Here is a 144,179-nt window from a genome sequence, read left to right as displayed (position 1 = left end):
TGCAAGAAAATTCTATATTCTTTGGAAGCGATGAATGATTCAGCAAGGCACTATCAGAGTTGATAACAGTTTTGCTGAGCTGTCCTACCCCCCATTGTCATGTTATCAAAATATGCTGCAATAAAGGACCCTTTGCACTCCCCAGCTTTATAGTACATGCCCACTAATATTCTCTATAACGCATAGTCCATTCGTTATCTAATACGCCTGTTGCTCAGATTCTCTGCTTACCTTGCTATATAGTTCACCGTTTGCCACCTAAGAAATTTCCATATGCAGAACTATTTTAATTGGACAGACCCTTTGTATGTCTCTGGCTCACTTTCTTTTGTAATGCAGCAGATTTTTTTTCTAATCCTACCCCATGTGAAAGCAAATCTCAGCTGTAGGCAGAGTGGGAAATGAATGCAACGTCTAAAGGGACATGGCATGGACGCTAAATTGCATTCTTAGATCTTTGACATATTATGTGACTGTGAACTTGTAGACAAGTTGGTGGGCAGTAGGTCCCGGCAATGTCTGAAAAGCTTATGTGTATGTAAGGGTGTATAGTGACCACTTAAAATCTTTTTTTTTTTTAAATTTACTCTTGCATCCCTGGGGTAAGAAAGTGCTATTGTCTCCGTTTTATAGATAAAGTACTTAAGGAGAGTATTCCCAAAGGTCAGCTCTGCCCGCAGGGACTGATGTTCCTAGGCTTTTTCTGCAGATAATGGCAAGTGCTCTGAAATATGTTTTGCTCGAGCTCTTCTCCCTCCGTTTCCTAATGCTGGCTTTTGTGGGCCACTCCTCCACCTGCTGCCCAAGGGCTTGCCAGAGCCGCGTGTGGAATCCATGGCAATGTGAGGAACTGCAGTGAGGCCCCTGCGCAGCCCCCGAACTAAAATATTTACATAAATACTTTCAAAATGTTGGGGGTAAAAATTTCTTAGCCACCCCAGCTGTAGCAGAGTTTGGCCATAACAGGTAGCTCATCTCCAGGTTCACAAGAGGCACAGAAATTTGCATCCAAAATGTAATTTGTTTAGACGATGTTAAGCTCCTGAAAACACAGAATTAGAATTAAATGCCTTCTCAAGCATAACCATGGCACTGCAGTCATGACGCTAGAATATGCTGGAGCACAAGCACTTTAGACAAACATAACAGGCTGAACAAGCGAGAAACACTCCACATGCATAAAGGAAGCAATTTGTAAGCGTTTGCATTCTCCAGCAAGGCACAGAAAGCAGGCATCAGTCAAAAATCATCAGCAATAACCATTTCACTGAATTTAAATATAGTAGTGTGTCCCTGACTACCATTATTTTAGTTGTCACTTTGTCATTGCTGGTAGTATTTTTTAGCTCTTCTTTTCCATATTTCACTTTCTAAAATAAAGGCGTTGAAAATATAAGCCTTACTTTTGGCCGAATTCTGTTTGGAGAAAAGTTGATTTTAGCAACAAGGAAGTTTGATAACTCTAACAGCAGTGGTGAGAAAACACAAAAGCTTATGTTGGCCTCTTCTGCTCTGTGCCTTGTCTTTACTTTGCGTGGTCTATGGGGCCATGAGGAGTCAAACTCACCGATTCGGTCTGAGCTGCATTTGAAGGATGACTCCAGTTTGAAGAGCTGTGGCCAAGGTGAACTACATGGAGAGGTAAAGAGATCCAGGGAGGTGCAGGTTTGGGTCTGAGGCTGTGGTCAAAGCTCAATGCAGGGTCTAGATGCCCCTTTGGAACTGTACTTTCAACTGAACTCTTGGCCAAGAGTTGGATCCTGACTAGCTGTAGAGGATCTGGGGACACGGAGGAAAAGTATGGTCATTACTTGGGTTTCAAATTGTTAGTTCTGTGTTCTGGCTTTGCTTCACAAGAAAGGGAATCACAGTCTGTGCAACTTCCCCCAGCCCGGTTACAGAATAAGGATTGAAAGAAACTGCAATAAGCTGTGTGTACGGTGGTATCATTCGAGGAGTTCCGAAAATCTCAATACTTAGCTTTTATGTTTCATTTAACTGCAAATTTACATTGGCAATTCTCTGTGTTTGGCGTGGAGCTGTACTGTACAACTCGAGGATTCGTACTGATGGTGATTTGGAGGCATATTGCAATCAGGGTTTGTAATATGCAGCAGAGATGTCCAAAGATACATTTTAACCTAAAACATTTATGCTGCATCACTTTGAAGAGATTTACTTGCTTTATTTTATTCTCTCCAGTTGATTTTCCCAGCCATCAGTGAATAATTCTTGTTTTGTCTTGAGTGCCATGTTTGTTAAATTTCTTCTGTGTGATCATTTTTACGTGCTTCTGGATATCGGTGTCTGTAATCACGGGTCTGTTCACTCTACTTCATCCCATGCTTCTCTCAGAAAAGGTTACTGGAAAGATCTTAAAGTTTAAAACCCTACAGCTAAAAACCCCTCTGCTTCTCTTGTACGCTAATCTCAACCCCTTTTGTTTCTGGTGTACACGCGTATAGCTGAGGTAAGTAAATAGTGAGTCCCTAAACAGATGGCCATTAAGTCCATCACTCAAATGCCAACCGATCCGGGAGCTATCAACCTTTCTGCGAGGATGAAGGGAAAATCAAGTAGGTAAATGCAGTGTTCATCCAGTGTCCTCTCGGTGAACTTTCCTCCGAGGCTTTGTACACTTTCTCTGCAACTTAAGACAATCTCTGATGAAATACGGTTATCACGCTTGATAATCGCATCCTTGTAAGCTTTATTTATTGTTAAATGAAAAGTTTCACAAGATGATTACTCTTGGTATGCAGAGGAAGGGAACAAATTCTCTGTTTGGATGGTATGTGATGATCTTGACTGAGTTTTGGGTATGCTGGACTTTCTGCTTGATTTGTATCAAGGAAAGCCACAAATCTGAAGAGTTTGTTTGTAGCTGGAGACAAGCCCAGCTAATTACTAACCAGTCCTTTGTAACACTGGTTTTGGAAGCATGATCCAAGAGTTGGACACCACTTACTCTTGATTTGTGTTATCTGAGCACTTCAAAATGCTGTATTTTAAATGAGAATGGGTGAAAAGTGGTTAAACACACATTCCTTCATTCACATTCTGCAGAACAGCTTTCACACTCTGTTCCTTCTCTCAAAACATCGTTGGTCTTTGTTTTAGAGATGAAAAGAGCACAGGTAGCAAGGGAAGATGCTGCCTGTCCCTACTTTTTACATTTTGAACACCCCTCCACAGAGCTGACACGAGCTCTAGGCTAACAAAGTTCATTGTGTCCGCACACGCCATTTTTCTTTCCACTTGTGCTGTCTATCCCTAACAACTCTGCTCTGTCTGTTGTTTTAAAGATTTAATACTGTGTCACAGTAATACTGAGTAGTATTATGGAGTATTTCAGAGATCGGCGTACAATGGCATCCGGGTCTCTTTTTATGAGAATAACCCTTAAGGTTTCATCAGCATTCAGGCTGTACTTTCCAGAATGTGTTGTATTTCTTGAATGAACTTGGTCTGCTGTTCTCCTAAATTGCTTTGCTTGCTTCAATATCTAAAGACTTCTCACTCCCTGTCTCTGAGGCACTTCACCTCCGTGATTAGTCTCCTGGAAACTTTGGAAGAATTTTGTCACCCATTGAAAAACTCGAGCTAACGTGGATATTCTCTACCATCATCTGTTTTGCTGATGCACTGGAAAAGTTCTCATTTAAAGAGAAGTATTTGACGTAAACAAGACAATTTGGCCAGCAGCTTTCAAGGATAAAGCAACAACACTATTTTTAATTTTCAGGTTATATTACCAGCTTTTTATCTGCAATTCCCTTGGTTCTTGCCGATCTCTTAGGAAAATGTTATTTGGCCATGAAGTTATGCAGCACTTTAAGTTGGCTGGTTTGATCTGACCTCTACCTCTGACTGTGATATTCTACTTCTGTTACATTTAAAGAAAAGCTATTTCTTCAGTGTCTTCTGTAATAAAAATCTGTACAGATAAATACTTCAGCTTTTCAAGAGAGTCTTTATTCTACAAAATTACTTTCTTTATACCCTCGTGGCTAAGCCTATCCCCCAGCTCTCTTGCAACTTGCCTGCTTCTGAGATAATTAAAGTTTTTACATCTTTAACTCTCTGATCTTTGCATTCTCTCTTAGCTCATCTGTTACATCCCACGGTGTAACTACCAGAGCTTATTACTTACACAGGTTTGAAAGAAAACCATATCTGTGCCACATCACTTGTGCTTTTGGCATGATAACCTCTAAACTCTGTGGTTCCATTCTCTATTTTAAAGCAGAAAGAAAGAAGGAAATTTTTCATACTCCTGCTACTTTCTGTATTTCTTAATGATTTGTCTTTTTTTTAATAAAATGTATGTTTGGGTTTTTTTTTTAGGTGGTACAGGTTTTACTGAGGTCTACTGTGTAAACACGGAACACTTGGAGGTTTCAGAAACAAAACTGGCAAGGTAACTGCTGAACTACTAAAACATTCTGTTAGACTCAATAAAGACATCGTAGCTTCTTCCCACAAATAAGTCACTTGCTTTTTTATCTCCTGCTCAATAGGCATTTTTAAGATGTGAAAATCCATTACAAACTTAATATAGTATTGGAAAAAATGGTTATATATTAAATAGCTAAAACTGGTATATTAACTCTTTTATTAGTCTTCAATGAAAATATTGCCCATGCCTGGCACATCTCTGTGGCTCCCAATGTAAAATGTATTTCTGAAAAGGAAAACCTCTGCAAATAGCAGTAACCTTGGCTTTCTTGCATTAATTATTTTTCAAGCTAACCCATGTAAATCACGTGAAAAGTTAACATTTACTGGGTAATACAAAACCACCATCAACACTTCTCACATTATTGTGATAGTCATGCTTATGCCACAGTAATGCATTTCCCGTTACAGCTCCTCCTTAATTCATAAACCATAATAACCTCTAAAAAACATATGGGGATTGCTTGTTGTTGTTTTGGTTGATATACTAAAGATAAGTACAGCATTTTTTTCTTAAAACCGTAACAGTTCATCTGCATCGTTTGACTTCATTTGCCCTCTGTGCTTGGAAAATGCATGTATATATAAAGCACTTTAAATGTAGTCAATATATAGTACATTGACAATAGCAGTTATGTATCTACTTAATTCTGTCCCCAAAGTGCCGCCGTGTGTCTGTACGTGTATTACTTTGGCCAGTTTTGCTGATTCCTCTTTCCACAGTGCACTGCGGAGTTTTGCAGAGATATCAGTGAGAGATAATTAAATTGAGAATTTAATTGCAACAATCTTCAGAGCGCTTCTGATGCCTATGGGAGGATATTCTAAAGGTTAAAGATGGTCTCAACCTCACAGAACATCTGCCAGAGCTCCCAGTAAAGCCAACTGGGAGAGGCTCCTCCAGAGAAAGCTCTGGAGCAGGAACCTCAGCTGCCCTGATTTACTTGATTTACCCACCCCTCTGTGTTGGCCATGGAGCAGCCAAAGGATATTAACTTGATTAATAGTTGTTGTGAACCTGTACTTACAGCTACATTAGAGTTCTCCACAGTGTGCTACAAGAGGCTTTCTGAAACGCTTGGCTCTTTAATCACTTACCTGAAACTTTAGGTGACGCAGCCATCCAGCCTTTGCTGAGAGTGCAATGCATTGTCTGTAGCACGGCGAATAGCAGCCCTGCGGCCAAGAACTTGTTTCTATTTTGTCCATGTTGTTGTGTTCCGTCTTGGCAAGAAAATGTCTTATTTTCTCCTCATTTTCCCAGAATGCTTACAAACAGGTCCCTACAGCCAGCTGGTAGGACTGGGGTCACTTAAGAACAAACCAGTAAGTGACTTAAAAGCCTGCAGCATTGATTTCAGGATGACGCCTGTGTGCTTTTCAATAGTGTGATGCAGAAATTCCTCAGTTGGCACCAATAGCTCCAAATAACTCTTTACCACAAGCTAAAATGGACATATTTGTCAGGCCTTGTGCAGGGAGACGGGCCGTGGAGAGACACTCTGCTGTGTGCTACAGACACACCACAAAACCAGTAAGTGCTTTCAGTGATTTTACAAGAAAAACAGAGGTCACATGGGCTGTCTATTAATACGGAACCTTGGGTTGGAAGTGATGTTCTGATCCTCCTCTTTTCTTTCTTTGAATACTGAAATAAGGATATGGCCTGTGCAGACTGAATTATTCTTTATAATAGAGGCCTTACAAAGCTATTACTCAGGCAGGATAAGCGATACCATTATGAATCCACAGGTATCGTGTTAATGACTGGTTTCTTCAGCTTTGTTCAGAACACTATCATTTAACTGTGCTGCTGTGGTTAAAGCAGGAAATGAGGGAGAAATTGAGCCGTTTGATAGACATGCACTGTAGTTAGTTTGCATCATTTTATTTAATAATGTTACATTTTTTTATAAAAACTTCTCTAAAATGTGAAAAAGAATGCACCAGTCACTATTACTGCTTCAGCATTTTAAGAGACACTTTAAATTCTCCTCTATCTCCTTATTCCTGGAGTAAGGACCAGAGACACTAGATTAAAATGGTTTCCTTGGACAACACAGTATGTTGAAGTATCTGTTTTCTTCTCTTCAAAGTCCTACTCAGGTGATATTCACTCAGTGGAAAGTACCTACTTACGTCTTCACCTTCCAGTAAATTGTATATATTTCTACCAGCCGTCTACTGGTTTGTCCTTTATTGTTAGGCTTTTAGGACATCAGTCTGCTTTGTTTGCCATCTCCTTTCTTTATACAGAGGTGAGCAGGTTTGCCATCCTCTTATTTAGGTGACTGGAAATAAGAATTAAAACCATGTCATAATAGATCTACTTGTGCACTGTTGCGTTAGCTCAAACTGGTTTTGGAGCCACCAAACACAATGAACTCCCGATGGCAGTTTCATTGGTATCAGAGCAATAGCTTATGTATATTTTTCTAGAACGACATGAAGTATCAAGCAGCTTTTACAGAACGTGTGAATTTAGCAATATAAATAATCTAGAGCAACGGTACCGCACTGTCACTCCTGTGCAAGAAGGGAGTATAATGCTACCTTAGTCTGCACTTGTAACTCCTGAAAAAATCAATTATGTTAACTCCATACCTGTGACAGCTCAAATCCCTCAAGACTTGAAAGGTTTTCTTGGAAAGTGGAAGACTCAGTGCTAGAGTCTCACGAATTCAGTCCTGTTCAGCTCTTAACCTGGTTCTTGTGATACGCCTAGAACCTGCAGGAAGAAAGAAGGAACAGCATCAGAAACTTCCTGAGCGCAGAGGTTAAGCATCCAACGCAGTCAGTGCGTGAAAAGCTTAGTCTGGTAACTCTGCCACCTGAACACCTCCTCTCAAGGAGAACATGAGTTTAAGCAGAGCCCAAATTAGCATTTATTTGTGTTGAAATCATGCAGTCATAGAATAAAAAAGGATAGCACAAATAAAAGATGCTGTTGTCAAACGATGCAGACATAAGGGAGAACACACCTGGAAGACAAAGTGAGAAACATGGATGTTTTGTACGACTAAACTGTTCTATTTTAATGAATTATCTACTTCAGTGCGTCAGCTAAAACAAAATCTTTAAAAGTCGGTCAGTGAAATTCAAAGAGGACTGGAATAATTTTCTTTCAAATCAATACATTTTCCAAGTTATTTTTCAGAGATATGAAATCGGGAAATCAGAGATACCATAAATCATATTAATATTTTCCCTTTACAAAATGAAAAAAAAAAAAAGTGTTGAGAGAGAGAAAATGTCAATAGCCTTCAAAGACTGGAAAAAGAGAAGTTTACAAGGACATGGTGTGAAATGCTAATCTCAAAAATCAAATAAGGAACGGTATTTGTGGATGAAGTCTTCATAAATTTCTGTCACAACGTGCAGTGCTCCTGTAACTGGCGGAACAGCTGGGGAGAGAAGAAGGAATTTGACAATAGGACGCACACAATGCAAAAGGCTTGCAAAAATTATGGGAAATGAAATATTAGATTATCTTGTACGCATTCAGAGACATTTGAGAGCATTTCCTCTACTAGGATTTTCATTTTGGTAAGCACAGAGTAATGAGATCAGATTGGGTTATTTTGCTTCTACATGTATAAATATCTATTGCTGTCTCCCCAAAAAAAGCCAAATTGACAAAAAGCATTAAAAATGAAAGAATGATGTTACAGCTTTGCGGTAGGAAATCATATTTTGGGTTCAGGTGCCAACAGCATTCTTTCGAATCCGAACTCATCAACAAAACAAAGACGGGCAGGATTAATTGGCTGTAGTGGAAGTCTGGTGACTGCAGGAAGGAAAATATTGATGGGGCTGATACCAGAGAAGAGAAAAAAACACCTTGAGATTCTGCAGTGTCAGTGAAAAATAAAAAGATTCATCTTAAACAGGAGAAACAACTGGAACAAAAACCCAAGAAGGGCTCAGTTTTCTTAGAGTAAGATTCCAGCAGCAGAAAGGCCAACTGGAGGATGCGAGTGAGCAGGTGAGAGGCAGATTTACAAAGCCCTCTTTTGCCACAAAACCCATCAAACCCACAAAGTTTGGCCTGACTCCATACCAGTACATCCTTCTTCTATCCCAGCGCGTTCTCTGGAATCACAGGAGCTTTGCTGGTGTTCAGACGCGCCAGCTGAATATACCCTCCAGGCTTCTGTACCACTTTAACTACCTAAATTGTGAAGCGGGAGTAGTTAGAGAAACCCCAGGTACACATCTCTGCGAGTGTTAAATCTGTGCTTTCAAATCCTCTGAACTATTCCCAATAAGGAGAAGTTTGTAAACAATTTATATGCTGCTTTATGCTCCCATAAAACAGAACAATTTCCAATGATGTCAATATGTTGAAACTCTTCTCTGACTAATTAATTGATGAATAGGAAGGAAAAAGTCTGAAACTAACCAATTCTGAGTTGTAAATAACGCACCCTGTTTTATACAAACTCAATTAGAAAGGTTTTCCCTTTTCAGCAGCAGAGCACTCATAATTCTGTGAGAAAGTCTGAAATAAATAAGCTTAGAATTGGGCAGCTGTTCGCAAATTAGCACTGTCACAGAACTCGCCTTTTTTTAATCCTTTTATTATGCAGACTGAAGATTCATTTTAACCCACAGCAGACCACTAGACTGGAGATTTAACTCATTCTGAGCCACGTGCTGCTTCGGTAGGAGTGAACCCACACATAAACACACTGGTTTTTTTCAGAGTACGCAGAGAAGCAGGAAAAAGCCATAATACTACTTCTGGTGGAGTTGAAAACCTGAACTGAGGTAGGAAAAAGTTAATGGTGGATAGAAACCAAGTGCATTCTGTCATGCGTGGAATTTCATCGGCGCTGAAGGAGGCAATTAAGGCAGTTCCCGGTTTGAACAGTCCCTGGGGGCTGCCACACCACAGCAGATGCTCTCCCGAGGTGTGGGTGGTGTCTTCCCACCACGAGAAGGATTTCAATGAACCGCATGGTTTCGCACGGATTCATATAACACCTTGCAAAAGCTAAACCGAATTAATGCCTTTTTTAACAAAGGAAATTCTGCAAGCAATAGAAATGACATTTGGGTAATGCCTCAGGAAAGCATTTGGGAAGAGTACTTAAAAAGGGAAAGCTACTTTCTCCTTCTATAGTGCCTTTTATTTCTTTACAGGTAATATTTCTGTTATTGTTGTAGGTACCAGGGCCAAACCCCTCTGCATTTGAATGGCGTAAATGCAAACGTGTTGTGAGACACCGAGTTTACACCACAATGGGTAATGACTGTTCATTTATTTGTAAGTAAGAACATTTGCGGTTTATTTTTGAGCCAAAAAGATTGTTGGCCGCTATTATACACATGAAAATGTGATATCTCATTTAAAATGTGGCAGCAGTTACTGACAGAAGCAAAACTAACCCCCAGAAAACACTGTATATAGAATATCTGTTTTCCAAATATGAATGAGGTCACCCTTGGATGTGATCTATGTGTTATTAAAATGAAAGATTTCCCTAGGCAGAAAGCCATTAAGCCTGAATTAATGCCATAAATATCTAACAGCTACTTCAGGTGAATAATTCCGATTAAAACATTGCTGTAGTTTTCTCAAATCGCACTGCATGAATATTAGCCTGGAAATTAAGAATACAAAGTTTAGCACACACCAACATGCATGTATAGGATATGGTGGAGAATTTGCTGCAGGTTTCACTATTTGGTGGTGTGCCTTTGGCAGGGAGAGGAGGTGCCCCCGGTGCCTCTGGCGTGGTCCCGGTTGGGTGGCGGCAGAGCCCGCACGGGATGCGAGGATTGGGATTGAATTTCCTCCTCTGCCATAGAGAACCTCAACCCGCAGCTCCCAACTCTCCCGGGAGAGCTCGGGAGGCTGCTGGCTAATGAGGCAGGAAGGAAACATCTCGTGGTCCACCCTATTAAAGCTGTATCGCTTTGTACAGAATCATTAAGTATTAATTGGGCCAGAAAGAAGGCAGGGTGATGCTGTGGATAGCTGGGTTCTACGCCTGCCTCCAATCAATGTTTAATTTTCTCCTGTTAAATAGCCTTTAGAGCGGGGACTTGGACCCAAGCCCGCTCACTTGGAGTGGGATGAAATTACCATCCATTGTTGGCACGTCCAGGGACACAGGGGGATGCACAGCGACACAGAGACTGTCACCCTTACACCAACCAAATTGGTAACGCAGCACGGCACCCTCTGCGTGAAGCAGCAGCACGTAAAAAACAGGTTTTCTAGACCTTCGTGTCCCTCTGCCTGCAGCAGATATAGCTCATTTGCCACCTCCTGAGGCTGGGAATATACCCCTTCTGACAACGCGGAGCTGTATAAATAAGGATATTTAAAAAAGCTGAGCTCTGAAGTGCCCTGCAGACCTGGCTCGCCGGCAGGCTGTCTGCGTGCAGCTCACACCTGGGAGACCAAACATAGCAGTCAAGGCCTCCTCGAGCAGAGGCGGTAACTATTTACAGGTCTTCCACCCCCTTGATGAATGATTTATGCATTGTCCCGCTGGGCTGAAAGGAGGCAGCAGCCAACCGTGCCCTAGGGGTTTTGTGTGAAGTCCGACTGACAAGAGATGCTCAGAAAAAAAATCTACTAGAGCAGACAAAATGATACCTCCCCGGCAGCACCAGCCCAAACTCCACCCAAGTACAATGTGGTATTTATTGATACCTTTTTTTTCCTAAGCAGCAAGTTAATTTAGAGTATCACTGGGTTCACAGCAAAGGAAGGGTGATCTTGATTTTAAAATGAATGCTCAGTTTACTTCCACGTTACAGATACGCAGTTATGTTTGTGAAACAAAAATAAGAAAAATAATACAGATTAACTCCATTCAGCCACTGCCATCCCAAAGGAAGATAAACTTTCTCCTTCACTGCCGAGGGAGTAACTCAGATGTGCCTGGCTTTGCCAACCTCCCTTTTCCCTCTGTGAATTATTTCTCCTGTGGCTCACGTGCTGTTTCAAGCGTGACCTGCTCGCAGCTAGATCAAACTCCGGTTACCGTTTCATGTTTCCTATTCAATCCTGCCATTTCTGATGGTTTTACTCTGTTTCCAGGAACTCTAATTGAGTTTGCAAAACATTATTTTTCCTCTGAGTTGAGACCAAAAAGACAGTAATCTCTGTGATCAATGCCTCTGAGGTTTCCAGGAGAACATGTGCTGAAATCCCAAAGGCAGTTTTATGGTGTGAATTTAAGACACTTTTTATTTTTAATAAGAAAGCTATAGGACTTCCAATATTCATAAAGCATTGTTGCTGAAGTACAATTTGCCCTTCATGCAGATGGAGATTGGAAGCACAGATTAAGGAGGAAAAAAAAAACCAAACAATTGATAGGATAATGCTAGTAACAGAAGTTTTAATTTTAAAAAAGGAGATCATTTGAAGGGGAAAGATAAATCGTATGACAAAGCAAATTGAGTTTTACTAAAATGATGTCTTCATTTATCATGTAAGCTTTCCTATGAACAAGCATGAGAAATGCTTGAGTAGACGTGATCAAAATGATTCCTGAGGTTTGGCAAGGGGGCAGATCGTTATCTGACACCTAGGACATGACTGAGAATCAAAAGCAAAAGTTGTAAATATGGGAATTTGATGCATTTCTAGACCCAGAACCAGATCCTGTCCTGCAGAAGGGAAAAACTGTCAGACTAGCTCAGCTCCATCATCTAAGGGGCTAGGACTGCAACGTGGTCCCCCAAGGGATGCAGTTATGTGTACTAATTTTTGAGGATCTTTACTGTGAATTTAGGACTTGCAGGAAGGCTTCTTCAGGCTCCATCGGTATTAGTGCATTAAACTCACCTGGGATCATTCTCCAGCACTGGGATCAACTGGCACGGGATGCCCTCTTCCTCCACGGGTGACCACGTAATCCGATTTTAGCATCTGTGTGCAGATACAGAAACATCCTTTAGAATTTGATTTACCAACTACCTGGGACAAAGGAGGCTGCTCAGTTAAGCACTCGGTTAAGGACTCTTGTTGTCTTAATGTAATCACCGTGATGTTGATACAGAAGTGAAAATATTCTGTATCGCGTAATCAGTTCACTCAATCTTCTAGGCACTGATATTTATTCTAAAGTAAATCAAAAGAGCGACTTAACCCATCTTCTCTTTACTCTGAGAAGGCAGACATATCACCTGCAGGGGTGGGGGGAAAAAGGGTACCTTAACCCTCCCCTTCCATCCCAAATGAGTTTTCTTAGCTTAATTGACTTCATGTGTTTTTATGCCCTTCCTGTTTTTAACAACCAGCCAAAAGGAAACCATTTCTGGCCTAAAATTAATGGTAAGTCACAGGTAATGAAAAATCTGTACTTCAGACACTCCCACAATGAATGAAATGGCTTCACCGAGAAGGGTATAGAAGTAATAAACTTGTAATAAATGTCAGAAAGATGTGAGCCCTTTATTGGAAAAAACTTCATGTACTGCTTTTAACAACTGAAGCTGTCAGTTATATAAATGATAATGTGCATTGAGGGAAAGTAAGCTATAAATCCTTTATTTCTGAAATGAAATTTTATCAAACATGAAGAAATAGGTTGATGACAAAATTAATTCTCTGGTCATGCCAAATGTGCATCTGGATATCAGTGGTTTGAATTCAGAGCAAAAAGGATTTTCTCAGATATATTTTTTTGCATAATGAGTGCTTTGCATCCCAAAGTGCCTGTGTCCTTCTGATCCTCCTCACCCAAAAACTGAAAACAACTCTGGAATACTATTTTTACCATCAGTAACTGGTACTGAGCAGAGCTTTGAGTGCCAATTCCAGTATGCACGTGGTCTAACAGCAGGGTGGTACAACCAGAGGAACCAGGAGAAGAAAATGTTCTTTACAACCCCAGCACAGGGTGGTTCACTGAGTAAATACAGACCCCGGGGTGTTCAACACCGGCTTCTCACTGGACCTGAAATGGAGCTCACCGAGACTTGAGATTCCTTCTGGGTCTGTAGCTGCAGAAAGAGACCCAAATTCAGCGCAAAGGTTTAGACTCAGCTCTGTGTATGTTTTCCAGCTTGACTGAGCTTACTCATCTTCTTAAATTTGAAGCAGATTGATACATCTAAATAAGAAGCCAAACCTGGAGCAGTATTTATGCTAATGCCCTTACTTCACTCCCATTACCAGAGAAATATATTCTGTTCTTTAATTAAGAAAACAGAAGCAGAGGTAAATGACTCTACAAAGACAGGACTAGGAAGAAGCAGCCCGAGGTTTACCCTTTATAAATAAGCAAGGCAAGACACAGGCAGTTACTAAGATGTGCAAGAGAAAAGGAAATTAAATCACAAAGCCCAGATGATATTTGTCTAAGGGTCCTGAAGAAACTACAGTCTGAAGTAACTGAACTACTGCCAAATGTATGTAATTTATCATTACACACACCTACTACATCAGATGAGTGGACTAAGTGTCATACCCTGCTTTAAAAAAGCTCCAAGATTTGTGCTCAAGACATAAAGGGAGTACAGGGCATAAAGTATTTAAATGCAAGGGTATTTCAACCTTCTCATGTAGGGCAGGAAAATTTATCTCAAAGGTTATCCAATTTCTTTTCAAATGGTAAAACCGGGCTGTGTAGTGGCAGAGGAAGTCTCTGTCAGAGGAGGCCCGGGATTAACTGATGCATTAGCTGTGATTGCTTTAATGTTATAAATGATACTTCACGGGGCTGATGAATAGTTACATTCGGTTTACTTGCCGTTCCACATTTGAAAAGGTAATACAGCAAAAGCAATAAAATTGAGTAAGTAGAACAGTATGGGCTGCTATTACCTAAAAAATAATACATGAATTACACTGAAAGGCAGTATACATGCAATAACTGTCAGTCTGTTATCTATCAGCCCATTTTATTTCTATTAGGTGGTGGAAAGGAGTTCTATATTTTGTGTAATTATTGATGTAAAACTCAGATGAAAACGAATTGGCTTCTTCCTTCAGCTTTGTTTTCCTTTCTGCATAAGATCATACACAAGTCAAAGGATCTGTTCTAGGAAATAAATATATTTAAATTTTTTTCTCCAGCCTCACCTGCCAGAAAAAAAAAGGTTACCTTCTGTCATGACAGATTGGTTAGAAGGTCGTGGTGGATATTCCAGTAGAGCTAGGAATAGATTTTTTGGCACAACACTAGATACATTTAAGATAATGCAACACAATATTTAAAAGCGCTTGCCAAGAAAAAGCATTGGTTTTATTTAGGCGCTATTTAATTGCAGCCTGTAAAAGCTGAGCAGACGTGAACTTACGCAGGTCACACAATCGACCTAGTGATAACCAGTCTGACTGCGATACCGCTTACCTGTCTGGAAAGCAAATATTCCTATTTTCTCTGGGAGCAAAAAAGAAATGTTCTAGTAGGAAAAAACCCCACAAACCTACAAAAACGCATGGGGAAGGATGAGGACGAGTGGAGGCGTGGAGTGGCTTTCATTGAAGGGCACACTGAAGTGACCCGGACTTTCTTTCTGCCTGTCAGGCTGAGGGAGAAGAGAGACTGAAGCCCGTGAAATCACAGATGTCATAAAACTGTGTATTAACAATGATTGCCCATCATTTAGCAGAATACCCGAATGGAGGACCACCCAGGTAGAACATCAAGCAGCAAGTATACAGCTAATGTGGTGAAGTCGAGGTACTTTTATACAAAATGTATAATTAATCTTAGAACTCTATGGCTCAAGCTGCTGTTGAAACCAAAAGTCAAAACAGATTAAAATAGACGTTAAGAGAAATTCATAGAAGATCTATACATAGCTGTTGAATGGGGTGGTATGAATGCAGCCCCCACACTGGAAACTCCACGCTGCTAATTGCTGTAAACAGACGGCTGAGGGAAGAATTATTTTATATTTTCACTATTTTATATTTTCTGATACTGTTGTCCAAGCATCCAGTGCAGATCACTGCCTTTGATTCAATCAAGGACGCCCATTCTTCTCTTACGTGCCCTTTACCATCATACGTTAGGTATTATGGAATTTTTTTCCTGAAAAATGGAATTCTGTTTGTCATGGTTACTGGCAAGTGGCCCACCCACAGTAAGTTATGGACCAGATGCTTCAGTGCAAACACCACACTGTTACACAAGCCATACATTTAAAATTTTTATACCTATCCCTGCATGTTCTATTCACTCTTGTATGCTTTATTCTGCGTTCTTACATTGTCACAATGCATTATTCTAAAAAGGACACTAATACTCTATAATGCCATATAATGTAAGTTTGGAGAAAGAAGTCTTTCCTTATTTGGCCACAATATATTAAAGGATAAGAAAAACAGGAAATAAGAAGTCCTGGTACACACAAAGGAAATAACCGCTATTACAGAGGCATCTCGTTCTGAAGAACTAGGGAAAAATGAAGTATAACATTTTTTTGACACAGAAATCTTTTCTACACTAGTTTAAAGATCTGTGCAGTTGCACTGTCAGGAGCTTGTTGAAAGCAAGTATCTTAGTAACATTTGGAGGTTTGTTATTTCCACAAATGAAGACAGCAGTTGCCTATTATACGGACTACAAGGAAAACTGTACCGAGAAGTGCATGTTTCTGCGCTGACAGTGCACGGTTACCGGTTGGGTGGTGAAAAGAGTCCTTCCACGAGAGAAAACTGCTCTGAAGTCATTTTACACTGCTCTTTCAAACAGGTAGAATCTAACACGGCGTTAGGACTGAACAAATAATGTAGTCAGTGAATTTTGCTGTTTCTTCTGTATTAGTTTAATTGCTTTAAGGGTGCCGAACTCTGAATTCTTATTTCCTTCTACCATGACAGCTCACGTTTTCCTACTTGGAGCAAATATCCCACTATTTAGTATTAAAAATGAACAGAGAAAGAACACTTTGCACTTATACCGGCGACTTCCACTTCTGCTTCTTAACATTCTTTACAGGAAGCAATTAATGGTTACAAGGCCCGTGCGAGGTTAGAGATAAGAAAGCTGCAATGCAGAGAAATTGCCTCGCTCGTCCTCAGAGAAGCAGAGAACTGTGGATTTCCAGCACCAGCCTGAGTTCTCTGCTTTGCTTATACTCAGTCTACCTTAGGAACCATTTAATACTTTAAAGGCTACATATCATGTACGTTGACCAGACTTTGTAGCCCAAAGAGACGTTAAAAATTTTTGAGCAATCTTTCAGTATGTTTTGAGGAGAAAAACAAAGGCCATCAAATCATTTGTGTATATGTTATTTCAGAACATACTGAAAAATGCTTTTATTAATTATTTTTTAAGGGGAACAAGAAATACAAAGTGCTAAGATGCTTCTCATCTTTATACCAAAGCAGCTAGTTTATGCAGTCGGTTTTCAGTGCCAAAAAAAAGGTACGATTCAACTGACAACAAAATGTTCTAAGTCAGGACTTTTTCGCTTTGCTTCAATGCCACCAAGTCTGGTCACACACACAGATGGGAAGACGGGAAAGGAGCGACTGACATCAACTCACTACATCAAAATACAAAACTTCCCGGACCTTTTATCCGCTACCCATTGAGAAAAAAGTTAAGGTCTATGCAGTCCTCGCCTGGCTGGGCATGTAAACAGGGTGGACAGCTTGTTTGTTTTCCTTTTCTAATGAGTGAGGTTTCCCTCACAAAAATAATAAAATTTCAGCCAAAAACATACTGCCACTTTTGATACAAGGCCCTTAAGGTCTGCGTGTGGAGATTTGAAAAAGCCACCTTAACTGTATGTGCATGAGAGCACTCCTCTGCTCGGACACGAAGGCTCTTTGGGAGAGGTGGCAGGAGCTTCCTCTGAATTTTACCTGAAGAATGGTGAAATACATCTGCTTTGGGGCACGTGTTTCAACAACTTTCTTGTTTTATTTATTGTATTTATTGCTGTATTTATTTATTTTTAAATGGAGAAATACAACCTTTTAAGACGCAACTGTAACTTACTAGAGGTTCTCCTGCAGGATCTGGTAACCTGGGCTGGGACCAGAGGGTGAGAATGGCTCGACACGTCCGTGTGCTTCCCCCTGGTACTGGGGAAAACGTTAACAGGAGACATTTGATAACCTGTCCAAAGGGTGACTGGGCCACCTCGGCCACCCTCATGGCTGCTGACCCATAACCAACCCACTGGGTGTGAATCAGCCCGGCTTCAGTCCTTGTGCGCCCAGCATCACCCGGTGACTGACCTGGAGCACAAACGCTTTTCATAACTCTAATATAATTGAGGGATGGTGTGTACTCTTGTGGTTTTCACCCCGTTTTCTCTACGCTTCCACCCACTGGTGACTAACAAGATAACGGGCAACTGGCTGGCGAGGAGGACAGGCCTGGAGAGTGGCTGCTTGGGTACGGCAGGTGCCCAGAGCCCAGGGAGGCCACCCATTTTCTCCAGGATTCCGCCCCAAATTAGGGGTGTCCTGGTGCGAAGGGGCACCTGCATCATCTCACGGTGGGGACCCGGTGGCACCTGCCTGCTCCCCTCAGCACCCCTGTCCGCCCTCCACCCTCTCCCCTCAGCGCCCCTGCCCTCCTTCCACCACCTCCCCTCAATAAACCTGCCCTCCCTCCACCATCTCCCCTCAACACCCTTTCCGCCCTCAACACCCTTTCCGCCCTCCATCTCCCCTCAGCGCCCCTGCCCTCCCTCCACCATCTCCCCTCAATAAACCTGCCCGCCTTCCACCATCTCCCCTGCCCGCCTCCTCTGCTCCCCTCAGCGCCCCTTTCCGCCCTCCACCATCTCCCCTCAATAAACCTGCCCACCTTCCCTCATCTCCCTTGCCCGCCTGCCTCCCACCCTCTACCCTTGCCGCCGCCCCCCCGGCAGCCGCAGTTCGTGGGGCGAGGAGCCGCCTCCCCGCACCTGCCCGCCCCTCCTTCCCTCCCCGCCCGCCCGGTTGAAGGAGGATCCGCGCCTCCACGGCGGGGACACCCACCTCGCCGCCTCCCCGCTCCGCCGGGCCGAGCCCCCCAAGTATCGCGGGAGCCGGGGAGGCTGCCCGCGTCGCCGCAGCCATTGGGCGGCGCGGCGGAGGAGAGGCGGCCGGCCAGGCAGCGACACGGCGCGGAGCCGAGCCGAGCCCAGCGCAGCCCCGGCCGCGCCCGGGGGCCGCTGTCCTGCCGCGCCCGGGCGGCCATGAGGAGGAGGAAGGCGGCGGCGCCGCGCTCTGCCCCGGGCGGGCGGCGGCGCTGCTGAGCGCGGGGCCGGGGGACGCCGCTGAGGGGCTGGCAGGTAACCGGGGGGGGTGCCCGGGCAGGGGCGGAATGGGGTCCCGGCGTCGCCCACCCCGGTGCCGGGAGCGGGGGTCGTCCCTTCACCTCATCCCCAGCTTGGCTGTCAACTTTCAGTGGCCGGGGAGCCGGCGGGGGTTGCCCCGGGGCCGGCGGGGGTTGCCCCGGGGCCAGCGAAGGTTGCCCCGGGGGGCCGGAGGGGGCTGGCCGGGGCCGGGGGTTGCCCCGGGGCCAGCGAAGGTTGCCCCGGGGGGCCGGAGGGGGATGGCCGGGGCCGGGGGCTGCCCCGGGGGGGCTGGTGAGGGTTGCCCCGGGGGGCCGGAGGTGGCTGGCCGGGGCTGGTGAGGGTTGCCCCGGGGGCCCGGAGGGGGCTGGCCGGGGGTTGCCGGCGGTACCGGATTAACGGTGCGCTGGGCAAACCGCTTCCCGGATGAAGCCGTCCTTATCCCGATGCCGTTCCCTTTCCCGCTGATGGTTTTTGGGCGGCGGGAAGGTTTTTGAGCAGGGATGAGCCTGACCTGGAGCACCGGCTGTTGGCAGCGATGTGTGAGGAGCTGTGATTGAATCCCTGCAGCTTTACCCCTAAGGGTCTGCTATGGTCTCCGCTTTTTGGTGTCGCGAGAAAGGATGTAAATTTCCCTGGGAACCCCCGGCCGGTGTGTGTTTCCAGCAGAGCCGGGGCACCCTTCTGGGCTGTCAGTTTCAGCCGTGGGTTTCCCGGCTCCCTGGAAGTCCCTCGGCCGGATTTATTCCCGTTTTTCCCCACACCGTGTCTCTGCGCCCAGCACTGAGCTCCCTGAGGATTTATCCGCTTGTATTCGTTTCGTGGGAATGCCAACAGTCGAAACCCAGGAGGGTTTGGCACAGCTGCTTGGAAGCTGGGTTTTTTTTTTTCTTCAAAACACTGTGAAGTTAGGATGCTGTTTTCCTAACAATTAGATGAAAACTTCAGAGCTAACAGAAAATAGTTTGTTTTACAGTTGTCGATAAGAAATTTTATCAATCTGAAATACTAAAGAAAAAAATAGCTGCTGGAGCTGCCGTTGTTTTTTGGTTGTTGCAAAAGGCGAATGGGCTGAATGTTTGTCTGGGTGCTCCTGGGTGTCTGGAAATAGTAAGAGGAAAGATTAATGAGAGATTAAGACCTGCTTAGAATTATGTGAAGGAAAGCAGGAGGCAAAGATTATTTTAACTGGTTGATGGCTACTGGACTTTGAGGAAAGAGATGCGGCCTTAAGAGCTTGTATTGTTTTTCAAGTAGTCTTGTTTTAAATTTTCCTCCGTTGTGCCCTTGGTTGATAGCACATCTGATTACAGCAATCTTGTGTTCTGTGTTAATGGGTAAAACCACACGAAGGTGCTAAAGCTAATGAGGACAGTTAAAAAAATTGGTATAACTTGAAAAGTGGTAGTTTATCTTTTGATGATTCCTTACCTAGGCCTCTCACTACAGATCCTTTAGGATTTTCTTACTGTTTACAAAAAGTGGTTTTGGATGGCATTAAACTGAGAGTGTGTAACATGGCATAAATTTGGATTCCCTTGGGGTTAGTTTTTTGAGGTTTAGAAGCGATTTCTTTCCTGAAGCAGCAGTCTAAGGAGCAAAGCGTGTGCTGCGTCTTCCTATCGTTGTGCTGGTACACAAGCGAGGAGCGTGTGTGAGTTCCCTAAGACGAGTGTGCGCTGTCAGGAGACGCTGATGCTGGGAGAACAGGGTGGAAAGCCAGACTCGCAGTCTCCTCTCTGACTGCGGATGAGCTTTAAGAAAATAGGAGCGTAAACAACTGTTCCTTTCAGGCACCCAGGAGGACTGAAGGGGAGGAGGTAAGCCTGCATGGCTCTGGAATTATATCTCTTAACTCCTGCCTACCCCGGAGAAAGCTATGATTCTTCCTGAACATGCATGAAGAAGAGAGGCAACGTATCTGTTCCCACCATCCCTACCCCCAACAACGCCATTCCTAGGGGAGAGTAAGTTGTAAGAACATTCCTTCTCAGCCGGAGCAGAAGCTTATGCCCAGTTTATATTTGGGAGCGTGCGCAGTCAGGTTGCGTTACCTTCATCAGAATGTTAAGTGCAGTTGTTTTGTGTTGAGGCAAAATACAGCAGAGAACTACCCACCCCCACTGTCAGATGACGGAGAAGTTAGGGCCAAAGAAGGAAAAAGAAAAGCAGAATCGCTTGGAAATAAGAAACTAGGAAACCTTGTAATGTTTTTCTATGTAAGACATAATTCTAGTGGGTTTTGTATGTTAGCAGGTGAATTCAAGAGAATTCTTTTCCTGAAAACGTGGGAGAATTGAGTTCCATTTGGCTGTCCATCGCTTTTATGAGCGTAGAAAAGTTGGTTTGTTTTTTTTATTAAGTGCCATGTAGTGAGAGCTGTGTACTTTTAGCAAACCTGCTTTCTTCAAAAACTTTGAGATGAGTTAAAAAAGGATTGGAGAGCGCGTATTCTACTACTTTTGTGATGATGAGTTTTAAGTTAAAGTAGGTAGGATACGACAACTTTATTAGTCATCAGAAATGGCCTTTCTCGTATTCACAAACTTTGCTGTTTTGAAGGCTGTTGTTCTGTTGGATTGGAAGAAGTGAGGGAGCTCTCGTTTCCCAGCGTGACAAATAGTTCCTTTGGCCTTGGCGTGTAGAAAAAAAGCATCAATGGGTCCTTCTCTTCGCAGAATAGGTGAAATCACAGAATGATATGGGGTTGGAAGGGACCTCTGGAGATCTAGTCCAACAGGCGTTCCTTGTCGTGTCTGTCCTCCCAGCTCACGTGAGCAGGAATACTTTACTTGGCTGATCTTTGGGTTCAAGTCTTTAGTTAATTTTTGCTCTTGGTGTAATGTTGATAACGAGCGCGTGGGCATGGCTGGGGTGGCTGGTCCTACGTCTCCATGGGATGTGTGGCATCGGTGCTGGCAAGGCACACGATTGTCAAAGGTTCCTGGGGAAGTCCTCTGGTACGTGGCTACAGCTGCTTGGGCTGTGGTCTTCCTCGGACACTTGTCCCATAGCTCTTCCCCTGGTCCTTACTTCATCCCAGTCCTTGCCTGACTTGCTCCAGCACTTGGCTCTCGTTTGGAGAGGCAGAAAGCTGGTCCTGGGTGGTATCTGTCAAGTTGTCAATACTGCTCAAGTACTTGTTACTTTTTAATTTCACTGGTGTGTGGGAGAGCACCCACCAGCTGAAAACAGAATAAATATAGTCGGGTTAGGCTGCTAATTAGCTGTCGTGCAGCAGCTTTCAAGACCTGCCTCTCACGGGGTGGGGTGGTCGGTGTAGGTTAGAGAGAGGGGAGGCGCCAGGTCTGGGAGGTTGGGGACCAAAGTCCTCTGATTTGTTCGTCCCTGTTATTAGATGGGCTGTGCTTTGGGGGAAGAACGTGGAAAAAGGAGTGAGAGGAGGACTTTGCATTTCTTCTGCAATACGCTATAGCACCTGGGGTTGTCTTCTGATATTTGGGTGTTGAGTTTATGTCCATATTCTTTTAGGGTATTTCTTTTTAATTTTTTAATTGCCTTTATGTTTTTGCTGCTTTGTGCCAACACGTTGGTAGAAACAGCCTGGTTTAGTACAAAGTTAGTATCTGAAGGCATGGACTTTAAAAGGAGGGAGTAAACCCCGATAAATTCTTCACAAATTTGACATCATTTGCAGGCTAAGTGGCTTCCAGTGAGGTGGCTCCGAACACAAAAAGCTTTTCTTGCCCTGGCTATTGGGGATGTGGTGCTTTGAGGTATCGATTCTGGGAGAAACTGGCGCTAGTCATTGCCTGCCTCTGGTCTGAACAAAGCAGCGCAAAATAAAGGGTAGGCTTTTATTACAAAGAAGTTTGGTTAGATGAATTAATAAGTCTTTTCCACTTTAATTTCTGAGTCACGGAAATGCATTTTAAAATGAAGAATAGGTCTATTTTTAAATGTCAAGCAGCCTATTTCAGGGAAGAAGAGAGGGGAGAAACTAATTCTTAAAACACAAAACCCTGGATAGCTCTAACTAGAGATAACTGAGGGTTTTTTTTTTTTCCTTTTCTTTTTTTACTTTTTTTTTTTTTTTCCTCTTACTAAATGTGAGCAAGCTTCCTGTATTGATCTCGGAGATTGGCAGTTCTGGCTTTATAAGGTCTTCGGATACCTCTACATGAATTAATAAACTGCTTATGGTATTAAATGATGATTTCACGGGTGTTGGAGAGTATAGTGTATGTATAAAGGTTTGGTTAGATCAATCTAGTAATGAGATTTTTGTCGGCAAAATATTTTAAATGTATTTATTTTAAAATTAAGGTATGCCTTAGGAAGATAGGGTTGCAAACTTTAATGGTTTTTAAAGCAAGCTTGCCTCTTCAGTTTTTTAATGCTAATTGCTCTTGTAGCAGCTCTGATAAATTCAATTTATAATGCAATGTAGCACATTTTCCCCAAAGCTCGAGCAGTGGACTTTAGCTCGTTAGATCATATTCCATGATACCATGGCTGCAGTTATGTTGTAATAAAAGAGTTTTGTCAGTTCCCGCTGGCTAATTGCCATTCGGTGCAGTGCTGCCTGCCTCCGACTCGGGCTCTGCAGCACAGATTGACAAAAATAATAATGCCAAATCTTTCCGGGGCTGGCGCTTCAATAGTGGTGTCTGTTTTTTCACTCCTGCAGTTTCAGTGGATCACAGGAAAGGTAGGAGAAGCAGTCGCATTCATTCTTTGATTTATTGGAGGCTGGAAATTTTAGATTTGAGATGAGCTGAACTCTGCTCTGCCTTCCTTAGGTGTGAAAAAGGCATTGGTGATCACTCTTATTTTTGCTGGGGAATTTCTTCCAGCAAACTTCTTTCTGGTTACTCTTCAGCTGAGCTACTCGTTTGTTGCAGGAGCCTGATCCAAACGGCCCTGACAGAGCAGATGTGTGCTAGAGATTAGTTCTGCAAGGTTGAAACACTACTTTACCAGAGGGCTTTATGGGTGCTTTTACTACCCAGTTGCATTAATTCTTTAAAAATTAAGTATTCTGCTGCTATCACGGGCTCTGCGTTCATTAATATGTACATCACCTGAGTGTCAAACGTTACATTATAGCAAGGGTTTGTCAACAGCAGTGATTTAATATGTCTGAATTAACCGGTTCAGAAAATGATCTGATATTCTCACGCGCAGTTCTCTTGTGGCGAGTATCACTACAGCGTCGATGGCCAGCCGAAAGTCTCCGTTTCTTTGCCTTTACCCTAAAGCCTTTCAAGTGTATCTGAGAGGGGCGTTTGAAAGGCTGTGAATTGAGATGCTGGCTAACATATAGAGATGTCAACACCTCAGTCAGCCCTGAAATTCATCCGGTTTAAGTCGCACGCCTTAAAAGAATGGTCTACATGACAAATAACAGATTCAGCAGAGAATGCAGCGGTGCCTCGGTTAAATAATGAAAAGGCAGGAAATTACCACCGGAGTCGTAACAGCAATGTAACTCCATCCACGTACTCATCTTCCTAAGGCAGAGGGCTGTGTACAGAAATGGATATCTACCCCAAAAGGTCAACCAAGGCAGTTGTCTGCCCCCTTACCCCCTCAATAGCATATTTTTTTCCCCTCAATACTGTTAGTTTAAAGGAAGAGATGATGAGGAGGAGGAGTTCTGGTTGTAGTTCGATGCTGTGCAGAGGTGTTGGGGAAATAGTCTCGGTGGAAATGCCCAGCTGTACACAGTGATAGTCAGGCAAACCTGTACTGTAAAACACCCGCACAAATAACAGATTATCAGGAACAGGCGTTTTTGATTCCGCTGTGGAGCATTGCGCCCGTGACGTGTGCTGCTTAACTGCAGTAATAACCGTGGTGTGATTTGGAAACACGGCTCTCTCCCTTCTCCTCTGGGAAAGCAAGCGCAGGTATCGCTGGGGCGTTTGGCTGTGTGCTCTGTTCATCTACCGTTATCCTCATCCTGGCTAAAGCTCTTCTAGTGTACAGAAAAACCTGTTTAAGTGTGTGCTGAGCAGGAGGCAGAAACAAGCCTCCTTTTCCTCCTCCGAGACAGGGTCCGGGGTGCCGGGGGGATTCCTGGCTGTTCCGTTATCCCCTGTGCATCCCCTCCACTGCTGCCGGTCCCATGTAGCTGTCGGGCACCTCCAGGAGCCAGGAACCACCTGGCAGCAGAAAAAAGGCAAAGGCATCTCTTCCCCTCCCCAAAAGCAAGCCCCAAAGCTCCGGGCAGCTTGGGGGGGTGCTTTTGGCAGAGCCTGGTACCCAGGGGAGCAGCCCCCCCCCGTTGCTAAGCAACTGCTGCCTGATGCTGCACTGCAGCTTGCTGTAGCTGCATGCAGATGTGGTCACATCTGGGGAAGGAAGGAGGTGTAGCGTTTCTCCTCCTGTCCTGTGCCTCTTCCTATAGTACAGGGGAGATTAAGCTGCGTTTTTGTCAGGCCCTGGCTCCCGTTGGTCCTTCATGAAGCTTTCACAGCTAACACTAACAGCAATATTGGCTGGAAAAATAGTGCTTATCTCTATTTTTGATTTCATTCCGTAAGAAATTGACTGTTTTGTTTTGAAACAATACTTTCATAATAATATTTTGCAGTTTGTATCCTTTCTTAGCCCAGCATCTAGATGTCATTAGTCACTTTTGGTGTCCCTGGGGGCACAGATGGGTAACACAAGGTGCTTTGCATGGGTTGCAGTCTCACAGGTTTGAGACACCAGATTGATGTTGGAGTAGTTTGACATTAATTTGATAGATGCAATCACAGCTCTAGGATGTAGATGGACTCTGGGACTCTGAATTGGTAAAAGTGCTGAGTGATAAACTAGGCAATTTTCTGATTTTCTTTGGAGGAACTTTTGTAAACAGTTTATTTCTGTCTTGCTCAAGGATTAGGACACTTAATTCACACTGAGCCTTAAGAGTGGCAACAGATTAAGGGGCCGTTCAAGGATGTGCTGATACTGATTTAACGAAACTGGCCGTTTGAAAGTGTGTGGAGATAAAATTCTATTCAGTTTCTTCTGAATATAGTTGGGTTTTTCGCGTGTAGCGGTTGAAGTGCTGCTGTGTTGGACTTCTTCGTACCCCCACTCTCGTGTTGCTGCAATTTATGTCTCTTAAGTCCCCAACAGCCTGTTTGCAGTTATAATGCTTTTAGATGGGTAAGTTGCAAGATGTCAAGATTATGCTTGTCACTTAACAGACCACTCTGTCACTTGGGCGGGTGGCTTTGGGGGGTCCGGGCAAGTGAGACCGAGGGGCTGGACCCTTTTCAGCCTTGATAGAAAAGTATTGGCTCAAAAATTGGGGCTTTTGTTGAATCAGTTCACTAACGTGGGCTCTGTGTCAAGGGTATGACTCCAGGAACATCACCAGGGGAGAAAAACCTGTGTATGCTTTTCAAATTCTTGCCCCCAGTCTGTGCTCCCGTTGTTTCTACTGAGGGGATGATATTTATTTTTTTTTTTTTATCTTGCAAAGATATTGTGAAAGTGAATCAAAAGCTTTTGAAGCAACCAGATGGAGTGGTGATGAATGCCAGGGCTGTGAGCCCCTGAGAAAATTAAATATTGTTCATTCTGTGCATGGCTTGGCTGGTGGGAAGTAAATAGGGCTCGGGGCCGTGCGGTGAGTTACAAGAAAAAATGCTGAACAATTGCTTCGTTTTACCAAATCCGCTCTGCTTTGTGCACCCGGTGACAGGGGGCTCTGCAGACGGTGGGGTTTTTTTTATTAGTACGTGAGAAAGGCGAATCAAGGTTTTGCAGCTACCTTTTAGTTCTGCCAGGTTTCCCAGCTTGGATTTGCAACCTCCACAACATCCTCTTACCACAGCGTTTTATTGTGGCAGTTTTAGGAAAGGCTGGCAATGCAGATGATTTCTAAATTTGCATACTGTTTTCTATTATAAACCCTGTTTTTATTGCTTTATAACACTGCCAAACTGCAGGTTTTTGGGGGCAGGAATTTCCCTCGCTTTGTTGCCACTAGATACTGTTTTAAAATTAGCTTTATTCTTAGAAGTGGTAGCTCAAAACCCCAGCATATTTACCTTCCTCCTCTTCCCAAAAAGCTTGTTACTCTCTATTTTAGTGAAAACCCCTGTTCTTTGAGAAGCTTTGTCTATTCTGAGGTCCGGAAGAGGGGCATTAGGTTATAAGAATGGCTGGAGATGGTGCAAAAGTGACATTCAGGGAAGGGGAAGGAAGGGAGAGGGGAGATACTTCCATCTTGAAACAGAAATAGGTTAAAAAAAAACCTACCAAAGCTCCAACTGATAAACTTGCATTGTATTAAAAAAAAAAATCTTTCCGTCTGAAACTGCATTTTTTCAAATTCAACTCAAGCGCTTGATTGAAGAAAAATAGATCAATTAGCCTACCTTGGTGATGCATGTGCATCCATTTGGAATTGGATATGCATGGATTTTTGCTAATTACTTTTTTTCAAATGAACCTTAATTGAAATATAAACTAATTTGAGGATTGTGGCGAGGTTGGGTGGAGCCTGAGAGCTCTCGGGCACGTGTGGGAGCAGTTTAGACTCAGCAGTGCCTGATGGTACCTGGTTCTGGTTCCTACCTGGCTTCATGTGTGCCTGGAGAAAGGGCTGAGGTGGTCAGCGCTGTCTGCTGCAGGGAGGGTGGCTTTCACCAGAAGACCATGCAGAAGACAAGTGGTCCCTCTTCAATCACTTCATCTTAATTCCTCATCCCATGTGAACCAACATGGTGTTCCCAGCAGGTCCCACCGAGGACCGAGCCACCTCGTGGGTGGGACTGAGCTTCCGCCGTATGTCTTTGAACCCCAAATCTTTGAACCTCCCACCCCAAAAAGTGGAGCTCTTGCAGCATGAATTTCAAACTTGTGTTCCAAGAAAAAAAAATAAAAATTGAATCCTCCTTAGCTGCTTGATACTTACGGACAGGTCAGATTTCCTGCAGGCATTTCTCTGTGTTCGTTTGCAGAGTAACTGGGTGGGACCATACGGGCTGTGAAGTTACTGTATCTGCTGGTGGTTTTTCACTGGAAGTACATTATTTAATTTCTTCCTTTAAAAAAAAAAAAAACAAAAAGGAAATTTATAGGATAGGAAGAGTGGAATGCTTGTTTCTTTGCCAATAGTAATTCTCACATGTGTACCAAAGCAACCCAGGACTAGATTAAAGGTTAGAGGTTGGGGTCAAGAGCATTTGGAGTCCTCAGCACAGGAAGGACATGGACCTGTTAGAGTGGGGCCAGAGGAGGCCACGGAGATGCTGGGAGGGCTGGAGCCCCTCTGCTGTGAGGACAGGCTGAGAGAGTTGGGGGGGTTCAGCCTGGAGAAGAGAAGGCTCCGGGGAGACCTTAGAGCCCCTTCCAGTCCCTCAAGGGGCTCCAGGAAAGCTGGGGAGGGACTCTGGATGAGGGAGGGGAGCCCTAGGAGGAGGGGGAAGGGTTTGACCCTGAAAGAGGGGAGATTGAGCTGAGATGTGGGGAAGAACTTCTTTGCTGTGAGGGTGGTGAGACCCTGGCCAGGGTTTTACAACAGGCTGTTGCACCGCTTCTACTAAAAGAGCGGAACGTCGGGCAGCTGGGTCACCCATCGGTTCCTGGACAGAATCTTTGTTTAAAAACTGCACACCATTGGGAACAGAAATTTTTTCCAGTTGCCTTTCTATGACTGCTGCATTTCCAATGTTTACTCACTTATATTAAAACAAGAACTGATGAAGAAAAAAATTTCTTATGTATTATTAAGAGCCTGGGGAGGAAGTGCCTTTGTATCTGCTGCTGAGCAAATAACGATTCTACTCAACACTACAAAAGCCAATTCCAGCCACCAGTTTCTCCATCGCAGGTGACAGAGACTCCGTGGGGAGGGTTAACAGCTCTTTTCTCATCTCTTTCTTCTAATAAAGATCTCTGTTAGTTTGTTTTTTCTTTGTAATTTTCTTCCTATAATTAAACTGTTCCTGTTGACTAGCATGAAAATGAATTGTGCTAACCTGAAACAAGTATCCGCCAGCCCTTGAAATTTTAAATCAACTGGCTGTGAATCCCTTCAGCAAGAAGAAAGAGCTATTGGTTGAGTTTATATTTAAGACAGATGGAAAACTTTATTAACGATTACATAGTAAAATAGCGCTTTGAGAATAATTGGAGAAAACCGTATTTAAATCAACCCATCTCTTCCATCTCATTGCTTCAAATGGACTGTAACTAAAATTTCTTATATTTGGGAACTATTGAAAGTGGAAATCCATTGTACTAGAAAGCAGTGGGGCAGGGTGTGTGGCAAGAGTGCGAGGAGGAGTAGAGAACGCCGGGCCAGGAGTGAGTTAAACGGAAAGGTACCAGCTGGTGTGCTGCTGGATTGAAAAGCTGAGGGTTTTTCAGAATTAAGCTAGAAAAAGTATATAAAACCACATTTAATTAAGATAGGTAGGTTGAAATGTGGACAAAACTTATGAGAGCTTTTTAAAAATTATAATAAATTTTTTTATGTACTAGAAAAGACAGTTGAGTGATAAGGACTTCCTTCTGTTCTCTTTTCTAGGCACTTGGAAAGTTTTCCAGCGGTTCAGTGCTTTGGGAGCATGGCCGAAGCAGAAGTCCCTGCCTTGACATGGAACGCGGCTTGTAATGGTAAGGGTAAGTTCAAATAACAGTCATCGAACCTACAGATCTGCTTTCAGAGTAGATAGATAGTGGCCCTCATGCTTCGCTTTTGTTGGCCAAACGTACTGTTTTAGGCAAGAGCCTACGTATGCAGGTGGGTGACTGAAGCATTCTTTCACAAGGCGTTTTTGGTGGTATGAGGTGGTGGTCAACATTTGTCTGCAAGATAAAAATTAATTGCTTTTAGTGTTCAGAGGCTGTATTTAAATTAGCACTATAAACACATTATTAGAGGAAAATGCAAATTTCAGTTTTGTTCTTTTTGTTAATGTATCTGTCTAATGTTCAATAAAATGATGAATATCAGTTAGAGCTGTCTGTTAGCACTGCTTTGTTTTCTTTTGTGTAATATTTGTGAAAATTTGTTACACTGCATTAAAGGGATATATATATACGATGCATGTTTCTAAATGAAGGCAGGTTATGTAGACTGTGCAAATGGTTGGAATTCATAGAAGGCTGGAAGAAAACAGAAAGTACCTGTGTATATGGAAAGGAACAGATGCTTTAAACATCTCCATGCTGCACTTCTCTATAAATTTTTCACTTCAGTCTGTGTGTACTTGTTAGCTAACTCGCACATTTTTTAATTTGCTTGCAGTGGGATGCCCGTCTCTGCTTCCGCGTTAGATTTTGACGGTGGGGGTTTGATACCTCTCTGCAGCCACTGCCTCTCCTCGGCCTTTGAGCTAGAACCCGAGTAAAATGAGGAGATTTGTTTACTGCAAGGTGGTTCTGGCCACTTCGCTCATGTGGGTGCTTGTGGACGTCTTCTTACTCCTGTACTTCAGTGAATGCAATAAATGCGATGACAAGAAAGAGAGGTCTCTGCTGCCTGCTCTGAGGGGTAAGTGCCAAGTCTAAGCCATCTTTGAAGCTCAGAGATATTTTTTTTCAAAGTGTTTGTCCTCAGATATGTTTCTCTCTACTTTCTAAATTATTTTTCCAATTCAAACAGACAAAATACCAGGATATGAATTACTTCTGTTTCTGCAGTGCTTTAGTGGTTTCTGAATTAGTTTTAGTTATCTTAGTGTTTGACCTTTGCCATAACAAAGCCTGAGTCTTGGATGTTTTCTTCAGCAAAACTAATATAAAATGCCTCCCAATATGTGGAAAACCAAAGTAAACACATTAAGAGGCTCTTTTATGGAAAGTCATTTGACCCGCGAGAGAATTGTTGCTCTAATTTCATTTCTTTTTTCATTTGTGATAGATACTTACTTGTGAGCTTGCTTTTAAACTCTTAACTCCAGCTGAAACAATCGTTTTAAAAGATAGGTTCTTTCTACCGCACGGAAACATGAGGATCGAGTCTCAAATGCAGATGGGGCAGAGATTCTCGTCTCTCTCCAGATATTTTATCAATGTCGTTTCCCAAATAGGAGTCCCTGAAAACTGAACCTTGACAGAAGGTACAAGTTTTTGAGTTTGTAATTGGTAATTTCCGGAGCGGTCATTGCCAGGAGAGACGGTCTGCTCTGCATCCGAAAGACACGAGCAGTGATTTAGTAGTGGCAACGAGCTTGAATGTAACCTGTCGAAACTGTAACGTTGACTCCTGAATGCAGTTCAGACTTTAAATCCCTGGGAAATTAATATCTATGGGAAATTAAGGAGTTAGGATTCAGCATGTGGAAGAGGGAAGATGCTTTGAATCTCGAATTGGACTGAAACAAGGTTAATTAAAAGGCAGTTGCACTAGTTATACATGTTGACTGTTGACAGTACACAAAAACTGTGTCTGAGGCTGTTCCTCTTACCATAAATGTATGTTAAACCTCTGATCCTCAGTTTTGTCCGCAGGATAAGTCATTCTAATACTTTTAAAAGCCTTTTGGGGTTATGGTTCCATCAAGTTGATAACTTTGCAATAATTCAAAATGAAAATACCATTCAGTGATGGGTTTGTCACATGGCAGTCCTTACTCAGAAGGTATTTGGAAGACTTCGCTTCGACCTTCCAATCATATAAATAGCTACATGATATTGAAAATATTAAAAAATTGAGTTATTTTTCCAATTAAAAAAGATATTACTTGTTGTGATAGGTGGGTTATTTCTTTTTTTCCTCTATAATTGTGTTACTGTATTTTTAAACAAATATTAAGCAAGAATCTGGCTTATCATGAATAAACCAACCCTTTTTTTTTAATACTGTCAGCTGCAGAAAAGTGATCATAGATTGTTTTTGAAGCCTGTGTTGGAATTTTCTCAAAATTGATTACATTGATTACAGAAGTCAATAGCGTAGAATTTAAAAACATGTCCTTCACTGATACCTCTTCTCTGCTTGGTGACAGATGGACTTCAATTACAACTATTCCAGTAAACAAGAGTCACTGAATGTTCTCATTGGAAAGATTTTGGTTTTAGGAAAATGTTGTTTAGTAGATGAGGGCTGTTAATTCACTCAGCAAAGACTTGCATAAATAATTGCAGCAAACCCGCTTTTCCTCACTGGCAGTTAGAACTGAAAGTTGGGTAACTTGGTATGAAGTTTGTGGTGTTTGTGTTATATCCACAGACTTGAAATTCTCTAGAGACTGTTCTAAATGAGCATCTGTGCTCTGGAATGAAACTTACATTCCAGTCCACTAAATTCAAAATTAATTTGTCTGAATTCTGTTTTTTGTTTTTTCCTAAATATTTCTTGTTCTAATAGATAGTTATATGTGTTGCCATGACAGTGTGCGGTGCACCTTTGAAAATAGAAAAAAAAAAAAAAAATCCAGAGTAATTCTTTGCTTTGTTATAGAGATTTAGCAAAATGTCTTCATGTATTTCTGCTGAAATTATGTGTATTCCGGTGGAGTATTAGAAATGTTTTTAAACTTCTGTAGCTCCCAATCCAGCAGACTGCTAACACCTCATTGCAGTAAGTGCCGTGAGCTATTGCGATGGAAATGAGCTTTTTTGCTGTAAAGTGCTTTCGTGGGTACCGTCACCTTTCTCTTATTAATAGTGTGTTTGTCAGTCTCTGAATACCGCTAATTGAGAAGGCAGATCATCTGTAGACACAAAAAGCAACATAATTACAGTATTTCCACAAGGATATTTAAAAAAAAAAAAAAAAGACACAACAAGAATCAATATTCTAATAGATATTTAAATGGGAAATGGTAATCCGGTATTTGAAGTTACTTAATCCATCACCCTCCTCATTAATTAGAGAGGAAAGATACTGCTTATGTAGAACGGTGTGTTTAGAGGTGAAATTGGTAAACTTTCTATGTCTTTTTCAGTTGTAATTATAGCACTCTAAATAATGCATAAAGACAAGTGTGCTGTAGGTGTTGAGCTGTAAGCGGTGACAGTGCATAGACTGAGCAGAGCTGTCAGAAGTCCCCTCTGATGTCCCGCTGTACATCTCTAAGTCTACAAGTGACAAGTGAAAAAAGCCGAGTGGTGTAAAAGTGAGCTGTCGCTGCCCTGGGTTAGTGGTGTTGCTTAACAACTTGCGAGTGTTGTCCTAATCAACGCCGAGCTGGCTTTCAGTCAGGGCATCCTTACTCGCGTCTGTTTGGGTGCCGCTGTTGAAGAAAACAGCACTTATTTCTTAAACTTAGTTCCTACTTTGGAAGCAAATGAACATTGGGCAGCCTTTCCGCAGTCTCTGTTTATCAGTGGCGCATGCAGAAACTTGTGAAAATATCGTAGAATTATAGAATCGCAGAATTGCCTGGGTTGGAAAGGACCTTTCAGATCATGGAGTCCAACCATCGACCCAACACTGACAAAAACCACCACTAACCCATGTCCCTCAGCATCCCTTTTTCCCAGCTTATGGGTTTAAGGCATTGAGAGCCAGGGTGCCTCAGTGCGCAGTTTTGCTGAGACGGGGTTTTGAAGGGACAAAATGAGTTGAAAAGCCCAAAAAAAGAAAAGCCAGATATCCATAGTGTTTACCCCGTGGGGTGTGTGGATGAGGACCCCAGGAGCACGGCACTGAGTAAACCGATGGGGGCACAGCGCAGCCGTCGCTTGGGTTCTGGAGTCTGTGAGTATTCATGACAAATTTTATTGCCTCTTGAAGGACCCTTATTGCAACCAGAGCCTTTTGTGGATTCGGCATCACACAGGAGAAAATCGTGCTCGGTTTGTCAGATATTCCGACTCCTCACGGGCTCTTCTGCTCCGTGGTGGAGCAGGATGTATTTCTTGTGTGGCTTCCAGCTAAGAACTGCACAACTCTCTCACATTCCGTGCTGGTGTTAATGGCAGTTCTATTTCACATCCTTCTCCAGGACAGCTCTGTTTTGCTCAGAAAAGCTGGTTCTCGAGCTCTGTGTGTGTGTGTGGGACTGTATCGAGTCCCGTTCAGAGTCCCTGGCAGTGAACGGGCGACGTGACAGATGAGCGGAAAGGTTGCTGCCCAGGGAAGGGATTGCAAAGGCAGTCTCATGCTGTGAACTTATCGCCTTCAATCTAACAATCAATCTAATATTCCTGGGAGATGGCTCTTCTGAAACGTTCAATACTCACAACTTGCAGGACAGGATTCTTCCAGGTCTGCTTGAAGAAACAGCCTCATTTTTAATAAAAGTGTAAGTTTTTTTTTTTTATGCACAAGAAGCTAGAAGTCAGTTTACTCCGCACAATGAGCTTATGATGAATATGATGTTTAGACCATACTGGAACGCTATTAAATTCCAAGCTGCGAGATTAAAAGGGATCTTGTGAGAAGGTATGGTGTGTAAAAGCTGAAGCCATGGTCCTTTTATTTAAAAAATGGCTTGAGCTTTCTCTTTACTGCTTCTGTTGTCTTCCAGCGATTTCATGACTGTAAATGTATTCTTACTAACTCCGAAGATCTGTTCTCCAAACACACAAATGACGTGCTTTTGAACAAATATTCAGTGGATAATCCTAAAAAGCTGAGAGAAGGGTTTTACCTCTTGAAACAACTTCACAAATGGTGTTAAGCTGTAGATATTTGCCTACACGGATCATAGTAAAATAGATGCTGAGAGATGACCAGAAGTTCCCAGCCTGGCTGAGACAAGGGGACAGAGACCAGATGGTGGGTGCCAGCAAAGTGCTCCTAGTAATAGAATCATAGAACCATAGAACGGTTTGGGTTGGAAGGGATCTTAAAGACCATCCATCCAGTGCCACCCCCTGCCCTGGGCGAGGACACCTCCCACCAGACCAGGTACCTCCAAGCCCTGTCCAACCTGGCCTTGAACCCCTCCAGGGATGGGGCAGCCACAGCTTCTCGGGGCAACCTGGGCCAGGCTCTCACCACCCTCACAGCAAAGAAGTTCTTCCCCACATCTCATCTCAATCTCCCCTCTTTCAGGGTCAAACCCTTCCCCCTCCTCCTAGGGCTCCCCTCCCTGATCCAGAGTCCCTCCCCAGCTTTCCTGGAGCCCCTTGAGGGACTGGAAGGGGCTCTAAGGTCTCCCCGGAGCCTTCTCTTCTCCAGGCTGAACCCCCCCAACTCTCTCAGCCTGTCCTCGCAGCATCTTCATGGCCCTCTACTGGACCTGTTCCAACAGGTCCATGTCCTAGTCAAAGGGGCAGCGTATCTCCTTGGGCTGCTGTTGATGGGAGCAGGAACATAACTCTGAATAAAAGGAAAGATCTCATCTCTCTTGATCTGTTTGGCTCTACGCATGGCCTTGAGTAATTCCCGGTACTCTTGGGGAATCGTATCGTCGCCCGAAGCTCTGTCGTGCCAGGAGGGTGTTTGGATTCTCGTGCCTGGGGCAGCAGTTGGGAGAGGGAGGATCTCAGTTCATCTCTGGGCATCTTTTTGGGAAAAACACGTCCTGGAGTTAAAAAGTGCTTTTTTGTGCCCTTGTTTTAGTGTTTGTCCTTCATTCATGGGTAAGGAATTTGAAATGGAACAGGGCTTTACTGCAGAAAAACCTCTAATCTTTAATTTCAAAATCAAATAATTTCGGTTAAATTTAGTATTCACTGTTTGGAAAAGCTGTCTTTGAAGACAGTTGTTGTTGGCAGTTTTCTGTCCAGATTAAGAGTAAAATATGTAGTGAGCCTGGGGGAAGGAAAATATTGCTCTCTAAATAATAAAATGGGGAGCATCTGCCGTGATTGAAACAGTAATTTTAAAGAAAGTGTGATTAATTAAAATGAGCGTATATGAGTAATGGGATGAAATTGTAATATTTGAGTTCTTTTCTTGCAACATGAATAATGCTTTTACTGCAGGTTTGTAATGTCAGTGTGTGCTTCAGATTTTCATGAAGTGGTGACAAGTCTTTAATATTATTTTGGTGTCTAATGCTTTCATGCAGATTTTTGTTTCTGTGGTGTTAACTATGTTCTTAAGTGCTAAAAAAAGGATTTGTCATAAAATCAATAGAAATTATTAAAATTCTCTTATGAAGAAAACTCCGCGTAAGAGAGAGGTTCCTTTGTTCAAATCTTGTATTTATGTATTTTTTTAAAAGAGAAAAGGTCTGTGTTATGATCATATAAAGCAAGTGAATGAAACATTTGGATGCTGTAATAAAAGTTTGGGGTTATGGCCAAGTTTAGAAAATAAGGCATTCGTTTTGGTAGTTTCCATAGTAACGTGTTTATCTGTCAGATTACTGTAGGCATTGGCCTCTCGGCAATAACAACGGCAGCAAATATTTTTAATAGCACACCATAAAGATTTAATAGACAGATGGATGAGTATGTACATTGCCCCGAAATCTTGTCACAAATTTGTTGACAAATAAAATTAAAAGGGCTGATTTCGATATTGTGACAACACATTAAGTTTATTTATAGATCCTCATCACACAGTTCAAGGAAAAAGCGTTTCTGAAGCTTGAGGGAAAAGAAGGCATCTTCTTCTGATTGCAAACTTCAAAAAAAAAAAAAAAAAAAAAAAGGAAGCTGTCTTTCTGAGAGATGTGGTGCTCCTGGGTTTAGACATACAAGCTCCAGCCAGAAAATGTCATGTTTTCTAGCACGCTGCAGACCCCCATCCGAGGGTGAATTGACAGATATTTCTTACTGTAGCGATGTCAGTCCAGAACTTCCCGTGAATTTTAGCGTTAGGTATTTTAAATACTGGACGTTAGAAGAGTGAAACAGCTTCTGCCAAGCTGTTCTGGCAGAACGAAGGATTCGTTTGTTGTGGAATGGGTCTCAGTAAATAAGTATTTTTGAAACTATGATTTATGTCTCCTGGAAAACAGTATTTCTGTTACGCTGTTCTTTGTGTGCCGAATGTTACCGACACAGTCTGTCTCTGTGGCTGAGGGTGTTGCGTGAAGGAGGTGAAAATGTTGACAGATAATAAATAACCTTTTTCCCTGCTTTGAAGAAGAAGGGGGGGGGGGGGGGGAAACCAAACCCAGCAAGTCTCTCCCAGTAATTTCTGATCTCCTGAAAAAACAAATGACCAGCCCTGTGGTCTGGAATTCCTTATTTTCCCACGGTTCCACCAGCAGCTCTGCAGATCCCATGTCTATGGCATGACGTAGGTAATTCCCAGCCTGACTCTGTGCTGCATGGAGCGTTATGGCTGGAATATTGGAGGCTGGTTATGCTTTTTGGAAAAGCCAAAAAGAGGAACGTATATTTCTCAGCACCATACCCGGGAAACAGCTCCTGCTTCTGGCACTGGAAAATACATGGACTCGTCCTCAAGGGATCCAGTTTAAAAAGCAAAACCACAGAACCCAGAAAACAAATGCTGCCACCATCACCCCCACAACCAAAATGTGGCATTATTTGATTAAATCGTTGAACGTGATGATATGTTGATGATTATGTACAGTACTTTGCCGCAGAAGTAGAGTAGGAAGGGAGCGATGTTCTCCCGAGTCTGTGCGCTCCCATGAAAGTCTGATTGCACAAAGTATAATTCTCACATTTTTGTGTTACTTTCCTAATAATTTTTGTACAGATGGGAATTATCTCAAGGTTTATTGTTGAAAGTATTTAACCTAAGAAAATTTAATGAAAAAACTCCGAATAATGATGTAAGAGTGAACTTGTACAGTGTGTGTATATATATATATGTACCATACACACAGCATCACACGTGTGTGTGATGTGTGTACTTAGACTGTACCCATCCTTAAGTTATAAGTTGCTTAAGCCAAAAGTCTTGTGAAGGTCCTGCCCTCTCACTCATCCTTCCTTCTATCCCGCCCAAGGAGAGGTTCTGTACGACCAGAAAAGTGTAGGATTTTCTTTTTCACCATTGCTTTTATGCGTCTTAGGAATTTAATGTAGAAACTTTACTAAAAATTTGGCAAAGGGGAAAAAAATTGTCATTGCTTATGTATGTGGTGTTTTGAGATATTGCTAGCAGTAGTCTGTGGTTAAAATGAAGTGAAATCCATGATACCTTCCAAATAATAGAAAACTCTGTCAATGGAAGGTTGGTAGGAATGAAAAATATTACCTTTATTATGCTTCACTGACATTCATTGTACCTTCCTCATCCTCAGTATTTATCTGTCTAAACAGGTGTTGTCTTAGAAAACCAATGGGAAAATCTTGGAGATGCTGTTGAGGAAAACTCTTTGACTTATTTACACGTGTGAGGCATGCCATGCTTGTTCTAATAAGTAGATTCAATTTAAAAATTGCCAGATGAAAATGTATTTCAGCACTTTTGTATAGCGCACAGTCCTGCTGTGGTATCTTCACTGTGTCCAGTCTTCGGACCGGAACTGTGATTTGAGTTTCAGTGCACAAATATCTGGGGGAATTGGTTAGTGGATATGGAAAACTGCACTCTTAGAGCGTTGACAGTAAACCTGGAAATACTGAGAGATGTCAGAAGTACTTTCCATCGGTGGCAGCTGACAGGAAAATGACATGGCAGTGACATAATTGAGATTATGTTCTGCTTTGCTGCCAAAAGTTGGGCAACTCTTGTGTGGTGGGACTGCATTTTAAACCTTCTAGAAACTTGCGGCTGTCAGGCCCTGCATTACTTATTGTAATGGGATTTTTTAATATTTTTTTTCTGATACTTTAGGGGTTTTATAATGATTCTTTCTAGTTTTTTTTAGTTGATTTTTCAGAAGTAAAAATTCATTGGTGGGAAAAGCTTGCATGGGTCTATCCTGTGTGCTAAAGGTATGAATAAAATACTGTTGATTTCATATAACATTTCAGATTTTAAGTGAGAAGAGTATAAACTGTTGCGGTTTTTTTTGGCTTGGTTATTTTTGCTTTTTCTCTTGGAATATTCCACACTGGTTTGAAGTGTACAAACTATGTCACATAGACAACACTGTCCCTGGTGTCCAAGTACTTTCCGGCTGTTCTCATATAGCCTATTTAGAGTTTTCCGGGTGGGGGGTGCCCTGGCTGTAGGAGGACTGCCCTTGCCCAGCTGAACTTTGTTAGCAGGTGTAGTTTATCAGCTTAGGCGCTTTGTTACTCCTTTAATTTAATTTCAAACATGAAAAGTTATGCTTTTCATGGTTTTGTTTCATTGCTTCATCTTGGCACCAGGCACATTTGTCAAGGCAGAGCTCATGGGTGGAGTGTGGGCACAGACAGGTCTTGCTGGTTGGGGCTGCATATATTTAATAAATTTATGTATTTTTCCAGGAACAACTTGAATTTTTATGTCTAATAGAATCGTAGAACTGTCTAGGTTGGAAGGGACCTTTAAGATCATCTAGTCCAACCATCAACCTCTCTCTGATAAAAACCATCACTAAACCATGTCTCTAAGCTCTATGTCAACCCGGCATTTAAATACCTCCAGGGATGGTCCCTCAACCACTTCCCTGGGCAGCCCATTCCAAGGCTTAATAACCCTCTCAGTGTAAAAATTGTTCCTAATATCCAATCTGAACCTCCCCTGGGGCAACTTGAGGCCATTTCGTCTTCTCCTATCACCTGGAGAAAAATAGTTTTTGTGTAAATTGTGTCAATTTGCTTTCCCTCGTAGATTGATAAATATTAGCGGTTTTAACGCTGTAGGTACAATATAAAATCTTAAGTACAAAACCCAGGAGCCTGTAAAAAGTTGAAAACACTTAAAGGGAAATGATGTTACTGCTAGTTGGATATGCGAGATAGGCAGGAAAATGTGTCATCATCTGATTTTGCGTTATAACTAATAACAATCAATACCTCAGGAGAAAATAATTTTATGAAAACTTGAGAAGGATTCATGAAAACTTCATATACTTCTATCATCAAAAACTTTTATAGCGGATATTGTCTAAAAATTGTGACTTCTTTCTTGGTATCGATGCCACGCTTCCAGATCTTGGGTGAAGACTCAGTGATCGGAGGAAATAGTGTCAGTGTACACAACTCTGGTTGCGAAAATCGAGCCTTAAAAATGCAAAGCTCCAGCTGCCATCAGCCCTTCTTAATGCAATTCTAAATAATCTTTAAATTGTTTTATAAATTAAACAGTCTATTTGGATCTCTTTCTGCCTGTTTGAAACTCCAGCACAGCAGAGCAGGTTTTACACCTTGAATTCTTGAGTTCTGTGTAGGTTTTAAGAAATAAAATAAAACACTGGAGAAATTGGAGTTACTGAGAAGGCAGAGAATAAGGGACCCATGGAGTGAGGTGGTTGCATGCTGGGAATTTTCTGTTTTGCAAAAGAAGAGAAGTGGGGTTTATGCTTGCTTTAAGCCCCCATTTTTATGACTGCTATTTTTTTTTTTCTGCTGAAGCAGGATGATAGGGAATTTTGGGGAAACTTTTGAAATAAATAGTAATTGGTTTCATCACTTAGAAATACTTTTAAATGGTGTTTGTCAGTGTGGAATTTGAATACTAATAAGAAATCACAGTATCTATTGTAAAGCCGTGATTGTTTATGTATCTGAATGCTGTCCTTTGAGACTTCTTTTGGTAGATGTCACGCCGAGTATTCGTGTATGCTCTAATGAAAGTTTTTAACTACAGACATTCTCCAGGGCCTTGATTGCCAAATATGACAAGCTAAAGCGAGCATTCGTTTGCATAATAAAGACAGAAGAATCAGAGTGGAGTTCATTCCAATGTCAACCTTCTTGTCCTTGGGATTCTACTCTGTATTAAAACAAAACCCAAACTGGGTTCTTGCCATTGAGTTGCCGTGTAGAAAAATGGCTTCAGGAGAGCGAGATTAATAATGTCATCTGGTATTTTGGGCCCTTTCTGATGTGCCAACTACCAGTGGCAGAAAGGTGTCATTTACCCTCAGTATTTGGTGAAAAAGGATGTAACCTTTAACGAAAGAGGAAGCAGGAGGCATTTCAGTTGTGTGGCACTGGATAATAGAGCATTAGAGAGAATTCTCTGCGTCAGTGGTAGGGGCTCAGTGAGTGAAGGCTCAACACGGATTCGTTTTACACCTGCTCAGGGGAGCTGTCGTAATTAGCGCTTGCAGATTGGTCTCTTTTTTCTAGCAGTCTTCCTTGACTTATCTGAAACTTTTTTTCACTATAACTATTGGCTGGGTTTAATTAAAGCATGATATAATCCTATAATTTTTCAATGTGGAAATTAATCTTTTTCTATTGTATTTTATGACTTTATTCTTAGGCTTTGATTAAAGTTGGAAATAAATTGGAAACATTTAACTCCTAAATTGCACAGTTTTCTGCCCATATAATTCTGGGTGTATCTGCCCAACATTTTACAGAATCACAGAATGATATGTGGTTGGAAGGGACCTCTGGAGATCATCCAGTCGAACGCCCTGCCAGAGTCTGCCTAGAACAGGTTGCACAGGAACGTGTCCAGGTGGATTTTGAATGTCTCCAGAGACGGAGACTCCACCACCTCTCTGGGCAGCTTCTTCCAGGGCTCTGCCACCCTCACAGCAAAGAAGTTCCTCCTCAGGTTTAGATGGAACTTCTTATGGTCAAGTTTGTGCCCATTTCCTCTTGTCTTGTCCCTGGGCACCACTGAAAAAAGCCTGGCCCCATCCTCCTGACACCCACCCTTGAAGTATTTATAGGCGTTGATCAGATCCCCCCTCAGTCTTCTCTTCTCCAGACTAAACAGACCCAACTCCCTCAGCCTTTCCTCATCAGAGAGATGCTCCAGGCCCCTCCTCATCTTTGTAACCCTCTGCTGTACCCTCTCCAGCAGTCGCCTGTCCTTCTTGAACTGGGGAGCCCAGAACTGGACCCAGGACTCCAGATGTGGCCTCCCCAGGGCAGAGTAGAGGGGGAGGATGACCTCCCTCCACCTGCTGGTCACACTCTTCCTGATGCACCCCAAGATGCCATTGGCCTTCCTGAGCTTGGGGACAGGTCTTGGCTCCACTGAGGTTGATAGAAGTGGATAGGGACTGTGACAAGCTACATCTAAATAAAAACTCCAAAACCAGAAAAAAACCCCACCAGCCACCCCAAAAAACCAACCAAAACCCAAACCAAACCCATGTAGACCTCCATAATACAGGTCCTGCATGATTATCCTGGTGAATCCGGCTGGAAGAGCCACAGGCTCTGGCACTGAGATAACCCCACTCTCCACGACGTGGTGAATTACAAGAGCAATGCTCTTCGTGGGATGTCGGTATCTGAAAAACCACATAAAACTTCAATCAGAACAGACTTTCCCCATTAAGTAATAAGAGCCCTTTGTAATAAAAACTCGTCAGTCTCTCATGGTTTACGAATAATTTAACCGTGTTAAATTCTCTTGTTTCAGACTTTATATAGCACCAATCTCCCTTATTTGCTTCTCCAGTGGAAATAAGAAGTTTAAATGCAGTGTATTGGGACTTAGCGCTAGAGGGTTCGGCCATTGGTTCCACTTTCATAGTCTTAAAATTTAACTGTATTAAATTATCCCTATTTTAAACTTCATAAAATGTCAATTTGCCTCATTTTGCTACTCGGTGGAAGTCGTAATTGTGAGTCGAATGTGCTGTGACTGCGGGACGGGCAGATTCGGTGGCTGGTAGGAGTGCGCTGGCAGCTCCTGAATTGCTTTTTATTGAGGCTTGAGGCAAAAAAGCGGGTGGTTTGGTGGAGCTCGTGGCTGGCTTTGTCATCGGCATCACGGTGGAGTGGGGTGGTTTGTCCCCGTGGGATGGCTCAGAGACACGTCCTACTCTCTGGATGGATATGAGCCTTGGGGGGGTTGTCCCCTTGGGGGAGGAAGGGAAAAGGAGCTGCACTGAGAAAAAACGGGGAAGGAAGAGGCTTTTTTGGCTTTTTTTTTTTTTTTTTGAGTATTCAAAGATCTGTTTCTGTTTTGAAGGTTAAAGATCTGTATCACTGGTAAATGTTTCACTCAAGCATTTAATTTAATTTCCTCAAGGATACTGTCTCCGATAGTATTCATTATTTAGGTATCTCTATAGTCCTGAGCGTTGGGTACTTTAATCCTTATTATATGACATGACAAGGCAATGAAATTGAAATATGTGCTGTGTAAAAAGCATTTATGTTTGTATATTATATTTGCTATACTTCGAGGATCCCTTAGTTCTTTTGTTTGAAGAATGGGTGATTTGGTTGCTCTGTGAGGGCTGCTTAGCTGCAACAGCTCATTTTCCTTACACGCCCCACCGAGGCACCGGAGAAGAGTGCTGGAGGTGGTTGTGCATCCAAAAAGGTAGCATAGGAACAGCTTTTGTCCATTTTTAAAATTTTATTTCTTATTTTTTTAATTATTATTTTGTATTTTATTTTATTCTGCTTTCATTTGGGTAGTTGGAGTATTTTTATTTTTTTTTACTGTATGTTGCCAATTACTAGGAAGCCTAAGTCTACCTGTAGATAAATTTTTTCTTATTAAAAATGCACATAGTTTTTCCTATATGTTACTTGCTCCTTTTTTGCAGTTTTGAAGATGCTGATGCTAAAGGAAAACATTATGCTATTTCCACAGTGGGGATTTCTTAAACTGTCTTTTAACTGCTGGTTGTGCTGTCTTTAATTAAATGGTTAAGCCTGAAATAATTTTCTTCTGGGAATGTTTGTGCCGTTCTGTAGGTACGGAAGTTGCTCTGACATTCTGAGCTTGTACTTAAAGAGAGGAAAAAAAACCCAAACACCAGAGTTGTGAAGCACGATTGGACAAGGCAGGTGCTACAATAATAAATGCAATTTATCTTGTTGCTGCGTTAAATTTTATGGCGTGATGACACAGTAAGTCCCAGAGAAAAGAACTGTTTCCCTGCAAATAGATCATGCATCTTAAATTTAACTTCTAAACTAACCTGGCCTTGGTTTGTTAGTGCTAGTCCATGGTGCCAGGAGTGAAAAAAAAAAAAAAATCATTAAAATGTACTAAAATTACTCATTCAGGAAATGTGTTGAATGTACATTCTTTCAGTTAGTTCTGCAGAAAACTGATCTTGTCATAGAATGGTTTGGGTTGGAAGGGACCTTTAAAGGTCATCTAGTCCAACCCCCTGCTCTGGGCAGGGGCACCTCCCACAAGATCACAGAATCGAATCAGTTTAGATTCTTATAGAATCTTATAAAACCTCACATATCAGTTACCAAAACTGATCAGCTACCAAAACCAGCAACGTGTTACCCTCCTTTTAAAAAAGGTTTTATTAGCATTTAAACTGAGTCTTTCGTGCTGCGAAAAGAAGATGCATCCAGTGACATCCTGGGGCGCATCAAGAAGAGCGTGGCCAGCAGGTCGTGGGGGGTCATCCTCCCCCTCTGCTCTGCCCTGGGGAGGGCACATTTGGAGCACTGGGTCCATTTCTGGGCTCCCCAGTTCAAGAAGGACAGGGAACTGCTGGAGAGAGTCCAGTAGAACATGATGAAGGACCGGAGCATCTCTCTGCTGAGGAAAGGCTGAGGGACCTGGGGCTGTTCAGCTGGAGAAGAGCAGACTGAGGGGGGATCTCATTGATGCTGAGCAAGAGCTAAAGGGCAGGGGGGCAAGAGGATGGGGCCAGACTCTTTTCAGTGGTGCCCGGGGACAGGTCAAGGGGCAATGGGCACAAACTAGAACACGGGAAATTCCATCTCAACATGAGGAGGAACTTCTTTGCTGTGAGGGTGTCAGAGCCCTGGAAGAGGCTGCCCAGAGAGGTGGTGGAGTCTCGTTCTCTGGAGACATTCAAACCTCCCTGGACACGTTCCTGTGGGACCTGCTCTGGGTGACCATTCTCTGGCAGGGGGTTGGAGGAGATGATCTCCAGAGGTCCCTTTCAACCCCTGCCAGTCTGGGATTCTGCGATTCTGTGATCGCTCGCTTGTTCCTGAATAAGCCATACGCCTTTGCCACCTGCAGCGCTCTTGCAGCTGTCTGAAGACTCTGTGTCTTGTTGTCTTTAGTGTAGACAACCTTGTTTCTCTGATCTTGCGTGATTGTTCTGTACCTCCAGCAGTTCTCCTTGCTCTTCTCCTGCACATTCCCACGTGCCGGGTGTTTGCAGTGTGGTTCCTAACGCTGAGGGCAGATTCCATCCCACGCTGCGCGGGTTCTGCCCCGGCCCCGCTCTCGCCTTTCCCTCGGCGGCATCAGGACTTCTCTTCCCTTTGTAATTCTCTGCAGCTCCCGGCTCCTTTTGACATCAGAGGAAAAACGGTAAAGGGAGAGTAAAACCATGATAAAAGAGTCAGTTTAAAGGTCAACGAAATGCGAAAATGGTACGATGAGAAAATAACAAGCTTCAAAGACGTTAGGACTTCTCTTCCTGAAGACTTTCAGGTGCTTTTTGTAAACAATGGAGAGATGGCCATTTCTAAAATATAATTAAATAAAAGCCAGCAATTTTAGGAGTAGGAGTTAATAGTCTATTTCTTTTTCTAATATTGTAGGGTATAATTAAAACCTGCTGCCAAAATGAAAGTGTAATTGCTAATGTGAATTATTATACCGAGGAGACCTACAACAAGGGAAAGTATCAGGCATTTGGTGGCAGTTTGGAGCTCCCAGCTCTGTATTTTCAGCTTCCTGTGGCTTTTGTAGTGAGAACTGTTATACCATAAATATGCAAAAAGCAGGAAAAAAGCCTTCCCATATTATCACACAGGGTACAGTTAAAACAACTTCTTGAGACAGCAGAAGTAGATAAATGCTACCATCAGTTTCATTGGTAAGTCTTAATTTTAGCTCACAAATACCTGCAGGCACACTTCTTATTAAAAATACCTTTTGCTTTGTTCTTTCCATAGTCAAGGAGGACACTGATAGTTGGGCTGGATTATGTCAAATCCTGGTGTTCAGTATCGGTTGGAAATGGTTCTTCGCACAGATGCATCGCACCACAGGGCCCTCTGTCACGGGGGAGCAAAAGAGACTCCTGGAGGAGGAGACTCCATCTAATAAGCTTCCAGAAGTGTAGAACTTGGGGGTGACAGAAGTCTCCAGCAGTGGCAGAATCTCTTCACGGGGTGACTCAAGTTGCTTGTAGGCAAGTTACAAAGGTCATTTGCAGATTCGTCAGGGGATGCGTTAATTGGGAGGTTCTGCGCTCCCAATTAACGTTTTAGAGTATATGCTTAGTCCGTAGAGTGCGTGGTCTTCCTGATACTGGAGTGATGTAGATAAGTGAAGAAAATAATATAAATAACAAATTGAGTCCAGCTGTAGAGCAGCAGAACTGGTTGTAGGATCTGGCAGCAGGACCAACTCCCTTGAGAGCTCGGGGGCAGGATTTCAACCAGATCACCCCCGTCACCTCTTGGGTTTTGTCTTCGTGAGTTAAAACTTGGCTTGTACCCGTTGGGCTGGAGATTGGAGACAAACACAGTTCACCAGTGGGCGTGAGAATCTGTGCTGTGGTGGAAAACTTCTAATTTCTTTGCAAAATTCGGCTTCTGTGCCATCGGGCTGCCATTCCAGGCAAAAATACAAAGGTGAAATGGGGGATAAAGTGTTCGCTCTCTCGAAAAAGCCATGTTGTAAACATAAAACTTGTGTTTTTTCCTGCAAAGGAAGAGGCTGGTAATGAGATTTTACCTCAGTACTTGTGGGAATTCCCCGACGATAATCTCGTAATTAATTCCACGTTGTAGAGGGCTGCTCTCAACCGCTCATCTCCTTTTAATTGTTGCGGGGGCCATCTGCGATGGGCGCAGGTGGAGGAGAGCAGGAGCTGATCTGCTGCGTGCCAAGGTGGCTCCGGTGAGCAGGAAGGGACAGATGGATGGGGACACTCTGGTCTAGGGAGATGCTCTCATGATCTACTTGTAATCTAGTTCTTCAGCACACGGACCTTCTGTTGATCAATTAGGGGCGCCTTGTATTTGCTAAATGGTTGTGGGATTAATTATTGTAAGCTAACGTAGTCACCAGTCAATGTGGGGAGATGGTTGGGGGGGGAAAAAGACAATCTGTTAGGAAAAATTCTCTTTCTGGCACAAAATGAGGCATTTGAGTATGACTTGGTGTTTGTGTCCCAGTATAAAAACAAGCTGCTGGATGCATAGGCCATGATGCATTTCAGAAGAGAGGAGGAAAGGACTGCGAGTTAATGAGTCCCTCTAAGCCTTGGCTGTTCTGGAGTCGGTCCTTGTGTCCCTCTGTCCATCCTGTCCTCTAATGAAGCGTGTCAGAAGATGGAGAGGCCAGGGCCCTGCTGGCCACGCTGCTGCGGATGCAGCCCGGGATGTGGGGGGCTTTGCCAGCTCATGTTGAGCTTCTCATCCACCAGCACCCCTAAATCCTTCTTCTCAGGGCTGCTCTCCATCCCTCCATCCCCAGCCTGTGCTGATACTGGGGGTGGCCCCTTCCCAGGTGCAGGACCCTGCACTTGGCCTGGTTGAACCTCATGACGTTCTCATGGGCCCACTTCTTGAGCTTGTCCAGGTCCCTCTGGATGGCATCCTGTCCTTCAGGTATGTCACCACTCCACACAGCTTGGTGTTGTCCACAAACTTGATGAGGGTGCCCTCAATCCCACCGTCCATGTCATTGATGGAGATATTGGACAGTGCTGGTCCCAGTATAGACCCCTGAGGGACGAGTCCTGTTCTCTGGTTCTAGAAGCACCACCTGCAGCATCGCTTGGGCACTGCAGAGAGACTGAATTCACACGTCCCTCGCTTGTGCCAGCTCTTAAATGCCAGCAATAATATTTTACAGACATAGAAGAGTACTTTGAGGCTTATTAATGCTTGGAAATGTTACTGGCTCTTGTGAGGAGAAAAGTATTAACCTTCTGATTTAACAAATAGTATCTAAATTAATTTTAATTTAGTTTTCAGCCTTTGTGTGTTACTTTTCCTTATTGCTATTCTGAAACCTTTTGAAATGAGTCTACATAGCTCCTTCGTGCTGCAGGAGGGATTCAAGGTGCTTGTTTTCATTGTGTCTGTGTGAAAGTCCCCTGGAAATCGCAGCCTTAGTCAGTATTTCGTTCCTTATGTTCAAATGGGTTCTTTTCAGGGACCAGAGTAATTACTCTTTGTTGTGTGTTAGTCAGTTGTCACCGCAGTTTGCGGAGCTGGTGGGTTTAAATTTGTTTGAAGCGTTTTAATCTTTAGACCCTCTCGTACAGGCTGCCATAATGATGGTGCTAACACATCCATTAATTGAGCTAATGCTTTTCAAAATTGTCAATTTTCTCATCTGTTGCCGCCATACAGAGCTGCCGACACACACACAAGATGTCACACCCCCACAAAACCTCTTTGGAAGAATAAACATATTTATGTATCCTCTAACTGCAGTCTGTCTGTTTTCCCGCAGGCTCTGTGCTGCGCTGAAAATAGATTTTTACCGAGTTTTTAGAAGTACGTGTTTAAAACATAATTGAACTGAGTTTGCATGGAAATTTCTTTTCTTTGCTTGCCCACACGCGTGCACGCTCCTGCTCCTTCCTTGACTGCGAAACCCTCTCTGCTTTCGGGTTCATTTTGTCTGAGATCTGATCCTCTTTGACTACTGGGTTTCTATTTTTGCATTTTACAGACTCATTTTTGTTGACGGCACATTTCCCGTCCCTCTTCTGTCTTGCTAGATTAATTTTTGCCACTGTAATGTCCTTTGGTTATTCTTTTTATATATATATATATATATATAAAATTGCTTTTTTCTACGGTAGGCTAGTATTCTGTGGAACTGTTAATACTTTGCCATCCTACTGCTTCTCGTTAGAAGTCTATTACTTTTTTTATTTTTCCTCTGATTTGTTGATGTCTTTGGAAATTCGTGTGTGCCCTTTCATTGCAAGTTTTGCTGCTTCAAGTGCGCGTCCATGGGGCTGACAAGTGAAAAATCTGACAAAAGAAGCAAAGTGATTGTTCTGCAGCGCTGGCCATCTCCTGTCAGTGATGGGGGTCCCATGGTGCACACCCCGGTGACTCCCCTGCATCTGTCCATCACTCAGTGATGTCCTGCTCTGTGCCTCAGCTACCACCACCCTTCCTAGGAGGTGACCCAGCAGCCTGTGTGTGGAAATGGGGAGATAACGCCGTGGTGTGATCCCTGTGTGCTGGTAACCCTGGTGGTCGATGGCTTTTTACAGGCTGAGAGTTGGGAGGATTCAGCCTGGAGAAGAGAAGGCTCCGGGGAGACCTTAGACACCCTTCCAGTCCCTCAAGGGGCTCCAGGAAAGCTGGGGAGGGACTCTTGATGAGGGAGGGGAGCCCTAGGAGGAGGGTGAAGGGTTTGACCCTGAAAGAGGGGAGATTGAGCTGAGATGTGGGGAAGAAGTTCTTTGCTGTGAGGGTGGTGAGAGCCTGGCCCAGGTTGCCCGGAGAAGCTGTGGCTGCCCCATCCCTGGAGGGGTTCAAGGCCAGGTTGGAGGGGGCTTGGAGCAACCTGGTCTTGTGGGAGGTGTCCCTGCCCAGGGCAGGGGGTGGCACTGGGTGGGCTTTAAGGTCCCTTCCAACCCAAACCATTCTGTGATTATATTACAGTCTTTAAATTTTTTTTCCATATTTCTGAATAATAAGCCATGCTAAAATTGTAACATGTGGCTGTGAATCTTTTTTCATTTCTCCTTGCGTTTAGTTAGGAATGAGATCATTTGTTTTGAGGTTGTTTTCAGTATCCGGCTCTCCTGTATTTTCCTTGCTACTTATCAAATCCTGGTGCATGATCACATTACCTCTTGCTAGGAAGCGACTAATTAGACTAATGTATAATTTTGCACAAAGCATTTGCTGGCTGCAGGGGAGAACTGCATGTCCTTGGAGGCCATAGATGTTGTGGATTTCCATACTTTCCTCTTGGCTTATGGCTCTTGTTGGAATTCAGCCTCACTTCGATGGGGAAAAGCAGCAGAGCTCCGGAGGGTGGAAGCGGTGGATCCCCAGCCCACTGAGCAGCACAGAATCATAGACTTATCTAGGTTGGAAAGGACCTTTAAGATCGTTGAGTCCAACCATTAACCCAGTGCTGCTAAAGCCACCACTGAACCACGTCCCTTTAATCTAAAAATCAGATGTATCACTCACTAGAGCGGTGTGATTCACTGTCCGTGGGAACTGGCGGTCTTCCCTGTTTCTTTTTCGTAAATCAGGAGTTGCAGTAATTTGTGACACGATAGTACCGGGCTCGTAACAGCCTCCGCGAGTTAGTAAGTTTAAATGAGTCATAAAAAGATATTTATTACCAAGCAGACACCATGATTTAGGTCAACAGACCTAGACAGGGTAGTGTTTTTCTTGACAACGTAAAACTTTTCAGTAGCTTTTTTTATAAGGGAAATTGAACTCTGATTCTTCGGGGTGAAGAAAAACTTATTTTTTTCATTTAATTTTCATTACACTTGATAAAGCCCAATATTGGTTAAAAAGGCATATCAGTTTTTACAGTCATGTCAAATTTAGCTGATTTCTTTGCAATAATGAAATCATAGAATGGTTAGAGTTGGAAGGGACCTTAAAGATCATTGAGTTCCAACAGCCCTGGGCAGGGACACTTCCCACCAGACCAGGTTGCTCCAAGCCCCCTCCAACCTGGCCTTGAACCCCTCCAGGGATGGGGCAGCCACAACTACATATTCCATTAAAACTGTTTTTCCCATAGAAAACCATTCCATAAGTAGAACATAGCAATCAGTAGTATGAAAATATGTTTCAAGATTCGCAAGGCAGCGGCTCTTCAAAAATAAGTTCCTTCCTTTTTTCTTTCACTGGAATAACATTTTTTGGGGCTAGACCAAAGTACGTGGCCTCTGTGTGCTGCTGAAATGTGACATAATGACCCATCAAGCCTCGTCTCAAACGTGGTATGTAGGTAAAGCCCTTACAGCAGTATGATTATGTTAAAAAGGATGTCCATCATGCCTGTGGTGGGCAGTGGGAGCATGTGAAGGACCCCCTGAGCGAGGCGGGCTCTTGCTGAGCAGCAGGGACTCTTGAAATGTGGCCCAAAACATGTCTCAGGCCAGTCCTTGGTCTGTTTGCTTTCCATTGGCTTTTCCAGCTTAGCACTTAACATCAGTTGGGTATTTCCATTACAGTTACATTAATATTGATGTATTAATACATCTTTCCTGGCTTGTTCCTCATCTATAATTATTTTCCAAGTGGCAACTCGTATCTCATTGTATGAGCAAGCTCAGGATCCATCAAGGTGATGGATGAGCATGTGCTTCATGTGAATCCCACCCTTTCCTTGGGAGGCCAGGGCTGGCTCTGGGGAGAAGAGAGCTTTGCTCCTCCATGGAGTTGCCACCCTGTGCCTGGGACAATGGTGACAACCCCACCAGGACAAGCTTTGGCTTTATGTTTGTGTATGGAACTGCAAAGGAGAAAAAATTGCCTGGAAGTGAAGCCCTGCCTGCCTCTGACACCAGGAAGGTGGGTGACTGGGTGCTGGTGGTGCCATCTGTGCTGCCCCGTGTCCCCTGAGCGCTGATGGCAGCATCCCTGGGGGGAAAAAAAGGATGACTGCCAAGGGAGGTGAGGTTGTTCAGCCTGGAGAAAAGGAGGCTGGGGGGAGACCTTCTCGCTCCCTACAACTCCCTGAAAGGAGTTTATAGAGAGGTGGGGGTTGGGCTCTTCTCCCAAGGAACAGGCAATGGGACAAGAGGAAATGGCTTCAAGTTGCCCCAGGGGAGGTTCAGATTGGATATTAGGAACAATTTTTACACTGAGAGGGTTATTAAGCCTTGGAATGGGCTGCCCAGGGAAATAGTTGAGGCACCATCCCTGGAGGTATTTAAAAGCTGGGTTGACATAGAGCTTAGAGACATGGTTTAGTGATGGGTTTTATCAGAGAGAGGTTGATGGTTGGACTAGATGATCTTAAAGGTCCCTTCCAACCCAGACAATTCTATGATTCTATGAAACACAATTACAACAGAACCAGTTAGACAACCTAATTGGAAGTAATGTATTTAAAGTTTCGTCTTTCAGGGGCTGATAATAGAAGTATTGAGATTTTACAGATGCTGAGGTTTCACGCCGCCTCTCCTCAGCCCACTGAAAGACTTTTTCCAAGATTCAGTGAATACTTAATATCAGCGCTTTCACATTGCTTCATTCATTGCTTTGTCTGGAAGTCCATTATACTGCGAAATTAAAGGAGCGATACCTGGAGATGCTGTATTATTATTTTTTTTTTTTAAAAGATATGAGCCTTTCATTCTCACGTTGATAAAGATATTGCTTATTAACTGATTAGATACCCAACAGTAAGATTGGAAGGGGGTGGGCTAGAGTAGGTAATTGTTTTTATCCTCTTGAAAACAGTTTGGCTGTTCAGCCCAGCATCTGTGGTTTCTTAACTTTGTGTTCCAGCTGATTTGCTAAAAAGAGCAGTCGCGGTTCTGAACTGCACTGAACTGGTATGACATTTCATTAGGCTTTGAATTTTTATCAAAATCTAGCAGTAGCTGTGACTGCGGTGTAATAAACAAGGCTGGTAATTGTGGAGAGCTTTTAACTTCAGATTTTACCTTTTAGCTGTGTCTAGGTTTCATAGAAATTCACGCAGAACGTTCACGAGAGTTGTTGTAATTTTCCTGATGAGAAGATGCCTCCTTTCAGATCTTCTCTTAAAAATGGCAGCCAGTACCCGTGGGTAGCCTTCACATCCATCCTAAATGGCATTTTTCTTTAAAAATGTGATGCTCAGTTTATTCTCTCGCTCCAGAGCTCCTTGTACCTCGTTGGGCTTTCTGCCCTGAGGCTGTCGGTGGCAGAGCCGGTGTAGGCTGGGGGGTGGCTCTGTACATGGGTAGCAAAAATGCTAAAAAATGTATATTTATCTCAGAAGTTACAATGAGTTCTGATGCTTTTAGTACTAGAAGGCAACACTCATTTTTTCCGGAATCATGGAACTCTTATGTTGGGAGATACTGTGAGGTAAATGATCTATTTAATGATGTTTATGACAACTTTACAGGACTTATTGCCACCGTATAATTAAAACGAGAATTCTTTATGCTCTGGATTAAGGTAAGCCCGTGTACAGTTGTGAGCGGCAGAGATACATCACCTAAATGGCAAAGGGCTGTGAATTGATCCTTCAGTTTATTGGATTCTGGATGGAGTTTACGGCAACAAGTTATTTGGGATAAAATACCAGGATTATATTGAGATTTTTATATCTGCTGTGGAGATGCAACCGAGAGAGAATTATTTTTCAGAATTCAGGTTTAAAAAAACCAAACAAATCTCCTGTGTTGTGGGCTAATAAAGGTGCTGGGACTCAGGTGGTGATACAGAGGGAAATATAAGGGTAATAAAGGTTGCTCCAAGCCCCGTCCAGCCTGGCCTTGAACCCCTCCAGGGATGGGGCAGCCACAGCTTCTCTGGGCAACCTGGGCCAGGCTCTCACCACCCTCACAGCAAAGAAGTTCTTCCCCACATCTCATCTCAATCTCCCCTCTTTCAGGGTCAAACCCTTCCCCCTCCTCCTAGGGCTCCCCTCCCTCATCCAGAGTCCCTCCCCAGCTTTCCTGGAGCCCCCTGAGGGACTGGAAGGGGCTCTAAGGTCTCCCCGGAGCCTTCTCTTCTCCAGGCTGAACCACCCCAACTCATATTATTACTTACTATTAATTATTCAATACTGTACAACAACTTTTTGTTAAAAAAAAAAAAAAAACCTAAAACTAATGCTCTGTCACGGTCACAATGAGTTACTGATGGCAGTTGAAAACCAGCAGTTCTGAGTGAAACTATGCCAAAAGTGTTTTTAGTAATACCAAATGATGGATACTTAGGAAATAAGATTGTGTACTGTGTATAGATAAATGTGAGGTGGTAAAAAAACCTCTTGTTTTTTAAACAGTTGGCTCTGCGGGACAGTGCCGGGGAGGCGACAGACCCCATCCATGGGGAAACACAGCCGGAGTGAGGGCTGTCCCCAGGCTTTTTCTAAGAAGTGCTGGTGGCCGGGGCCAGCAGGCTGCGGGAGGAGAAAGCTCCTAGAATTTGCAGAACGATATTAAACTGCACATAACCAGCCATGACACCTCCTCGCTGGAAGGAGGAGATGCCCGTGGCCACGTTTCATCCCCTGATGGGCTCCTGGGGCAGCGGAGCGAGGACGAGCTCAGGGTCCATCAAATTTCAGAGCATCTTCCTACGCGTGTGGCTCTCCGTTCAGCCAGTCAAGGAGAGTGAGCGGCATCAGAGAGCGGAGGTTTTTATAAGATTCCTTTGAGAATGAGACAAGAATGACTGATTTTATGCCTCATATTAATATTGTAGTAAAATATAAATCAGTGGTAATTAGGAACTGCATAATGCATCGCCTGGATCTGGAGGAACCTGGTGCCTGAACTGATGGAGGCGAGAGCTGGGAGCGGGAGAGGCAGCAGCTGGCTCTGCCCCGGCTCCAGCTCCCTGCTTTGGGACTCCCTGCTTATATATTCTCGATCAAATGTTTATTTATGTAATACATTTTTCAAATTCTCATCTTACATAGAGACAAATTATCATTTACTAAGATATATTTGCCATTCCCACTTTATCCTCTACATATTCTGCGTACGGGGATGTCCAAGGAGACTTTTTTCAGGCAGATGGGAAATGCATATTGGCTTATGCCCCTTAAGCTACAGTCTTCCCTGTCCCTATGCTACATTCAGTTTTATCCTCATCTAGATGTTTTTATCTTTCCAAACAGCAATAATGTGATTATTTCCTCAGTTTCTTACAAAGTTGGGATTTTTTCCCTTTCAAATTGGCTTATGATCCTGGCAGCTGCAGAACGAGTGAGATTCGGGCTGAAGTCAGAAACTTTTTTTGAAAAAAAGTGTTTTCTGTTCTGTTGTTCGAGAAGGTCCCCCAGCTCTTTTGGGGATGGTTCCTCCTTGCAGAGGTGGTTCATAACCCCGTGGTCGGGGTCTAACGCATCCCTACGGAGGAGGATTTCAGATTTCAGGGGGCGGCTCACAGCCTGTGCAGCCAACTGGTAGTTTTGAGGCTCTCCAGTCTCATCGTTGCTGTTGGGGGGGAAAAAGAGGTTTTTATCTGTAGTGAAGAAGTATGAAGTGGTATTTCCAACTTCCTCTTTTAGAAATTTCTAACCGATTAATAATATATGAAGAAGATTGGAATAACTTACTGCCTGGGCAGTTTCTGAAGCTTTTTGATGCCACAGGTATTTCTCAGTTTTGGCAATGCCTAGTGATGATGTTTGGACCCGGTGCCCACAGATCCCCTTCATCTTTCAAGGCGTTTGCAGCACTTTTGGTGGTTAAACTGAAATGCTGTGATTTCTGCTCGTCAGCATCACTTCTGCTTGTGTGTAAAAGTGCCACTGGGACATGGCTTCTCCTCACCGTATCAGGGTGGGATGAGCTGATGGATGGGAACACTGGAGAGACCAAGAGGGTTTTGGGGTGTTCCCATCCCAGTTCAGCCCGGGAAGGTGGGGTGCAGGGGGTGGCCAGCTGTGGTGAGGGAAGGACCCCTCTGTCCCCCATGGAAGAGCTGCCCCGGCTCTGTCTGCGGAACAGCATCGTTATCTTTGCAGTGGTATTTGTTGCTGAAAACCCAAGTGTAAGGAAGGAAGATGAACATTTGAAGTGAAAAACCAACCAAAAAAAAAAAAACCCCATGGGTGATGAGTCCTTCTATCTTTTTGCCGTGCTTATTTGTGCAGCAGTCCCTGTGCAGTGCCTTTAGAGAATTAAATAAATTGAATGCTTTCAAATCTATTGGGCTTTGCTTTTCTTCCCACTCCTTTCTCTATCTTGAGTTTTGTGCTTTCTGTTCTCCACTCCGCCAAAGACCTCAGCGCTTCCAATAAGCCCGAGTGAGGGGGTTGTTTTCATTTCCAAAGGAGGCCTCTCTCCGCTGACAGATGATGAAAAATGTCTGCAGGCAGAATGCTGGAAAAATAGGGGTTTTATTCTCTGTGGGCATGCTTCGTGTCGGCTCCGTTATCCCCGCATGCACCAAGACGGTCATTGAAGAGATGAGCTGTTAATTCCTGTGCTCGGAGGTAAAGTTATTTCTGATAGATGTATTTATTTATTTTTTTCTTTAAAAAAGCACACTTCAGAAATATTTGAAGTCTGCTTCAGGAAGTTAACAAGCCAAACTGCTGAATCACCGCTCCGTCTCGGTTGCAGCTGTTAAATAGAGGTAACTGAAGCACCGTGAGGCACGTACAGATGCTTCCTTAGAAGAGCGTTAAGTGTGTACAGCTCCTTCTGAGCTCACACCAGTGTGACGCGGTGTCGCAGTCTGCAGAGGATTGTAGATTACTTTGGTTTCAAGATCTTGAAAGATAATCACAGAAGCAGAGTTCTGCTGCGAATTAAAGCAGTCTCCTTTGCTTTGCTGGAAGCGTAATGAATTTATGCCCTTGAAGAACAAAAGCTTTGTTGGTTTTGTTTTTTTTTTTTTTTCTTTTTCATACTTGATTCAACCCAAGCTCGATTTCATTGAGTGAAAGCGGTGTCTCAGAAAAGGCAGAAATGGATGATTTCAGGTGCTGTCTGGCCTCTGTGGGGAGAGACTAAATTAACTAATTCTACCACTTGGAAAAGCAGCGAGCAAAGAAGGATAAACGGAGGATTTGTAAAGGCATAAATAGGCAGAGAAGGTTGATTAGGGATTCATTATCTCCCGAGGTAAAAACCAATGAAAATGTGAGGTAGCAAATCTAAAACAAATAAAAGGGAAGCTTTTTTTTTAAGTCATGTAGTTCATTGTGGAAAAGATAAATAGATGTAAAAAGGGAGCATGCAAGTTGAAGGCCATCTATTGAGCACAACGATCTGGGTACAGCCCCCACCACAGAACAGGGAGATCTCTGCAAGAATTGTTTTAAAACCCATGTCTCATCTTTTCCCTGTGTTCTACCAGTTGCTCTGAGGCAGCATTTACCAACCCAGACAGACCCGTGTCCTCATCTGGGAAAGGATTTGTCATTTTGGGATTTACTGGAACCCTCTCCTGGGTGGGCACAAAACAAAGGGGTTTGGGTTTGGTTTACTGAAAAATAATATTAAAAACTGGAAGAGGCCTGAAGACACTTGATGTAATAATTTCCGCTATCGATAATGCTTATTCTCGTGGTTGTAGTCTAAATTACTTGATGAAGTTTTTCTTAGTTTTCCCACTGGATTGTCAGCGCAGATTTTGGGTTTTGGTCAGGAGAAATCTGACCTCCTCTGGCTTGTTTATTTATTCTCTGGCTTTAGTTGAGATTTCTCTTTGCTCAGTTCCCCAGAAATACTTCTAACTTTGTCCGCCTGCACTCAATCCTTTAAATGTTCTCAAAGAGCATCCATTCTCCAGTTTTTATATGTTTAGCTCATGAAAATTCTATTTCCTTGGGTGTGTGAAGGTACAAGTATAATTCACTAACTTATTTTGTTGCTTGGATTTCATCAAGGTTTCCTTGTAAGGCTGTAGAAACTTTCTCTTCAGAGGTTTCAAAGCAAATATTTAAAAAAACAACAACCCCCCCCCCCCAAAACCCTGCACCCACACATGCTGTGGATGTTTTAAGTCCAGTTAATTGTGTCCTGTGCTGTGGGGAAAGCTTTAGGTGACCTTCTGAGATCCGCCTCCATCCCTGTTCTTCTCACATTTTCTTTCTTTCATCTTACATTTAGAGGATGACAAGTAGACTGCAATTTCAAGTTCATTAATCAATGTGATTTACCGAGGAGAAGAGGAATCTAGGTCTCTATTTTGTTAAGATTTTCACAGTGTGAATTCTTAATATCAGAAGATTGAGCTAATACAGTCTTTGTGGAAGGAAGAAATGAGGTGTGTATTTGTCATGTGCACCTGGCAGCAGTGATGGGATTGATGTGATGTGCAGCCATCCTTCCCTTTATTTTATTTACCATTTTAGATGTGTATATCTATATATGTGTGTGTGAAAGTATTTTTCTCCTGCCGTTTTACTGGATCGTTGTGTGTATCTCAAGTTTGTCCATCACCTGATGGACAGTCATCTTTCAGATCCAAGGTGTGCATTGCCCAGAACTCATCCATACTGAAAGCAGAAAGGCTTTCTGGTGTTAACACCCAAATTATTGGAGCTATAAGCAGCTTATTTAAAAAAATATATGAAATTACTGACATAGTGTCCGTCTACAAGGTAACAGTGACAGAGGACCTAAGATTCCCGAAGCACAAGCCATTTTCTACTTTTATAAGGGTCCACCAAGGCAACACCACCTAAATAGCATCAGATCTGAGTGGCTCCTCCAGGTATGGGTTCTGCTCATTCCCCCTCAGCTGAGGCATCTCTGGGTGAGGGCAGAGCCATGAAAAACATAACCTTTGTGGTTTGAAAATATTTCAGTTTCTTCAGCGTTCCCTGGAAGGGGAGTATTCCCTGAAGTATTTCAGATATCTAAAAAATAATTGCTTTGACTTAGCATCATCTCGTGTAACTAGTATGCGGGAAGGATACTTAATGAGCTTTGATGGTTTCTGAGGATTAAGACATTATTTATAAATTCACTAAAATATATTTAGGGCTGTATCAGAGACCTTACGAAGCTTTCATGTTTATAGAGCTGGTAAAAAGCTGTTCACAAGACTCATTTCACTCTGTGAAGGGCATTATGGTCAAGGTAAGTTAGAAGTCTTGAGTATGACTCAAAACACGGTACTCTAGTTAAGGTCTTATAAAAGTGAATTAATCTGGTATACAAAAATAATCTTCCCAGTTACTTCAGCCTGTAAGAGTGAATCTTATTTTACGTTATACAGACTGTTAGTGCCAAAACATATCAGGGAACTTAACTGGCAGGAGGGGCTCCCCGAGGCCCTTTGCCAGTGGGATAACTGGGTGTTTGGTTTGCCGGTCCTCCCATGCTGCCAGAGGGAAACTGAGACATGCTGATGGATGAAAGCCTTGAATTAGTGCTTGTTGGGTAAGATTTCATACAAAGCAAGTCAAATGCAAACGATTTCAGGCTGTTTTTTTTTTCTGGACGTACGGTTTAAAAACTCAGCCTGTCCCAGTGTTTAGAAACAACCTCAAGTACAGCAGGAGGCAGAATTGTCCCTGCAGCTCAGGAGGGCATTGCACAGTAAATAAAACCTCAATCAAATTAGCAAGGAGGGGTGAGAGAGACTGAGACAAGCCCATGGAGACCCACCAGCAAGGGCAGGTGACAGAATTAGGCAGAAATAGCACCAGACAGTGAAGCGTGACATTGAAGTATCATACAAGTGTTACCAGCAAGAGAAAAGCTGGGTGAGAAGCGAGGTGGGTTTTTCAACACAAAGGAAGAGCAAATAACAGATGAGTCAAAGTTTTTTTGTTTTCTTGTTTTTAGTATTCACTAAAACTTTCAACTTCCCAGCAGCAGAAGCATTCCCAAAGTGTCTATGGATCAGACGTGCTAATGAGCTTATTGAATGACAGCCAGGTAATTTTTATATAGAAAAATTAAATATATCTCTCTGATTCTTCCACACTGGCTTCAAGGATCATGGCTATCCCTCTGGTCCCCAGTAAAACTGTAAATTAATTAAACTACGAGCCTGAAGGTGAGCTGAAGTACTTTGAAAGGTGACAGCACTGTCTTCTCCCTGTGGGTTTGGGCTGGGAAGGGCTGCTCATGATGGAGACATGCAGCTCTCTGTGGGGTGAATCCGCTCTTTCCATATGGGAAAAAACCTGGAGGCAACAAGGGTTGGGAAACCTTAGACCTCTCCTGGTTGGAGGATTTGTGTAATTTTTTTGAATATTTGGGCAGCCCCTGTTAGTGCAGCGTCACCTTTCCATTGCCACCCCAGGGGATGGGGCGTTCACTGCTGGGTCATTTAAAGTCAACGATCTTCAGAAACTGATTGAAAAGAAGTATAAAAGCCATGGTGGGTTTGACAGTAAATTCTCAGTGATATTTTTGAAGATGTGCTCTGTCAGGAAATGGCTTGTTATGCTCATTTTAGCTTATAAACACCAGTAGAGGTGAAGCAATTCCTCATCAGCAGTGAGCATGCACTGATTGGTGCCTCTTTACCATTCACACATTCTGAATACTTAAGAAATAGATTTTATTTCATTTAATCCTCTAGGTGAAGGGATTCTGCGCTATGTTTATGTTCTCTGATTGAAGAGTTCAACTGTATGTATGTGTTTTACATAAAGATTTGGGTAGGGAAACTTGAATACAAACTTGGTATTTCATAAAATATTCTGAACAGTTTGATTTGAAGTGTGCTGCGCTAACAAAGTGCGCTGTAATTCCTAGAAAGAAGGTAAAGCAGGACATCAAAAATGGGGTGAAATGACAACATCAGTATTTGGAATAACAATAAAATAATTTTGTTTTCTTTGGATAAATAACAGATCATTCAATAGAAGTATTTGTAGTGGCTTTGTGCTTTTAGAAAGTCAATTTTGGTGAGATACCTGCTGTTAGAAAACTTTTGAGACCATCTTTAGTTTTCAGTGCTAGCAAAAATCCAATTTGCTATGAAAAATGTGGTCAAATTTGCAAACGATCTTAATTTGCTAAATATCCCTGCTATCTCTGGTGTTGTGAGGTTGACTTGGTTCTTATTTTAATATTTTATGTACTGCTTGGAAAATGGACAGTGTGATTTTTTCCCTGACTTGACTATGGTTGGATTGTTGCGTGCTTCGCGTCTGCTGGGTTTGAGGCAGTGGGGAACTGTTTCTTCCAGAGTCTCAGGGCTCAAAACTTGTTTATTCAAATACGGGAGAGGAAATGCAAGAAGGGCTGGTCCCGGGGATATAGATTCCAGTTACACATCTGAAAACGTTAGTGTCTCTCTGATTGTTAATTCATAACCTGTGTGCATCTTCTCTAAAGATTTAATAAGTTGAGGTCGCTGCGTTTTAACCATGGAAGAATTAAATATGTTTCTCCGTCACAGATATGTGTAAGCTGTGATTGAAATGAAATGGAATGTGATAATACCTGAATAAAAGCATGAGAGTGGAAAGGCTGTTTAGGAAATTTCTGATTAGTTTTATAATAAATTTCAGGACAGAGAACCTCAAAGAGATTTTTATCTTGATGGACCTCAGTAAACAACAGAACACAGAATCTTATAATGAAAATTAGTTTAGCAGATGAAGGAAAATAGAACTCGTGCCTTCAAGCAGAATAAACAAAAGTTTTCTGGCTGAGTTTTATCCAAGTCCCTGTGATGGGGCACTGGGCAAGAGCTGGGATTGGAATGAAATCGCAGTGAGTTTACACTGGAGCAGAAGATGTTCTCCAGCCTTCCTCCTGCTACTCGGGCTTAGAATGTGAAACCCTTTGCTGTTGGTGTTCCACACATTTTAGGGAGATACAGTTTTGATATTTGGCTTACGACAAGGAGAGGAAGCAAATTTATTGTCATAATAAAGACTCTGCTAATAATGGGTTGCTAAATCTTTTTTTTTACCTCTAAATAATTTGTTTTAATGAGAAGTTTCTAGTTTCTCCAGGAGAAAATGTTCAGTAAGATATTTTTAGCTAATCCCAAGGTGTTTCAGCAGATGCCACAAGGACAAACTTCTGTCATCTTCTCATCACTCCTTTTCCTCCTCAGAGACACGCATATCCCTTTTTTGAGGAATTCCTTTCCCGTTTGTGTTGTTTCTCAGGGAGAAGGACATTGGCCAAGCTCCTTTCTGTGCTCCTCACCTATTTTTCCATGGTTTCAGCTCTCATGCTGACCCTTTTTGCCTGCTCCCTGCTGCTATTAAGATAAATCTGTGTCCTCTGCCTCTTCCAGGAAAAAGGAGGCAGAATTTATTTCCATAAACAAATTTGCAGCTCGAGGGACTGGCTCTTCACATGGTAGTCTCTGAGGAGGCTCATCGTTTCTCCAGGAAGTGATGATATAGCAGAGTTTAATGACCAGCCATTAATCCCAAATATTTTATGTTCCTATTACACATTACATAAATATACCTTATGAAATGTTCCGAGAGGAATTTAATCGCATATATAATGTAGAACTGTGTGTGTACGTGTGCAGTGCAGGTTCCCAAGCAATCCTGCGGGCGAGATGTAGCTGCAGAGAGGACCAGCATCGAGCTTGGAGGCAGCTACAGACACAGGATGGAGATGATCTTCTCAGTCCTTATTTCTTTCCGGCGGTATTTCTAAATGGTTTTGACTGTGAGATCATAGAATCATAGATTCATTTAGATTGGAAGGGACCTTAAAGCCCACCCAGTGCCACCCCCTGCCCTGGGCAGGGACACCTCCCACCAGACCAGGTTGCTCCAAGCCCCCTCCAACCTGGCCTCGAACCCCTCCAGGGATGGGGCAGCCACAGCTTCTCGGGGCAACCTGGGCCAGGCTCTCACCACCCTCACAGCAAAGAACTTCTTCCCCACATCTCATCTCCATCTCCCCTCTTTCAGTGTCAAACCCTTCCCCCTCCTCCTGTGGCTCCCCTCCCTCATCAAGAGTCCCTCCCCAGCTTTCCTGGAGCCCCTTGAGGGACTGGAAGGGGCTCCAAGGTCTCCCCGGAGCCTTCTCTTCTCCAGGCTGAACCCCCCCAACTCTCTCAGCCTGTCCTCCCAGCAGAGGGGCTTCAGCCCTCCCAGCATCTCCGTGGCCTCCTCTGGCCCCGCTCCAACGGGTCCATGTCCTTCCTTTGCTGAGGACTCCAGAGCTGGACACAGTGCTCCAGGTGGGGTCTCCCCAGAGCGGAGCAGAGGGGCAGAACCACCTCCTGCCACCTGCTGTATACTCTAACTTAAAATTCTACCTATTAGGGGACTGACATAGCAGTGCACTCCTGAATTCCTTTCCCAAAGCCAGGCGAGAGGAATCTGAGCAGTGCTTGGACATGGGGAAGGTTCCTCCCAGCCTCTCAGGCGTGGGTTGGTGCTGGTGTGGGTACCACAGCTGGCTCCGCTCCCAGGAGGATGCTGCTGGCCCTGACGGACCCTCTCCTCTCAGCCTGTCATCCTGAGGGAATCCTGCCGGGCACCGAGGCTGCAGAGTCACCACCTTGAAGATTTAATCTGGTAGCGATTTAATCTTTTCTTGTAATCACAGCGAAAGCTAATAACTTCTTGCCGTTGCAGCAGAGAAAGGTGCTGCTTCTGATCAACCGGAAGGATAAAAAATATATCATCCCTTACTGTAAAACATTCTTTGCTCAACCAGAGCATAACCTAGAACTGCAGAAACAAAATTTCTGTGCAATATTAGTCTGCAATAAAGTCTGCAATATTAATTTTTTAAAAGCCTTTTTTGTACATTTCTGCGAGTTTGCAGTAGAAAAAAAAAGTAAAAAAAAAAAAAAGAAACTAGAACCCTTGCTGGCGTCCCAGCAAGCCCTGATGTCTGATTTGCTTGGAAAAAACATAGATTTTTTTTTTTTTTTTTTTTCCTTTAAAAGTCACTTGGTCTTCTTCGGTGCCTTTTGTAGGAAGGGGTTTATTCTTCTTGCATTTTATTATTTTGTTTGCAAAACTAAATGATTGAATTACTCCTCAGCTGGTAGAGAAGCCTCCAAGTAAGTGACCTTCCAAGGTACTCAGCATCAAATGTTTGAAAGTAATCTTGATACTAAAGATGAAAAATGAATGTGATGGCAGAAAAATAAAACCAAGACCCTTATTTAAGCTAAAATATTAATTTTGGAAGAGGGATCAGGAGGGTGACCCACCATGTGAGGGTCACCACAAGCATCAGCTCCTTTGTGAGGACCCTGTGTGTGAGCCCTCCTTCAGGACTGGGGACACGCTGCTGATCCATGAGAGGAGCAAGTAACGGTTATTGCTAAAGACAAATTAATCAATATTGATTAACCAGCCTCAGCCAAGAGGCTGATTTAAAGTGTGAAGGTAAAATTAGTTAAAAACGCAGGTGTTTCTCCTTCTGTTGGTTGGTGCAAGGTCTCAGTCAGAAGTAGCTGGTAGGGGAACCAGCCCCCCTGCTCAGCTGCATACTGGGGTTGGAGAAGGGAACTGCTGATGGTGCTGTCATCTTTTGGGGGGCTTTTGCTTTAGAATAGTGATTATAATTATTTGTATACGTGGGATGTTTCCTTTCTTTTCATACACTATTTCCTAAAGGCACTCTGTATCGTGCTTATGTTTGTGTACTCGTATGAGATGATACGATGATTTTCCTTAAAATTCAAAATTGACTGTACAAATATTTCTCAAAACTGGTCTCTAATAATATGTAAAAGATAATCTGTCAGTGTTGGGGTACTATATTTTTCAGGATGGATTTTTTTTTTGTCACTGAGAATTGATTGATTGATTTACTTAACAGGGTGAGATTATTCTATCACATGCCTGGTAGTTAAAACTAAATAAAAAATAAAAGAAGTTGGTTAGAATTAGTTTAATGTAAATTTTCAATAGTGATAAAAGTGTTACCCAACCCTTTTCTGTCTGCAGAATCTCACGAGAATCTGGTGCTACGCTTTGTAATCCTGGTGTAAATCTCTTGAGAATAGTCATTTACCGCCGTTACGGTTACAAGCAAAAGCTGCAAGGCAACAAATCCGGGTTTTTCAATCATTTTAGAAAGGCTCTAGATATAAATTCTGATCAGAAAGAGCTAAAACCTCACAGTGGAGCACAGAGAAAATTGTGATGTGTTGCTACTTTTTTTTTTTTTAACCATTCCTTGCTGAATGCCAAAGATTGTGGAATCCTGTTGGTGAGGAATAAAACTCCTGCCCACGTACTAAAAATTGGCTTTTACTCTCTTGTGTTCTAGCTGTAATTTCTCGAAACCAGGAAGGACCCGGAGAGATGGGAAAGGCTGTGCTCATTCCTAAGGACGAGCAGGAGAAGATGAAAGAGCTCTTCAAAATCAACCAGTTCAACCTCATGGCCAGTGACTTGATCGCCCTCAACCGCAGTTTGCCCGACGTCAGGTTGGACGGGTGAGTCCCCACGGTCAAGCCGGGAGATAGAGCATCGCCTCAAGGTTAATTAGTGGCCCTCATTAGCAGTGGTTGCCTAAGGAAGCTGTTGGGAAACACTAGGGTTTACTGGTTCTGGAGGTGGCTTCTAATGCAGACTTTCTTGGGAACAGAGTTCCTGCATGGCAGGTGGGATTATCCTGTGCAATTTATTGTGTGAACAGGTGAAAATGGCCAATTTTTAGCAATAACTTTATATTGCGGCACATAAGACTCTCCAGAGGGCATTTTGTTATCACTTCAAATAATTAATTCTTATTTTTTTCAGAGAAAACTTCATTTTTAAGGCCTTAAAGTGATAAAAACTATAAAGCTAGAGATCCTGTAACAAGTTATGGTATTTAAAAAAAATAAAAAGGGTCTAGGTATGTTGTGTGTATTTTTTTCAGCCATCAGGGAATTTCCTCCTGTCTCCCAGTGGCACCGTCAAAGCCGATGGAGTAGGCTGTCAATCCCATTTTATTTAACTTGAAACTTTTGCATAAAGGGACATTCTCCTAAGGATCTTTAACTGAAATTGCACACGTGGAGGATTATCCAAACTTACATATCATTGGCAGTTAATTTTTAGAGACGAGAATTTTTTTTCCCCCGCTTAATTTTTATAGAAGACTAGTGTGGACTGAATTTTATCTTTTTCCCATTCCTTTGTTTTCCCTGTTCTCCTTCAGTGACATAAACGGTCTGATTTATAGGGACTGTAGCTTATGACAGCAAAATTAGAGAAATATAAGCATAGCTAAATATATACAAGTGGTCAGGTCTTCTAAAATGTCCCGTTATTTGGCTTTTTAAACTGAATTGTCACTTAGCCGAAATCTTGCTTTGCTTGAAATTAAATTCCTTGGGTTCCTGTGAAATTTAAAATAAAATAGATACTTTGTTCCCTGGACTTTATTTGTACATGCAAAATAATAGAAGGAGAAGCGTTACTTTAGCAGTAGACCTTGTTCACAAACAGCACAGATGATGCGTCTCCACAGCACCCTCGTTTGTACCTGGGTGATGCCAACTTCCCATCAAAGAGCGCGCGGGCCCGGTGCCAGCGAAGACAGAGCTCACGAAACGGAAGCATCAGAAAAGCTTTACTGCTTATTGCTTGCCCTTCTCAGGAGCACCGAGGGTAGTTGCGATGGGCTGGTGGAGCTGGCTTCAGTGATAAAATGATCCCAGCAGGCACGGAGCGGGCATCTTGCAGGCTTTCTGTGAAGTGAAGAGGATGGGATGCACTGCTGGGATGGGCTTTCCCTTGCTGGTACCCAATGGCTTTTTCAGGCCATGGTGTCCTTGGCAAATGGGTCAGCTGATGTTCATAGAATCATTGTGGAGTCATAGATTGGTTAGAATTGGAAGGGACCTTGAGTTACAGCAGTACCTCTTTGGCTTCCAACGCTTGTGGTCACAATGAATAAAGAACTTGGTATGTTATCGTGGCCCATTAGAAATACCAGCTACGAAATGGTTAGAATCACGGAATGGTTTGGGTTGGAAAGGACCTCAAAGCCCATCCAGTGCCACCCCCTGCCCTGGGCAGGGACACCTCCCACAAGACCAGGTTGCTCCAAGCCCCCTCCAACCTGGCCTTGAACCCCTCCAGGGATGGGGCAGCCACAGCTTCTCGGGGCAACCTGGGCCAGGCTCTCACCACCCTCACAGCAAAGAACTTCTTCCCCACATCTCATCTCAATCTCCCCTCTTTCAGGGTCAAACCCTTCCCCCTCCTCCTATGGCTCCCCTCCCCAGCTTTCCTGGAGCCCCTTGAGGGACAGGAAGGGGCTCTAAGGTCTCCCCGGAGCCTTCTGTTCTCCAGGCTGAACCCCCCCAACTCTCTCAGCCTGTCCTCCCAGCAGAGGGGCTCCAGCCTTCTGAAATTGTTAAATTGCCCAGGTAATGGTCAGTTTGGGGTTTCATGCTCCTCTCTCGTCCATGGAGCCTTTGCAGCTCCCAGAGAAGAAGCCCTGAGTGTCACACCCAGCAGGACAAGGCACTTGAAAAGGCTCTTGCTCTGTTCTGGAACGCTCTCTCCTTGTCTTGGGAACAAGCCCCGAGAAGAAAAATGAATATTTCTGCTCAGTCTGAGGGAGATGAGCTATTTCGTACCGAGAGAAATCTGTCTGACTGCATTTCCTTGATGGAAGGAAGTTCCGTATTCTTTGTTTAAAGGACAGAAAGCGTTATGAGACTTAAAAAAAAATAATTTTCATTTCTCATTTGCCTCTTCAGACAGATGCTTTCTGTACATATTCTTTAGGGAGTATTAAATTCTTCTGAAAGCCGATTTATAATGCTTTGCCATTAAGGAAGAATATGATTTTATGGTTAATATATTTAGTGTATGACGGAAAGACATATTTTTATTGACATGGGGGACAGAGGCATCGGATTTGCACTGGGTATCTGACTCACTGTGCCTCTCGCATCATAAATGCAAGCTTTTCTTTTGGAGGCTGGGAAGTTTTCTGTGGGAAAATTAGATGAATAGAAGAGCAGAAAATGAAAAAGTGTCCTTGCTGGGAAATTCATAATAACCCGTGTAGCTGTGGATGCTGCTGTGTTACGCGTAATCGTGAGCTGATGGAAAGATCAATGTTACCAAGGTGTAAACGTATTAAATCAGTGTACTAGCCGTGAAGCAGCCGCACTGAATGCAGGGGAAAACTCGAGGCCAGAGGGATGAAACCTTGCTGGAAGACTGTTGGGGTAGGGTTGACTAATCGTAGGGCAAGAGTTGGAGGTGGTGGGAGGAGGACAGGCTGTGTGAGCCCCATGGAGCTCCTGTTCCACCCAGTTATTTGCAGATCGTGCGCTGGGAAACGGTCGAGCTGTTCTCCTTTCCTGTAACGACGCTGGGGGCTTACGGGAACGGAGGGCATTTATCCAGGACTAATTAACTCTTGGCATGAGTTGACCTTTTTATGGTTATCTCTGACATGTCAACATCTCGCTGCGGGTAAGTGGCGTGTTCGCCTTTCTCGGAGTGTGCGCCCTGCCGTTAGGTCTCTGTTCCGGCTGCCTGCTCAAGCAATTAAGGATTGATGTGCCATCAGGGGGCTCTGGGGACAGAGGAGGGGGGTCACAGGCACTGGCAGTGGTCCTGAGCACTGCTCCTCTTCTCTGCCGTGCATGGGATGTCCATGGCTTGGGCTGGTTTGAGATTGAGATGTTGGAAAAGCAGCTGAATGCCTTTTTCTTGGTGACGTCCTCTTCGTGCTGGTGGCAACTCTAGGCCTAGAGCAGAAAATGGTGTGTCCAACTTCCCACACCCTGTCTTCAATGAAAAGAAAACCTCAGCTTACCCATTCCTCCTGTGTTTAGAAGGTTTTATGATTTCCAACTCTGGTTTAACCCTAAAGGCAAAGTCTCATCTCCTGGTGAGATTTCCCTCTGCCTTTATATCTCTATGACAATTATTTAGATTTGTGCATTATAATATTAGGTCCATGTCGCAAATGAATGTCTACAAAGAGATGTAAGGTTTCTGATAAGAAACAAGCAGCCCAAGAAAAAGAAGAGTCTCGTGGCGATTTCTTGTTCCAGAAATGCATTCTTTGGTTGTGCCACAGTCCGTTTATTGTCGAAGTCATTGGGAAGAGGGCAGTGGAAGGGAAGTGGTGTGCTGACACAGGAGCTTTTTCGTTGTTGTGGGGTGTATGTATATAATATATATAATATTTATTATATAATAAATTATTATATACAATAGATATTTAATATAAATTTTATATAAAAATTATACATATAATGTATATCATATATAATATATATGATGTAATTATATATATTTATATATATAAAAAAAAATATATATATATAATATATATATAATTAATCCATTACCATTCTGTTCCTGTTCTGGCATTCCTCATTCCTTTTCCCTCTTTGATCCCAGCACTCTTTATGCATGTGGGCAATTTTATCCTGTCTGGGAGTCGATGTACAGCCTACAAAGATGCTCGTGGGTCCTTTTCTCTCTCCTCTACAGCTCAGTACTCGTGTCCCGCGGCAGCAGAGAGTACCAGAGCTCTCGCTGTTAATGCTGTTGTGCTTCCAAATGATCAAAGCAGTGCTGTGGTGAACGGAGAGGGGGTGCGTGAGTGTCATAAGAGTCTAAATAAGAAACACATATTTAAGAGGGGAAAAAAAATCTGAGGGAATCTTAATTTTTTTCACATTAGCACACGAAAGAGCTCCTGAAACCTGTTTCTGATTAAATGTTTGATGACCGTGAGCTAATTCTGGATTTACACTGCAGCCACAGTACTTGTGTTTGGAAGATGAGGAGACTTTTTCCCTAAGGAAAAAAAAAAAAGTTTCATTTTATGAGTTGCAGGAAGACAGGGAAGGCTGGGTTGGATGTTGGCTCATGAGAAATTCCCTTTACAGTTTTGTGAGACGTCTCTTGCCTTGTCCTCCTCCCAAACCGGGGTGTTTGCCCATAGACCTGATGTGACGTCCTGACCTTCACGAGCTCTATGAGAGTTTGCTCTGACTTCTGCAAGGATGAGTTCTCTCATCAGGAGACTGAAAAATCCACTTCCCATGTACTGTAAACAGAGAGTATGGCCAAGTCCCATCCCATCTCTGCCCCTGTGCTGATACTGGAATTCCAGCTAAGGAGTTTGATTTCCACAGTTTAACTTCCTTCCCATCATGTCTAGTGTTGCCTACCAAGGACCGTTCCTTCATTGCCTGAGTCCCGCTGGTAACGGCCAACTTGAAGACTTTAATCAGTGTCAGATCTAATTGGAAGTAGCTATTGATTAAACCTTAAACCCAATTTAATTCAACATAGAAATGTTTAATTCTATTTCCAAGTATTTTCTCCGGCAAGGGAAGAAATCCATCTTCAATCTTTCCTGGATGAGCAAGGTTGCAAGTGCTTTTCTACCAACTGCTAAACCATTGTAATTGGATTTTCTTGTTGAAATTGAGGTTGAAGTGAGCTGTTGTGTTTGTGTGTGTGTCCGTGCTTAAGAGCAGACATTTCTGATCGGAAACAAACTCAGGATTTTTTAAATAGTAGTCATGGCTTAAACTCGGTGCTGTAGTTTTTTGCTTTGAAGAAGCCAACACAAACCTTGGCGCGTGGTCCCGGGGTGGGGAGAAGGCTCTGGCAGAAGCAGTGTAGAAGCAGCAATTGCTGCTGGGGAAAATTTCCTTTGCAAAATGCCTGTGGAAATCCTTTAGTGCCTCCAACTCTGTGTTACAGGGCAGGAAACTTTTGATTAGATTTTTTTTTTTTTTTTTTTTGGCGAGAGCACTGTTTATTCTTCGTGTAATTGAGCCCTGATAAGGGAGGGTAAGTTGTTTTATTTTGTGATGTTTGCATCTAATCCATTTGTCTTGCACCAGAAAGTGTTGTATTAGGATTTTTTCCAGCTCTAAGTCGTAGTGGATAAAGTACATAAGAGTTCCTTTGTTGCCAGGTTCATCTGCTTACGGCTTCGTATAATTAAAAGCTAATTTATTTTTTAAGATTTTACTGTGTATGTGCAGTTACACGTAGAGAATCTATAAAGCACTCATGAACAAGCAAGCTCAGGGAGAAATTAGTAATTAGTTATGGCTGGAAATTATTTTGATGTGACAGGTAAGAAATTATTTCACCTTGTTTAGGGGGGAAAAAGTCGCCCAGAGTGACTGCCAGTAGGGAGGGAAAGTACATACAGGTAATCTGTGTAACGTCAAAGCCAGTTCCCAATGTATAAATTAGCTAAAGACTGTTAAGATTTAAAAAAGTAATTCTCCAGCAATGAGAAGAATATGTTCATGAGTCAACAGATGGCTTCTAAACTGGTTTTGTGAGTCTTTAATCTGTACTTTCGTGGAACAAAAGGAACAATTAAAAATTGTTGCTATTTCCCCATTGCTGCCGTTTTTCCCATAAAAGCCGGGCTTTGATTCTGTTCTTGCTCTGGGCGCTGCCGTAGCTCCGCAGGGCCGGTCCCCATTCCCACCAGGAGCTGGAGCAGAGGCAGGACCCGTCTCCAGACCCGACACCAGCTTAGCGAAGCTCAGGAGAGGAGAGGAGATCTTTTTTGGTCACATTTGGTTTGTCTACATCTGAAATTTGGAATTTTCTGACCAGAAACTCCTCCATTTCTCTCGATTTCCAGGCTGTTCCATGTTTCTCTCATCCCAAGGTGGCTGTGAGCCTACTCTACCTGCCCTGCTCTCACCGTGTGGGAGCAGAGCCCAAAGGCACATCATCCTTCTGCCTTTGAACACACACCTCAGCCACCGCTCCACAGCAAAGGTACCACCAGCCCTGCCACAGACTGGTTTCCAGTGCCCTGTTGGAACTGGAGGGATCGTACCAGTGATCTGTGTTACCACCATTTTCTTTGGGGCTGTTAATCTTTTGTATTTTCACTAAAGCAAAGCAATAAAAGGTAATGAGTAAATAATAATGAAAACCCCTCAAGTCATATGAACTACAAATATTTAACGGAGTTCTCTGTGTTCCTAAATGCCTCATATAAAAAAATACTACGTTATAAATTGTATATAACAGTTACAGGCTCATTTTTTCCCTCCAAATACTTTGCTTCCCTGCGTGATCTTTTGCATGATGGAGTTGCTTCCCCGAGAGCTTCAGTGCAGTTCTGGAAGGGATGGAATCGCAGCGCAACCCTTCGCGCTCACGTAATCGGGAGGAATGGATGGGAAGGGTGGTGAATCGGTAGAGTCTCACTCCGTTTCCATGATACTGACCTCAGAAAAATGTGTTTTTCCCACATTTAGACAGCTGTATTTACTTCATGTGTATTCATAAGGTAACATCTGATGACTGCATGAGAAAAAAACGGTGTTTCTGAGGAAGCGTTTGCGGTGCCGGTGTGTGTCGCACAATCAGTGCGCATTGTAAACAGCGCAGGGTGGCGGAGGGGGAGGCCTCCTCTTTGATAGCCTGTGGGTAGCAGATGACTTATTTATCGCTTCTTCAGTGCCTGGTGCATTTCTGAATTAGGAAAAAAATGCAGCGTGAGTCACCGTCATCACTTCAGGAAAGGGACGCAAAAGGTTCTGCTCTTCCATGCGCTTACAAACACTTTCGAGTGAGCAGAGTGTTTGGGGGGTGTCTCTTTGGGGGTGAAACACCATCAGAGGTTTGCTGGGGGGGCAGAATGGAAATCGGTGGTAACTGAGCCTTCCCTGGGGAGGGACATGGGACACTACAGAGCCCAAATCCCCAAGGTGTTACCCCTCTCGCGGGGGATGCTCAGCCTGGAAGGTGATCCCTGGGGTAGGTACCTTTGGACATACCCTTCCAGTCCCTCAAGGGGCTCCAGGAAAGCTGGGGAGGGACTCTTGATGAGGGAGGGGAGCCATAGGAGGAGGGGGAAGGGTTTGACCCTGAAAGAGGGGAGATGGAGATGAGATGTGGGGAAGAACTTCTTTGCTGTGAGGGTGGTGAGAGCCTGGCCCAGGTTGCCCCGAGAAGCTGTGGCTGCCCCATCCCTGGAGGGGTTCAAGGCCAGGTTGGAGGGGGCTTGGAGGTACCTGGTCTGGTGGGAGGTGTCCCTGCCCAGGGCAGGGGGTGGCACTGGGTGATAGAATAAGAGAATGGTTTAGGTTGGAAGGGACTTCAAAGATCATCTAGTTCTAGATCATGATCTTCGAGGTCCCTTCCAACTCTAACCTGAGTAACGAGCGTCAGGGTCAGAACGTGGCTGTATGCAGGTGGGGGGGCAGGGTAAAAATTAGTCACATTTTTGCGGATTGTGTTTGTTTTCCATTGCACATCTTGTAAATGGAAATTACTTTCAGAGTGAGAGCAGTGATTATACACCCACTGTGGGGTTGTATCATTCCTGATCCGTGTTGTTTAACGTTTGAAGTGAATGAAATACTCATGAAAATTGCTTTGAGTGAGTTTAGTGAAAACTAATCAATGTCTTGCTTCCGCCGGAGAATGAAGGTGTGATGATAAAAGCACAACACTCCCACCCAGAGCGGTCTCAGTCAGTGTTTCACCCTCTGTATCTCCTTGACTCTTTACTTCATCCCCATCATCTTCAGCTGCTGACCTGGACGCAGCCGATTCCCCATGGAGTGGTGCTGTTGCTCTTTGCTGGGAAATGCTGAAATAGGACCCGGAACAACATCGCGTGTGTAAAAAGTGTGTAAGTGGAGCCCTGTGCCTCGTTGAGGGGAGATAAAGTTGGTGTTGGGTGTGTAACAGCTACATCAACAATCAAGTTGACTTAAACAACTCATTTAATTCAAGCCATAAATGTTTTCACTGTGGGAGCGGTGGTTCTGGGCTTGGGTCATCCCGGTGCCTGGTGCAGGAGTCAGCTGGGTTACACACACACCCATCAATTAACGAGCTCTTAATTAATGGCTCCTTGTCTGGGCGCAGTGTACCAGCTCCAGAGCGGTTGCTTTGTTAAAATTCAGTCCTCAAGTCACTGTCTTCCTGCGGTGAAAACTTTCCGAGGGAGGGAGGAAGGGAGGGATACTCGGTGAGAAATAAAACGTAGCGCAACATGAAATATAATAGACCTTGGGCTTCTACCCCAAGGGGTGACTGCTCTTTAAGGCGAGGTTAACATGAGATGATTCCTGTTTCTTTTGCAGCCAAAGCGGCCAGAATATTGCCCAAATGCCTCAGGTTGTCATCATCTGTGTTGTGCTCGTGGCTTTAGAGGGATTCCCAAAATTTGTGCCTGTATGACAGCTAAAACACAAATACAAACAGCCCAAAAATATGTGTAAAAATCCCATTCCTGGTGTCAGAGCTGGGATTGAGAGTGCTCGTTGTTGGCGATGCTATTGCCTGTTTAACATCTTGCCCTTGGTCTCTGCCGATCAGTGGTGCCCAGTGACAGGACAAGAGGCAACGGGGACAAAGTTGAACATAAGAAGTTCCATCTAAACCTGAGGAGGAACTTCTTCCCTTTGAGGGTGTCAGAGCCCTGGAAGAGGCTGCCCAGAGAGGTGGTGGAGTCTCCTTCTCTGGAGACATTCAAACCCCACCTGAACACGTTCCTGTGGGACCTGCTCTGGGTGGCCCTGCTTTGGCAGGGGGTTGGACTAGATGATCTCCAGAGGTCCCTTCCAACCCCATGTCATTCAGTGATTCTGTGTTTGTAGATTTTTCCGATCAGGTTTCTGGTCATTCCGTCTGACCTCTTGCAGTTCACAGGGCTGGGACCTCGTCGTGGCTGTACTCAGCTCTCCAAGCCCTCAGCTTCCTTAGGTACCTTAAGATAAAAGAGAATAATAAGAATGAGAGTTAAAATCCTGAAAGATCCTGGCAAAGACTCCGTGATGATAAACATTCTGTTCCTTAGTATTCCATTTACGCTACAAAATCAGTGTTAAACTGCAATCGGGGGAATACCCTTTTCTCCTTGTCTCGTTTCACCTCTGAATATTTTAAAACATAATCTTGTGTAGTGCTTCTTTTCCAATCTCCAAAACATTATCTGTTTGAAATGTAGTTAAACTGACTGTTGTGAAATGTGGGACGAGCAGAATTTATTCCAGCTTTGTCTCTCCTTTGAAGTGTGATGTAAAGCTCTGGAAGACAACTCTGAACGTGAACAGCCCTGAGCTTTGTGCTACAGCCTCCCTGCTTTCCAGGCTTTGATATCTGAATTTCGGGTGCCAGGGCTGAAACGAGACACCTTCCAAGATCAATTTTGTGTGTGGGAAAAACTTTTAGTGTGCCTTGGAAACAAATAAATTCAAAATGTGCCTTTTTGGACATACTGCCCCGCTGGGCTCACCCTCCTTTAGGCGCCTCTGGGCAAACAGAGGGTGTCTTCGTGGGTGATGGTTAGTAAAGGACTTTTATTTGTTTGCCTGAATGCTGGATCTAAATCATAATTGATGAGTAATTGTATCATTAATTAGAGAAGTTGTAGAAGGTGGGATGGGTACTGGCAAAATTCAGTGGTCCTCACCAAATTGATGTCAAGACTGGGGTGTTTGAGTATATATTTTAATGTATATATATTCACTATTATAATTGGATTTTCTGCTGTCAGATCTAGTTACCCATGACTTGTGTGTATTTATGTGTGTATATATATATACACATATTACAAATAGATGTGTGTATGTACATATATATAGGTCATTGCGTATATATATGTACACCACGATCCTTTTACCTGTGCTATAGAAATCAGTGATGTTCTGTATTCTCTCCTTGCCTTGTACTTTAAAAGCTTTGGTGACGATGTTGTTTTGTCTATTTTTCTTTAAATGTCAGCGAGACAGAAGAAAAGGTTAAAGAGAGGGTTTTTTTATGGTAGATGATGTTTAAGAAAGCAACTGTATGGACATGCTGACTTTTACTCCGGGACCTTATTCATTTGTTCTCTGGGCCCTTGATAGAGGAGTTGTCCATAAGGAACTGAGCACGTACTGCATTGGGACGGGTTGATTTTTCAAATAACACAGACTACAAAGATCTGCTGAGCCTGTGTCCCAGCTGGAGAATACAGGGAATGTAAATGCTGATGAATAACTCACTAATTTAAGGGGTTTTTTTAGTGAAGCTTCAAATTTGTGGTGTTATAAAGAAGATGCGCTAAAAAGCTATCCATAATATACATATTTTCTCACTTTACGTACAGTTTAATTCCCTGATGTGTGTTTGCTGCTGTGGAAAAAAGTACGTGCTCACTTGTGCCTTCTGGAAGGGCTTTCCTGGACCAGGATCACGGAGGGGACAGCAGAGCTGGAAAATCACACAATAGCAAAATATCCCAAAAAAGCACTAATTATTTTGTCACAGTGTTTAAGAATCCATATTGTGTGTGTTGAAGTGATGTGACCTGACCTGTGTTGGCAGGTTGATGTGGCTGTGTTAGTATTTTTGAATTATGTCCAAGGTCTGGAACAAATGTGCGGGATTTTGGGTTGCCTTTTGTAATAAGCAGACAGCTTTGATTTGCTTCCACAGAATCAGCAGTGATTGCGGTCTGTTGCTTGCTTTGCCTCAATTTCTACATTTTCCAAAAATGGGTGGAACTATTGATCTCTTGTTCTTTCATTGAATGGGCACATAGTGTGTTCTAGAAAATAGTGAATTTTTTTTTTTCTTCTTTTTGAGAAACCACCAAAGATGGGAATGTCTCGGAGGCTGGTGTACTTCAAACCATAGAGTTTGGGATTTGTCACAAGGAAAGACTTATTTGACCTAACTGTAGACGCTCAATACACTATATTAATTGAGTTTCCTGTTGGTGGTGCCAGGATGTGTTGAGGTGCTGGGTACTGATTTGGAGTGAGCCCTGAATGCGGTGGTGCGCGTTCCTCTGGATGCTCTGCTGTGGTTTTTTTAGCAAGAAAATGGAATTTGGCATTTCCTCTGCCTTTGGGCTTCTGGCTTGGGAGCTTGGAGAGATCCATAACAGGTTTGAAGACCCCTTTCCAGGCAGTACTCTTGGTAGAGCTCTTTAGAATCATAGAATCGTCGAGGTTGGAAGGGAGCCTTCAGATCATCGAGTCCAACCATCAACCCAACACTGACAAACCCACCACTGACCCATATCCCTCAGCACCACGTCCGCCTGGTTTTCAAATACCTCCAGGGATGGTGACTCCACCACTGCCCTGGGCAGCCTCTGCCAAGGCTTGACAACCCTTTCAGTGTAAAAATTTTTCCCAATATCCATCCTAAACCTTCCCTGGTGCAACTTGAGGCCGTTTCCCCTTGTCCCATCACCTGTTCCTTGGGAGAAGAGACTGACCCCCCCTGGCTACACCCTCCTTTCAGGGAGTTGTAGAGAGTGAGAAGGTCTCCCCTCAGCCTCCTTTTCTCCAGGCTGAACACCCCCAGCTCCCTCAGCCGCTCCTCACAAGACTTGTGCTCCAGACCCCTCACCAGCTCCGTTGCCCTTCTCTGGACACGCTCCAGCCCCTCAATGAAATTGAGGATTTTCTTAAAGATTAACCCCCCCTTTTCCTTCTGTGTTTTTTTTCTGTATTTTTTGACAGGTGCAAGACCAAAGTCTACCCGGACGAACTGCCCAACACCAGCGTGGTCATTGTGTTCCACAACGAAGCCTGGAGCACCCTGCTCCGCACCGTCTACAGCGTTATCAACCGCTCGCCGCACCGCCTGCTTGCCGAGATCATCCTGGTGGACGACGCCAGCGAGAGAGGTGGGTTGGGGACAGGCACCTCCCCTACCACGGGATGGTCCAGCGCCGAATTTGGAGGATCCCAGTGCAGCTCCCTTCCATCAGCGCTGGACCGACCCCAGCATCCCCCATGGGCTGGAGGAGGGATGGGCGGAGGGGACATACTCAGAGCCAAAGGCTGGTTGTTGGGTTGTAAGTCATTTACATGGTGCTCCCATCCAAGATTTCATTTTTTTGCACCATTGCATCATTTCATATTTCTCTAAAAGCCAGTCCTTTTTTACCTCTCTCTGTCTCTCAAAAACACCCCTGTTCTGTGGTTCAGCTTTTCCTGAATGTCCTGACTGAACCAATTTTCTTGTATTTCTTGTCTTTGTGGTTCATTTCTTCTGGTCTTGGCTTTTTTCTTCTTTTTTTTTTTTTTCTAAAATTTTTTATTCAAACCTAGGGTTTAGAAAGAAAACTGCATGTGAAACTGATACTACCTGGAAGGGAAATCACATCACATTCTATACATGGAATCAGTGGAAATGATAAATTTTCCTGGAGTAGCCCAATGTATGTGATGGCAAATACAACGTACAAGCTGTTGCAGGGGCAGGGGGTACAAGTGAAGCCGACCTGTATTTCTGCCCCGTTGTAGCATTAATTTAGCTCTAATTACTCTCCTGGACTTCCCTGCTTCAGAAAACAAGTTGGCTCAATATTTCCCTGTGCCAGGAGCTGGAGGAAGACTTTGGCCCAAGTAACTAGGATTTTTCCTAAAAAGCAGTTTGGGATTCCTGAAGGGCTGAAATGGTGAAATTCATCAAAAATAGCCACATTTGTATTTAACCATAGCCAAATTAGCAAAAGTGTAATCATTTTGCTCTCACCACTGATTGCTGGTTTGTTTCGGCAAAAGTAATCATGACTTATTTATATTTTCTGTGCTATTTTGCTGAGATGCCCTGGCAGATGTATGGGTATATACGGGCTGTTTTCTGTCCCTGTGAACCTCCCCAGGTCAGCGCCTTGTCTCGGAAAAACACTAAATCTGTCAAAATGCATTTCCCATGTGCCGGCCGCGTTCCCGCATGGCAGCCCTTGGAGCGCCGAGTGTGATGCATCGGCTCTGCGGTTATATTTGGAGTCCTGGGTAGTTGCTGAACCTAGCTAAAAAGAATATTTTTCTTCTTGGTTTGATTTTTTTTTTTTAAATTTATTTTTTCAATTATTTGAAAAAAATTTCAATATTTTGAAATTTTTTTGAAAAAAAAAATTTTTGATGTTGTTTTCAATTATTTTTGGCAGAGTTTTTGAAGGCCTCGTTGGAGAATTACGTGAAAAACCTGGAAGTCTCCGTCAAGATCATCCGGATGGAGCAGCGGTCGGGGCTGATCCGGGCACGGCTGCGGGGGGCAGCAGCCTCCAAGGGGCAGGTGATCACCTTCCTGGATGCCCACTGCGAGTGCACCCTGGGCTGGCTGGAGCCGCTGCTGGCCAGGATAAAGGAGGACAGGTACGGGTGGCTCTCCCGTGTCCCTGTGCAGGGGACCTTGCCTGCGGGCCCTTCCTCCGTTTCACTCTGCTGCTGAAAAATAGACAGAAAAACAATTCGTTGATCTGAAAACAAAGATTTAATTATCTCAAGATTTGTCAGGAGGATACAGTTTCTCTAATATTTGTATCAAAATCTGATTTGAATATGTGCTAAGCTTTTGAACCTTACAGCAGGATTTCTGTTGCTGACGGTAACAATAATAATGCCAGTAGCGACAGCAGCTTGTGCCATTTGCTGTCACAAGGTCTGGGTGCCTCCCACACCGATGGCCGCCTTTCTCCCTTCTTTTTACCAGGGGTGACCTTTGTCCGTGTGACCTCCAGTACTCTTGAAGGGCCCTTCCGACACAAACCATTCAAGGATTCTGTGAAATTTGAACTTTTGTCTTTTTTTTCCTCTTTTTTTCTGTTTTCTGTTTTCTTTTTTCTTTTTCCTTTCTTTTTTCTAATGTTTTCTTTTTTAATTTTCTTTCTTCTTCCTCCCTCCCCTCTCCTCTTTTTTCAGTAGACAATGCCATTTTCCCCTTTTTTTTCTGCATAAGTGCATATATTTCCCCTGCAAGCGAGACCCAAAACCCACCCTGTCCTCTCCGGCAGCGTTGGAGGAGCCACGGTCCTTGCTCTGCTGGATGGAGGAGCAGCCGCGCGTGCTCCCGCCTGCCCAACGGCACACCTGGGAGACAGGATGGGTGTTCTCATTTCCGAAACGCCGTGCGGCTGTACGTGGGATAAAACCAGCACGGCTCCAACCCCGCAGCCACAAGCAGAAATAACTTCTGTTGTGTTTGTCCTGATGCTGCCAGTCTCGGGAAGGTGGGGAGGAGAACCGTGTGTCACGGCAGGAGCTGGTCAATGCGCTGGGGTTCAAAACGCCACAGGCAGCAGGAACGGGGAGTTCTGCATGGCCTCGTTGCTGGTAGAGGAGACCTTCACAGTGCAGTGATAAATGGGGTTTTATTCAGAGAAGCCTCAAAATAAGTGTAATATTCATCATACTGACATGAAGGCCAGGTTGGACGGGGCTTGGAGCAACCTGGTCTGGTGGGAGGTGTCCCTGCCCAGGGCAGGGGGTGGCACTGGATGGGCTTTGAGGTCCCTTCCAACTCAAACCATTTGATGAAAACATGTTTTTTTTTAAAAAAAGACGATTTTTTTTTTTCTTACAGGAAAACTGTTGTCTGCCCAATCATTGACGTGATAAGCGATGACACGTTCGAGTACATGGCTGGGTCAGATATGACTTATGGAGGCTTTAACTGGAAACTTAACTTCCGCTGGTATCCGGTTCCCCAGAGAGAGATGGACAGGAGAAAAGGAGACAGGACCTTGCCTGTGAGGTAAGGAGAGTGAATCCACTCTTTGACTCTACTGTCTGCTTGCTTATGTAGATAATAACGCTTAATTCCTGAGATTTTGCTGCAGCACCAGAGAGGACGTGTCAGATAGTTGTGCCACACTCTTCAGGGTAGAGAAGACCGAAATCTGACCTATCCCTAATATTGCAATGTAGTTATCAGAGCTGAGAAAACTCATATCTTCTTCTCAACATTCCATAATTCAAAATATCACCTGCTTTTCAAGTTCCCTCTCTGTTTTCTGCAAATAGCCTGTTGACCTCATGTTTACAGATGTTACTGTTTTTTCATGGTTTAAGGCAAATATTAGAACATATTTCTGAAAGACACATCCTTGAACATTGAATCCAAGTGTTTGGTTATGATGATTTGCACTTAAAATGCCCGCTTTAATTGCCCAAGAAAATAAAATTGATGACTGTGCACACTGAGTCAAAAATGATCTAAAGAGCCTGTCCTGAATTCCTGTGATCATTCCCAGCCTCTCTCCTTTAATTGCTCAAACCACAGACTGTAACAAAACCTTGAGAAAAGTTTTAAATGAAGCTGAAAGAGAACAAATTGAATAAATTACTTGCAATGGGTTATTTGCTCAGCTCTAATAGCTTCTGTGGTCTTCATGAAAAGTTAAAAATAATAAAAAATTAAAAAAAAAAAAAGCTTTCAGAAGTGGATGTAAATGGTTCCAAACCTGTCTGAGGGACATGATGAAGTGGAGAGAATTCCAATAGCCCTGATTGTGTGCAACAGGCAGATAAAGGGAGAGCCAGCTCTCACAGCACAGGTAAGGCAGTGGATGGGCAAAGAAAAGCCTTTCCAAAATCGCTTATGCTGGGGAAAAAAAAAGGCCAAAAATCTGTCACTGTTTCTCCTTTGAAGCCTGGAGTCAGGGAAGGGACGGATTTTTTAGCTTTTATTTTTGGGAAGAGCAGGGTCCGCAGGAGCCACCCCTGGCGTTAGCAGAGGGGGGACCAAGTTGGTTTTGAGTCAAGAGAACCTTTTTTCTCATCATCTAAAACATTACCACTCGGCTGTGAAGTCTGCCAGCAGCTATTTCATTAAAGCTGAGGTGTGCATTAGGATCGGTGGAGTTAATTACCCTAACGAGCTGCAGAGCATCGTGCTCTGTCGCTGGCTGTGCTCTGTTGATCCCATCTCACTCGTGCCCGGTCAGGGAGTCGTCAAAGAACCGCAAATTCCAGTCCTTATTTCCTTATTTTGAAATGGGGCAGTACATAAAGTTAATCCAGAAACAGACTCTTAAAATTATTAAAACAAAAAAATAGCTTGCTTTTTTATTTGTTTGGTTTTTTTTTTATTTTTTCCCCCCACCAGCTTCTAACTGGTGGCTGCCTGGGCTTTTTTGGGGATTCTCCTGATATGATGGGTGTTGGTGGGCAGAGGGTGGGTGAAGGAGGCAGAGATTACTGCCAAGTGCCGCATGTCCCATAATTATCACTTACACAAGGGCTTTAGAGTGAAGAGGTGGCTATGAGGGTGTGTAATTGTGCTGGCTTAAAGCCAAAACGTCAGCTTTTAAACATATAGATGCCCTTTCTCACCACATAACGGAGGCATTTCAGTCTTTTTGGTGTCAGAAGAAGGTGCTCCCTGTTTCATTTTCCTTTTACCCGATGGGAGGGGAACCAGCAAAGCAAGTGAGCCCCGGAGCTGCCCCCATCTAACGACCCTTCCCATAGGAAACGGCATGTAATGGCTCATCAGCCACTTTCAGTGGGAGCTGGTATTTCCAAAGGGAGTCCAAGGCCTGTGGCTGCACATCAGTCCCCAGGTGTCAACAGCACAATGGCAAATTCTGCAGCCAAGGAGAAAAAAAATAGAATATTTCAGCTCAGTTAAGAATGGTTTTGGCAGCTGCTGCCACCTGAATATTCAAAAAATGGGGCGATAAAAATAAAACAATTTTTTTTTATTGTTCCCATATCAAAAGGTTTAGAAACAAATTGGTGAGTTCATTTTTTTATTCCATGTTGCTTTCCTCATTCTGTAGCATTATGTCAGTCCCACGTAGATTGAATATGTCTTTATTCATATTTTTTTCTTTATAATCGGTGGAATAGGTATAGAACACAAAGATCATTGGATCACATCTTTGTGTGCATGGATGCGCAATACAGCCCTTGCACTCAAATTTTGCTTTTTGTTACGTTAAAAAGCCATTTAATTGGCAAAAGTTTTACCAGTCAAGTCAAACCAGGACATCAAAATATTTATCTTCCATAATAACCTGGATAGATTCCTGCCTTCGCTTTTTAGATTTAAAATCATAGCGCATACGTTCTGAAATGTTTTGTATACAATTTATTATTTATGTATAATTTGTGTTGTTTTACAAGTATTTTTATGGAGAAAGGTGAGGATAGCTTGCTGATGGGAGTTCGCTGTTGCTGTGAACGGAGCTCAGAACGTCTCACCCGCTGTCACCATTGACCCCAGGGAGGGCAAAGGCAGGAGATGCTGCACCCTGAGGAAAGGGGGGCCTGATTCTTTCTAGTTCATCAAGCTGAAACACTGCTGGTAGCTTACCTGGGGAGTTAAAGCAACTCTTAAATTCCTTAGTTAGGTATTGGAGTCGAATATCCACCTTTGTTGGAATCTCTGGATTTAGTGGGAAAAGGTTAATTCGTTCGGTGACTCTGATATTGAAACCCACAGCTAATTGTCACGCAGTACGGCTGGAAAAGCGCTTTCTCCCCCAAAGCCAGGAGGAAAGTTAGATTGTGTGTCATATTTTTAGCCAACAGAGCGGTGGGGGTTCGTGGGTGCCTTTTGTGCTAATTAGCGATGCCTCAGAGAGATGGGGTTCTGATCCGAGATCCGTGGGTGCTATTCCTGCCCCTCAGACACCCATCCCTGCCACTTTTGCCCATTTTTTTCTTCTTCTTCTCATTCTTAACCCCCAGTCTGACGTCCCTCCTCTTGTTCCCGTTTTCTTCTTCCCTTTTCTAGTTTTCTCTAGGGTCAGCGAACACTGCGAGAGCATAACCTTTCCCAGAATAGTCTAAAATGGTAACTCTTTCCCAAAGAATTGCAGGTTTCATGATGGAAACAAAAGCCTTTCCAGTTGGCCAATGTTCCTGCTTCAAAGGTGGTAGATGAAGGTGGGCAGCCCTAGGGATGGGGAGTTCTTCCATCTCAACATGAGGAGGAACTTCTTTGCTGTGAGGGTGGCAGAGCCCTGGAAGAGGCTGCCCAGAGAGGTGGTGGAGTCTCCTTCTCTGGAGACATTCAAACCCGCCTGGACACGTTCCTGTGCAACCTGCTCTGGGTGGACCTGCTTTGGCAGGGGGTTGGAGTAGATGATCTCCAGAGGTCCCTTCCAACCCCATATCATTCTGTAATTCTCCTGGGCAACAAGCCTTTCTCCATCCTCCCCATGCTATGGGAAGAGACGCCAAGAGACCATGGTCATCAGATACTGGCATTTCTTGGGCTTTTTTTAAATGTACTTACATTTTTTTCACATGTACAGTGATCAGAAGCAAAAAAAAAATCAGGGAGCTTTCAGTTCCTGAGGTGTCTTTGCTAGGACTGAAACTCTACAGTGATAGCAGGAGGGGGACATTGAGAAAAAAATCCCTGAAGAAAAGATTATTCCTGCAGACAGAGCTGTTAAGGAACCTCCCAGAATGAAATATTTGTCCTCAGGATGGGTTGAAACGTATTTGTTTCAGGTGTATTTGCAGAAATCAAACATGAACCGTGGCTTTGAGGGCAAATGTCACCTGAGCCGTGGGGCTGGCAGGGGCTTCCAGGTGCTGCTTTAAGGGGGGCGTTTCTCACTCTGAAGGTACAGCCGTCCCCAAGGACTCGTGTCAATGGGTATGTTTGTATTTTTTGTTTGAATGGAAAGGCTCTCCAGTGCTGTTCTGAGGCACCTCGGGGTTGTCTCTTGTTTCCCTACGGAGTTAATGCCATAACTTCCACTGCCACCAGAGTCACCTCCGGCTTCGTAAACTTTGTAAATGCTGAGACCTTGTCAAAATGTGTTATTTTAAGTGGAAAGCCCATTTCTGTTCCTAGAGAGCTCCCTGGGTTGCCTCGTACAGAGGTGGAGCTTGAAGCCAAAGCTCCCGCAGGTGGTCCGGAGCAGGTAGGAATTCCCAGTCTGGGAAGTAGGGAGAGAGGTCTCTGGGCAGTGCGGTTCCTCCCCAGGTGTGGTCAATGTCCACGGGTAGAGCCGGCTAAAGCCAACCGTCTTGGTAAACCTTTCATTCTTCTTTTTCCACTGAAAATGCCTTGCGCGATATTTGTACTTTGCAGAACATCCTTTGTCTTTAAGCGACCTCGTTTCTCCTTCTGTCCTTTTGCCCGTGGCTACAGAAGACTTGTCTGCACTGAGATCAATTTACAAACATCTTGTCTTCTTACATCTACCGTATTAAAAACATAAAGTGTTTCCGTGCTGGGCATTTACAGTCTCTGCACAGCACATTTCTGTGGATATTTCCATACTTGCCCTTCATTTTTTTTAAGCTTTTTTTAAGCTGAAGATACTCCCGGCTAGTATTATAAATACTAAAAAAAAATACAATTTGTTCCAGAAAATCTTTTCTCAAGTATAAACTAGTTATTGAGAGGAAAAATGCAAGATAAATATTAGGAGCAACCCGGTCTGGTGGGAGGTGTCCCTGCCCAGGGCAGGGGGTGGCACTGGATGATCTTCAAGGTCCCTTCCAACCCAAACCATTCTATGATTCTATGGCTCACTAAACTTAGAGTTGGCTACAGTTAATACTGCCAAGATGATGTACAGCAGTATTTGAAACTGGTGGATAAACTATATAAATAAAAAAATTAATAGATAATTAGTGCTGTTTGTTAGCAACGTTGCCCTTGTGAGTGTTGGACCCCTGTGAGCAGGAGAGGGTGGTTGGAGGACACAGGGCAAGGTGACATTATTTGGCTTTGGGGAGCTCCCAACCTGGGGAGACCTGGCCTGAGCATCCCTGGTCACGGCAGGGCTGGGGACCCTCAGGAGCCACCCCCTCCTGGTTTCCCTCCCTGTCACGGCATGTGGGGCTGAGGGCTCGGTGGGATGCAGCTCCCTGGGGTTACTGAGGGACCTCCAGGTCCTGCAGCTCTGCTCCTGGGAAGTCCAAGGGGCAGGTACAGGGATGGGAATCCCGCTTGCTTCTAATAATTGCAGAAGTTATTTCCAAAATAAAATTAACGGTGGGTTTGGATGATGATTGGAATTAATCACAGCACATTACTGTAGCTGTTAGTGTGACTCCGTGTGGGCAAAATATCGTTAATAGGCCCAAAGCTCAGAAAAAAACCTGTATAAACCTTTACTCTTTCTAATATTACTGTTTCAGCTGGTTTTACAGGGAAAGCTCTGCAGATCTGTTTGTCTAATATTAAATTTACGTTACAGAGAATAGTCCTGCTGCGTTTCAGTTATTTAAGAATCTGTGGCGTTTATTGGTGCATAATTACTGACATTTTACAGCATGAAACCCAGAACTCCCAGCTCCAGTTAGTGAGTTATTAGGGAAACAGTTTTTCATGAGTTGCTGATGATTTTTCAGAAGAATGCAGATCCATGTGTCCAGTTCAGTTGCATCGTTCAACAATTGCCAAAGACTGAATCTTTGCAAAAATGGGAAATTTCTTACCATTCAAGCAAAGAGTGTCTTCCCCCGGGGAAAGAGATGAAAGGGGGAGGAAGGAAAAGGGGAGGAGGCAGAGGATGAGGGGTTTTGTTGCAGGCAGAGGAGTGGGGATGATTTTATTCCTCTGAATCTGGACAGCTGGGCAGAGAGGAACCTGATGAGATTCAACAAGGGCAAGTGCAGGGTGCTGCACCTGGAGAGGAATAACCCCCTGCACCAGGACAGGCTGGGGCTGACCTGCTGGAGAGCAGCTCTGAGGAGAAAGACCTGGGAGGCTTGGTGGACAATAGGATGACCATGAGCCAGCAATGTGTCCTTGTGGCCAAGAAGGCCAATGGCATCCTGAGGTGCATCAAGAAGAGCATGGCCAGCAGGTGGAGGGAGGTCATCCTCCCCCTCTGCTCTGCCCTGGGGAGGCCCCATCTGGAGCACTGGGTCCAGTTCTGGGCTCCCCAGTTCAAGAAGGACAGGCAACTGCTGGAGAGGGTACAGCAGAGGGCTACAAAGATGATGAGGGTCCTGGAGCATGTCTCTGCTGAGGAAAGGCTGAGGGACTTGGGTCTTTTTAGTCTGGAGAAGAGAAGGCTGAGGGGGGATCTGATCAACGCCTATAAATACTTCAAGGGTGGGTGTCAGGAGGATGGGGCCAGTCTTTTTCCAGTGGTGCCCAGTGACAGGACAAGAGGGAATGGGCACAAACTTGACCATAAGAAGTTCCACCTAACCATGAGGAGGAACTTCTTTGCTGTGAGGGTGGCAGAGCCCTGGAAGCGGCTGCCCAGAGAGGTGGTGGAGTCTCCTTCTCTGGAGACATTCAAACCCCACCTGGACACATTCCTGTGGGACCTGCTCTGGGTGGCCCTGCTTTGGCAGGGCGTTGGAGTAGATGATCTCCAGAGGTCTCTTCCAACCCCATATCATTCTGTGATTCTGTGAAACCACTGGCATTCCTGCCTTCACACAGGTCAGTGAGGGTGGGAGCTGAGTGAGGTGGAAGCTGAGGTTTCCCCGTGCGCTGCTGGGCACAGGCTCTTCAAAATGTTTGCGGATTGCTGAGAGCCCTGGGGGAATGTGGCCGGTTGTCAGGAGGGGGGACTAAACCAAGTTTTTGGTATCAGTATAAAATAAGTAGTTTTGCATAGACTTATAGAGTTTGTATGTAATCAACAGTAGAAATCTCCTTTAAATATAGCATTTTTGCACTGACAATCATCTGGCACAAACCCAGTCCAATTAAGGAAAGTTTCACCGCAAGCTTTATTTTGTGCTCCCGGTTGTAGATGGTATTTAGCTTTCGTGGTACTGGTCGGGCAGAGGGAGGATGGCACCACCAACCTGTCCCCATCTCCTCCCCTTGTCCCCCCCAGAGCAGCTCAGGGGCCAGCAGTGCTGTTGGGGGCAGAAAACGAAATAAAGGGCAATAAAGCGGCTTTGAAACTGAGGAAGGTTTAGTCCTGTGCAAATGAGAGGCAGTTAATTAACTGAGATTCACAGGGAGAAAAATAGAAATGAAGTGTTGGTAAATGCAGGATCCAGTGTTATTTCGTTGCTAAATTGTGGGATTTTTTTTCTGGGAGTAATGATAGTCAGCGCTTGCAGGAGAGGAAATAATTGCACAGCAGGCAAATTACCTGGATTTGTGGAGTTTGAGAGCAAATGAGGACTCCTCTCTGCCAGGGCTGTGTCTGGTGCCGGCAGGGGAAATCCCTGTGTGGCACAACACAGGTCTGAGGACCCACCCTGACCCATCGCTTAACACTGATTCCATGTGCATTAGCTAATTAACGTTGCATGTAGGACATACAAAAGCTACTCAAGGAAGATCTGAGAAATGCCCAAGCAATTAGCAATGGGGGGGGGGTCAGTCTCTTCTCCCAAGGAACAGGTGATGGGACAAGGGGAAACAGCCCCAAGTTGCACCAGGGGAGGTTTAGGATGGAGATTGGGAAAAATTTCTTCACCCCAAGGGTTGTGAAGCCTTGGCAGAGGCTGCCCAGGGCAGTGGTGGAGTCACCATCCCTGGAGGGATTTCAAAGCTGGGCAGACGTGGTGCTGAGGGACATGGGTCAGGGTGGTTTGGGCAGTGTTGGGTTAATTGTTGGACTCGATGATCTCACAGATGGCTTCCAACCTCGATGATTCTATGAGTTTGTGATTGAGGTGGGCAGGAGCACCCGTGAAGCCCCTCTTCCAGCTTCTTCCTCCATCGCATATGAACTGTTTTCCTGCTGTTCACTTGCTTTTTGGAGAATTTCTGGGAGCTTGGTGTGTATCAGTGTTTGCTCAAGGGTGTCTCCACACACGGGGAACTGAGCTGGAGATGGGCAGGAGCGCTGGTGCATCTCCAGCATCTCCAGGGACCAGTTTGGGGTGAACCCCCTCTTCCCCCCCCCGACCTGTATCTGGGCACTGGAGTTTATCTGGGCACTGTGTGTGCCACTGTTGGGGGTTTGGTGGGAACTCATCGGGGCAGTAACTCAGAATTAATTCCTGCTGACTGGGGTGAGCATTTTTCACCACACATAGGCTTTAAATGATGAAAAAAAAAAAAACAACCCAGAACAGATATTTCCGGGGAAATAGGACATCTTGACACAAAGAGAAGTTGCACTCTGACTGGATTTGCCTGTTGTAAGGATTTATAATCCTGTTAAGAGAGATTATGCCTGGTAATTTTATGCACATTTAGTCTCCCCCTAAGGCAAAGCCGAGGCATTAAACTTTCCTTGCTAAGCATTTCGGATTGGATTTGAACTGCTGTTCTGGATGCAGAAGGCCAGAAATTCCATCCACTTTACCATCGCTGTGCTCCTGAAATAATCTGTGGGAATGGGATTTCCTGCGGGCGGGTTTTTGGCAGCAGCCCTGGGGCTCCCCCTCGGGCAGGGCTCTCACCCGGGGAGCTCTGCCCGAGCGGCGAGACCACCCCTCTAATTATCGCTGGTAGTTTGTGTTTAAGTTGCTGTGCATAGAATATATTTATAGTCAAAATGTCTGAGGTAGTGAAATGTACTGTAGTGTCACTTAACAAATTCCACAGTGTCTTTCAAAAGGTATTTTTTCTTTTCTTTTTCTTTTTTTTCCTCTTTTTTTTTTTTCTTTTCTTTCTGTTTGTTTTCAACTAGGACCCCTACTATGGCTGGTGGCCTATTTTCTATTGACAGAAACTACTTTGAAGAGATAGGAACTTACGATGCAGGAATGGATATCTGGGGTGGCGAGAATCTTGAAATGTCTTTTAGGGTAATTGCCGTTTTCCTTCATTTTCTGTCGAAAACCACAGTTGTGCTGTAACGGTTCCCACGCTGCGGACAGGGCGCTTCTGCTTTAGCTGTCACGCAACTCATGGGTTAATTTAAATTCTCAAGATGTTTGGGGATGCCTCGTTTTATGGTACTTTGGTCCTTTTTTACTGCATGAAACATTTTATTACTGTTTGGAAATCTTCACGCTTTCAACATAATATATATATTTTAGTAATACATTTCTTTTTATAAAAGAAACGAGGCTTTCTGTGAGCTAGTGCAAATGCTGACACAAGCAAGATATAAATTTGTACAGTGTAAAAAAAATATAACATTGAAATATATGTTTTAAAAGAGGGTTTTGAAAGTGTATGTTGTCGCAGAATTGCAAGTTCTGGCTGGGGTTTTTATTCTGTGTGGGAGCTGAGAGAGAAACGTCCCGTCCTGCAGAAAAGGGACCGTGTTTCTGCCGGGGATAGGTACGTGGCCCATGACCAGAATGAAATCTCTTGGAGTGCAGTGCATTTAGTAACTGTCCTTTAGACATAAAGGAAAATTGGGAAACGGAGTCTTTGATGAGTAATTATAAGAAAGGGTGTTGAAAATTACTTTGAACATCTCTGACGTATCACAATTTATACATTTTTAAGCAAGCGTGCAAAATAAACCCTGGTATTCCTGTCTGGTGCCCGTAGCACAGTATGGGGGTAGCCTTCTCCCCTTTTTTTTGTTTGTTTTTTATCTTCAGCTAGGCCTAGTAGACTGTTTTCCATTGACAAAAACTCCTTTGAAGATTTCTGTGAAGCAGGTATTTCCAGAGAAGATAAACTGAGAATGTCAAAGCATTTTCAGGCCATTTTCTATAAACTATAATAATTCGCTTTCCAGTAAAATAGAAGGGTAGAGTTACTTCCTCTGGGCGTCAATGTTTCACCGCAGTGGATTTCAACTTTTTTTGGTGTATAGACCCCTAAAAATATTCCTCGGATGTATATAGGCCCCTATGCAGGAACTGATTTTTGATTTAAGTCTGTTAGCAGCCTTGTTCTTCATGTCTTCGGAAGTCACCCCTGGAGCAGAGAGTGGGTCGTGCTGCTTTAAAGCGTTGAATATGGGCCTCTTGTAGACTAAATCTGTGTTAATTCTGCCCGTTTTTCACCGAGTATCAGTGTGTGTGATTTCTGTAGAGCAAAGTTCACCTCCTTCATTGAAATTTGAAGACCAGGATTGCTGATGCACGTTAAACCCTGGCGGAGGGAACCTGGAAACCATTTCTTACCGCTTACAAAATAACGTTTTCCAGGACCAGTTTTGAGTCATTACTGGGGAAAGGTCCCATTCTCCTTAGGGAAGAGTCTAGAATATTTAACTCTCCTTTTGGAAGAACTGTTGTTTTTCATCATAAAAATGATAATCCCTGGAAAACCCAACTCTAGGACAAAGGGGACAAACAAGGCGAATTTTTTCAAGAGTCCATATCAGAGTCGATTCTCCCCGGGGCTCCTTTTCTCAGTGGCTGTTTTTGTTATCAAAGATACAAATATTGATCATTTTTCTGTCAGGCCTTGCGAGCGCAACAGAGTAATAGAATTTATGATTCCAGGGCCTTTTTCCAATGTCATAGATTCATTTTGGCAGGAAGTATTTGATCTGCTGAGAGCAGGACGTGAGCGTGCATTCAGCTCCCAGCATATGCTAAAAAACTACCCAATCTAGGATGTTCTTGCTGGAATAACGCTAATATATTTTGAAAACCTTTCCTGAGAAGTTTAGCCATTTGCTGGTGGTTTTCTGTCTTCATCTGGGATGAAGATATTCTGCCTGGGAAACTCCTCAGGGCTCCTGGTGGGGAGGGTTTGGGCTTTGTGGTCCCGCGTTGTCCCATGAGCTGGTGCCTCTGCCTTTGGGACAGTTTCTCTGCTTCTGCTTCTTGGCCACTTCTAGAATTTATATCATATATATTAAAAAATAATACTTGGAGGGTTTGGTTTTGTTTTTGGTTTTTATTTTTATTTTTAGTCATTCCTTCAGTCCCATTTCAAATTGGACTTGAATTCTATTCAGTGCTGATGTGAGTAAACCAGCGATGGGCTTAACTTGTATCAAAGTTGTGGAATACTGTCGTGAGATCTTCATTTCAACTTAAAATTGAAGTATAAATTCCGAAGTATATGGAAAGATGAAGACTGTGCTCTCTGCAGAAGGCCCTGGTGATAAGAGCAGGGAAGCAGCTCTGCCCTTATTTTGCTCATTAAGACTGAGGTTTGGGGAGTGAGGAGAGGAAACGCGCGGATTTTCTCACGAACTCTTTGAGCATCCTGTTAGAGAATGTTATTTTATGTCTTTGGAAGATTTTCCCACTTAAACTGCAAGAAGCATTAAAGCGTGGATCAGCCTGATAAGGGGCCGTGGTGTCAAGAACAGAAATAAAATGATGTGCTCCCAGCGCTGGGAGGTCACCGTGGAAATGCCAGGCAGCCAGGCCATGCTCTTCCTCGGTATTTAGAGCCTTCGTCTGTAAAGAAAACGAACCAAACAGTCAAGTAAGGCTGGATTAATAAAATACCAAGGCGTCCGCATTTAAAAAAAAAACCATCTGATGTAAAACATCTGCAGAGAATGGGTAGCAAAAGACTAGCCAAGGGGCTGGGGGAGGTTCCTCCAGCAGCTTCCCTACAAACCCCCAGTTATCCAGAGGGTGTCTGGAATATATCATCGCAGTCAGGGAAGTGCCGAGGCTAAATCTCATTTGGGAAAATCGCTATAGCAGGAGGCAGCCATAAGGACATTTATAGAGCTCTCCTTACGTTGGATGTTTTATCAGCAAGTGGGAGGGGGTTAGTTTTGGTCTTGGTCTGCTATTTAGGAAACAAACCCCCAAATCCCTCTTTTATTAATCTCTGCATCCTCAAAAAATGGTCTCAAGTGCCCTGTCTGATGTCTGCAGCCAGCAATGGTTGGTGGCATTGTCCCCAGTGTGGCGATGACAAGGATTCTCAGTGGTTTTGGTCTCAGGGGGACAGGGGCAGCGTTGCCGGGGGTCCCACATGACCCCAACAGCACAGCAGGCGGTGACCGTCCATCTGTCCTTCCCGTCAAACACCTTAGACGAGCGTGGTCAGGGCTGCGGCTCTGGGCAATTTCCTTATTTCTGGGTAAATCTACACTGCTTCATCTCATAGCTGCGCCGCTGCTCGTTGCTGAGCCATCTTTAATGATGCCTTTTGGAGGATCTCTTTTCATAATGACAATTGGGGAAAAAAAATTAAAATAAACCTGGCAGGAATCTCTTACAGCTGTAAAAGTCTACTTTAGTAAATGAAAACCTCATTTGTTCTTAAACATTGACCATATTTTTATCTTTAGAAATCCTTAAACATTTTTAATTTTCTGTTAAATTCTCTGAGTGTTTTTTCCCCAATCAGAGAATGCCCTGAAAGCTTGATATTCAGAAAGGAGCTCATACAGCTTCAGAAAGAGTATTAAAAATAATCTGTCCATCAGAAAAAAAAGAAAGAGATTATTCTTTAGAATAATCTAAATAGGCCAAAGCAAGGCTGGAGAAAGCAAATGTGGGCTTTAACAGGAGTAAGATGCTGTTTATTTTGGGTTTTCTAGCAGCTGCTGGAAGGGCAGGGGAGGGCATCCAGATGTTTCCATGGTCCCTTCTCCCAAGGAACAGGTGATGGGACAAGAGGAAATAGCCCCAAGTTGCACCAGGGGAGGTTTAGGATGGATATTGGGAAAAATTTCTTCACCCAAAGGGTTGTCAAGCCTTGGCAGAGGCTGCCGAGGGCAGTGGTGGAGTCACCATCCCTGGAGGGATTGAAAAGCCGGGCAGTTGTGGTGCTGAGGGACATGGGTCAGTGGTGGGTTTGTCAGTGTTGGGTTGATGGTTGGACTCAATGACTCAATGAAAGGTCCCTCCCAACCATAACGATTCTGTGAGTATTTCCTAAGTAGTGAGATGTATTAATATGTTGTTCTCCATCTCTGAAATTTCTGATTTTACTGTTGTAGGAAGCCTTACATACATTCATAATAAATGAATGAGGAACAAGGGTGTTTAACTCACTTGTAACGTGGTGCAGTATCCGATCTATAGAAATATTCCTATTTCAGCATGTGTTAAGGGCAACCACATTGTGCAGACCCACACGGTGGGGCAGAAAGGGCTGTCCCCAACTGCCTTCCTCGGCGTTTCCCATCCCTGGCTGGACCAGGAGGAGCATCCCAAAGGTCGTTGCCCTCCTGATGACACTATTGTATTGATGATGCTTCTCCAGATCTGTACAAAGGCTTATTAATAGTAATTTTTCAGCCTGACTCTCTGTGAGGTCTCAGCTTTCAGCTGCAAAATTCCAGGCGTAAGAGAGCATTTACACACGTTTAAGCAGACAGGTTTAGCAGGACTCTTCTGGGGTGCATCAAGAAGAGAGTGACCAGCAGGTTGAGAGAAGTCATCCTCCCCCTCTACTCTGCCCTGGTGAGGCCCCATCTGGAGCACTGAGTCCAGTTCTGGGCTCCCCAGTTCAAGAAGGACAGGCAACTGCTGGAGAGGGTACAGCAGAGGGTTACAAAGATGATGAGGGTCCTGAAGCATCTCTCTGTTGAGGAAAGGCTGAGGGAGTTGGGTCTTTTTAGTCTGGAGAAGAGAAGACTGAGGGGGGATCTGATCAACTCCTATAAATACTTCAAGGGTGGGTGTCAGGAGGATGGGGCCAGTCTTTTTTCAGTGGTGCCCAGGGACAGGACAAGAGGTAACGGGCACAAACTTGACCATAAGAAGTTCCATCTAAACCTGAGGAGGAACTTCTTTGCTGTGAGGGTGGCAGAGCCCTGGAAGAGGCTGCCCAGAGAGGTGGTGGAGTCTCCTTCTCTGGAGACATTCAAACCCGCCTGGACACATTCCTGTGGGACCTGCTCTGGGTGGACCTGCTTTGGCAGGGGGTTGGAGTAGATGATCTCCAGAGGTCCCTTCCAACCCCATAGCATTCTGTGACCATGTACCTGGATGGCTGGAGAGCAGTGCCATGTCCTTTCAGGCATTGCAGGGAAGGGCGCATGCGTGCCAGATTATTTTCAGAAGTACGCTGTGACATTGAAATTAATTTTGCCTGTTGGTGAGCGGAATTTGGGGTATATAAATCCCTAATCACCTGGCAAACAGATGGAAAATCTGTCTATGTGCTTTTCAATATTCCTTAGCTGTTTGTGTATTAACTAATTTTAGGAGCACAGCTTGCTCACTATTTGTACTCAAAATACGTCTGTGTGCTTGCATTTAAAGCACAAAACATTTTTCCCTTTCTTTGGACTGCATTGTCAGGATTTTTATTTTTCTATAGGGAAAGTATTCAAGAAACACCGGTTCAGTTGATTTCGTTATAGAGATCTTTGCTATTAGAGTTTTCAGGGTTTTTTTCCCCTTAATTATTACTTAAGGCATAGCAGCCTTTAATGCATTTAACATAACTGTGCTGACGTGTTAACTAACTTTCCGACTGCAATCAGCTTTAGGGATTTTTTTACCATAGCTTTGATGTGTGCATATATGTGAGAGATGTTTAATCTACCACCACCATCAATAAACACACAAGTGTACCAAAAGAACCCCTTCATGGAAAGAAATATTTTCTGAAATGAAGCAAGTAGAATTATTAACATGTAAAGCCTTTGCTTTTGGTGTTTATATCTCAGTAACCTGAGATTTTAGTTTAAATAAACTCTAAGCTTTAAAAAGGGCCGTTGACTCAGTGTTCAAAAATGATGGGGGGAAAATAAATCCTGACAGCGGGCTGTGCAGAGATCAGACGGAGTTTAATGCACTCGTTTCATGCAATAACAGGAATGGTTTTAAAATGTCTGTGAAATCAAAGGTAGTTCTAAATCATAGAATCACAGAATCATAGAATGGTTAGAGTTGGAAGGGACCTTAAAGATCATCGAGTTCCAACCCCCCTGCCACGGGCAGGGACACCTCCACTAGAGCAGGTTGCTCAAAGCCCCATCCAGCCTGGCATTGAACGCTTCCAGGGATGGGGCCTCCACAACTTCCCTGGGCAACCTGTTCCAGTGTCTCACCACCCTCATGGTAAAGAATTTCCTCCTAATATCTAATCTAAATCTCCCCTCTTCCAATTTAAAACCGTTACCCCTTGTCCTGTCACTACACTTCCTGACAAAGAGTCCCTCTCCGGCTCTCCTGTAGCTCCCTTCAGATATCGGAAGGCTGCTATGAGGTCTCCCTGGAGCCTTCTCTTCTCCAGGCTGAACAACCCCAGCTCTCTCAGCCTGTCTTCATAAGGAGGTGCTCCATCCCTCTGATCATCTTCGTGGCCCTCCGCTGGACCCCTTCCAACAGGTCCATGTCCTTCCTGTGTTGAGGACTCCAAAGCTGGACACAGGTGGGGTCTCACGAGCGCAGAGTAGAGGGGTAGAATCACCTGCCGTGACCTGCTGGCCATGCTTCTCTTGATGCAGCCCAGGATCTGGTTGGCTTTCTGGGCTGCCAGCGCACGTTGCCGGCTCCTGTTGAGCTTCTCATCCACCAACACCCCCAAGTCCTTCTCCTCAGGGCTGCTCTCCAGCCATTCTCCGCCCAACCTGTATTTGTGCCTGGGATTGCCACGTCCCAGGTGCAGGACCCTGCACTTGGCCTGGTTGAACTTCATGCAATTTGCACGAGCCCACCTCTCCAGCCTGTCCAGATCCCTCTGGATAGCACCCCTTCCCTCCAGCGTGTCGACCGCACCACCAAGCTTGGTGTCGTCGGCAAAATTCCTGAGGGTGCACTCTATCCCACTGTCCATGTCTCTGACAAAGATGTTGAACAGCAGTGGTCCCAGTACTGACCCCTGAGGAGCTCCACTCATCACTGGCTGCCAACTGGACATTGAACCATTGACCACAACCCTTTGAGTGCGGCCATTCAGCCAGTTCCTGATCCACCAAGTGGTCCATCCATCGAACCCATGACTTTCCAATTTTGAGACCAGGATGTTGTGCAGGACAGTGTCAAACGCTTTGCATAAGTCCAGGTAGATGACGTCTGTTGCTCTGCCCTTGTCCACCAAGCCTGTGGCAGTATTGTAAAAGGCCACCAAATTTGTCAGGCACGATTTGCCCTTGGTGAAGCCATGCTGGCTGTCTCCAATCACCTCTTTATTTTCCATGTGCCTTAGCAGAGATTCCAGGAGGATCTGCTCCTTGATCTTGCCAGGCACAGAGGTGAGGCTGACTGGCCTATAGTTCCCTGGGTCTTCCTTTTTTCCTTTTTTGAATATTGGGGTTATGTTCCCCTTTTTCCAGTCAGTGGGAACTTTGCCAGATTGCCACGATTTCTCAAATATGATGGAAAGTGGCTTAGCAACTTTGTCCGCCAGCTCCCTCAGGACCAGTGGGTGGATTTCATCAGGCCCCATGGACTTAGGCACCTTCAGGTTCCTTAATAGGTCTCGAACCTGATCTTCTCCTACTGTGGGCAGTTCTTCATTCGCAGAGCCCTTGTTTTTGCCTTCCATGACTTGGGCAGTGTGGTTAGAGCCCTTGCCGGTGAAGACTGAGGCAAAAAAGTTGTTCAGTAGCTCAGCCTTATCCATATCCTTGGAGGCCAGGTCTCCCGTTTCCTTCCGGAGAGGGCCCACAACTTCCCTAGTCTTGCCTTTGTCCCTGACATATCTGTAGAAGCTTTTCTTATTGTTTTTTATGTCCCTGGCTAGATTTAGTTCTGCCTGGGCTTTCGCTTGCCTGATCTGGTTCCTTGCCACCAGATCAGGCAAATAATTAATGCCTATATTTAAAAAGGGATAAATGGATAAATTTTGTGTGCAGATGCTACAAGCCTTCGTTTTATTTCCGTGGCGTGCAGTGTCCTACCACAAATTTTGAAGGAATTAATATTTGTAAGCAAGAAGCTAAATAGAAAATGAGTTATTCTCGCATAGGTTTATTAGATGCTAAATTATAACCTGCTGGTTTGACAGCTCATTTTCCAGATGGAGGAGATGTGGCAGATCTGCTGGGCCTGTTCCTCACCGAAACATTTCAATAAAGGGCACTCTGGAAATTATCTCCTGAGTCGGGAGAGGATGGAGATGAATGTGAACCAGTGGGTGGGAAAAGGGGTAGTGCTGAAAGACGTCGGGCTGGGGACAGGTCACCGTTGGAGTTTCTTAACTGTAAAGTTGCAGCTGGATTTGGGTTTTTTTCACTAAATACCTTTTCACAAAAGGTGGGTAATAAACTGGTGGAACGTGCTGGGTTGGAAGATGCAGAGAGGGGTCCTTAAAGTATGGTTGAAGTAGCATGGCTGGAAGAGTATCTGATTTTTGGGGAATTGGTCCAGGTGGAGGGAGAAGGGTTAAAATTCAGAGGAGAAGGGAAGTAAGACACCTTTAACCTTAAAAATTACGATGTGACAATAACTGGTTTATGAGTATATCAGTGTAAAACTTAGAGGTTTTGTTGTTTTTTTAAAAAATGAGATATATCAATCTTGTACCAGAACACACTGTCTCCATTTGTTGTTCTTTTCCTGGGAAGAGCGAACCAAGGTGACCGGAAGGACTGTAAGAAAGCAATAATTCCTAAAATCGTTGCCATGTTTAGAAAAACCTCAGGATGTTGGAGGAAAGATAGAATTCATTGGAAATACCTGACTCCCGTGCTGTGGGATCAAGTAAATCGTTTCCCTGGGAATTTTGCTGGATTAAAATGAAAAAGACTGCAATAAGTTTCTGTCCAAAATTTTTGGAGTGCAGAATGATCAAATCTGTTACCACAGTTTGTCTTGTCTGTACGGTCAACACGTCTCTGGAATCCTACAATCCTGAACCATTACGTGAACTTTTGGAGTGTAGGCATTTTACCAGGGAATATCCAGGAAGGTGCTCCTTTTTTACTAGTACTGAAGAGATAAAAGTCCTTTTCTTCGGAACAGGGTGCAGGTTGATCTGCATTCCTATGACGACCGTAAAACATAGCAGATTGTACCAAGAGCAGCCAAAAATGGGCTTTAAGAAATGCACAGGCACACACATATTTTAAAGAAATTGGTGGCGTGGGAGGAATTTCCTGCCAGGGAGAGTTGTTGGAGGGGGGAGAGTGGGATCTTTGGCAGAGAACGTGGGTTAAAGCACACCTGGAGTTGATTGTGCTTGTCACTGTCCTGTCTATCAGGTGGAAGTTTCACCTGGACTGACTGGTTGTCACCAAGCTGCCAAACACGAGATGTTAAACACGAGAATATCGCGATGTTGTCATTGCTTGTCCCAACAGAGTCCATCACGGAGCGTACTAAGGAAATTATATAAAAGGGGCTAGCCCTAATTAGATAAGATCTACATTAAGTTACTATGGTAACTTGTGTCTGTGTCGAGGAGCTCTTATTACAGGATTGTACCAGCATTTCTATTTAAAACACCCAGTGGTTCTCAAACTCTGTCTTTTATTACTGGAAGGTATTGTAAATTTTGGTCTGCTCCAGAGAAGGCTGAAACAAAGGGTGAGATGAGCCTAAATAAGCACCTGGGCAGTTGGCAATACCTTCGTTGGTGCCAAAAGTGTCAGTGAACCTTAGCGAAGAGGGAATCCCAAGGAATTGATAACAACAGAGTATTAAAGTCCAAGATTATATGATTTTTTTTTTTTTTTACTCTTGTACCCTCATATTGAAGGCATTGAGCTTACTCAGAGTATAGATTCTGGCTCCAGTAGTGGAAAGGAACAAATTTGCAGTTTGCATCTGCAAATCTTAACATTTGCAGAAGTTAATCAAATTCTTTACTTTGCCTATAATTTTTAATTTTTTTTTTTGAGTTGGTCATGGTACTCACCATTGTGTGAACTGGAGAACATACGTTTTGCATCTGTGTTTTGCTTCTGTGGTTCTGCGATGCCCAAAGTACCCGCGCTTGCTGCTTTCTGCTGCTGTCTGTGATAGTAACCAAGGTCCGCTGTGCCTTTGCTCGGGAGGGTCAGGAGCATTATTCTGCTTTGAAAAAGATATACTTTATATTTATATTTACATTTATATTTATATTATTTATATTTATATGTACAAGTTCTTCTCTGTTTCTTTAAATAATTTGGAATCCTGGAAAATTCAAACACACAGATAATATCCCTACCCTACACTTAATCCCCTATAGCCTGACCCCTTTCTAAGACCGTAGTTCATGTGTCTCTGTGCCCTAAGGACACAGAACCACATGAACCATTCACGCAAGCTTTCAGGTTGCAGCTCAATGTGCACTTTCATAACTATCAAGGGTTGTGCCCCAGCTCTTTCCCTTAAATTTTTGCTTTAAATTCCCCATTGAATTATGACCCGGGGAAATAAATCAGGAGGGAGCTGACGACCTGTCTGAGTCCCTTCCACTGGAAAATGGACGTGTTCTGCGTTTGTTGTAGCCAACGTTTTCTGGGTGTTTTAATTGCAGATTTGGCAGTGCGGCGGCTCACTTGAGATTGTCACCTGCTCCCACGTTGGCCACGTTTTCCGAAAGGCAACACCTTACACCTTCCCTGGGGGCACGGGGCACGTCATCAACAAGAACAACAGGAGACTGGCAGAGGTCTGGATGGATGAGTTTAAGGACTTCTTCTACATAATATCCCCAGGTAGGGAATTGTTTTCTGATCCTATTCAGATCTGTAAAGCTCTCCCAAAAAAGGAAAGTGTAAATTTAAGGGACTTTTAGGTAAGTGTAGACATGTATGCATGTATATGTGCTAAAAATTGAGATATAACGGCGGAAGTGCTTTCAAAATTCAATGGAGTGTCCTTTCCATGTGTCAAAACCTTCTATATTCTGTTCCCAAGATGAAAGCATTAAGGCTCCTCCTCTCCTGAAGATCATATGGGTTTTTTTCAGAACATGAATCTCATCATGTTAATTTGAAACCAAGTAGGGGACCTCTTTGACCCATTTCATCTAAAAAATGCAGAGTTTGGCCAGATTAGCCATATGATCCCTGGGGGTCCCTTCAGAAGGTGTGGGTTGGAGGGACAGCAGAGGTGCTCTGGGTCCCTGCATGGAGGACCCATAAGCATCCATGAATGGATACCGCATTCAGTGCCGTGAAGTGTCTTCACCACGTCCTTCTGTCCCACCACGGCCAAGTATCGGTCCTCAAGAGAAACATTCTCTTTTGAACATACAATTTTCTTCCTTTTTATTGGTGATGTTCATTTATATTTCAATATAGCACACGTAGCACATACAAATTATGTACAGTGTAATCCCAGATGTCACACACAATTCTATGAGATTAAAACCAGATTCCTATTTGGTCTTAGAGCAGTTGTTAAGAGTTATATTGTGGGTAAATATTTTGATGAAATAACCTAACACTGTTGTATTAAAGCTGGGAATGTTTTTATCTAAAGAGAATTATGGCCTCCGTATGAGTGAGCTTAATGGCGCAGATATGTTAAAAATGGGGTGGAACATGGGGGTTTCGCTAGTCTTCTGCCACTCTCCGAGGTCACCGTCTGTAGAGGACGTGTCCTGGTCACCTTGGGTCCCTCACCTTGGTGTGTCAGTGGACAGTCAAACCTGTGCACATCGAGTGCCATCCCATTTTGAGTTGACTTTTTTTTCCTCTTTATTTAAGCATCAGTTTACTTCATGCAACCCTTAAATAAATCTTGGTCTTTGGAATAATGTAACAACTACCCTCAAGTGTCTTACAGAGCAGTTTTCACGTTCTTACTGCCAATTTCAAATTTACCTGTTCACTTGAAAAATTAGACTTGGAGACCATTCAATTTTTATAAAACTTAGGGTTTTAAACAAAACTTTTCCTGAACAAACACAGGAATCAAAAACTTTAATGAATGACCCGTGATCAGAGAAAAAAGAACGTGTGCCTTCAGTGCTGGTGCTCCAGAAAAGGCTGTTCTGTTTTGCACCAGTATTTCAAGTAGTCTTTTGGTCACAGTCACCCTCCTAAAGCAGGCATTTTGAGCTGAGCCTTTTTTTCCTGTAAATAGGGACTAGTGGTTTAATTTAATTTGATTGGGATGAAATAAATGAAAAAAATAAGGTTAATATACTTTATAATGTTATCTTTCTTTTAAAGATTTGTATATAAAAAGGATAATATATAATACTCACTCAGAATATATTAAACTATTCTGGGTGGTTTTATTACTCCGAACAGTTTTACTCATACCTCAAAACTATGTAGTCAATAAAAACTAAATTACTTCAGTTCAAAAGCCAGAATATACAATGTGTCAAGTAGAAAGCCAGTTATTTTTCATAGTATTTAGAAATTACTACTTAAAACCTCTGTGGTAGAGAGTAGCTGTAGACTGTGTAAGCCATTGTCACTATTCCATTGTGTGCTCTGGAATAATCTTCGCATTCTTCCACCTTTAAACTTTCTTCCAATTTAAATTCTGTAGCAATGGAATCAGTTTAAATTTTTGCTATCACCAAGAAGTAAACCCCGGACCATATTATTACCCATAGGAGTTTTGCATTTCATCTCCAGCACAATTTACTGTTGTTATACCTCTGCTCATCCCAGCTGCAAACCTGATGTTACAGAACCACAAAATGATGTGAGGTTGGCAGGGACCTCAGGAGATCATCTAGTGCAACCCCCTGCCAGAGCAGGTCCACCCAGAGCAGGTCCCACAGGAACGTCTTCAGGTGAGTTTGAATGTCTCCAGAGATGGAGACTCTACCACCTCTCTGGGCAGCCTCTTCCAGGGCTCTGCCACCCTCAAAGTGAAGAAGTTCATCCTCATGTTCTTCTTCTTATGTTCCAGTTTGTGCCCGTTACCTCTTGTCCTGTCACTGGGCACCATTGAAAAAAGACCGGCCCCATCCTCCTGACACCCACCCTTGAAGTATTTATAGGCGTTGATCAGATCCCCCCTCAGCCTTCTCCAGACTAAAAAGACTCAAGTCCCTCAGCCTTTCCTCATCAGAGAGATGCTCCAGGCCCCTCATCATCTTTGTAGCCCTCTGCTGTATCTTCTCCAGCAGTTCCCTGTCCTTCTTGAACTGGGGAGCCCAGAACTGGCCCCAGTGCTCCAGATGTGGCCTCCCCAGGGCAGAGCAGAGGGGGAGGATGACCTCCCTCCACCTGCTGGTCACACTCTTCCTGGTGCACCCCAGGATGCCATTATTCTGGTGCTTTGATTTTTCCAGGGGTTCGGGACATCTCAGTCCATCATCAGGTGCCAACCAGGTGATGGTGCCAGGTGAATTCAAAACCCATGTAAGAGGCAGTCGAGCTCAAACCCTAAAAACATCACGTGGGATTCGCCATTCTTTAACTCAGCTCGCCTGTATTAAATTATTTTTTTTTTTTGTCCAGTCCCATAATGCCGGGTTCCCATTGCATTTTTGTGGAACGAAATGCGTTACTAATAATTTACCCCGAAAGCCTGCGTTTTCTTAAGAGTGCGAGGGACGCAAGTCCTAACAATGTACATTAACCACACGGCATGTGGTGAAGACTTTGCGCTCTCTGGGCTTTTATATTCTGCCTCGACAGCAGGTTTTTTCTAGGCTGATTAGGAGGTAGTTGCTTTAAAGCATTTAGCTGAGCTCAAGCTCTAAAAATACCGCACTAAGGGCTATTTAAAATACAATACATTTTCAATGAGATATTAGCAAAATGCATTTAAAGGTGACTGGAATAGTGATATACATGGTAGAATAATTTAAAAATTCCCATTTCAAAAAGAGTGCCAGATGAAATTGCTCCTGTGTACTTTTCTGAGATGTGTTAATATTTCAGTTAAAAAATGATTCCAAATTGGCCATGTTTTCATTTTCAAATTCCTAAATGCAACATTCCAAATCCTGGATCAGAACTTATTTTTCCCCTCTCTCTGTCTCTCTCTTCCGTTGCTTTTCTTTTTGTTTTGGGATCTTCTAAGCAAAGGGCCCTTTGGTTACAGCAGGACTCCCTCTAGGCTTTGGTATTGGGGGGTCTTATCTTTTTTTCCACAAAATTTCTTCTGAGTTGTTGGAGTGAGGAATTTAGTGCTGAGCAAAAGGTGGATGGAAGGACAGAGGGATAGATGGTCAGATGGATGGAAGGAATGAAGGATGGATGGTTGGATGGATGGATGCTCTCTGGTTTTGAAGAAGTGGTGAATACTGACGCGTCATTTTCCCAACTGGCCAGTATCCCGTGGTTCAGCTGGGTACAAAGTGCCCAATATGGACACTTGGAAGCATGCAGTAGCTTTTGATGGCAGAAGCCGATGCGAAGCTCTATCTGGAAGAGCACCTGCCATGGAAAAGATCAAATGAATGTGCACTTTGAAGTTTCCTCATTAGCACTTGTATCTCGGACAGGAATTACAGATTATTTCCGGTTACATTAGAGAGGAGCTTCTGAAATCACTCGGAATAGTCAGCTTTTGCTGAAACATTTCCTAGGTTTCAGCAAGCAGCGGGGAAGGATTTTGTCAGCAGCATTTTTTAACTTGGATCTCCAATATTAGACTTTCTAGCCTGCATTTCATCTACTGGTTTCCGAGGTGAGAAGACATCCCTTCTCCCATTGAAAAGACCAATTCTTGCCCTAGGCCATTTTAATTTAGGCTCCTAAGCACAGATATAACTGTAAGGCTGTCTTTAACGAAGCATTTTTCAGCAGTCTGACATCCAGGGGAATACCATGCACTGCAAATACCCATTTCCACGGTGTTTCCTTCGGGAAGGAAAAGCCACTGGCGGAGGCATCATTTTCCTCCTTCAGCCTGGAGAGGACGTTTTTCTATCAATATCCCTATCAAAATTTCCCCAGGGTTGGCCCAGGGCTAGGATCCTTTTGCCCTTTCTTTTACACTAGCATGATGCCAGGGCAACCAAGTTTTAGCCAAGGCAAACTGGAACACAAGAGGTTCCATCTCGACATGAGGAGGAACTTCTCTCCTTTGAGGGTGGCAGGGCCCTGGAACAGGTTGCCCAGAGAGGGTGTGGGGTCACCTTCTCTGGAGACATTCAAACCCCCCTGGACATGTTCCTGTCCCGCTGCTCTGGGTGGACCTGCTCTGGCAGGGGCTTGGACTGGGTGATCTCCAGAGGTCACTTCCAACACTGACCATTCTGGGATTGTATGAGCCCCACTATGCCTTGGTGTTCTCCTTGCTGGTGGACATCCCCGTATGATGGGCAGCCCACCTTCAGATACCTTCTCCTAGTGATGGCAAACGACCCCAGGGAGCTCTGAAGATCTGAAGTCTTGGTGGCTCAGCTTCAGCTCTTCTTCACCCCAGCCTGGTGGGTCCAAGTCAATAACTTCTAGGTCACTTGCTTGCAACTGTTAGTTACAGGTACGGCTGTGGAGCCAATGCCGGATAAAATGATTCATCTTTTGTCATGACAATTTTTTATGGAACCATTTTCTTCTTATTAGAGAAGTTTGGGTGAAATGCCAGTGCAGTTGTGTTTGTTGTTAAGTTACTGCGTGTCTTTCTGTGAACAAAACTGCTGTTTGCTTCTGAAATGAGCACAAATCAGCAGAAATTTAGTGCTTCTAAATGTGCCCTTTCTTCTTTACCCAGTTATGCATTTGCATATTTGCACAAGATTTCGAGACAAAATTCAAACACAAAAGCGATGGACAAAATTTTATTGAAATAGAAGGGGGAAATCGGGTCAGCTATAGTGATTTTGGCAGGACAAGATTTGTTTAATTCAAAACTTAACGTCTGTTGCTGTTTCAGTCAGTGGAAAGAATTTCAGTTTAGGTGTCCTTTATACTTCCTGGGTTTTTTTTGAAATTATTTATGAATAACTAGTGCTGTATCAATTGACGATTAAATTGTGATGATGGATGTTCCCCAGGATTAAGAAGCAAATGGAGGAGAAATTAACTTTATTTTCTACAACCCATAAGTACCTAACATTTTAACTAAAAAAAAATCTTCTAAATATAAAGGTGTAGGAAATAGTAGATTTTTTTTAAAAAAATAGGTCATTTCTAAATGTCAGAAATTGTTTCCAATACTGTTAAACTGTTTTTTTATCCTTTTGTCTGGCATGCATTTCTCTTAGTTTATTAATCTGAAAAGTACAGATAATTCTGTTATTGTTAGATAATTCTGTTAGAGAACAAAGAAAGTTGCATTTTAGTAATTAGGTCTCTGAAGCTATTATCTATCAGCGCACACTCATTTACCCGCTGCTCCTCCGGGACCTGATTAATTTGATTTCTGAGATGATGTCCTAAGAGAAAGAGGAGCCAGCGGTTGTTCGCAGCGGCGTTGTCTTAAATATATCTCAGCAGAATTAGGGTGCACACCTAGTAATTATATTTTAGGGTAAAAGTCTTGATCAGTTGAGTTATGAATTGCTTTCTTCAGGCTGTCAGATTGTAAAAACATAATTTTCAGAGCCCATCTGAAATTTTTTGTGGTCTTAGACGTATTTAAAATCATGGCCTTTCCTTGTCTTTTAGAAGCTGGGTGTGGATAAGAAGAATATCTTTTATTTCTGCTACCCTTGAGTTTGGCCATCCTGTGTGTCACCGTGTGTTCAGATGATTTAGAGCCCAGAATTTTTAATATATCCAACCTAGATTAAAAAAAATTAAAAAAAAAAAAAAAAACAAGACAACCCATACAGATTAAATTCTGTGAAAAATATTTTGACTTGAAAAAAAGACTTAATTTGTCACCCCCGGTCGTGAAAGCTCTGTTTGCTGGGGCGGGGATGGGTCTGGAACCTGCGAGTAAGATGACAAAATATCACCGTAGTGAGGAACGCTTACCTTTTTGTTTTACCATAAATATTTTATTTGACAAGGAGTTCTGGCAGGAGCCTAACGAAGACTCTGCAGCGTGATTGCAGCCTGGAGCCGTAAGAGCCAAATAATTCAGGAGAGTTTAAAAAAACCTTCCGAAATGCTGTGGATACACTTCAAACGGGATTAAAGGAAATCTCTTTCTTAGAAAAGAGAAGAAATGTCTGAATTTGTTGTAAAACCAGAGGAGCTGCTGTGTGTTTTTGAGCCGCGTCTCGTTTTTGAGCAGGTTAAAGTGCTGCCGGGTGACTGAGCTGCCAGAGGAGACTTCCCTCCTAAATCAGGACAAATCCTCACAATTTTCTGACTGCAAAAAAGTGTTCTTCCCTGGGAATGCAAAGTACCCAAAAGGGGTATGACCCACCTCATCCCGGCAAGGGAAAACATGCCCGATGCAGAGCCAAGGGCTGCGTATTCATCTGTTTTGGGCAATTCTCTCTCCTTCCCTCCACATTGGCCTTTTATTGGCATCTCCCATTAAAAAAATACCTAATAGCTTAATCATAACTAGTATATCTGGTAGTATATTTGCTAGTATATTTAGTTAGTATATTCACCAGTCAGCTTTCTGATCTTTTCACTATTTTCCATGAAAATCTCAGTGTAATTGGTGTGAAGGAGCAGCCTTACTCGCTTCTTTTTGAGGTTGTGCCAGCCCATCTCCTTCCGCTCAGCCTGTGTATCCCTAAATGGAGGCAGTTATGTCAATTTATGCATTAAAATACTGTATCTAATCACTGAATGGAAATAATTACACGCTCGGAATAGGCCCGCAGTTGCACAGTCAGCGGAAAAGGGTAATGCACAGGGTAGTGGAGTTTCTCTGCACTTAGTGCATTCCTCAAGCACTTTATCTTCTTAACAGTCAGTCAGGATTCAATCCCCGGGTCCTTCCTCCTCTATTAAAGTGAGGCTAAAATGCAAACTTACATTATTTTTTTTGAGCGCTTTATTTAAAGCATTATTGAGAATTCAAACGTAGTGCTTTATAGTTTTAATGTGGGATTGCAAGGTAAGTGCTTGTGTTTTACTGAGATTTACTCGGCAGACGGTGTGCAATCCTCCTTTCAAGCGTAATTATATAATTAGGTTGATAATCACGGTATCAATTTAGGAAGTGAGAGCTCTTGATAAACACTTTCACTCTTCCCTTACCTATTTAGCATTTTAGTGCCAGAGGGCTGCTGGAGCTGCAAGGGCACTAATTCTGAAATAAGTTCATTTAACATGTGGCCTAATGATCCCGCGGTGAAACTCGCGTGGGAAAACCTGAGGCGTATGGATAGTCCTTGCTTATTGAGCTGCTCTGATTGTAAAACACCCCAAAACCCTCAAAAATATTGAATAAAAGCAATTGTGCTGCAGGATACTTATCTTTGTAGTGTTACTCAGTGTTTCTTAAGTTTTCAAGTAATATCCTTGGGTTTTTAAAGGAGAAAGAAGACATTTGTAGGTCAACAAACACAGAAGTGCTCCCGTGTAATTAACGTACAGGAATCAGGACAGATCCAATTCGTGTTTTATCTTTAGTATCACTTAAAGCACTGATACTTGCAAAGAGCATTTTATTAAATTTGTAATAAAGTGGAGCGTAAAGCGTGGGTTGGCAGATCACTGCCGGATCATCGCCAGCCCACCCACCGCCCCCCTGAGGGTATTTTTTCCTAAAGGTGTCCCCTGTGGGGCACGTTACAAACTTCTAATGACTTAATGGAGCTTTTCGGCCGATGGGGAAGAGTAGAAATAAAACCTTTATGACTTTACGTGTAATACAATCAGAATAGGAAAAATAATACACTCATGGATACCGTGCCCGATATTGAAATACCAGGTAATATGAACCATATATTTGAGTACATCGGGGAGAAAGGCTGACTTTGTATTTTATCTCTAAAATTTCTGAGCTGGGAAACAATCCTGTTTTATAGGGTTCCCTGGACATTAAAAATGAGACTCATCTAAGATGCCTACAAAATGGAGATTGGTGGTGACCCACTTGTCTAGTCTTAATACAATGAATGTCAATAGAAAACAAATGTTTACATTTGAAACCAGCATCAATGTAATGGTACTTTATGAAGGTGTTTGCTAATTTTTCTGGCTATAAAAATACTTCTTTGGCAAACACACTCGTTTGAAAAATTAACGCTATCCTTGCTCCGGTGCCAGGGGCGCAGTTTTCACTCTTGTCCCGCTTGCAGGTCAGTAAAAGACACAGCATTTCCCAGGAACACTTAATTTTCCATACTTCCTATTCCAAAGAAGAGCTGTAACGTAGCAGGATTTTATGTTTCCACAAGAAAAACATTTTCACTGTCAAAATTCTTCTAGTACCTCAGTAGTTGTACTACTTAATTTTTACTCTCTGGTGCTGGGTGTTTAAAGCATAAGTCAGAGGTGTCTTTTCAACTCTGCCTTCTCTTAAAAGCCTTCCTGAGATGCGGACTGCAAAACATCTTAATGCAGGATTAATTTTATCCATAATAATGTTCCCATTGCTTTCTATTTCAGTCGAATGGGTATTTTTGTCTGTAGTGTCTGGACAAAATTGGCAGCAGAGGAGCTAAGTGGCCTCACTGTCTTTATCTCTAAAATATGCGTGTATTAATAACATACATTACAGGTACATTTATAGGGTAAAACTACATTTAAAGTCTTAATCTTTTAAATAGAATAAGCTTTAAAATTGCAACCCGCTATCATGCAATGCTTTATTTGCAGAGATATTGACAATATTGACTCATTTTCTGGAGTGATAAGGTTTTTTATGTTAGAAATTCTAAAGCGTGTTTTCTCTGAGTAGGTACTGCTGACTTTTTCCCCCCAAAAGCTCAGAATATTCATTCCATACCGTATTTTATATTATGAAGCCTCTACCTATGTTTATCTTAAATGACTCATGAATTGATATAGGAAGAGGGAGGAGGGTGGGTGGTGGATTGGGTTTTTTTTTTAACTTAGCACATTTTTTGTTTGTTTTACTTTTTAATGAGTTATGCCTGTGTTTTGACAATATAAATAAGACGTACCAAGGCATTAATGTTTTGGCTAATTAGAAAATGCGTGTGTTTCCAATTAATATGCCTGCTATTGATACAGATATTGGATTTTAGAAGTGTAGAGCATTTTTTTGTGTTATTTTTCTGGATGTGGGTGTTGTTTTTCTCGACTCCTGAGGCCGTGCGAAGCCTGGGGCGATGGATCGCTCCTCTCCTGTTGGCCAAGTGATGGTCTGAGCCCCTGGTGCCCATTGCAGGAGTTTCCCAGAGCGTGTTGGAGAGAAGCATCCTCTCAGGCACCGCTTAAATCACATTAATACAGCAAATAGGATTTTTCCCAAATTATTAGCAAGTGTTGTCGTTGTTAACATGTGCTGTACCGGGCATCCTGGTGCTGCAAACTCATTTTTAATTTAGCTTTTTGCAACCTTAATCCTGGGAAGCATAATATAATTTTGAATGCTGCTTTGGTAGTAGAAAAAAAAAAATCAGGCTAAACCATCTCCGACTCCGGAGGTTCCCGGTGGTCTCTGACTTGGTTCTTGGCTTTCTCATTTAAGGGGGGCACCTCGGATAACGAGCTGGGTACCGTGCAATGCGATGCAGGTTCCCAAAGCTCAGCTACAGCCTCTCAGTTGGTTTTTTTTCATGTCTCATTCTGCAGAAATGAATACTTTTAGCCAGTTTTGAGACTGTGTCCGTGTATGCCAATTTGCAGGTTGTGCCCATTGGAAAAAAAGGCAGGTGTAATGCAGTGCTGCAGCCGTTTAATTTGTTCTGCTGGGAGCACATCTGCTGCTCGGTTAAAACAATCTGCTTCTGTCCTGAGATATTTTAATCCATTCTTTTGCCACACTTTCTGTAGCTTCTTGTGACATTACCTTTTTTTTTTTTTTTTTGGTCCCCAAGGACATTTCACTTACGTTTTCTTATTTAAGTGTAAGCAGACGTATTAGGCATTAATTATTTTTTATATTTCCTCGGAGTCCCATCGATTATTTAGCAAGCAGTGGCAATAAATAGGTATTGATTCATAATAGCTTGGCTTTAAATTGAGCAGAAGGGACTGCAGAGGTTTACGGGAGATCCATACAGATGAGGTCCTTGCTTGAAGGCAAAAAATGAGGTGTCCGTGGGGCACATGGTCACGGTCTCCCCATCTGCTGTGGCATCCCAAGACATGAAGAGCCTCAAGAGAAACCTGCCCTGGTGAGGTGAGCATGGCAAACCCGCTGAGGACCCCCCCATCTCTGCGGCTAAGTTTTATTCAAGTGTAAAACTAGGATTTATTTTGCTGGAGTTTGTTTAATGACAGAAAACTCAAGTGCAAAGTTGAGTCAGATAAGTGGAAAAAGGGTTATTGCTTTTTTTCTATTCCAGCAATTGCGGGGCTGAACCCAACGTGGAAATGGAAATCCCAGTAAGAATTGTAAAGCAAAATAGAAACAAGGTGTTGGGTGAATCCACAGGGTATTTTCATTGAGAGGAGAGTGTTTCTGATTTGATTTGTAACTCAAATATCAAAGCGTGTGCGTGCGGAGGGGCAAGGCTGGGTTGTTTGTCATCGCAGACTGTAACGGTGTTAATATCCTTTTTCCTCATGTTTGGCCTCGTCAGATCCCCACAACACAAAGCGCTACAAAAACAAAGATATTGCTTTTTCTCCTAACACTTCCAGTGCCTCCCCATGAGGAAGATTAGCTTAATTATAGATAAGGATTGAGGAGCACAAATGACAGCAATAGGGCGCGTCTCCTTCTCCAGAAGAGGCAGCAATCATAGACTCCCACTCCCCCTTGCCCAGAAAAAACATAATTTTATATTTTTTTAAATAAAGTGTATTTTCTGAAAGCAAAGACGTTTTCAGGACATAGCTGAAATGGCACGTGGAAATCACAGATGCTCCGTAGCAAAACCCGTGTCACCGTCCTGTCCATGGCCACCAGGACAGATGTGGGTGCTGTCACATGCCCCTTCCCTTTGATACGTTTTTGGGGAAATACAGACACAAAGCAACAAAACAGCCATAAGATGCTACGTAATGGAATCCCAGGGGTTGGACTAGATAATCTCCTGAGGTCCCTTCCAACCCCGTATCATTCTGTGATTCTGTGGGTTAGGTGCCTGGGTGTTCTAGGTAGTTTAAGTTAAATTAGTGTGAGTTGTACTTAGCGAAAAATCGCCTTTTGAAAAAGTAAAATCACAGAATCACAGAATCACAGAGGTTGGAAGGGACCTTTTAAGATCATCTAGTCCAACCAATGAAAAAAAAAAAAAAAAAAAAAAAAAAGAATAAGAATAAAGAATATTAAGAATATTAAGTAACAACTGTAATACTGACCTTTTGATATTTTTTTTCCCCTAAACAGAGTCAAATGAAACTCTGTGATCAATCTCCTTGACTGCAGAATGACTGATAAATTACCTCTGTTTCTTGGGCGGAAAAAAAAATTGTATTTGAGTCCTTTCAGAATTATATAAAACCTCCCCAAAGTGAAGGTACTGTAGCCCAGAAGATTTTCTGGGACTTGCAGAGCAGATGAAGGCTCATGTCCATCACGTCTGTCCTTTCCAGCCCCTGTGTTTCCCTGTGTCCTGAGCTCAGCTTTTTCCTGGATTTAACTTGGGTTTGAGTTGTCTTTGCTGTTCTGCCATCCCCTAAGTTACTGTGATTTAATTTCTTTGTCTAGGTTACGGGTGAAGGTTTTATTTGAATACTTCTGTTTAATGAAGGTTAAAATTTCATGCTTTCCTGATGCCTGAGTAAGCGCCACTTAATTTCTTGGCTCCAACCAAGAACTTTTGGTTTCTGAGGAGTTTTTGCTGATCCGGAGCTGATGAAGCACCGTCGCCCCCAGCCATTCCGATCAGGCTCGAGTGCTTCCCAGGACCTGCTTTCCTCTTACCTCTAGCAGTAATTTGTATTTTAGTTAATTATCTAGAATTACATTATATCCTACAATTACGCAATGATACATAAGCCTAATTGGTCAAAGGTGTAACCACTACGTATTTGGAAATATGGATAAGAGTGGTTATCCAAAATAAGTTAAATTTGTGTTAATAATAGGGAATAGTTTTACTGTTGTTGGCTGCTGAATTTCTTCAAAGATTGGTGTCATCCTGTGCTTCGGGGCTTGATTTCCTAGCAGAATACGCTGATGTCCTTGGAGCTTCACCTCTGTGGTGATTTCAAAATAAGATCCCATAAGTAATGGAAAGCAGAAGGTGATGGAAGTGGAGCCTGGGTTCCAGATACAAATCTGGGAGCGTCTTTCAAGCTGTTCCAGCTGAGTGCTGGCCGTTACTAATGCTTTGCCTACCACTGTTTCTTTGGATAATATCTCATGTCTAAAATTAGATTAAATTAGGCTACAGAGAATATTTGATGCGCTTTTAGTTATTTGATTATCTTTCTTAATAACTCCAGTCGGCCGAGCAACGTAAGACTGGCCTTTATATTTCTTTCTATGGTGCACGGTTCCTTCCCGAGCTATCCCCTTGCTGGAGTGTGTCGGGATTGAAAAGGACATTGCAGGTTCAGTATTATTTTAAACTGAAAATCATAGGCACACCTGCAAAAGTTGGCCTCGATAAGAGGGTGGAAAATGGAAACAGTATTTTCCTGTTACATTTTCTTCATATAGAAAGTTAAGAAGTTGAATGTTCTTTCTTTGGCGCTTAAATTGTATGCCTGGCGTTTCTTCTCAGCGTGTTGGATTTCTTCCCCAGGAACTGTGGGGAAGGCTCCGGAGAGGATTTCCAGCCCCGCTCCTCTTCTTCATTCCTGGGTGCATGCTTCTGTCATCAACAGATCACTAAATTGCTTGGAGAGTCTTGAAAGCACTATATACTCTTTTAATTTATCATAGAATCACAGAGTGGTTTGGGTGGGAAGGGACCTTAAAGCCCACCCAGTGCCACCCCCTGCCCTGGGCAGGGACACCTCCCACCAGCCCAGGTTGCTCCAAGCCCCCTCCAACCTGGCCTTGAACCCCTTCAGGGAATTTAAACAAGAATACACTGTGCAGGAAGGGTTCCTATCTGATTTCCACTCTCTTTGATCATTACTCTATTTTTTTTCCTCTTCATGACCCATATTCCTGATGTGTGTCCCATGCAGCACTCCCGGTGGCCAGCGGGATGCTGCTGGCTCAGGTCTCTGATGCAGAGGTTTGCGGTAGGAACGGCACCGCTGGACACGGTGACAACGTCACTGTGATGTGATGTGATGTGACACCTTCTCCCGTGAGGAGAACCGTGCCCCCCATGCCTTGCCTGCGGTAGGGGCGGTGGATCCAGTGCAGGAGATGGGTCCTGCCAACCAGCTGATCCATGCAGAGACCTGCCACCTCATTCTCCCTTCCCCACCTTATTACAGGAGACGTTTAATTTTATAATAGCGTTAACGAGGATGGGAGCTACACTGGGAGTTGGGCTGAGCCTGCGATCTGCGGGACCTGGTGGGTCACGGGAGGGAGGAAGCAATGGGGTTTCACAGGATGGAGAATGTCTCCTTCCTGGTGAGATCACCCAAGGGATGGTCTGGATTCCATCAGTAAAATAGCTGTGCCTCGTCCCAGTTATTTCTCTGAGTGCTGGAAAGCACCAGTAGTACACTTCGGGAAAAAACACTTTGTAAAAATGGGAATGGGTTTCTTTAATATTTTGGAATATGAAGAAATCAAGGAGTTCAGTGGTCCTGCCTTTCTGTATTAGTAAATTATCTCTGAAAAGAAAAAAAATGTAATTTTGCAAGCATTTCAACTTGCTAAATTAATTATTTAATGCTTGTAAAGATCTACAGTGTAGCAGCTGCACGTGCTTTCACATAATTCCGGCAAATGGATATGGATAAAAAGGAAATCCTGGTGACCGGAGAAGGAGCTGTGATTTATGCTTCACAGCGTTACAGAAACTGTGCTTTGATCATCCATTCTCTTCCCAATTCCAGGTGTCGTTAAGGTGGATTATGGCGATGTATCCATCAGGAAAGCGCTGAGGGAAAACCTGAAGTGTAAGCCCTTCTCGTGGTACTTGGAGAACATCTATCCTGACTCCCAGATTCCTCGGCGCTATTACTCCTTGGGTGAGGTAGGAACCCTTCCCTTTGGCTCAATTAAAGCAATCAGCGCACTGGGGAAACGGAGGCATCATTAAGGAGGTGACGTGGTTTTGGAGAAAGGGATAAAGTGCTTGTGTGCCTTCTCTGTAGCTTGTTTAGCCCTGATTTTGAGCAGCTTCTATTTTCTCTAAGCCTTTCACAAGGGGGCATTGCTATTCTGAATGTGTGTTCACCATTAAAAATTTATCTTTCAGATTGAGTAGCATACGGGAAAAATGAGGTGACCGATATTTTGAGATAATTAAGTAATGTGCAGTAGTACAAGGTAACTTCCCATCATCACTTACCACTTACATGTAAGGGAGAAAAAGCTTTTTTTTTTTTTTTTTTTTTCTTATTTCTTTCCAAGAAGTGTTTGTTCCTTGACGCTGTGTTTTCCAGCAAAGCTGCCTGGAGCTGAGTCTCACGGACATCCCTAATAATCTGATCACTCCAACACCGCCAAGAACTGAAGTCTCTTTAAAATTCAGATAATTCACTGCTTAAAATATTCTATTGAGTTGTACCTTGGCTGACTTTTAAAAGCTCCTGAATGGTTTGGTTTAAAGATAGCTACAGGTAGAGCAGCAATCAAATGAGCAAATGGCTTTTTTTTACATCCAGGAAAGTAATTTACTATTGAAACTTGCAATTGTAGTGAAAAAGAAAAGCCACACGGTAGGGTTTCCAGTTTAACTATGACAAAATAAAGTGAAACATGGTTTTACAGCAAGGAAAGAACTCGTCTAACAAGTGTCAAATAATAAGGTTTTGTATGATATTGTCAGACTGGAAAATAAAAGTATGAGAAAGCAATAAAATAGTTATTAAAACACCTTATTTTTACCAAAACGGCCTCAGTTTCTATGGAAACAGCAATTCAGGCAAGGTCTATGAATTAAAACTCAGACTTGACTGTTGCAGCTGCTGGCTGCCAGTTGAGCAGTAAAGTGGATTTTTAGACCTAAAGCTCGGGTAGCATCAGCAGCAGTAATGGACAATCTGTAAAAACCTCAAAAGTGCATTTCTCAGTCGGTTTCCCCTCTTCCAGCAGGCGTTCAGTCTCAGGTAGGATGAACTGCCTGATTTGGGGGTGCTGCTGGGATTGTTGATCCCCAGGTGGTCTGTGATGCTCCCAGTTGCTCCGTGAGATGCAGTGGGGTGGGCTGGTCGGAGGGGACCCTGCTTCTCCCTGAGAAAAGGATGCTCCGCAGCCCTGCGGTGGGGGTTTGGTGCCTGCTAGGAACCAGTTTTGGTAATAAATCTAAGAAAATCATTCTCTAGGACAGTGCAATCTAAATGTAATGAGTGTTCAATGATGGGCCTCAGATTATATTGTGTGAATGCATATTTTGTTCCTTTGAAGTATAAACAGTGATAAAAAGAGTGGGTATTTTTGACAGATCAGTCATACTTAATTTACTTATGACCTCCTGGAAAATAGTGCAGGTGTGACTTGAAATCAGGCAACGTTCATGCGTGGTTCACTTGCACCTCCCATTATGTTAGAAGTAATAATCAGTATTGTATTTCATCTTAATTTTGATTTTATTTGGCCATTGCACAACTAATTTTATCATAGAATCGTGGAATAGTTTGGGTTGGAAAAGGACCTTTAAAGGCCATGTAGTCCAACACCCCTGCCATGAGCAGGGACACCTTCCACCAGACCAGGTTGCTCCAAGCCCCCTCCAACCTGGCCTTGAACCCCTCCAGGGATGGGGCAGCCACAGCTTCTTGGGGCAACCTGGGCCAGGCTCTCACCACCCTCACAGCAAAGAATTTCATCCTTGTATCTAGTCTAAATCTTCTCTCTTTTAGTGAAGAACCATTGCCACCTTTGGTGGTCTGCAGAGAGGCATGTTGTGGAGAAGAGGAGAGCAGGGAGGGGAGGAGGGCTGTCCATGAGCTGGCTCATCCCCTGCAGCTGCTGGTGGTGCTCCAGTTAGTCATGGGCACATGCAACAGGTTGCACCAGAAAGCCATGTCCTGCTGTGGCCACGTAAAGCTGTTGGCTTTCACTGGGCTCTAAAGAAGGGCCATGTGTTTTAAAAGCACTGGGAAGTGGTGGAAATCAATGGTCCTGTTATCAGCTGGGGGTCTGAATGCCCTAGTAGAGACCATCAGGCTGGGGAGTGCTCACAGCCCTTCTCCAGATATCCGCTGCTCTTGGAGGATGGAGAAATTAAGAGCACGGGCCTCTGGGAGGTGACTCACCAGCAAAGGAAGTGCAACTTCTTTCTGTGTGATTGGCAGGGTTGGAGCAGATTAAGAAGCCACCATGTGAGTGAAGCTGAGCCGCTCTTCCCCAGCACCATTAATGAGATCGCACCATCGCATGTTAATTGCGTTGAGCTGGGTGCGGTGGCTTTGGGTTACTCTTGGCCACTGGGGTGGCCCCAGGAGTGGCCGATGGCTGGGAGTTGTACTAAGTGCCGCTGAAGTATTTCAGAACACAGGGTTTGCAATGATTTTACCAAAGGGATGAGGGACCTGGAGGCACGTTTTTTCTGCCGTTAGTAGGAAAATCACCACGTGCTGTTGAGGAGGAGCAGGGGGAGCTGTGTTTGTACCACTCTGCTGGCAGAAGTACAAGGAGGGCTAAGAAAAAAGGTATTAGATGCCCCTGGTGCATCATAAGGAGCTGAAGTTGGTTGATTGTGTTTAGACTCGGCCGTTTTCCCGGATAAATGTGTATTCTAAAGCTATGTTTTGGGTAGCGATGCTCTGGTACGTACCCTGATGCTCCTCATTGCTTGGTAGTCCTTTGTTGTGATAGCACATCGTGGAAGGATCTCATCCTGTTGTGTGTCCTGTCGCAGACCTCATGCTCCTAAATCAGCTTTTTTCCAGCTGCATCACAGAGGAATCATGTAGAACTGGTTTGTTTAAGCAGAGATTTTCACTAAGCGTGTTTATTCTTCTCTGAGGACGGATAGATTCAGAGGGGCAAGTTGTATTTAAGAACTTTTAAAAAGCACGGAATTAGTCACAAAGCCATCCCGCAGCCCCTGCTCTCGGAGTCAGGCACCGGACACTGCTCGTACTCAGTTTCTCTCTCCTGGAGTAGGGTCAGCCCTGCTGGAAGAAAATAAAAGTGCCTGTCTTTGGCAAGCCGTTAGTTTTGCATTGTTTAGAAGTAAAAACGTATTATATTCGTTAAACAAAACAAGGCAGGGCTCTGAATGAGGTTTTCCTTGAATGCTGTTCCTATTCACACTTAATATGTAATTTAAATATCTCACTATACTCTTTGTAATTATTTTCATTTTCTTTTGGGAATGTGACTTATTTACAAATTGCAAGTTAGAATGTGCTCATATAGTTGAATGCACGGATAATGTACTTTCTCCTACAGCGACGTCATTTTTTTCTGCACAAATACAACATTTACAGGCATTATTTTCCTCTCTCTCTTTCTTCAGATCAGGAACGTTGAAACCAACCAGTGTTTAGACAACATGGGCCGCAAGGAAAATGAGAAAGTGGGCATTTTCAACTGCCACGGCATGGGAGGAAATCAGGTAAAATTGGAAAAAAAAAAAAAAAAGAAGTATGATTTGTACAATAATTGCTTCAGTCTGCTGCTGTGTAACCCCAGGGGCAACAGCTCCGGGGAAAAACTGGTTAGAATTCCCCCGGAGCAGCAAGGGGAGCCCCTCGGCCGCCCTCGGTTACTGCGGCTCATGTAGACGGGTGGGTTCGCTATCAAAAACAATGGCAGCAATTAGCAAACATATTAATGAAAGTTCAGGAATGCTTGAGATTAGGAGTGCTCAGAAAACCCTTTTCTCAAGTAAAAGCTGCAAATTTTGAGAACATATGGTTACATGTCATTAGGTCCAGTGAAGTATCCGGGTGAATATATTGAATATATTCCTGCCGATTAGAACGCAGAGAAATGCTTTTAAAGTTTTAGATACTCACATTAGAAAATTTGACCATGAATTTTAATTTGGGGGTTTTTTGGTGTTGGGGGAGAAATCTTTTTTTTAAAATGAAACAGGTAAGAATCTATGTGGCTGGTGGCTGAATTCATCTGTTTCTAAAAGGTGTATATGAAAAATAAACGTACAGAATATTTGTGTAGGTTGAGGTTTTTCCATTAGTGGGAATTCCAGTAGTGGGTGGGAACAGGCAGATGCTCCTGCACAGTCTCGTTTCCCCATCACTGACTGGACCTGGAAATTGGTCAGAACTTGCTGCATCTCCTCGTGTTATTTGCACTTTTCAGAACGTGGCTTAGCCTCATTTCTCTGCCTTTTGGTTTGCTTTACCTTTGGAAAAACCTTTCTCCTCTTCCTCTCCTTGATTCTGACGCCTTTCTCAAATTAAAGACTCCAGGTTCACTTCGTTCAGCTTCTGAGGCTGCTCTTGGCTTCACCCACTCCAGTTGAGATCCCTGGAGATCCCTCAGGAGGACCATAAATCAGTGCTGGCGTCTCGCCCCAGGAAGGTCTTTTGACCACGTTCCTACTGGCTAATGCTTGATGAGGTTGGCTTTTTTCATGCCACATCTGCTAAAGAAGGTGGGAAGGTCTTAGAGCAAATTCCCATGTTTCATTGAGGGGGGAGGTTTTCCATCATATTTATCCCAAACTTCACTGTCTTTCTGAATTTGACTCAGGAGATGGGAGCGTTAGCATTTTGATAAGACTGCGCATGGTCAAGGTTGAAGATTCTCTTTACACCTTGGGTGTTGGCCTGTTTCACCTTCTTTCTGTATGTGGTGGAAAGACCCCTCTCTCTGTTGAAAGAGGAGAAGAATCCTTGGCGACTGTCAGTCTCCAAACCCTCGGTTCCTCTGAAGAACCAGGTGTGAGGTTGGGGAGGACTGCAAGGCTCTGAGATGGAGATGAGGTTGGGAAGGTGTATATGGACTGTATAGCCTAAAGAAACACTAATAACTTATTAATACAACCATTATTTCTGAGCTTTCCTGAAGCAAAATGTCTCAAATCCTAAAAAAAATTTGGCTCGGGTTTGCTTTATACCTCTCAACTCGCATCAGCCAGAACCTGCAGGTGACTCCGTGGTGAGTACGGGCAGGAGGGAGAGACTCCGCTCCCCTGTCGCCTGGAGGAGGATTTGCTGGGAATTCCTGTCCTACTCATCCTCTAGCGCTCTTACACAGCGCCTGTTAAAAGTTATCCTTATTAAATTCCGCTCTAATGAGGGACTGGATCTGAGCTGAGAGGTGGAAGCGTTGGGGGTGGTGGGGTTACAGAAATAGCTGAGGAGCAAAAGACGGCAGAATGAAAATGAAGCGAGAATAATACCTGGCTCGTTAGAGCCCGGCAAGATGCATGGGAGCGATCCCCCCCGAGGCAGGGGCAAACGTCTCATGGCTATCGGGGTGTTTTAAAGGACTGAAAGATAACAAAATTCTAAAAATAGGGATTTCTTTTAAAAATTAAGAAAAAAGAAATGCGTCAAGTGAGGCCCTTTATTTGAGAATTGTTTTCAGGGTGTGAAACTGTGGAGGATTTGTTGTGATGTTCAGATTGTCCGAACTCAGCTGGGGCCTGGTGGCTATCAGTGATCTTTAAAATGAATGCTACAAATCTCCTAATGCAGTTAAATGCAATCTTAGAACTGTTTTCTTTGATATATATATAAAAGCAAGCCTATCTTAAATCAGCTACTCTGGGGATGGGGCATTAGTGGCTGGAATATGAGGTTGGTCACGGCCGGTCTGTTCTGGTGTTACTGTGGGAATGTCCTCTCTGTCTGCAGTTATTGGGAGCATCCGGCCTCTGGTCATCACGATAATCGAATCACAGGATCCCGCCCAGGCAGGAGGGGGATATTATTTTACACTGAAAGAGGGGAGATTGAGCTGAGATGTGGGGAAGAACTTCTTTGCTGTGAGGGTGGTGAGAGCCTGGCCCAGGTTGCCCCGAGAAGCTGTGGCTGCCCCATCCCTGGAGGGGTTCAAGGCCAGGTTGGAGGGGGCTTGGAGGTACCTGATCTGGTGGGAGGTGTCCCTGCCCAGGGCGGTGGGTGGAATGAGATGGTCTTTGGGGTCCCTTCCAACAATGTTTTATACAGAAAGCTCAGACTCAGTATCCATCAACAGTTCAAAAAAACCCAACACCCCAGGACACACAGTAAGGGTTGTCAGAGGGTTGTTTTTTCCCCAGTTAGCTCTAACTAACGGGTCTTTCAGAAATTGTTCTGTTTCAGCGAGTTCCCATTTTTTTTTCCCCGTTGACACTAAATGTGTATGTTGTAAAATGCCCTTCAAACGTGAGCACTTTCTGCGAAGCAGGATGTGGAAAAACAATTTATAATCTCTCTGTCTGTAAGAATTTATTGGTATGCTGTGATAATTTGCTTCCTACTGGGAATGGATAGGAACACATGAGCAGGCTGACTTCTGAGATGTTTCTGCAAAGGAAACCCTCCATTTTCAGCAGGTTGTGAAGAATATTTTCCCCGATGTTGATGTCGCTGCCAGGCCAGAGAAGAGGGAGGCAAGCGATGGATGCCCTGGGGCGAGCAGGAGGAACTTGCTGTGGTCACCAGCAGAGCCAGCCCATCACAGGGCTCACGTTTTCCATTTTTAGATAGCTAATTTATCAACTCCAGCTACTCAGTAAGTCATCTGAAAGCATTTTAGGCACAAGGTTGCACAGAACAAAACCTTTAGTGACAGTTAGACATTTAGTCATGCGACTGATGGAAATTATGCAGAAAAAGGGGAATTTGGCAGTCCCTGTGTGGCTGATCTCAAACCCAGTAATCTCCAGTCTCTCATTGAGAGACACTGAGTTCAGTGCTTTGATTTTATTAATTGGTATATCTTTGGTAAATACTAGATTTCATAAGTGATTGCCAGAAAGTAACTCACCCCTTCTTTGATCCTTCTGCCTTTTTCACCTTCCACAATCTCCTGTTTTCCCTAACTTTGGCTTTCTGCGTAGCTTTTCATCTTCTAAACAGACCCATTATGTATAAAACTAGTTATTGCTTGTATTTTGTTAGCCCGTTTGGCTGATGTATGATTTCCCTTGCAGACTTTAGATCATTCTTATGGACTGAGGTGATAAACCTTTGGGGCGGGAGCTGTGTAATACTCCGGATTTGCTGGGGATGCAGCACGGTGGAGCCCTGGGTGATCTTCAGCACCGCTGTAATAACCATGATTAATAGGGAACAAAGGAGCCGTCCCTGCATCTTAAATAACGGTATCCTTTATTTAGCACAATCAGAAGGAGAATAACGCTCTCTCCTTCGAGCCTATGGAAAAACAGAATTGCTCCTTCTTTAAATTGGCAGAAATGGTCACCAGGGGATGGGGGAAGACGAGCGTTAGATGGGGTAACATTGCAGCGGTGAATCCTGGGGAGATAAAATGCAGAATCCCAGTGTTTGCCCTACCTGCAAAGAAGTGGGAATTTGGCACAGCATAATGAACACTGGGAGATCCTGGAAGCAATGACGGCTTTGGTTGCAGGTGTGGAGGTAGCCATCCTTTATGAAGCGACAGCTATCAAGAAAAACCCCCCAAAAAATCCCCAAACCACCAACCCAAACCAAAACAAACACATAGAAAAACCCTGCAATCCCCCCACCCCTGTGGAGCCAAAAACCAGGTGGTTTTTTTACGTTTCAGTGCACAATGCTGAATGGGCCTGAAAACCCTGTGGAAGAGCAGTGGTTTAGAAAAGGAGGAGGGGTTCTGTGGTGGAGGATGAAGGTTTGGAGCCGGGAAGGTGTCCTCACCGTCAGCACAACGCGGTGACAAAGCCAGCGTGGTTCCCGGGGCCCTTTTCTGAATGCCATATACCCGAGTTCCTCAGCAGCCCTTGGGAACCTGGCTAAACTGCAGTCCTTCCCTCAGATCCCCTCTGCTCCTACTGTGCCCGTCCCCAGCAGGGGCTGCCAAACAGTTTTCTTCTATTTTATTTTTATTGCGTCGACCATTTAGTACAGTTCCAACTATCGGCTTCCATCAGCGGTAGCTGGCGGTAATTACAGTGTTTCTGTGGATTACGGTGAATCACTCTGAATTACAGTGTTTTCTCTCCCTGGGGCTGAGCACCGGGATACATGGATTCTTGCAACTGCTAGTTAGAGGTTGAGGTGACGGCAGAACAAGTTTTATATGAACCTTCCAAAATATGAAAGTCAGCCCTGCCTTGGCACTGTCTGAACTGGTCTCTGGGGACTGTGGGATGGGATGAGCTGATTTTGTGGTGTTAAAGATCTTGTCATAACCTCTTTCTTAGAAATAAATCTGATCCCTACTTCCAGAGTGGCCACAGGGAAGCCTGTGAGCTCTTGAGAGGCTCCGAGCTGGGCACATCTTCAAGTCATTCAATAAACTGAAGGTTGACCTGATTAGATTTAATATCCTCCTGGTGGGACGCACTGTCAATGGAGATCTCTTCCAAGTGAACTCATCTTCTCTTCCTCTTCTCTCTCATCTCGTTTCCCTTCCCTTCCGAGTTGTTCTCTGTACAGTGGGGTGTTGGAACTGGGTATTTTTGCCTCCAAAGAGTTAATGCAGTTGTTCCCCGATATGGGACCAATCTTCCAAAAAGCCCTCTTTGATGGAACCACTGGGACCGCCTTCCCGAGTTGGAAGGTGCTGTTTCTACATGGCTGTTTGGGATTTGTTCAGGTGCTGAAATGTTTTGGTAAAGATGAGATTTCAGTGAAGAGGCAAGAACTCCAAGTCCTTGCCTCCAAAATGACTTCACTGGCAATTTAACTGGAGAGTCATGGACATTTTTTGGGTGGGAAGGGAATGATCTTCTGTTCCCCTTTTTTGGCCAAGGTGACTTTCAACATTTAACATGTAAACAGGCTCAGGAGGAGAGGAAAAGTGCTTTCCTTGCAGCTTTTAGTAGAACATTTTAAGTCAATTACGAAAGGTGAATTCAGAATTTACCTTTGGGAGTTCCGTAGCTAATTGAAGTGGTTGGCAGAATAAATTAGATTTTTCTGTACTTAGTTATGTCCAGTTTATAACTGTCTTCATCGCGTGAGGGACTTCTTCCTTCATCGTACAGGTGCATCCTCAAGATTTGGTTCTGCATAATGAAGTGTAAAATAGGGGTTTATGAATAATATTGTCAGTATTAGACTTCGTATGAGTTGACAAAATACCCTGGCTAACTGTTTTCCTAAGAAAAGGACAATGAAATAATGGGAAATGAAAATTCTGGCCATGGGCTATTACAGCCCATATATATATAAAAAAATAGCTACAGATTTGTCTTGACCACTTGGCTCATTTCTAGTTAGTGATTCTGCTCGGCGTTTCATTGGTGTTGAACAAAGTGGTTAGTTTCTCAGACTTTTATCAGAAGGAACGCTTCATTAGTTCCTTCTAACATGAAAGAAGTAACACAATTATCAGTGAGAGGTGAGACGTGTCTCGGTTCAGTCTGGCTGATGTCTTGGTCCCAAGCGTCCGCTTTAATGGACCTATGCCTTTCTAGGGCTTAATTGGGCCTCTAAACTTGCTGTGTGGAAATGTATTAATAAAGGATGTTGACAAAAAATAAATAGAAAATATGTTAACTCCTATAAAAACCTGCTACTGTGCATAGACAATAAATCTGCCCCTATGTTGATGGTTCCTTTTTGTTTCCATCAACACCATAAAAAGCAGAAGAGAGTGAAGGTATTTCTCTATCTGTGCAGAAAAGCGCTGCAGCAATTGCGAGAATATTTTGTATTTTGTCATTCTGGAGACCTTATTAGAATCATAGAGTCACAGAACGGTTTGGGTTGGAAGGGACCTTAAAGCCCATCCAGACACCTGCCCTGGGCAGGGACACCTCCCACCAGACCATGTACCTCCAAGCCCCCTCCAACCTGGCCTTGAACCCCTCCAGGGATGGGGCAGCCACAGCTTCTCGGGGCAACCTGGGCCAGGCTCTCACCACCCTCAGAGAGAAGGTTGGGTCACGTCCACCCCCACCGAAATGTGGGCGCTCCAGTGGCAGCAGCCTGGACCCCTGCTGGGGACGTTCTTCTTGCTCCTTGCGCTGTGTTGTGAAATATACTCTTTAATTAGCTACAAAATGCAACATGTTCCTCACCCTCTATTTTTATATGACATTAATATAATTATATCTATAATTAATATGGATGGTAGCAAAACGCTAGCCTGATAATTTTACATCGTCTTAATTAGCATTCATTTTTCTTTCTTAAGACAGCATGTTTTTCAAACCCATCTTCTGTAATTGTTAATTCAGACATCACTTATTCTTTCAAAAGATATAATGGGACAGTGTACTGCAATTATCAGAGATGAGAGGGAAAAGAAATATGCAAATGGAAATACATTTAAAAATATAAGTGGTTTCTGTAAAACACAGAAACAAACATCTCTCTGAGACTAAAAACATCTCTCTGAGGTTAGAAGAAAATGCCGGATGGAAATATGTTTACTGTAAAAAACCAACATAAATAAGTTGCAAATTAAAGTTAGATGTTACTTCAGGATAAATGGTAATGGATAGATATCTTAATAATGTGCATAGTAAAAGATGAAATATCCGTACGATATATTCATATGAGGGGTTCTTGAACCCAACCTGCTACTTGAGTGAGAGAGACTTTGGGGTATGGTGGCTTTCAGATTCTTAGGTTATTTGGCCATGTTTCTTGTTCCAGATAGAGCATGACAGCAAGGAAAGAAGTCCAATAATCTACCAGAAAGTAAGATTTTTCATTGAAGGTATTTAAAGGAAAACCAAAGTCCCCCCCAAAAGGTTTTGGTGTTGGATATTAATTATGGCAGCTGAACATTATTATAGTGTTTGGGTTTGAATAATGGTTGTTTCAGCCCAGATCTTCAATACCTCAACTGCGTGATGTCTTTCTCCCCCCATTTCAGCCTGAGGCTGGTTGTGACCAAGGATGGTTTTAAGGACGCTCAGGAGTCTGCATGCTGAGCAGAGGTGTATATTTATGTAGGTATTTATAGATGTCACAGCTTGATGTTATAGCACCAATAGTCCTTCGGACCTATTTTAGGTTGTTTATTAATTTCTCCCAAATTTTCTTCCTTCTTGACGTTGGTGCTTATTATTCCAAAAGTAATTTCAAACCAATGTGCCGGAAGGGGATTTTCGGACGTCTGGAGGAATGACTGAAGAAGACTGATTTTGTTCTTACATTGTTTTATTTTGAGAAGAATTTTTAGATGTTGATATAAGTGAGAAGGTTGTAAATGATTGAATAGTTTTTTCTAAAACCTTCAGACCTCACTTTAGTCCAGAACGTGGACTGCTCTTGTACAACTTTTGAAGAAACCTCTCAAATGATCCTGATTTTTTGGGGTGAATTCAGCCTGATGTGCTAATATCAGGTCATCTGATCGAGAGGGTGTACATCTGTTGGGCCTCTGCAAACCAAACCAGTATCACTCTGAGCAAATGTAGCCCTAAATTACCCTTTTTCATCAGTGTTTGGTTTTTACTTACCAAGGACAACATGTAGGTGGACACTTGGCCATTTTGGGAGCTTTTGTGCTGGGGCCAGCACCTTTCTGGAGGTTGTGAGCAGTGGGTTAGGAGCAGAGAGATGCTTCCCATGTGTCCAAGCCATGTAATTTGGTGTACGTAAGTGTCTGCAGTTCTCTACCAGCTTCCTTCCTTTCTCTTTATTTCCTAATTTTAAGTGACCTGATATTTCAGAAATATTCATGCACATCACTCTTTAGCACAGATCATCCTTGGTACCCAAAGCTAAGGTAGATGGTAGGAGGAAGACTTAATTTAGGAAAGTTTGGATTCTTCCAATGATGGGCTCGGTTTATCCGTTATATTAAAAGATCTGTGAGATTTCTCCTGAAGACACGGATCACAATTACGTGCTTCTGTAGAATTCCCAAAGAGTGCATCCCTGAGTGATTCCTGGCCTTGATCTCATAAAATTTCTTTTCCTACATGTGATATTCCTTCTCTTATGTACAACAGACATTCACCAGTGGAGGAACTTGCATGGAACTCTCATGAAACCCAAGGCACCACCACCTCGGTGCTTGGAGGAGGAAATATTTCTGCTCCATGGGAATGAAAATACTCGGTCAGGACTTTTGCTAGCTTTTCGTCACTGCCATAATTTTCCGTTTCCAGGTGTTTTCTTACACTGCTGACAAAGAGATCCGCACGGATGACCTGTGCCTGGACGTCTCGAGGCTGAACGGCCCTGTCACCATGCTCAAGTGCCACCACATGAGGGGCAACCAGCTCTGGGAGTACGATGCTGAGGTACGAGACACATTGGTGCCGGCTCCAGGGCCGGCAAACCATTCTTGGTAAAGTTTGGCCATATCACAGGGGAGGCTGTGGATGCTGGAGCTTGGGGACGTGATGGGGACATGGCATCTCCTCCCACAGCACGGACTCGGGACTGCAAAATAATTCACCCAGCTTTTAATTCGTGTTTCCACCAAGGTTTCTTTGTAGAGGGGTGAAAAAGTCAATTATTGTTGAAAAAAGCTCATTTCTAGTAGCTGTTGTCTTGCACTCTTACAAACGTAAAGAAATATTCTGCATTTTTTATATAAATGAAGTAGAAAACAGGATTTATTTGGTTTGTGGTTTTTTGTTTTTTTTTTTTCAATTACGGTTTTTCCAGTTTATTTCTGCTGGCTCTTAAAGATCATTTCATCTGGATTTAAATTGTGTTTAAACATTTTCCGTATCCCAGTCGCCTGATGAGTTTGACGCTGCCGTGGGGCCGCGGGTGGCTCTTCCTGGGGCTTGAGAGGGTGCAGTTTGAAGAAATTTGGTGGCTTAAGGAGAGCTTCTAAAATTAATTCAAAATACGTGCAAATACCTTATGGCCGAATAACTCTTCTTTTTAAATGAGGCAGGAAACAGCAGATGGAAATTACAACATCCATTTTAAGCTTTTGCTTTGAAATGTGAACGTGCAGTTTTCATGGTGAAATTCACACAAAGGTATTAGCGTTGTCTTCAGGATAGGATCTTTCTAGCATATTATGGTAAGAAAAAACCCATACGATCCTGCCATGGCATAATACTGAACTACCAAGTAGAAAAACAATGATACTTACCATTGAGCTGGTATTTATTTGGTAACTTTTGATACATTCTTGAGTTCAACATTTGAATTTAAACCAATTTTCTCCTTAATAATGAAGTTTCTTTATCTTCTTGCACAAAATGCATGAGTGTTTTGATAATGTTTAGGTATTTTCCAGGATGTTCTTGCCTGCAATTAACACATGAGATTGCAGATCTTATATCCTCCTTGGTTTCATTCCTGCAAGCAGACGAGAATTGATTTTTAATCAGTTTTATATTAGTTTAAATAGAAGCTAAGGAGCATAGTGCTGACCGGTGGCCGAGGGAAACTCATAAATTGGAATATTTCAACTTTATCTCAGCCCTACCTTAAAGGATAAATTTTTAATATTGAATAAATATTAATTTAAAAATATTTCTAATATTATTACATTAATTTTTAAATATTATTAATAAAATATTTAATATTATAATTAATAACTAAGCACAGACAGCGCAGAGGCAAGCCTGTATTTCAGCTCTCTGCTGGAGTCCACAAAGCTAGAAAAATCCTGATGTATTTAAGGCATGTAGTCTTTTGAAAAGTATTTCCAACATTTCCTAGAACTAGCTGCTTTCACCTTTCTGCTTGGGAAGCTGAATTTCTTTTGACCAAATATGCTCTCCTTTACTTTTAACATTGGAAACACACTGGTTTTTTTTTTTCCTCTTAAGTTTAGCAGAAGAGCTCCCCAATGGAGAATGTCTGAGTAGCTGTGTAAAAATAAAATCAACCGTTAGATGGAGCTCATAAAAAAGAAATACACCATTTTGGTTTAGATAAGGGATCTCGGAGAGAAGGGGTTTGCTCTCTGTTCCCTGTATAAAACACAAACCACTGCATTATGTACCTTTCTGTTTATTGATAAGAATATTTATTAACAATTCTACTCTGTCAACATTCAGGCTTGTGACTTTTTTTATATTTTTTTTGCCAGAAAAAACATTTGCAACTCGTTACCTGAACCACTTGTATCCATTCGTTTGTTTTTCCCAGCAAAATTTTGCTCAGTTTTACATTTCTCTCCTTGTTCAGCAATGGCCTGGAGGTGATTTCTGGGTGTGTTGCCGTGGTTACAGACCACATCCCTCCTCCTGGTAAAGGTATTTTGGAATTAAAACTCGGTAAGAGCCAACAGGGCCTTGGCCACATCTGGAGGTACGATGAGAAATGCAAATAATCATAAAAAGGGATTTGTCGATAGAGATCTTGAGATAATTTTCTGTGATTTACGTTCTGTTATTAAATTTTCTATGATGTTCTAGTTTACTTTAAATACTGGTATTTAAATATATAGTATATTAAAAAAAAATCACAGAAGGCCTTTTCCAAGAATTTATACATACCTTAATAATATTACAGTTCTCGTAGATATTACTAGCATTTATATTTTTTCAAAAATAAACAAGGAGCCGAGAAGTTTTTGTGCTGATAATAACGGTAAACATGGAAAATTTTCATGCCTCTTTGTGAAAGTATCCGATTGAATTGGCTTGAAGCAGGCTATTCAAAAAAGCTCCTTTTCTCATTTTCTCATACCAAAAGCGTCTGAATTTGTGCTAAATGCTTTTAACACTCAGACTTATTAACGCTTAGACTTATTAATACATTTTAATTTGCGCCTGAGGGGCAAGTTGAACTTGAAACACTGGAAGAAAACAGTGATCAAAAGGCATCGGTCGGTTTGTCGGAACAGAAGATCCCTCGCTGGAGGAGAGGACAAAATTGGCATTCCTGTTTTGGGTCAAAATCGAGCAGAGCTGGGAAAAATGAGATACCGGCCCGGCTTCAGCGCTGAGCGTCTGCCCTCATGGGGACTGGATGCACCCCAAGGTCTTTTACTGCAAGGGGTGAGGTGGAATGAAAGAGGGAGAGAGAGAGACCCTAAGGGGAATAAAGTGGGATCAAAATCCTCAGAAACGCAGAGGTTTCAGAAGCAGTCGCTGCAGCCCATGCTCCTGCCATCAGCCCCACGCCCCGGCTGCTGGGGAAAGGCACAGCAGGTGGGGAAAAAAAAACGGTTTTCAGTCGCAGGGAGTAGTTAGTTCTACAGGAATTAGTTTGATTATTCTCAAAGAAAAGCAGAAATAAATACACACAGTCGAAAACCCCCGTGGTGGAGGCACGGGTACAGCGGAGTGGGGTCATGCTGTTGTGCTGCTTTATATATATTATATATATGTAAATTATATATATATACATACATATATATAAAAAAAAATATTATATTCCTCCAGGGCAGCTGGAAACAGGGTTTTTGCTGTTCTGTCAGAAACCCAGATTTCTGTTATTCCCGTTCAGAGGATCCTCTCGTGGAGTCAGGCACAAGCCATGCACCCACATGGATAATAAGGGTTTCTAAAATGTCTAATTTCTTAAAAAAAACTCTGCCCGTGTGAATTCTATCACATAAAATTGTGCCAAACCTGTTGGATTAGCAGCTGATAACTGAGATAAATCAGTTTATAACCGAGATAAATCCATTGGTCACTGTGCAACTGCAAAGTTACTGCATGGGAAGAGAGTATTTTGCATTATGTCTTATGGAGTTAAAGTGACGGTGGTGTCTTTATAGGCCAGATAAATAACGCAGCGCTTGCCAGGGTTTTACACCTTCTGAAAACAAAACGAAACACCACAGAACTGAGTTTAAATACTTTTTTATTAGGCAAAAGCCGCTGTGACTGAGGAGATACTAAATATTGGATTGCCACAGGTCGTGTCACTGAAAAACATGATTGAAGAGCAGGACATGGCTTTAAAAAATAAAACAGGTAGATAAATTCCGTAGCACGGGAGAGAACGTCACGGCTCCCAGACGATCGCTCTCACCTTGAATGAAGCAAACATTTAAGCTGCCATTCGCAGGGGTTATTGTCACCTAACGTAAGTAGAGGAATTCTCAGAGTGTTAAATTATTCTTGCACCTTTCTCCAAAAAACCCCCCTTAAAAATGAGTTTTATGAACTTTCTGCTTAGTGATAGGGAATGGAAACACAGAAACACTCTTGTCTGGATCAAAATTTTGTTTTTTGCAAATTAAAAGAATCAAATAAAGCATTCTCTTTTAATATCTCCATAAAATGGAAGTCCATGTCGGGGGAAAAAAAAATAATTTGCAATCAAGAAGTGAATTGTTGTTGTTGAAATAAGTTTTCCCTAATTCTGTTTTATCAGTTTGACTAAAGCCCGCCAGGCGCTGGCTCTGGGGCTGCCAGCTCGGGCCCCCCCCCCGAAATCTTTATTCCATAAACCAGGCAGATTTCACTGAGCTGCGTCTTTTTCTTAACCCCACAGGATACATTAGTTTAGCTATTACCTGGAGAAATATAAAAGAGAACCCAGTATTGATATTAGTGTGTGTGTATATATTAGTTTTAATATATAGTATTTCTATGCTATAAAAGAAGCGCTTATAGCACAAAATGTTAATGGTACAGACTGGATTTAAGGGGACACTAAATAAAGGGACCTGCTGTCACCAGGAGCTGTGACGGGCTGTGCTGGGGGGGCACCCTCTCTCCATTTCTAACCCAGAACGGCTTTGAACGCTCCAGGCAATAGTAATTTTACAGCATTTCAAAATTTTTTTTTCCTAAATGTTTTTACATCTTGGCTGCAAATATTTTTTTTTCCTCTCTCTTTTTTTATTTTTTTTTTATTTTTAAAACCCATTGTCTGCCATTATTGAATTTTAATGATTTTCTTTCCTGCGTCTGGAGCAGCACGTTAAGATTCCTGGCGCTGTCTCCAGCTGCCCGTTCCATGGCAAGGGCAGCTCTGTAAATCAGCTCCTATCGATGGGACGGACCCAGCTGGAATTTCCCGGCTTCCGAAGGCTTCCCATCGGCATGTGCTTTATAACATATTTATAACACATCAGTGCTCTTTGCTTTGGGATAGGGGTGGGAAACGAGGCGACAGATCAGCAGATAAAGATCTGGGAATTGGGATGGGCTGGAGCCAGCGTTGCTCCCTCTGCGTGTGGTCGTGTTTGTCTAAGAAAACTAATTTTTCCCATTTTGCTAAGTCGTTATTTGGGGTTTTTTGCCCCTGTATTGGGGCACTGGTCTCAGTGGAGGTATTTTTGCAGGAGTTACATACGGCTGGTGTTGGGTACCAAAAAGATCTGTTGGGTTGGGGTTGGAAGCCTTGTCCAGGTTCATCCTCACCTACCTGGTGGCTCCTGTTGTGTCGCCCTGTGACATCCGGGCAATGATGTGTGAATACGAGATACTTAGAGACTAGAAAGAAGTTCTTTGCTGTGAGGGTGGTGAGACACTGGAACAGGTTGTCCAGAGAAGCTGTGGCTGCCCCATCCCTGGAGGGCCAGGTTGGATGGGGCTTGGAGCAAACTTGTTTTGGTGGGAGGTGTCCCTGCCCAGGGCAGGGAGTGACACTGGATGATCTTGAAGGTCCCTTCCAACCCAAACCATTCTATGATTTTGTAAATAATGTCATCGGGATTTGATCTTGAATAATTACTGTTATCTGTCACTGAGCCCAGTGTGTGTCCAAAGCTGCTGGATTTGCATTCATGGAGAGACGAGGCTCTTCACAAAGATGTTTCTTGAGTCACGGTTTGACTCTCAATTTCCTTTCTTTTTTTTTTTTTCCCTTTTTTCCATCAGTATGCTGGTAAATGGGAATATAGCTTTGAGGTAAGTTCGGTAGTGACCTCAGCCTTTAGAGTAGCGCTTCTTGCTCCGTCCTCTAGCCGTGCTGTGGAAAAGAGACCTTAGTGCCTCTCCTGCTGCTGCTCCTGGGGACCAGCCCTCCTTTGGGTGGGCTCAGGATGCCTGTGCTACTGGCTCTGGGACCCTTCCTCACAGTTATGGGACCTGCTGGACTTGGTGTGGTCCAACTGACTTCTACTAGATGGGATTATGGCCAATAATTTGAATATTCCCATAAATTGCAGTTTTATTGCTAACTTCTAACAGAAGGGATTATGGCCAATAATTTGAATATGCCCATAAATTGTAGTCTTATCATTAACTTCTACCATAAGAGATTATGGCAAATAACCTGAATATTCCCATAAACTGCAGTCTTATTACTAACTTCAACCACAAGAGATCATGGCCAATAATTTGACTGTTTTTGAAGTCTTATTACTGTGTATGTGAAAGGACTTAGTTCTTCAAAAATGAGTAGCAAAAACATTTTAGGGTTGGGGTTTTTTTTATTACCTTCCTAGAGAGCAATATTTAATATAATGAGTGAAGGGGACAAGTGATCTCTTGCTTCCATTGCTATAGACTTCCTAAAGTCAGTGCAGCTTTGCTGAGGTACATGAGTTAAACTTGTCTCATGTACCAGAGAAAAACGGTCAGATTCTCAAAATAATGCTTAGTACGATTTATACCCATGTGAAGAATCTACTAAATTTAATTAATATAATATAAACATGTAATACGGAGAAACTGTTAAATTTTGAAATTACTTATGTGCCTCTGTTTTCCTTTAAAAAAATAGTAGACAGAAGTGAACACGGAGCAATAATACGTAGTGAAACAAAAACAAGCATTGATGTTCGTGCTGGTTACTCAAAGTGACGTTATAAGGACATTTGTTCTTGATATTTTTAGTGGCCTCTTTATCTGTACATTACTTTTCCCCTTCACAAACCAAAGCCAGAGCTCAGGAGCAGGCGAGGGGGCAGCAGCCAGGCCAGGATGCAGGAGAAGCATCCCCTGGGTACCACAGGGATGGGACACCGACTGCTGGATGCCGTGCCTTCGGGCACAATGTAGGGAAATTTAGGGCCACGGAGATGCTGGGAGGGCTGGAGCCCCTCTGCTGTGAGGACAGGCTGAGAGAGTTGGGGGGGTTCAGCCTGGAGAAGAGAAGGCTCCGGGGAGACCTTGGAGCCCCTTCCAGTCCCTCAAGGGGCTCCAGGAAAGCTGGGGAGGGACTCTTGATGAGGGAGGGGAGCCCTAGGAGGAGGGGGAAGGGTTTGACACCGAAAGAGGGGAGATTGAGCTGAGATGTGGGGAAGAAATTCTTTGCTGTGAGGGTGGTGAGAGCCTGGCCCAGGTTGCCCCGAGAAGCTGTGGCTGCCCCATCCCTGGAGGGGTTCAAGGCCAGGTTGGAGGGGGCTTGGAGGTACCTGGTCTGGTGGGAGGTGTCCCTGCCCAGGGCAGTTGGAACTAGATGGTCTTTAAGGTCCCTTTCAGCCCAAACCATTCTATGATTCAGAGCCACACTTGGGTCTGAATTCCCAAATGAAGGCATCTCAAGTGGACCAGTCCCTCAAAGCAGAGCAGTGAGAAGGCGTTTTGTGAAGCTGAAACTCGGTTGATGAAAATATCTATTTACGTATGTGCTCTGTGTGTGTCAACTCGCACGATTTGCCTACAGTTTGGCACCAGAGCGTTCGCAGGCACCATTCTCCAGTTGTAACTCCCATCAGAGCGCTCTTAGCCGTCTCCGCTTCGCTGCCGTGGATGTCCAGTCAAACAGCCTGTTGCTTTTTTCCTTTGTTTGTCTTTGTCTTTCCCGCTTTTTGTTTGCATTTTCACCATTTTTCTGTCGTGCAGACCCATACATTTCTTCACGTAATCACCCAGTCGTGCCTGACACTAAGCAGGATAGAGGACGGCACCCACGGCCCCACGGTGGAGGCCTGCGATGGCAGCCCCTCGCAAATGTGGATGCTAAGGAACTACACCAGGCTGGAAGTCTTTAGAAACATTTTTTACAGCCCCACTGACTATTTCCTTTAACAGACGGTTGGAGGTTGGTATTGAAATGCAAATATAACGTGTAAGGATTTAAGCTATTCCCAGAAAAATGCTTCTCTGCCTGTTAAACTGAATTTCTATCTTGTTTTCTCAGATAATTATACAGATATATGATAGTATATATATTTAATGTTAGTTTTTATTAGTTATTATTAATTATGACTACTTTTAGATTAATTCAGCTACCTTGATCTATTGATGTCAGTGTGATCCTTACTGTCTGCAATAGCTGAAGGTTTGGTCCCTGTTCCAAGACACACAAATAACGCCAATTGAGTAATATTTTTCAGAAATATGTCGAAAATTCCCAATTTTAAGCAATTCGGTCCTAGAGATATTAGTCACAAATGATTTCAAATCGTGAAACAGGTATTGGATGTGGTGCTGAGGGGAGGTGGTTTCGTGGTAACCTGGCAGTGCTGGGATAATGGTTGGACTGGATGATCTTAAAGGTCTTTTCCAACCAAAATGATTCTCCGATTGTCTATTCCTGAGATTTGTAACGGCGCTGGAATCAAGGACCCACGCTCCGTCGGTTTGCCCTGATATATTCAGGGTCTTCACTCATCAGAGCTGTTCATTGCATCCATTTGGGAAGTGGGAAACTGCAGCCCTTGCTCCTGTGCCCCGCACCCGTGCGGGGGGTTCCCACCTCTCAGGGGAAATACAAATTTTAGGCCGGTTTCTATGAGTATCCTATTGCCTAGTAATTAATTGTTTTCCAAGCAAATAAGACCCTTTTTTTTTTTTTTTTTTTTTTTTTTGTAATAGCATAAATAATGATAGAACAGAGAAAGAAAACGGCTGGAAATGGCAATGATATGGGAGTCTAGCGTGAAATTATCCCCTGAATCAAAGGGAACAGCTGACGAAGGCAGCAGCAGCGTTTTTAGACTTGTTTGCATTTCTGGGTGCAGCACAAAATGATAGCGGCTTAATTGCACTTAAAACAATATAAGTGAAGAATCAGTGATGCTTTGAGCAGTGCAATTTAGCAAACAAGCTGTTTCTGTAAAGCGCTACTAATTCTTTCCTCTTGTAATTAGAGGGGGAAAATGCCTGATATTCATCACTGAGTGATAGCAAAAGGCCCCTGGGTGACGTGTGACGGTATCTGCAGCCTTCTCTCCGAGAACCCCGCCATGGCTGGTTTTAAACGGAGGAGCAGATCTCCCGGGACAAGCTATTGAAGGAATATTCATCATACAAATGAGGGAGGAGCATTAACGGGTGACGCGGCGATCCGGTGTGAGCGACGGCGTGAAATTGTACAGTGCAAGAATAAAACCCCGTCGCTGTTGGCCGTGTTAGAATTTCCCAGCAGTTTAATTGAAACACCAGGCAATTCTCTTTTTTTTTTATTTATTTATATTAAGGTACGCAAATGGAGTTTATTAGCAGTGAGACTGCGTCAGAGACACTCGTTGCTGAAATGACTCCGTATTTGCGTAACTTCAGTTACAGTAGTACTTTTCGGACTTTATTATAGTAGTATTTATACTGGAGAGGGAATGAGCAGACTCCACTGCTCTGGTGGCCACTCTCTTGGAGGAGACCTCTGCCATGTGGGTTGGGCTCATCCATCCTGGGGTTGGTTCATCCTTTCTCCCTCTTCCAGGAGGCTGCAGAATTTTGCCACCCATCCTTGTGCCCCCGTTTGTTCCTTCACACGGTGTTTGCCATGAAGTTGGTTTCTGCTCCAGTGGAGGATCAGCAAACAAGTTTTCAGTCCTGAAATCGCCTGTTCCCTTGGTTGTCCTTGTTGGGGCAGGATTATCATACCAGAGGAGGCCACGGAGATGCTGGGAGGGCTGGAGCCCCTCTGCTGGGAGGACAGGCTGAGAGAGTTGGGGGGGTTCAGCCTGGAGAAGAGAAGGCTCCGGGGAGACCTTCGAGCCCCTTCCAGTCCTTCAACGGGCTCCAGGAAAGCTGGGGAGGGACTCTTGATGAGGGAGGGGAGCCCTAGGAGGAGGGGGAAGGGTTTGACCCTGAAAGAGGGGAGATTGATCTGAGATGTGGGGAAGAAGTTCTTTGCTGTGAGGGTGGTGAGAGCCTGGCCCGGGTGGCCCAGAGAAGCTGTGGCTGCCCCATCCCTGGAGGGGTTCAAGGCCAGGTTGGAGGGGGCTTGGAGCAACCTGGTGTGGTGGGAGGTGTCCCTGCCCAGGGCAGCGGGTGGAACTGGATGGTCTTTAAGGTCCCTTTCAGCCCAAACCATTCTATGATTCTACGATAAGTATTAAGCCAATACCGACTTCTGGGTTTGGGTTCAGCTTCATCTTGGGCCGTGTGGGGACCACAGCTGCCCTGCAGCGTTGCATCCCCTGGCTCTGCGCATTTCAGGGGGGAGTTACACGGCTCTGTCCCAGGCTTACAGCTGCTGGCATACCCTCTCTACAGGTACATGTGCAGATTTGCATGTAGTGCAGGTTTAATTATTTTTTCCAGAACTGAAAGACCTTCTAGGAAATAGTCAATTGGTAAATGCTACGCTTCCTGGCAAAGGCGCTGAAGGGGTGTGCTTAATTGCTGTGATTTTGTGTGTAAAACCCCCAGATCAGCCCCGGAGGGGTGACGGGGAGAACTCCTGCTGCTCGGCTGCCAACGTGCCTGTCTTGTTTTACCTGCATACACACCCTCACCTTTCCCTCCCCTGCGTCTCCTCATGAGCGTGTTCTCCCAGTGCTTTCCAGCAGAAGATGATTTATTTCTTCAGGATAAGTTCTATTTCCTGTTGTCCCCTTCTGACTCTCCCGTTCCTCAGAAACACAGTGTCCTGTGGTAGGAACAGAAAGGGATGGGTGTCCCAAAGAATAAGAAAAATGTATTTGAAACAGAAGAGTTTCCACCTGCACGTTGCCGTTGTTCATATAATACTTAGAAAATTTATCTCCCTTGCCAGTCGTTTCTGATCCATTCTGAAATGCACATGTGTTCAGGTTGTTGGAGACCGGGCTCCTTCATCCAAAATACTGTGGCTTTGAAATAATATTTCTTTGCGCTTATTTTGCCCTTTTCCGTCACATTTGTTTGTTGCTGGGCTCGGCAGCAGCGCTGGCTCCCCGGGTTGCCTGCCCACGCATGAGAAGGTGAGCTGGGCACCCCGTGGGGTGGTGCAGGTCTGGTAGAACCCTACGAGTGATGGCCAGGGATGGGTACTTGTCTCCTGCCTCGGGTAGGGACGAGAATAAGACTGAAATAAGACTGAAAATGCAATTACTGGTTTTCAGCTGTAATTATCTTGCTGCAGCTCTCGCCCTTCTCTGTTGCAGAAGCTCACCCTGAGGCACGTCAACAGCAACCAGTGTCTGGACGAGCCCTCGGAGGAAGACAAGATGGTTCCCACCATGAGGGAGTGTGGTAACAGCCGTTCCCAGCAGTGGCTGCTGCGCAACATGACCCTGGGGGCCTGAAGCCAGTGTAGACCTGCTGCCTCGGCCGGGATGTCCTTCCTCCTCATCATCCTCCTCCTCATCCTTGCTGAGGCCAGTGGTGCTGAAGCCCTCTCCAAGTCCCAGCTGTCAGAGCAAAGTCACGGAGGGGTTTCCTTCACCCATCGGGTCTCCATGTGCCCCTTCACAACCCGTGAGTGTCCACAGGAAGCTCACCTGAGCCCATAAATGTCCAAACACGTGCTGTTCTCAACACAAATGCGCTCAAAAATGGTTCCAGAGAAACCTCTGTGAACCCCTACATCAAAGTGGTTGGGGTGGAGGGTGTTTTCTATGTGTCACACACCGCTACGGAGAAGTGACCCAGGACAAAATGCCTTAGGACACCACCTGGTGCTGGGATCCATCCTGGAAGGCGTCTCCTGATCTGGATGTGTGGGTGCTGGTCTGTCTTGGCAACGCGGTGGGGATATTTGCTGTTCTCTCATGTCGAGTGCGACTGGGTGAAGGACCACACTGAGCAGCAAAGTCTCCAGACAGAGTGAAAGCTTCGTGGTTTGTGCCGGGGGGAAAAAAAGTGGGATGCGGTGTTTGGGAAAGCAGCAAAACTGAGCAAAGACTGCACTGGGAAACTGAAATTAAATCAAATGAGGCAGCGGCAAAAGACACGGGAACAAAGCTAAGAAGGAGGAGTGAGACACGTGGGTAACTCAGACCAGAGCGGATTGAAATGTCCTCTGCAGTGGGCAGAGAAAAGGCTGGGGGTGACCCCTGGGGACCTGCAGGGGGGGTGCAGATGGAGGTACCAAAACCCGAGACGGCTGGAGACCGAGAGCTGGTCTGAGCTCCATCCCCAGCTGCTGCCCTCGAGTGTTAATATGCACCTGCATCCTGAGTACGAGACAGCCGAGAGCTCCGTCCACGCATGGAGGAGGGAGCTGCATCTACTCCGAGTTCTGGCTCCGGATGTTCCTGCTTCGGTAGCGACGACAGATGCTTATTTATATTTTTAACAATTTTGTGGCTTAATCCTTCTGTTAGCGTGGCTATTAAACACGTGCTGGTGCATTGCAGGAGCTGATGCCGTGCCGGCCCACGGCAGGGTGTGGGGAAGGGTCCCGGTCATACTGGTGACACTTCCCATATGAACTGGTGACGTTGCCTTTGGTCACCCCAGCAGCACGCCCTCCCAAAAATCCATCCATTGCCCCATGGGCTGGGCTGGGTTTTTGGCATTAGTCTGAGTTCCCATGGCCCAGAGGGTTCAAGAGACGTAAGTGGCAGGCCAGTGGCCACAGCACGGGTAAGTGGTGAGAGGGTTTCCCATTATTTCACTCAGAATTCCTCAAAAGGTCTGTTTATGCACTAGGTCATTAAAGAAATGACAATATTTTCTGTATAATGCTCTGGTTGTTATGGATTAATAGTGTCATATATTATGTACGTATTATAAAATTTATAGATCATCCGTATTTTCTTGATAGACATCATCAAATGAAAAAATAGAAGGATGTTAAATTGGAAAAGCGGTTGCTGTGCGTGCACGGGGGCTGGAGGATCACGGATTAACCGGGAAGCTCATCGAGTCCAACCTCCCTGCCCACAGTAGGGTCAGACACTCCCAGTTCCCATCTTCAGATCGCCACAAAAGTGCACAGTGTGGCTCAAAAGCCGGCCGAACAGGAGAAGACCTAATTCTGCTTCACAGAAAGAGCGTGCAAACCTCACAAAGAAACTGAAACGCCGATCTCCGCGCGGAAAAAAAAGTGAATAAATTGTTTCTTCATCTCCTTCCCAAGGGCTTTTCCCACGTGCACAGCAGGTTGTGTGTCCAGGCGCTGGGCTTCTGCACATCAGCGCAGAAGTAGGTGTTGGTGGAAGGTCCCACAGTATGTGGGAGCATCAGGAGAGAATGGTTTGGCGGTGCCACCTCTGCTGGGTTCCTGATGTCACCTCTGAGCTACCCCTGGCTGCGGAGGGAGAAGGGTGCCCGGCTCCTACACTCAGATCTCAAGGTTTTCTTGATGCTGGAAGGTGGTGGCAGGGCACAGTTAGCATGTGGTGGTCCAGGCAGGAGATGCCATCTCAAAACCAGATGAAGAGCATTTTTCTCCTGAGAATATTCTCATGAATTGTGTAATCCCTTGAAGCTTGCAGTGTTGGGGTACGGTCGGTGCCTGCGCTGCTGTGTCCCACCTGGGGGGGTAAAAATAATTGAAATGCCTCTGTGTTGGATTATTGAGGAGCAAGTATTCTGTGATTCCATGATTCGAAGTGCACACATCCCCATGGCCAGAGCAGAAGTATTGCTGGAGGTCTTCTGCTCGCTGGCAGAATGGCCTCCCCTCTAGGAATGATGCTCAGACCTAAAAAAAGCACTGAAATACTTGCTTAATTTCAGTCACGGCGAGTGTTTCCGTGGGCTTCAAGGGGCCAGGTCCTGGATTTACCTCCTGGGGAAGGATCCGGGGATGCCAGGGTCTCATTGCAGAGGAATTTCACCCAAAGCCTCGCTGATGGAGAGTGAGGTGGTGATGGTGAGGGCACCTTAGATGCTGGTGCGGCATCAGAGGTGAGAATTGATGGGGTTTAGGGAATGAACGTGAGTTACTGCCCTCAGGCTCCAGCCCTCACTCCTGCCACTGAAGTCAGGTGTTGTGATTTGGGCTGAAATAATTGAAAATGGCTCCTTCGGTTCCCTCTGTTGGTGAGCGTCTAAAGTTCAGTGCCCACAGCCGTAAACCGGTGGTTGGTCTTTGTTTCCCCATTTATAAAATCTCTGGGAAAGGTGTCGGGAGGATTGGCTTCTATTTGCACAGTGTGTTTCAAATTCAAAGAACTCTACAAATGCTGAATATTTATTCTTTTCACTGGAAAAGCATTGCTGCTGCCGATATTTGTTGAAGGCTTGCTTTGATGCCGTGGGAGGGAGCTGAAATTCTGGCTGGCATCGGCCAAGGGAACGATTTGAAGAGTAACTTGAACCATAAATGCTGTGAAAAGCCGTGTTCCTTTTTATCTCCCGGCACCTTCTGGTGATCCCAGGGGACAGGGGAAGCCAGAATTGAAATGGGCATTTGGATCAGTTGACATAGATGGGTTTCCCTGCAAATTTCCCAGTCACCAGGAGGATTTATTTATTTGTTGCACTCTGGTATAAATAATACTATAGAGAATAGAGAACCAGAGCTTTGAAGAAAAGCCGCACAACTCCATATTCTGATTTTTTGTTTTGGTGGTTTATTTGAAAGTAGAGATGGTGTCTGATCCCTGGGTCCGCCTCTGGTGGGGGATGCTGAGCAGAGCATCTCGGGAGGTCAGGGCTGTTGAGCAGAGAGGGACAATTTGGGGAGATAAAGAGGAATTGGGCAGTGCTGGTGGGACACCACCACATATAACCTGCTACTCACCACCAGCAGTGACCAGCGGTGTTGAATGAACACCAGCAGCATCTTCTGATGCTTCCCTGGCTTCCTGTGTCCGTGCTTCTCCTCCAACCCGTGAGAATATCCATCCTGAACCATCACTCTGGTACGTGACCACTTCCATCCTCTTTAATTGCTTCACTGCGGGCACGTATTCAGGACAGCTCGGTGAGCGGCACCTCGAGCCACAGGGCTCGGAGAGGATGAAAAATTTATTTACAAAAGGTTGGAATTCTGCTCGGTGTTTTCCCAAGCAGGGGAAAATGGGGAAAAAAAAAAAAAAAAAAGCCAGAGGTGCGGTGGTTTGGAGGATGTTCTTACAAAGGCTCCTGAATAAGTGCCGGGAACACAAATGGAGAATAAATTTATAAAAGTAGATTGTGGATAAAGAATTACACATTTTAAATGTTGTAACAGTTATGAAATGGTATACTGGTACCCTTTGCTGTACATTTAAATATTTATACATTTTTTGTAGAATTAAAATATACTGGTTTAGTTTTCTTCTTCTGCGTTTGTCTTTTTCTGTATTTTTTATATGGTAAAAAACCGAGACATTCCCCTACAACCCTTATATTTTTAGGTCCTTTATTTACACACTCAACTTCAGCAACAGGGGGAAGAGCTTTTCCCACTGGGCATGTCTGGCTGCCCCTCGGTCGGTGTTTAAAGCTCAATTTTCCAGACATCCCTTGGAAAACATCATCATGCGAGAAGGATGAGCCCGGCCGTGCATCGGAGCCTGGGAAGACACGGCAGGGGCTGCGTCTCGCGCTTCGGCCCCTGGGCTTTGCCCTGCTCTGCTAAATATTGCCCGAATGCCGCATTTGCCATCCGTGTTTGGGGAAAAAAAACCCCAATAATTCAGTGGGAAAGGAGTAGTTTCCATATAAATCCTGGTGTAGCCCTGCCTGGAGTGGGTCGGGCGGTCGGTGTCACACGCTCCCCGGTTACGGAGCTGTCAGGAAAATAAAGAATCTGCTCATAAATCATAGATAATTCACGATGCCAGTAATGGAGGTTTGGTGGTCGGAGGATTTTCTTTTTTTAAAGTCGCATCTTGGATGCTGAAGGGGCCGGGTAAGTTCCGGTGAGAGGGGAGGGGGGAGAGTATTTAAAAAACCAAAGGATTTATAAACATAAATTGAAGTTAATCCTCGGGAGACTGAGAGGGAGAGATCAATTCGTGTCATCACTGTAGCAAAAGGGATTCCTGAGAAATTTTATCACGAGTAATCATATGCCAATACCGAATTATTTCAGATTTTACTGTTGATTTCAATGGCTGGACAAAATCAAGCCTTTTTTTTTTTGTTACTAGCCTTACAAACAGTTAAGCAGAGCGGTAAGAGTGTGATAAATGAGTGTGATAAATGAGTGTTATAAATGAGTGTTATAAATGATGGAGGATTATGTAGCTTTCATCTCATCACTTCAGAGTTACCGACAAATGATAACATTGAAGATGATTTAAAGAAAACATTTTTTTTTTTTATAATAGCAATTTTATTTTCCTAATTCACACTTCTACGCTGTTACAGTGTCCTTTGATCAACTAATTTCCAAAAGCGCTACTAGTTAATGTCTGATTTAGCAAGATTATGTCCATCCAGAGAAGCATCCTTGCTTGTGGAAATAGAGAGAAAAAAAAAAAAAAAAGAAAAAAGATTAAATCGTTTCTGTCAAGATTTACCTGCTTCAGGTTGTCTTCAGAGAGACGGGTATTCGTGTGTTTGTTTCTGGCGAGCTGCAGTTTATACAAAGCACCCATCGCGTGTGTGCGATGGCAAAAATGACTCGCAAGTTTCTGCTCTCATTATGAAACTACTTTGCAAAGACGCAATTAACTGCGGGGCTTGTGTTAATTATAGGATGTGAATCGTTTAAATGAATCGTAAAATAATCTGTTTGTGAGTAATGAATGCAGACATAGAGGTGCTTCCCTTTTTTTTTTGTGTTTCTCAGAAATGTTAATAATTAGGAGTGATTGTAGAGCTAAAATTACAGCGAGGGAAGCAACCTACATCTCGTTTCCCTTAAAAACTACTTGTTTTTATCTCTTCTTTTGAGGTCTCTTCCAGAGTTTTGTGGGGCCCCTTCCCCATGGGTGAAGCCCAACAGGGTTCAAATCCTGACAAATTTGTCAAATCCAGGACAAATCCCATCCCTGGGCACAGCCTTTTAAACCCGGAGAGTATTTTTGCCCAGTAAAGGTGGTGGGATCTGCCCTAAAATCCATATTCAGGCAGCCTGCAAGCCAGTGGGATTGAATGACACAAGTTTTGGGAGTTTTTTCTCTAAATTCAGGTCATAAATAAGTAGTTTAACCATTTTATATGTCGTCAGCTCACTCACTTCCCATGGCACCGGTCCCATCCGCGCCCAGGCCACACGCTGTGCTCTGCGACAGCTAAACCCTGGAAATGCTTCCATGGGCTGGAACCGAGTAATTGCAGAGAATAAATGGAAACGGGCAAAATAGCTCCAGAGGTGACTATTGCCCAGGTGAAGTTTAAGTTGAACCGAACCCAAACCTCTGCCCATCACTGGTCCCGCGGAGCCACAGCCTGGCATGTATAAAGAAGAGATTAGGGTGGCGAGCTACTTAGAAGGATTAGCAACGTGTTCATTAACCTCTTTTAATCCTTACAACATAGCTTAATGAAGACTATTATCAGATTTATATCCCGGTAAATTGCAGTTCCTCAGGATGTGAAATGTATTGGGAAGAATTATTCCATGGGAAATCCTGTTCTCAGAGGGATCCTGTACTTAACCTTACAAAATCTGGGGTTTTTTTGCATTTCTTCAAGACAGAATTCAGACACAGAAATAGCAGTGTTTGTCAGAAGCGTGTTTTACACCCACCTGCTGAGGGCTGGGGGTGGGACAAGCAGGTCCCCCCTTTGCCCCTCGTCTGCAGGTAAATGCACATCATGTTTCGGGAGCTGTTTTCCTGCTCTAACTCTCCATCTCTCCGTGCAGGAACTGACACAGCCCTTGGGTGGATAAAGTGGGATTTTTGGCAGGTGCTGGAGTGTGTCCAGAGAAGGGCAACGGAGCTGGTGAGGGGTCTGGAGCACAAGTCTTGTGAGGAGCGGCTGAGGGAGCTGGGGGTGTTCAGCCTGGGGAAAAGGAGGCTGAGGGGAGACCTTCTCGCTCTCTCCAACTCCCTGAAAGGAGGGGGTAGCCAGGGGGGGTCGGTCTCTTCTCCCAAGGAACAGGCGATGGGACAAGAGGAAAAGGCCTCAGGGTGCCCCAGGGGAGGTTTAGGATGGATATTGGGAAAAATGTTTACATGGAAAGGGTTGTTAAGCCTTGGAATGGGCTGCCCAGGGCAGTGGTGGAGTCCCCATCCCTGGAGGTATTTAAAAGCCAGGTTGCCATAGTGCTTAGAGACATGGTTTAGTGATGGTTTTTATCAGAGTTGGGTTGATGGTTGGACTAGATGATCTTAAAGGTCCCTTCCAACCCAGACAATTTTATGATTCTATGATTTGGCTGCAAAACAGCAGTTTTGCAAAGCAGGGGTGTGGGCTGTAACCACCCACCAGGGCTGGAGGGAGCTCCTCTCCACTGGAGGATCCTTTCCACATTGTTCACAGCACAAGAAATCCATATGAATATGAAATATCTCTCTCTAACAGATCAAGAGCAGCTTTCCCTGCATAGGTAGGTTTATATATTGATGAAGCAATGCATTTTCTTCAGCTTTTTTGATGATGCCGGTTGTTTCTCACCAGTTGCCCAGCGTTGCTCCCAGAGCATCAGTGGTCAGAGCATGGGACTGCAGAATAAAGTGCCTTTAACCTTAAAGAGCATCCTCAGCCCCGTTAAAGCCGGCTCCCGGAGAGAGAAGTACAAAAATCTGGACCAGTGAGCATGAAAGTCTCGCGAGTGAGAAAGGAAGGGAATTCTTCAGTGTCTGAGACTTTTTGTCCACAAATGTCCTCTTTTTTATTCACCTGGCTTTAAATGCCTGGTTTTGTTAATCTGTTAACCAAGCCTTCTCCTGGCAGAGCCTTGTGCCCCAACATGGGCGGGTTTGGGTGAAGATGGTGGGTGGTGTCTGCTGGGTCCCTGGGGAGCAGGTGACAGGCTATGTGCCCTGGTACGTGCTCTCCACACGATGGTGGGATTCCCCATGGAGAAAACACCCAACACCATCTCATTTTTTAACCTCCAAAATTTGCTGTAATCTCTTCTGACAACGTAACACAAACGTGTCGAAGGAGTCAGAGTCCAGCGGTGGGAATCGCAACAGAAGAGCAAGCAGCTCCACAGGTTCCTCTGGGATGGTGGTGAGCTCCCCAGAACTGAGCAGGTACCCAGTGATGGACCTTGGTGCTGCCA

General features: G+C 43.8%; 1 protein-coding gene across 3 annotated transcripts; it reads left to right on the top strand.

Moving 5' to 3' along the window:
- The first annotated feature begins 30,006 nt into the window (after positions 1–30,006).
- GALNT13 (polypeptide N-acetylgalactosaminyltransferase 13) lies at positions 30,007–136,422 on the top strand. Of its 3 annotated transcripts, none has more exons than XM_074144750.1 (11): positions 30,007–30,148; positions 64,224–64,392; positions 76,390–76,556; positions 77,829–78,036; positions 79,244–79,414; positions 88,197–88,314; positions 98,759–98,939; positions 113,055–113,194; positions 116,630–116,728; positions 125,309–125,443; positions 136,282–136,422. In XM_074144750.1, exons 1-11 carry the CDS (start codon positions 30,007–30,009, stop codon positions 136,420–136,422), a joined length of 1,671 nt encoding a protein of 556 aa, XP_074000851.1. The 3 variants fall into 3 exon arrangements, with proteins under 3 accessions (XP_074000851.1, XP_074000849.1, XP_074000848.1); XM_074144748.1 differs by lacking the exon at positions 136,282–136,422 and adding an exon at positions 132,839–132,994; XM_074144747.1 differs by lacking the exon at positions 136,282–136,422 and adding an exon at positions 132,809–132,994.
- Positions 136,423–144,179: the final 7,757 nt, after the last annotated feature.

This window comes from Numenius arquata, chromosome 3 (assembly GCF_964106895.1).
Source record: "Numenius arquata chromosome 3, bNumArq3.hap1.1, whole genome shotgun sequence".
NCBI lineage: Eukaryota > Metazoa > Chordata > Aves > Charadriiformes > Scolopacidae > Numenius > Numenius arquata.
The sequence above is the reverse complement of the archived record's forward strand: the minus strand, read 5'-3'. Positions and strand labels throughout refer to the sequence as shown.

Coding starts and splice junctions, on each gene's coding strand:
- GALNT13 (XM_074144747.1), top strand. CDS start 30,007: ATGAGGAGATTTGTTTACTGCAAGGTGGTTCTGGCCACTTCGCTCATG. Junction 88,315..98,758: donor ATCTTGAAATGTCTTTTAGG/GTAATTGCCGTT, acceptor TTTTAATTGCAG/ATTTGGCAGTGCGGCGGCTC. Junction 125,444..132,808: donor TCTGGGAGTACGATGCTGAG/GTACGAGACACA, acceptor TCTGTCGTGCAG/ACCCATACATTTCTTCACGT.